Consider the following 121,896-nt stretch of genomic DNA (forward strand, 5'->3'; position numbering starts at 1 on the left):
GAGGGGAAGGAAGGGAGGAGAGGGGAGGTAGGAGAAAATGAGAGGTAGGGCTGTGGGGTGGGAGGGTTGAAGGGGAAATGTCACTGAAGAACCGGCTTCTGTTTTGGCATTAAAAGAGAAAAGTGAATCTCTAGATTTGCACAAAGCAGTAAAAACAACACTGAAGTGATTTTCTTTCTCCTTTGACAGCGTCTCTGTCTCTTTAATGTCGCTTCCCAGCCGAGCCATTCCACACTTCCGTGCTGTCCATGTGACATCAGTGGTCTCCTGCTGCTCTAGATGCCTGGGAATCCTCCCCCAGCACGACAGCGCACACAGCAAGCCCAGGGGGAAGCTGGCCCTGGTGGCGGAACAGATGTCATCGTGGGGACGTGGGGTCACAACGCCCCGCCTGGTGCCGTGAGCTCACAATGCTCAGCGTGTGCCCCAGGCGTTCTGTGCCGCCCAGCAGCACTCGCTGTGGCTGCAGCGGTGGTGGTGGCAGCATGGCACGAGTGTGGGGGGCCACGGCCCCCGCCCGCCTTGCTCTCCTCCTCCTCCTGACGGCCACGTGTTCCCAGGAGACTTGTGCCGCTCCGTGGCGAGCGCCAGCAGCAGGTGGGTGGGCAGAGACAGGGCCACAACCGAGTGGCAGCGAGGGCGAGAGCTCCGGGCTCTTGTCCCCGTGTGCCGCGCTGCCCTGGGGCTGCCTTCCGTGGGGGTGTTGGGATGGGGGGGACGGGCAGCAGCGCAGGAGCCAGGCGAGGGCGTGAGGAAGCAGTGCTCTGCAGGGCTGGCTCCAGCCGTGCCGGGCCGTGGCTCTGCTGCTGGCTGAGCACGCTCTTTGGCCGGGGCTGACCTAGGGGGAGCTCAGAAGATGTGTGCTGGGAAAAGCGGGAGCATTTCTGCTCCGGCTTCCTGGTGCTCCCCATAGATGAATCCTGGTTCCCAGCAGAGACCCCCGGCTGGAGCCCAGTTTGCTCTAGGTGTCTTTTCTTGGTGTGCTCGTCCACACAGTCCCGGAGGGGTGTTGCACGTGGCCTGGAGAGCTTCGGAAAGCTGCCCAGTGCCAGGCTCCAGATCACCCTGTAGCTTTGGCAGTCACGGCCTGAGTCTGCCATCCATTAGCTGAGCCCTCCCCCATCACTGAGGGAGGAGATCACAACATGCCATGGGAACATCCCTCTTCTGTTCTTGCTTCTAGATGATGGTGCTCCGTATCCAGATGATTGGGTGATGACTGCTTTTGTGCCTCAGGGGGAACCCAGAGGTAAGTTGTGCCTGCTTCCTTGAAGGCAGAAAAGTGAGCGCTGTCATAGATTATTTGGGTAGTCAGGAAACTCCAGGGGTCTTTCAAGTCTCTTTGTGCCTCGAAGGCTGTACACAGATCAGTCCTGAGTATTTCTTTATTTGGAGAGTTGTCACATATCTGTGGGAAGGCAGCCCTTGCCACTCTTTGGAGGAGAGAACCTGTCCGTTTGCCTTCTGGGCCGTGTCATTCCCCGACCTGCCGTCAGTCCTTGCAGGTCACTGCGGAAAAAAGAACCAGGCCCCCAGGTGCAGTGGAAGCTGTCCTCACCTGTGTCTGATCACATTTGTGCTTGCAGGCCCTGTTGGTGGATTACCAGAAGGGAGTCCTGTTCCTGAGCCTGGGCTGGATGCCAGAGGTAAGTCACCAGCCTTCATCTCACGCTCTCTGCTCATATGTGGTTGTGGTAGTTCAGGAAGGGTTCAGCTTTTCACTGCCTGGTGATTTCTGCTCCACGAGAAGCCTGGGTAGTCACTGTTTCTTGGGTGCTGCGTGCTCCCAGTGTCCTGCTGGCTTTGTCTCTGTACATCAGAGATCTGTCCGGTAAGAAAACCCAAATGTTCTTCCACACTGTCTCAGGATTGTTTCACATGGCGCGGAGAGAGTATCCAGAAAGCTGCTGAGTGCCAGCCAACTGCCCACCCGGCACCTCTGCAACTTGCGTAACTCTGTAATGCAGCTGTGTAGATTGCAGCGTGATGGAAAGTTCTCCTCATCCTTTGGGTGCAGAAGTGCCTCCAGGGAAGGCCGGGCAAAAACCCTTGGCTGCCTCCTGTGCTGGAGCCCCACAGGTGTCCCAGGGTGGCTCTTGTCTTTATTGACTTCACCAAAAAGACCATTCAGTTCAGTACTTTGTCTGAAATGTATTTTCATGCTTTCTGTTAAGGTCCTGAGGAATGGAAAGAGGCATCAAAAACTGGAAAATATCCGCAGAGGCTCTCCCATGTCCTGAAGAAAATGATGAAGGAGAAGGCAGCACATGGTGGGTGTCTTTCTGTCTGTTCTCTGAAAGACGCGGGAAACTGAGTTTCTAGGTAGATACATGGAGAAAGTGTAGCGTGCACAGCAGGAAAGGATGGATCAGAGTCCTGCGGTGGTGACGCCTCTGTGTCTGAACTGCCTTGTAGCATCATCTTGCAACTTGCCAGAATCGCACAAGGTGCACCGTGAATAAGAAGCCTGCCTGCAACCTGCTGGTCTCCCAGCAGGACAGGTCTTGCTGTCTGTGCTCGCAGACTGGAAAGTGTGCAGCACTTCAGTTTGTCTCACAGAACGGCACGCAGTTTGGACTAGGAATGAGGCGCACCACAAAAAGCCCAGGCTTCGTTCCTAAACTTGACTGCTGTGCCTAGAGAACCGGTGCCTCCCGAAGATACCATCTTCCTGGTGAGAAGCAGTTACTTACAGCCCCGCTCTCTTCCCTCCTTTCTAAAGAGACAGACGGAGAGCCTGTGCACAGGGATGCATTTCAGCAAGGCAGCCGTCGCACACTGCACGTCCCTGCAGGGGAAGCAGAGGCCAAGCACACGACTGGCGCTCCAGGTAAAGCCCCTCGTCGAGCTCCTCGCTCATAGAGCTCCGTGGCCGTGGTTAGAGGTTGCTCCCCTCTCCCCAGCTCTCCCCAGCTCCCAGGGACTTAGGAACTTTGTCCTTTTGGGAACAAGGCCAGGGGAAGCACATTCAGCAGATGAGGAGAGGAAATAGGACCCTCCAACGTACCTCCCTGCCACAGTCGCTGCATTCCAGAGCTTGGTGTGCCTCCCCTGAGGCGCCTGGCACACCAGCAGCCTGGAGCAGGATCCCTCCTGCAAGCTGAGGTCCAGAGGGATGCACTGACTCATAGATGGGGCAGTGGCACAGAGGGAGCCTCCCGTCCTGCCTCCTCTTTGCCTGCACCGTGCTGAGACTTGGCCTTTCTCTCGTTCTTCACAGAGCTGTCAGAGCCCGGGAAAGCCCAACACAACTGGATCTATGGTTTTTTTCTGAAGAATCCAGGTAAGCAACGATCAGGCAGGAGTTCGTAAGGGGGAGAAAAGTAGGAGCGTGCAAGTTGTGCCCATGCCGGGGGAAAGGCAAAAAGGGAGAGGCAGGTTCAGGTGCCTGCGGAGAGGGCCTGACTCTGCCCCCGAGGAGTGGGTTCCGAGTGGGAGGGGGGAGCTCAGGGCAGCACTCCCTGCCCGACACAGCAATTGTTCTTGTCCATGTCACTCATAGCAGCACTTGGTTAAACAGATCCACGCGCTCTCCTTCTGCTCTAATGAGATTTGCTTAGTCAGACAACGTGCCCCAAAGGGTCACAGTGTGCCTGCCTGCAGCAGCACTGCCCAGCCTCACGAGGCGAGGGTGGGCGAGTGCAAAAGGAGTCTTAGAGCACGATGCAGAAGAAGGAGCAATCCCGTGGCCCAGGAAGGGCTGGACCGTGGCAGAGCCAGAGTGTAAACAAAGCTGAGAGGCAAAAGAGCCTCCAGAGTGCATTGCTGTGCAGCGCCTCTGGGAATTCCCTGGAATCAGGGAAAGCATTGCAGCCTGGGGATTTTCCCTTGTTCCAGGAGGCCAACAAAATGAAAAAGAGCATGTTGTGGCAATGTCAGAGCTCCTGTGAGATTGCCGCTATGGCACAAGACACAGCAACGACCACTTTATTCCTCCAGGTGTGGATGGTGAAGGACGTGCAAACGCCGAGCAAGTTAAAGATGCACAGAAGTTGTACCTGGAACTTGCCGCATCTGTCCCGGTTTCCCTATTGCTAGCGATGATTCTGTGCTGTCTTCTTTTCTGGTGGTGCAGGAAGAGAAAGCAGTGAGTTGTTGTTCACCCCCACCCTCATCCGGCCCAACTCTTTACTGTAGGGCTGCCGTGAGCCAGGAGGCATTTCTAGTGAAAGCAGCTTTGGCCCATTCTTCCTTCTGGGCCCGAGACAGGCTGGGAGCCGAGGGCGGCTCTTTGCCATTGAGGAAGGAGAGCAGGGGCTCTCCTGTGCCCTCAGCACGTTCCTCTCTCCGCAGGCGCCTGGCTGCAGCTGATGAAGCGCAGGACGATAGCAGCAGCTCCAGCTCGCAGTCAGACGAACAGGCTGCTGACGTCGAGTGGCCCGACAGGCAGAGCCATCGCCAACCACCTGTGCGGGAACAACCTGCCCGCCTGCCGCAGGGCAGCACCGGAGCGGCCCCTGCCAGGCTGGACAGCCGCCGGGCTCAGCTACCCCCGCCTCGGCCCCCGCGGCCCACCGGCCTGGGCTCCGCATCCCGGGGGATGAGCGACGGGCCCAGCGGCCCCCGGCCCCAGCGGGCATCGACGCCGCCCCCCCGTCCTCCTCCACCATCCTTCAAGGGGCAGAAGGAACCCGCCCGGGGCGGAGGCTTGCGGTCATCGGCCGGCACCCAAACAATTGCTCCCTGGCAGATGAGCGACAGGCCCAGCAGCCCCCGGTCCCAGCGGGCATCGACGCCGCCCCCCCGTCCCCCACCACCATCCTTCAGGGGACGGGAGCGGTCCCCTCAGCGTGTCGGCTCGGGGGCATCGTCCGGCACCCGGACAGCCGCTGCCTCGGGGAAGCCTGAGAGGCCCGGCAGCCCCCAGCCCCCCCCAGCACCACCTCTGCCCTCCCCCTCCTCTCCGCCATCCTTTAGGAGGTGGGAGCAACCCCCCCAAGGTGGCAGCTCGGGGGCATCATCAGACACCTGGAAAACCACAGCCACGGGGAAACAGTCCAGGTCCAGCAGCCCCCAGCCCCCCCCGGCCCCACCTCTGCCGTCCCCTCCACCATCGGTCAGGGAATGGAAGCGATCCCCGCAGAGTGCAGACTCGGGGAAACTGTCCGACAGGACAGCCGCTGCCTGGGGGAAGCGCCACCGGCCCGGCAGCCCCCCGCCTCGCCAGGCACGGTCACCACCTTCCCGTTCCCCTCCACGATCCTTCAGGGGACGGGAGTGGTCCCCTCAGGCACCCCGACTGCCCTCCCCCTCTTCTCCAGCATCCCTTAGGAGGCGGGAGCAGCCCCCCCAGGGTGGCAGCTCGGGGGCATCATCAGACACCTGGAAAACCGCTGCCACGGGGAAACAGACCAGGCGCAGCAGCCCCCAGCCCCTCCCAGCACCACCTTTGCCTTCCCCCTCCCCTCCACCATCTGTCAGAGGGTGGCAGAAATCCCCACAGAGTGCAGACTCGGGGAAACTGTCCGACAGGACAGCCGCTGCCTGGGGGAAGCGCCACCGGCCCGGCAGCCCCCCGCCTCGCCAGGCACGGTCACCACCTTCCCGTTCCCCTCCACGATCTTTCAGGGGACGGGAGTTGCCTCCTCAGGCACCCCCACTGCCCTCCTCCTTCCCTGCACCATCTTTCAAAGGACGGCCGTGGCTGCCCCAGCATGACAGGCCTGGCCGCCCCAGGTCCCCCCAGGCCTCACCGCTGCCCTCCCCCTCCTCCCCACCATCTTTTAGGAGGTGGGAGCAGCACCCCCAGGGTCTTGGCCTGGGGCAGTTATCCAGCAGACCTGCAACTGCCGCCTGGAGAAAGCGTGAGCGGTCCAGCAGCCCACAGCCTCCCCGGGTACCATCCTCCCCGTCCCCTCAGCCATCTTTCAGGCGGTGGGAGTGGCTCCCTAGGAATGTCAACTCAGGGGCTTCCTCAGAAAACTGGAATTCCACTGCCAGGGGGAAACAGACCTGGTCCAGCAGCCCCCAGCAGCCCCAAGCACAGCATCTGCCCTACCGCTCCTCTCCGCTATCCATCAGGAGGTGGGAGCAGCCCCAGCACGTGGGTTTGCAGACACCGTCTGACATCCACACATCCACTGCTGGCATCAAACGGAGTTTTCCGGGCTCTGCTGTACCATTAAATAGAAAGTAGTGGCTTTGGGACACCATCTAACATCTACAGAACCACTGCTGTCATGTACCAGAGCTTACCCGGCTCCACAGTACCAATAAACAGAAAATAACACCACAGCTGCCCACATACTGTTGTCATGTCATTACCTGACCCACTGCCGGACCTTGTGTGTCCCTTGGCGTTGACAGACAGCGATAATACGAGTGGGAAAGGCACTCAAGAAGTGGCAATTGAGGTAGATGTGTAGAGGAAATCCCTCCCCCAGAGGCAGCGAGGCCCTGGCCCGGGCTGCCCAGGGGCTGTGGGTGCCCTACGTCCCGTCTCGGGCAGGGGACAAGGGTGGCAGTTCATTTATGCCAAAGCGCCAGCGCTTCTGCGTGAGCTTTACCGGACAGCAGGCGCCGTCCTGCTCTGACTAGCAGGCAATCATTCGCTCTGCAATAGGAACCAAGCCAGAACTATGAGCACGTTTTCTCCCTCCTCTACTTCATTTCGCTTTGTGGGCCGGGCCGAGAATCTGGAAGTGGAGAGAGACGGGAGGAAGGCAGTGCTGCAAGCCTCGTATGCCTGCTGTCACTGCTCGCTCTGTGACTGCAGTCGCCTTAGCAGAGGCACAGTCCGTTGTGCTACCAGCAGTGCCCAGCTGCCACGATAGCACCCTGCAGCTCCTCTCCAGCACCTGCCCTAGGCCACTGATTTCTCAGCATCCTCCAGGGAGTGCAACGTTCCCCTGTTTCCTCTCAGCTCTCAGCACTGCTGCACTCCTCAGGAGCTGTGGCCACAACCAAAGCAGCCGTCAGTCAGTCAGCTGTAAAAGCATCCCGGTCCTCTGCAAGAGGACACAGTGCTCCTGTTCCGACAGCTTCCCTCAGCAGCCCAGCGCTGAAATGCTTTGTGCAAGTTTTCCTCTGAGCAAGCTGCTGAGGACAGGGGCAGTCACATCAGCTGCCTGTACATTAACTGGGAGATGTTTCTGTGTTCATCCCTGGTCAACGCCACAGAGGGTTCTTTCTTTAACATCCTTATTATACCTTTGAAACTGAATATAACTGTTTTCTGAAAAGGTTCTCAGCACTACAAACGATGACATTCAAAGCATCTATATGGAATATAGATATTCCAAATGAATTAAAATTAAAAAGAGAGGGAGAGGGAGAGGGAGAGGGAGGAAGGAGGGAAGGAGGGAAGGAGGGAGGGAGGGAGGGAGGGAGAGAAGGAAGGAAGAAAGGAAGGAAGGAAGGGAGGGAGGGAGGGAGGGAGGGAGGAAGGAAGGAAGGGAGGGAGGGAGGGAGGGAGGGAGGAAGGAAGGAAGGAAGGAAGGAAGGAAGGAAGGAAGAAGCTGCTTCCTTCAAAAGTCAGAGTATTCTGACAAGGAGAAAACAGCAAAAGTAAGCCTGCCATCACCACGTCATTGCCATCAGGGCTCAAACTTGTTTGTGCCATCCTGGGGCACTAACCCTGCTGGGACAAAATCCTCAGAAGGAAAACAAAGATCTGAAGAGCAATGCCCCGATACCACAGCCCGACACAGATGGATAAGCTGCTTCATTAGCAAGTCCAGCTTTTACAGCGGGGCTGGCAGCATCTGTGCTGCTGTTCACCTGCAGTCAGGAATGTCACACTGCCTTTTTTTCAACCCACATTTACTCTTTCACAAAAGAGCATCAACTTCTGATACTCGTTCTGCAAACTGGGGAAGAGTAACCCGCAGAATGCTGACTGCTGCAGAGGACAGGTTGGAAGACAGCCGCTCCACACGCCCATCGTGCCACAGCAGCTCCTTGCTGGATGTGCCTGGCATAACTGGTTGGCTCCTGACAGCAATCCCTCACAGTGGGGAGGAGAGCAGCACTTGCACAGCTGGTTTTAAGAGCGCTAACCAAGCTCAGCTAAAACGCTCAAGGGAGACTGTCTTCAAGCACGGTCACAGGATGTGTTTGTTATACTGAGGACTAAAGGAGATCACTTCAGATTGACATCAGGGAGGAGACGGGGTAAAACTCCCTGCTGGCCCACACTGCAGGATTTATGGCACATTTTTCTGCACAGTTGCTGTTTCTAAATTTGGAAAGAGGCAGTAAAATATGCATGGAAAGAGTTGAGGAGTCAGAGTCTCCGCAGCTACAGAAAGATGTTGGATGCCTTCTTTCTATGGGAACGGTTGTGGAAAAGTGCCTTTACATAGTTTAAATCTCTGTCTTGTGACACAGGAGCAAAATGGAGCCAGGAACGTATTCTTACTTCCATAATAAGAGCGTCAGAAGGAAACACTCTGAGACTTGTTGTAGGGGTGTCTGTCTGCTGTCTGCCAAAAACCAGTCGGGGGAAAGGCACAAGAGGGGTGTGCCCTGCCAGCTCCAGGTCTTAAGACCTTAGAAACCCGGTCTCTCTCAAACAGCTGAGGGTGTTCCATTCTTAGAGCTCAGCTCTGAAGTCTTGCTGGTTCAATTCCTCTCAACGACGCATCTAAAAGATGCAGTGCAGGCAAGCAAAGCTCCACAGCTGTACAGCACAGCATCTAAGGGACAGCTCTTATTGAGCCGGCAGGTGTAACTGCTTCCCGAGGAGCTGTGCAGCAGTAAAGGCATTCCAAAGCACCTCTTGCTCTTACATGAACGCATCACTGGCCTCATTTCACTGCCGTGCTGAATTTCCAGTACTGACAGGTCTGTCCAGCAGCTCTGCTTAGAGAAGCATGATTTGTTTCAGGCACGCGTCCCGAAATCTGGAAAACCCCGCTTTTTCCAGGTGCAGGCAGTGCAGGCAAGGACAGACATCAGATGGCTTTGCACACTTGTGACGGCCTGCCTGAAAAGGAAGGAACGGCACCACGGCGTGGCTAAACTGAGCCCATCGAGCACGTGTGTTAGCTGAGTCCTCAGAGTCCAAAGAGAGGGAATTCACTGCAACACTTCAAGCACGATTAGAGCAACTTAGTTTCAGCGAGTTTAGTGTTCATGAGAGCTTCCTGCCCCTGCAAGTCTACCGAGCACCTGTGTTCTCTTACACCCCTGCACCACGCCGTGCTGCTCAGTGAGTCCAGCGCAGCTCTGCAGGACCCGGGGGACTACAGAACACGTGCCAGCGGTGAGCTGAGCTTGTTCTTCAGGTCCTGCTCCGGGCTGTGCCCTTCTCACATCCCACGCACCGAGCCCGGCCGGGCCACCGCTCGGCTCTTCCTTGGAGGAGAAAGCCGCCAGAGATGCCGCCGCAGGAGCCGTGAGAAAACCGGGCAGAGATGCGCGCTCGGCTTTCAAGAAGTGCCGGGAGCTCGGGATCAGCCTGGAGAAAGTAACTCTGGGGAAGCCGGAGACACCGCAGGTCTCAACGCAGCTCCCGCAGGAGCGGGGCCATTAAATGGCGTCGCCATGGCGACGGCACGCCCTCCCTCCTTGCAGCGCACGCAGCCGTCCCCGCGGCGATGGCGCATGCGTGACTATGGGGAGATGTTTCCCACAACAGGTTGGGGACCCCATTTTTCAATGATAACTACTAGTACATAATAGGGAGATCCCACAAATCCTGGAATTTGCCCTGGAATCATTTTATCTAGGGGGGTAGCATTTTCCACCTTGACCCATTTATAGAAATTCCAGAGAAAGGACATGATGTAAATTTTAGTATATTTGACTTGCCTGGCTCGCCAAGTGTATAATCAAAGAATATTAAGATAGTGTATAATCAAAGAATATTAAGATGTTATAATAATGAAATAAACAGGAGAGTTAGGCAAAGCAAGACAAAGGGAACAAATGGGATGCTTACCTGTATCCTGGGCTCACTCAGGAAACTCCAGCGGAGTGAGTCACCAGAAGAGATCCTTCCCCATTGGTAGTCAGCTCTTAAATAGATCTAGGAGAGGTGCAGCCAAAGGTGCAGAGACGTGCAGCCCCTCCGATGGCTGACTCATTGCTCGCCTCAGGTGATCAATCAGAGGTTCAGGCCGTGACTCAGCAGCTCCCATACACCTACCCACACTTAACTCCGGGTGTTTCTCACACTTTACTCTGTGTGTTTCTCACAATTTCCATGGCATTTATTCACTGTTTTCTCCGGGTTTTACACACACTTTGCACTAGGCTTGCACACACTTTGCTCCTGGATTTCTCTTACTCTACTCTGGATGGACTCACACCTTACTCTGCTTTTACTCACCATTTACTCCACGTTTACCTTACAATTTATTCCAGGTTTCCCCTCACTTGACTTGGTGTTACCTCACGCTTTAGTCCATGTTTACTCGCACATTACTGTAGGTTTACTTACACTTCTTTTTGGAGTGTCTTTGACTCACTCTTTACTTAAGGTGGACTCCAACTTTGCACCTACTTTACTCACACTTTTCTCCTGGTTTTACTGACACCCTACTCCATGTGTTCACACTCTCTTCCTGCCCTGCCCACACTTTACTCCAGGTGTTTCTCATAGTTTCCTCTGAGTTTATTCACTGTTTTCTCCGGGTTTTACTCACACTTTCCACTACACTTGCACACTCTTTGTTCTGCAATTACTCTTTCCCTACTCCAGGTGGACTCACACCTTACTCTGCTTTTACTCACCATTTATACCACGTTTACCTTACACTTTAAACTGGGTTTCCCCTCACTTGACTTGGTGTTAACTCCAAGGTTACTCGTTCTTTACTCCAATTTTACTCACACTTTTTTGGGGGGGGTGTTTTTGACTCACACTTTACTTGAGCTGAATTCCAACTTTACTCACACTTTACTCCTGCTTTACTCACACTTTTCTCCTGGTTTTACTGACACCCTTCCCCATGCGTTTTCACTCTTCCTTCCTGCCCTACCCACTTTTTACTCCGGGTGTTTCTCACAATTTACTCTGCGTTTATTCACTGTTTTCTCTGGGTTTTACTCACACTTTCCACTACACTTGCACACTCTTTGTTCTGCAATTACTCTTTCCCTACTCCAGGTGGACTCACACCTTACTCTGCTTTTACTCACCATTTACTCCACGTTTACCTTACAATTTACTCCAGATTTCCCCTCACTTGACTTGGTGTTACCTCATGCTTAACTCCAAGGTTACTCGTTCTTTACTCTGGTTTTACTCACACTTCTTTTCTGGTGTGTTTTTGACTTACACTTTACTCAAGGTGGACTCCAACTTTGCTCCTACTTTACTCACACTTTACTCCTGGTTTACTCACACTTTTATCCTGGTTTTACTGACACCCTTCTCCGAGTGTGTTTGCTCTGTCTTCCGGGCCTCGCCTCTCCTTACTCCGGGTTGTTCACGGTTTACGGGCTGGTTCGGCCCAGTTCCGTGACTAGTGGGGCGGAGGGATCCGCAGATCCGCGCCTCCAGAAAAAGGGAACAGGGGACCCCAAAATAATTAAAAACAGCAGCAACGATCTGAGGAGAAACAAACTAATTTACTAAATATATTATCGGAATGCAAGATAACACATTATAATACAATATAATTAAATTTGAAACTAATAAATCAAATATAATGAGAGAGAGAATGTCCGAAAGGTGGGTAGGCCTCACCACAACACGGAGAGCTGAGGTGAGATGCGCAGTCCAGTTGAGCAGCAGGGAGAAAAAAGGAGGAGAGCCGACGAAGAGCAGGCTAAGAAGAGCGCATCAGGTGACCTTGCCAGGAGTTGTATCTCGAGACTCTCTGTGACCGCAAAGTCCCCTGGGGAATGTAGTTCTTCTTCTCTTCCAGGCAGGTACCCAGAGCTTGAGCATTAACAGTTAAACTCCCACTGCCCCACATGATGTTATGATGTGGAATACCGAAAACCAAAAATCACAAGACCATGACACGGGTGTTTCTCACACTTTACTCTGGGTGTTTCTCATAGTTTCCTCTGAGTTTATTCACTGTTTTATCTGGGTTTAACTCACACTTTGCACTACGCTTGCACACTCTTTGTTCTGCAATTACTCTTACTATATTCTGGATGGACTCACACCATACTCTGCTTTTACTCACCATTTACTCCACGTTTACCTTACAATTTATTCCAGGTTTCCCCTTACTTGACTTGGTGTTACCTCACGCTTTAGTCCATGTTTACTCACAATATACTCTGGATTTACTCACACTTCTTTCTGGAGTGTCCTTGACTCACACTTTACTCAAGGTGGACTCCAACTTTGCTTCTTCTTTACTCACACTTTACTCCGGGTTTACTCACACTTCTTTTTGGAGAGTGTTTGAATCCCACTTTACTCAAGTTGGACTCCAACTTTGCTACTACATTACTCACATTTTACTCCTGGTTTATTCTCAGTTTTCTCCTGGTTTTACTGACACCCTACTCCGGGTGTGTTCGTGCTCTCTTCCTGCCCACTCACTCTTTTCTCTGGTTGTTTCTCACACTTTGCTCCAGGTGTTTCTCACAATTTACTCTGCGTTTATTCACTGTTTTCTCCGGGTTTTACTCGCACTTTCCACTACACTTGCACACTCTTTGCTCTGGGATTACTCTTACTCTAATCCAGGTGGACTCACACCTTACTCTGGTTTTATTCACCATTTACTCCACGTTTACCTTGCAATTTACTCCACGTTTCTCCTCTCTTGACTTAGTGTTACCTCATGCTTAACTCCAAGTTTACTCTCACAATACTGTGGGTTTACGTACACTTTTTTTTTGAGTGTGCTTTTCTCACACTGTACTCTATCTGAACTCCAGATTTTCTCCAACTTGACTCACACTTTACTCCTGATTTACTCACACTTTTTCTCCTGGTTTTACTGACACCCTACTCCTGTTGTGTATGCTGTTTCTTCCTGGCCTACCCACACTTTAGTACGGGTGTTTCTCAAAATTTACAGAGTTTATTCACTGTTTTCACCGCGTTTTACTCACACTTTGCTCTATGCTTGCACACTCTTTGCTCCTGGATTACTCTTACTCTACCGGATGGGCTCACACCTTACTCTGCTTTTACTCACCATTTACTCTGCATTTACCTTACAATTTACTCCAGGTTTCCCCTCTCTTGACTTAATGTTACCTCATACTTTACTCCAAGTTTACTCTCACTTTACTCCGGGTTTACTCACTTTTCTTTTCGAGTGTGCTTGACTCACACTTTACTCAAGGTGGACTCCAACTTTGCTCCTTCTTTACTCACACTTTACTCCTGGTTTACTCACACTTTTATCCTGGTTTTACTGACACCTTACTCTGGTTGTGTACACTCTCTGTTCCGGTCCTAACCACACTGTACTCCGGGTGTTCCTCACACTTTACTCTGCATTTACTCACTCTCTGGGTTTTACTCACACTTTGCACTACACTTGCACACTGTTTGTTCTGCAATTACTCTTTCCCTACTCCAGGTGGACTCACACCTTACTCTGCTTTTACTCACCATTTATACCACGTTTACCTTACAATTTAGTCCAGGTTTCCCCTCACTTGACTTGGTGTTACCCCACGCTTAACTCCAAGGTTACTCATTCTTTACTTCAGTCTCACTCACACTTCATTTAGGAGCATTTTTGACTCACACTTTACTCGAGCTGAACCCCAACTTTACTCACACTTTACTCCTGGTTTTACTCACACTTTACTCATGGCTTTACTGACACTCTTCCCCATGCGTTTTCACTCTTCCTTCTGGGCCTACCCTCTCTTTACTCCAGGTGTTTCTCACAATTTGCTCGAACTTTATTCACTGTTTTCTCTGGGTTTTACACACACTTTGTACTATGCTTGCACACTCTTTGCTCCGGGATTACTCTTACTGTATTCCGGATGGACTCACACCTTACTCTGGTTTTACTCACCATTTACTCCACGTTTACCTTACTATTTATTCCAGATTTCCCCTCTCTTGACTTGGTGTTACCTCACGCTTCAGTCCTTGTTTACTCGCACTTTACTCTGGGTTTCTCGCACTTTATTCTGCATTTACTCACAATTTTCTCTGGGTTTTACTCACACTTTGCACTATGCTTGCACATTCTTTACTCTGTTGTTACTCCTAATCTACTCTGGGTGCACTCAGACCTTACTCTGGTTTTACCATTTACTCCACTGTTTCCTATCGTAGGCATGGCGGCCTGGTTCAGGAACGGCATGGCAACCAATCCCAGGTCGCTCGGTCCATCAGCTCGCTGGCACCAATGTGGTGGACAGCAAATGGTGTTTATTGGCGGGAAAAAACAGCCTTATATAACCTGGGCACTGAACGCTATTGGCTATCAGGAGAGGGACCCTGTCTTCCCGTACAACGCGATATCTTCCGGGCGCCAGAGCCTCACTACCTACATTTCCCCCCTCCCTATGCACAATTAAATTAGGTAAAATATAACAATAGATAACAATCTTCAATAGAAAACTCGAACAGAAAACATAGGGTGCTCTGAACAAGAACATTCTAATCGGAAGAGAAAGGGGGATGGGCTGTGGCCTCAGGCGCGCTCCCCACGGATGCGCCGGGTGAGCTGGATGTCCTTGAAGAGCCCCACCAGGTAGGCCTCGCTCGCCTACGGCCGGGCTCTGGAAGCGCAGGTCGGTCTTGAAGTCCTGCGTGATCTCGCACACCAGGCGCTGGAAGGGCAGCTTGCGGATCAGCAGCTCCGTAGACTTCCGGTAGCGGCGGATCTTGTGCAGCACCACTGTGCCGGGCTGGTCACGCCGCCTGTGGCCGGCGCGCTCTTGTGGGCCGCCTTGGTGGCAACCGGGCCTTTCGCTTCCGCAGGCAGGGTCGAGGAGTCGGCTGCTGCCTGGAGGCAATCAACAAATTGTGTAAAGCTCTCACTTTCATTTTGTCTTATGGTGGACGATGGCGATGGCTTAACAATCATCCCTGCTCCGTCAAAAATTAGTCTACAGGTTTGTTTTATGTCAAATGGGAGCATATCGTCTCCCCCAAAAACACCATCTATAAGGGTGGAGACCATAAGTGAGTTAAGCCCTTTATCTGCAATTGCCTTAACAATTGCTTGTATATCCCTAGGGTTTATTGGCAAGTGGACCCTCTGTCCCCCATCCATCACCCGGACCGGGAACGCTAGTGTGGCCGATGGGGCCCAGTTGGCGCATGCAATCTTTATTTTCCTCCAGTCTGTAAGAGGGGTTTCTCCCCCTCACCGTTTCTCTTTAATTTGGATGGGAATATTTCGGCTCTTAACTCTGTTCGTATTCATTCCCTCCTCCTCTGAGTTTAAGTCAATTGCGAACCACTCGTCCCAGCCAGTGTCTGATCCGGAGTCAGAGCCCGACTGATCGGCCACTTCCGGTTTCCCGTACCTCTTTGTTAGGCTCCGGCCCCGCCCGCCTCCCTTGCGGGCAGGCCATTCCCTCCCTCTTGGTTCGTCCCGCCCTCTGCCCGGCGGGATGTTCGCCCCACAGTGGCATTTCTTCAGACGGCCGCTCTGATTGGCTTTCCACCCTTCACTCACGCTCCCCTCACCTTCCCGGTCGCTCCCACCGCCTTTATCTAACACCTCCTCGATGTTCCTGCCAAGGGCATCTTCCCCCCACCCTCCCACTCCTGGCCCGGCGCCATCTTGGGGCGCATAGGGGGGCGGTCGAGACCAAACTCCCTCGGGCTCTGATTTCTCCGCAGCAGCCCTGGCCTCCTCGATTAACCCACCCCAGAAGGACTTCGCTCATTTCTGTCCCTCCGTGGGCGGGTCGGGGTTCAATTGAGAGGACATGTAATCGTCATCGTCAGAGGGGTGCAAAGTCCGCGTGGCCGCCCCGACTCCCAGTCCCGGGGTGGCCAACAAACGGCTCTCTGCCGCCCTCCAGGTCTCTCGCTCCTGCATGGCCCTGCGCAGGGCTCGCACGACTCTCCCCCACGACTCTAGGCTTCTCCCACAACCCGAGGACATCGTCTCCTCAGTTAACGCTTTAGTGCGCTTACCCCACACTTCGGGGTGGAGAATATCCACCGGCTGGTCAATGACCCTCATTTGCAAAAGCCTCGCAATGACGAGAGTAAAATCTCTGGGCTTATAATCGATACCCCACCGCTTATCTAACTGTGATACGACCTTCACAAGGACTTCCATCCTCCTTGTTGGTCCGGGAGCGTCCTCCCCGCCGGGCTGGTCCTGCCGCTCCGGCCGCCGTTCACCCATCCAGGCGACAATCCCGGGTTTCAGCACCACTTGTTGCCTATCGTAGTCGTGGCGACCTGGTTCGGGAACGGCATGGCGACCAATCCCAGGTCGCTCAGTCCATCAGCTCGCTGACACCAATGTGGTGGATGGCAAATGGCTCCTAGTTGGCGAGCCATTCAGCCACTTTTTCATCCTCCTCATTCTTTATCCATGCAGCCCCTACATCAGTCTCTTTCTCGAGTCAGGACAAAAAAAACCCTCTGCTTCTCTTTCATCTTCCAACTTACTACATTCAAAATAGGCCCTGTAAAAAGCTTCCTTTGAACTTTCTTGACCCACGCCTGCAGGTGCTCGAGAGACATTTGGACAAAGCCCTACATAACGTGCTTTCCCCTTTCGTTAGTTCTGAAATGGTCAGGCAGTTGGACTACATGATCTCTGAAGGTCACTTACAAAAGAATTTTATTTTTTTTATTTCTTAAAGTTTGTATAAGTTGTCATGGTTTTGGTTTTTGCTTATTTGACTTTCAGTATTCAACATCAAAACATCATGTACTGGAAGTGTTAATGTTCTAACTCTACGTACCTATCCCTATACATTGCGGAAGTCACGGGATCTGACCCTTCCGGGGGGGGCGGTCTCTTACTGCCTGGCAGTGGGTGCTGGAGGGTGCTTTCCTAGCCGTTCCAAGCTTTTTCAGGTTTGACTCGGTCTCGGGAACTCTCTCTCATATCTTATTTCATTCATTAGTCTCAATTTCAATTAGATTGTATTATATTGTATTATTTTGTATTCCGATATCATAGTTAGTAAAATAAGTTTACCTCCATAGATTGTTGCCGCTGTTTCTTTCCTTTTCCCCCTTCCTTCCCATTTTGTGGGCCCAGGTGGGGGGTGGAAAGGGCAGGGGCCTACTGCCCCCTGTCACGGGCATAAACTGATCCAGTTAATTCCGTGACAGATTTTGGTGGAGAATGCGGGCATAGCTGCCTTTTGTTTTTGGTTTTTTGGTTTTTGCTTTTTGGCTCTTAGAACGAATCTCGCTCTCTGCTCTTAGAGAGCTTCGTTAGGGAGCATTATCAGTAGTTCAGGTTTTGTGCTGGGAAACTTGACCTTGAAAGACCAGGCGTACTGCCAGTATTCTGGAATATTTGTAAACTTTGAGCACTGCTTAGTCTGGGTAGTGCCTTTTTTTTCCTTCCCCCCCCCCTCTTGTTAGTTTCAATTCATTAACCCTTTTTGAGCAGAAACCAGCGATGAACCCACTCTTTTTCGTGGGAGCGCTGAGTAAGGGATTAAAAGCTATGGTGTTTCTCGCGACCTACTGGCGAATCATCAATGTCATCATTACTTGTTGTGGACTTGTGTACATATATAACCACATATGGGCACTGACGGAGACGCCTGTATGGTACCTATTTTGGTACCTATATGCAATGTTTAATACGAATTTTGACACTTGCATCCCGGATGGAATGGCTAATTTCACAAGCAACTACATCCCAGATGGAATAGCTAATTTTACAAACCACACGATGTTCAAACCAGTTTCCAGGTTTTCCTTTTGGTTTATCAGATGCTTTTCCAATGCTGAGTTAACTCTCATGCTTGTGGTCGTAATATTACTCTCCCTGAATGTATTCCAATACAGGAATAGTAAGCAGAAGGAGTCTCCTCCAGAACCAGAGAATGCTGACTGGCAGGGAATATGGAGAGGTTTAGGAAAAATCTTAGAAGCATGGGGACCCGCAATGTCATGGGATTTCACTCTTGAGCACCTGTGGGATCCCCAGAAACTTAGCCAGTATTTGGAACAGGGGCAGTGCGGCTTAGGTAAATCTAAGGAGGTACAACTTATTTGGGGTTTGGCTTGTGCTTACCGTGCCATATATAATACTGTTTTGGAGAGAGAGAGTTTCCGAGCTGAGGTTCAAGCCAAAGGGAAAGTCAAATCTGATCAATTACAGGAGACACCAGTAACAATATCAGTTGCCCCTGTGGAGGGCAAGAAATGGAAACGAGTGTCCTCGCGTCTAGAACGGAAAAAAGAAGAAGAGGAGGAGGAGGAGGTGGAGGAAGATCCAGGTGAGGGGCCCTCCTCGAAACCACCAACATCAAGAAAGGCAAAAGGAAAAACTAAGAGACATGCAGAAGAGAGCGATGAAGAGGAAGTTTCTATTACTACTCGTCGGCCTCTGAAGATGACTGAAATCCAAGGCTCAAGAAAGGAATTTATACGGCGCCCAAATGAAGCTATCGTTTCCTGGTTAGTTCGCTGTTGGGACGATGGGGCCAGTAGCTTGTCTCTAGATGGTAATGAAGCCCGCCAACTAGGAGCCATTGCCAGAGATCCAGCTATTGACAGAGGAATTAGTCGATGTCTGGATGGGGCTGCCTCCCTCTGGGAACGAGTATTAACAGCCGTGAAGGAAAGGTACCCCTTCAAAAGTGGCTTGAAGCCTGTGACGAAAAGATGGGATACAGTTGAACAGGGTATCCAGTATTTGAGGGAAATAGCCGTGGTGGAAATGTTGTATGATCCTAACTGTGTTTTTAACGACCCACAAGGCCATGACCCTGAGAGAGTGAGAACAACGCGTGAAATGTGGCAGCAACTCACATCAACAGCACCAGCCAGATACGCCTCTGCACTATTGGCAGCATCGGACAGATACCAGGACCAACAGAGAAGCCCCTTAGTTTATGAATTGATTCTTATGCTCCAAAGCTATGAACAACAGCTACCCCCAACTCGCGCCGCCATCGCCGCCATCTCACAAATGACGGAGCAACTGAATGAAATGCGAGAGCAAGTGTCTTCACTGATGAATCGTGACAAACCTGTAGAAGTATCAGAAACGCTTGATGAAGATCAGAATAGTCAAAAGAGTCTACTGAAGGAGCTGATGAAACTAATACGGATCGAACTAACTAAAGACGATGAACCCTCCTTCTCAGGTGCAAAATCAAAAATCTCAGCTGTTAGAGGCAAACGCTCTCCAGCTCCAGGAAGGAATCCTACATCGCGACTTGCCTTGTGGCGTTACTTACGTGACCATGGAGAAGACATGAGGAAGTGGCACGACCAAGCTACTCATGTACTACGAGCACGGGTGAGAGAATTACAAGGCAGATCAACCGCCAGTGCAGTTGCTCCGGTTACCACAGGTAATGAATAGAGGGGCCCTGCCCTCAGTCGGGGGGGGAAAGGGATAATAGAGTTTATTGGACTGTGTGGATCCGATGGCCTGGCACATCAGAACCACTGAAATATAAGGCATTGGTGGATACCGGTGCACAGTGCACTCTGATGCCCTTGACTTATGAAGGGACAGAATCAATCCATATTTCTGGAGTGACTGGGGGCTCTCAAGAATTGACTGTGTTGGAGGCCGAGATAAGCCTCACTGGTAGGAACTGGCAAAAGCACCCTATTGTGACTGGTCCAGGGGCTCCATGTATACTTGGTATTGATTACCTCAGAAGGGGGCATTTCAAGGATCCTAAGGGGTATCGATGGGCCTTTGGAATAGCTGCTATAGACACAAACAACATTAAGCAGCTGTCTGTTTTGCCTGGCCTGTCAGAAGATCCGTCTGTTGTGGGGTTGCTACAAGTAAAAGAGCAACAGGTACCAATTGCTACAAAAACGGTGCACAGACGGCAGTACCGCACCAACAGGGATTCCTTGCTCCCCATTCATAAGTTGATTCGTCAACTAGAGAGTCAGGGAGTGATCAGCAAAACTCACTCGCCTTTTAACAGCCCCATATGGCCAGTGCGTAAAGCCAGCGGAGAATGGAGGCTGACGGTGGACTATCGTGGCCTGAATGAGGTCACACCCCCACTGAGTGCTGCTGTGCCGGACATGTTAGAACTCCAGTATGAACTGGAATCAAAAGCAGCCAAATGGTATGCCACCATTGACATTGCTAATGCCTTTTTCTCCATTCCTTTGGCCAAAGAATGTAGGCCACAGTTCGCTTTCACCTGGAGGGGTGTTCAGTATACTTGGAACCGTTTGCCCCAGGGGTGGAAACACAGCCCAACCATTTGCCATGGGTTGATCCAAACTGCATTAGAACAGGGCAGTGCCCCTGAGCACTTGCAGTACGTTGATGATATCGTTGTGTGGGGTGATACAGCAGAAGAAGTCTTCACAAAAGGAGAGCGAATAATCCAGATTCTTCTGCGTGCTGGTTTTGCAGTTAAGCGGAGCAAAGTGAAAGGACCTGCTCAGGAGATTCAGTTCCTAGGTATAAAGTGGCAAGATGGCCGTTGTCACATCCCGACAGATGTGATCAACAAAATCACCGCTATGTCTCCACCCACTAGTAAGAAAGAGACACAATCTTTTTTGGGTGTAGTGGGCTTTTGGAGAATGCATGTTCCAAACTATAGCTTCATTGTAAGCCCCCTTTATCATGTGACGTGAATGAAGAATGAGTTTACATGGGGCCCTGAGCAGCAGCAGGCTTTTGAACAGATTAAACAGGAGACAGCCCGTGCCGTGGCCTTAGGGCCAGTACGGACAGGGCAGGATATAAAGAACATCCTCTACACTGCTGCTGGAGAGAAAGGTCCCACTTGGAGTTTGTGGCAGAGAGCCTCAGGAGAGACCCGAGGCCGACCCCTGGGATTCTGGAGTCGGGCCTACAAGGGGTCGGAAGAGGGCTACACTCCAACTGAAAAGGAGATCTTAGCTGCTTATGAGGGGGTTCGGGCTGCTTCTGAAGTGGTCGGTACTGAAACACAGCTCCTTCTAGCACCTCGACTACCAGTGTTGAACTGGATGTTTAAAGGAAAGGTTCCCCCTACCCATCACGCAACTGATGCCACTTGGAGTAAGTGGATTGCGTTGATTATGCAAAGAGCGCGGATGGGGAACCTCAGCCGTCCAGGAATCCTAGAGGTCATCATGGACTGGCCTGAAGGTAAAAAGTTTGGAACACCAGCAGAAGAAGTATCACGAGCTAAAGAGGCCCCACCATACAACGAATTACCAGAAAATGAAAGAAAGTATGCCCTGTTCACTGATGGATCGTGTCGTATTGTGGGAAAGCATCGCAGATGGAAATCTGCTGTGTGGAGCCCCACACGACAAGTTGCAGAGGCCACTGAAGGGAAAGGAGAATCAAGCCAATTTGCAGAGGTAAAGGCTGTCCAACTGGCCTTGGATGTGGCTGAACGGGAGAGGTGGCCAATGCTTTATCTTTACACTGACTCGTGGATGGTGGCAAATGCTTTGTGGGGGTGGTTACAGCAGTGGGAGCAAAATAACTGGCAAAGAAGGGGTAAACCTATTTGGGCTGCTGAACTGTGGAAAGATATTGCTGCCCGAACAAAGAATATGGTCGTGAAGGTGCGCCATGTAGATGCTCATGTGCCCAAAAGACGGGCTACTGAAGAACAGCAAAATAACCACCAGGTGGACCGAGCTGCCAAAATTGAGGTGGCTCAGATAGACCTGGACTGGCAGAACAAGGGTGAATTATTTCTAGCTCGGTGGGCTCATGAGACCTCGGGCCATCAGGGGAGAGATGCAACATATAAGTGGGCTAGAGACCGAGGGGTGGACTTAACTGTGGATGCTATTGCACAGGTTATTCATGACTGTGAAACATGTGCCATAATCAAACAAGCCAAGAAGATGAAACCACTCTGGGAGGAAGGGCGATGGCAAAAGTATAAATATGGGGAGGCATGGCAGGTTGATTCTATCACCTTGCCACGATCCCGCAGTGGTAAGTGTTATGTGCTTACCATGGTAGAGGCGACCACTGGGTGGCTTGAAACATATGCAGTACCCCATGCTACCGCCCGAAACACCATATTAGGTCTTGAGAAACAAGTCCTTTGGTGACATGGCACCCCAGAAAGAATTGAGTCAGATAATGGGACTCATTTCAAAAATTCTCTTGTAAATACTTGGGCCAAAGATCATGGCATTGAGTGGATTTACCATATTCCCTATCATGCACCAGCTTCTGGTAAAATCGAACGATACAATGGGTTGTTAAAAACAATGCTGAAAGCAATGGGTGGCGGAACATTTAAGCACTGGGAGAAGCATTTGGCAGAAGCCACCTGGTTAGTCAATACCAGAGGATCTATCAATCGTGATGGTCCTACCCAATCCAGCTCTCTACATACCGTAGAGGGAGATAAGGTCCCTGTTGTACACGTAAAGAGCATGTTGGGAAAAGCAGTTTGGGTTCTTCCAGCTTCTGGAAAGGGCAAACCTCTCCGCGGTACTGTTTTTGCCCAGGGACCTGGATCCACTTGGTGGGTAATGCAGGAAAATGGGGATGTTCAATGTGTACCACAAGGAAATTTGATGCTGGGGGAGTGCAGACAGTAATTCCATGTATATGTATATAGACATGTGCGTGTGATGCATTTGTAATCATTTTGTTTGTTTGCATATGTGTGTATATATATATATATATTAAGCGTGATGTAGTGATGTAGAATAAGGGGTGGAATGTCATGGTTTTGGTTTTTGCTTATTTGACTTTCAGTATTCAACATCAAAACATCATGTACTGGAAGTGTTAATGTTCTAACTCTACGTACCTATCCCTATACATTGCGGAAGTCACGGGATCTGACCCTTCCGGGGGGGCGGTCTCTTACTGCCTGGCAGTGGGTGCTGGAGGGTGCTTTCCTAGCCGTTCCAAGCTTTTTCAGGTTTGACTCGGTCTCGGGAACTCTCTCTCATATCTTATTTCATTCATTAGTCTCAATTTCAATTAGATTGTATTATATTGTATTATTTTGTATTCCGATATCATAGTTAGTAAAATAAGTTTACCTCCATAGATTGTTGCCGCTGTTTCTTTCCTTTTCCCCCTTCCTTCCCATTTTGTGGGCCCAGGTGGGGGGTGGGGAGGGCAGGGGCCTACTGCCCCCTGTCACGGGCATAAACTGATCCAGTTAATTCCGTGACAATAAGTCTATGTTGAGATAAAATGTAAAAGTCATTATCTTGCTGCTACATGTCCATGGCTGATGAAAAATAAATCATGACGATTTATAGACAGTCCACAAAACTCTGAAGAGTTATTTATTACATACACATTTATTACACAGAGACTATTTTCTACATGTGTTTTGGCTTTTGCCTGACACTTTGAATCAGGGGTTGATTCAGCTGTGCTTCATTCAGCAGCATGGCCAAGCAATAGCCCAGTACTCCCCTGTGTCTCACAAACTCTTCCCTCTTCCATCGCAGCAATGAGCCAACACTGCAGGAGAATTAGGCTTCCTCCACAGTCATGAATGCTTCTGGAAGTGCACTGAAGGGTGGGAGGGAAAAAAAAGGAGAAGAACAAGGTCAGCTAGCTGATGGGGCATGGCTGAGCACAACCACTGCCCGCAGCAAATATCCCACATCCCACATGCAGAGCCATGCACACCTGATAGAAACTTGTCATTTCCCGGCCATTGACCGGGACATCCTTTGTTCCTCTTCCTCCTTATTCACATCTAGATGCATATTTCTCTCAATTTCTGGGCTCACATATGGTTAGAGTGACTACCCAGGGCCTTCAGACATCACTTCTCACAGATATCCCCAATCCTCTCTCCCAGACTTAAGTAGTACCAACTGCTGCTTCCTGGACCACTCGCACTTCAGAAACCTTCCTGGATCTTCCAGTGCTTATTAGGATCTTCCTGAATTCTCCACAGTTCATGGTGAGACATCTTCTGTATGACAGGGCCTTGATGAGCAGCTCTTATGAAACGTTTGTTTGTAAGGCATGTTGTGTTGTACTCATGCTGAGAATTCCATTTGTCTTGGAACTGACTTGGAAGAGCAGCCGCCTGATTTACCCCATGTGAATACCAGCTGCCAACCAGAGGGTCAGGGATAGGGTTCAGTGTTCGAGTTAGGTTGGATATTAGAGTTAGGGCCGGGGCTAGCACTGATGATTAGATTTAGTGTTAGGTGAAGTGCTAGCACTTGAATTAGTGTTAGGTTGAGGAATGTGATAAGAGTTGGTATTTAGGAGAAAGAGTTTGAGTTTAGTTTGAATTTTAGGACAAGAATGGGTTAAGGTTAGACTTTAAGATTTTGAGTTTGAGTTATGGGTTAGGAGTTAGGGTTAGGGTTAGATTAAAGGTTTAGTATATGGGTTAGTTAGCATGAGGCACCAATTCCCAGCTTCCTTCCATGGAGAAGAACTATGTGAGGACACAGATGGGTATGGCTAATTGACAGCAAAGGAAAGCAAAAGGCACAGTTCTGTAAAAATAAGATTTATTAAGTCCAAGTCATATCCACTGAATCATAGAATCACAGAATGGCTTTGGTTGGCAAGATCAGAAAGATCATCCAGTTCCAAACCAAATTCTCTGGGCAGACTGATGCGGTGTCTCACCACCCTCTCAGTGAAGGATTTAGTCCTCACAGCTAACCTAAAAGCCTTCTGGTGTAAAACCATTCCCCCTTGTCCAATTGTATGTCTAAAAAGTTGGTCTATCTCCAGCCTCTTTGTTCAAAACCTAGAAGACTGCAATGAGGTCCACTGGAGCCTTCCTTCTCTAAGCTAAACCATCCCAGCATCCTCAACCTTTCATCAGAGGAGAGGTACTTCAGACCTCTGAAAATCTTTGTAGCACTCCTCTGTACCCGCTCCAACAGCTCCATGCCTTCCTTGTGCAGGGACTCCAGGCCTGATCTTGATTTTCAGTACAAATACAGACCGCGAAAGCGGGGCCTCACGATCTTTTGGCTTTTTAGTGCTCCAGATGGCACCTTACAAAGGCAGAGGAGAGGGGAAAATCACCTCCCTCTCATTGCTGGACACCCCTGTGTTGGTGCAACGCAGGATACCATTGGCCATCCAAGCCACAAGAGCACAGTGCTGGCTCATGGCCAGCTCTTCATCCATCAGGACCCCTGACCGAATCCACTTTCCACAACTCTGAGCAATAGAAAATATCTTCTCATTGTGTCAAACACAGATTTCACGACCCCCCAAAACACTCACTGCCCATGTACTTTCATTGCTGCTGTTTCATCTCTGACACAGTGAGGCATATGCTGAAATCTCAAGTTCCATAGAATCAAGGAGGGAAAAGAAGAGACAAATGGAAAGTATTGGAGGGGAACAGAAGAAGCACAAGTAGTTAGAAAATGTTACAGATGTATTAAAGGAAAAAACATACTAATGGAAAACAACCAAGCACAACCTTAGAATGGGACACATTAGAGGTCTCCTGGGGAGAGAGATGGGATCGTTACGGTTACTGAAAAACATCCATAATAGCAGTTTCCAAATGGCATCCCTCAGTGCCTGGTTCCTCACGCTGTAGATGAGGGGGTTCACTGCTGGAGGCACCACCGAGTACAGAATTGCCACCACCACATCCACGGCTGGGGAGGAGATGGACTGGGGCTTCAGGGAGGTAAAGAAGCCAGTGCTGATAAAGAGGGAGACCACAGCCAGGTGAGGGACGCACGTGGAAAAGGCTTTGTGCCGTCCCTGCACAGAGGGCATCCACAGCACGCACTGAAGATCTGCACATAAGAAAGCAGAATGAAAACAAAACAACCAAAAAAGAAAGAACCACTAAACGTTATAAGACTGAGATTCCTGAGGTAGGAGTATGAACAAGAGAGCTTGAGAATGTGAGGAATTTCACAGAAGAACTGGTGCACAGTGTTGCCTCGGCAGAGTGGAAGTGGTATTGGCAGTGTGCAGCAGAGCATGGAGAAGCCCAGTGCCCCAGGCAGCTGCTGCCATGCTGGCACAAGCTCTGCCATCCAGGAGGATCCTGCAGTGCAGGGGCTTGCAGATGGCAATGTAGCGGTCATAGGACAGTGAGAAGGTAAAATTTGGCTGACAACAGGAATGAAAACAGACAGACCTGGGCAGCAATGCAGTGTAGGAGATGGCCCTGGTGTCCCAGAGGGCATTGGCCATGGCTTTGGGGAGAGTGGTGGAGATGCAGCCCAGGTCGAGGAGGGCGAGGTTGAGGAGGAAGAAGTCCATGGGGGCGTGCAGGCGGTGGTGGCAGGCTACGGCTGTGCTGATGAGGCCGTTGCCCAGGAGGGCAGCCAGGTAGATGCCCAGCAAGAGCCAGAAGTGCAGGAGCTGCAGCTGCCGCGTGTCTGCCAGCGTCAGGAGGAGGAACTCACTGATGGAGCTGCTGATGGGCATCTGCTGCTCCTGGACATGGGTAATCATCAAAGGAGAAACAAAGGGCAAGTTAGGTGAGACTTCTCTTGGCAACAACCTGTACCATTCCTTGGTGACCTTCCCACTGCTGTATAATCCAATACGTTTTCTTTCTCTGAGGGAAATGATTGTTCAGATCCAGGACTTGAGACTATTTTCATGAATTTGAATACATAAGGAAGAGGAGAGGCTTCTGCCCGTGGGCTCTTGAGAAAGCAATCCTCACCCACCCAGGTGGGTACTTTGCTAAGAGGCAGGAGTGCTTGGTTTTCCTTGTAGAATGTGACATCTCTCTTTGCATCTCCCCACTTCATCTCCCTGGGCTTTCAGGTATGTGGAGAGCATGATTGAGACCTGGCTTGCTGAGAAAGGCCACATAGACAGTATTCAGCTGATGAGGCGAGAGTAAACAAGACCAGGACACGGCGCCCTTGAGCAATGTAACAGAATGAGAAAAGAAGGGAGCAGAATGTAGAAATGAGAAAGACAAATAGCATGGTCTACAAGTAGCTGAAGAGCCTATCAGGAGCTCGGGCTTTGCAATATGTATGAGCTTCATTAGCGCCAACATAAATGCACGCAACCTGATTAAAGTTGAGACTTTCTGATCAATTATGTGGTCGTGTGTTTGTCTTCCGCTGAGCTCCGACACAGGTAAGGCTTTCAGGGAAAGATTGGCATCCTGCAGGGCAGCTCACAGCTTGGAAAGGCATCTGTCTTAGAGAGAGAGCCAAGTGCCCTAATGATGGCATCTCATTAAAAGAATGTCAGCTCTTTCCCCAGCCTCACAGACTTTGCTGTCCACAGCCCCGAGCAGCTGCTCTCAGCCCCCGTGTGCTGCAGAAGGAACTGAGCTCACGCCTGGAGAGATGCAGCTCTGCTTTGCTCTGGCTGCAGACGAGGGGGTTCATGCTTGGACACCACTGCCATGAAGGCAGAGGTATTTCTGGGTGGGAGAGGATGCACGGGGGCTTGCTCAGAAGAAGGAGCCAGCTTGGAAGGGAATCCTATGTGGTTGTCTCTTGAGTTGCCCCTCCTGACAACATTTCTGTTTTTCCTTTCCTCTCATTCCCTGATTACAGCCCAGCTGCCCGGAGATCGTCTTCCCTGCCTGCTGTTTACAAGTCTTGTGTATTTTCCTTCTTTTCCTTTCCGCACTCACATTCACCACCCCAAGGTCAGTGCACCCATCTTTGCCTGTCAGGAAACTGCCTGTTTGCAGGGCAGTACCTGTGTGCATGCCTATCTTTGCAGGTATAAACAGACATATCAGAAAGCCTGAATGGGATCAACAAAGCTGATGCTCATTCTGTCCACTGAGTGAGGAAAGGCTGATGGAACATGAGGATGCTGCTCACAAACCTGTTCACCTCCTGAGCTACAGTACAACAATCTCAGCAATGTGTCAGCTTAGACAGCTTCTCTCCCATTTCTCCAGTCATCCCTGTCCTAAGGGTAGGAAAATGAAGTCCCATGTTTGGTCCTCCTTCTTATAAGTCCCCTCTGCTGGGTCCTGAGCGTGCAGTGCAGCTGTGAGCCCCCAGCCCCACGCAGCACCCTTAGCAGCAGAAGGCCCCTGTGCTGCTGGGGGGCTCCTTCCTTCCCCCACACATCTTCTTGCAGCTACCTGGCTCTGCTGGACAGCCCTTTACGCTTCCATAGGGATGGGATTCAGCTGAATCAGTTGAGGCATCTTATCCTGAGGTCGTAGCCCTGGGACCTGGAGGGCAGTCAGCTCCCTCCCGTGCCTCCCACACACCCAGCCAGACCAGCACTGACCACACATTTGGCCACAAGCAACTGGGCCCCCATCATCCCTCCTCTTTCACAGGCCTCTTTCTCCTCCATCTGCATTAATTCCCATCTTGTCTGGTGCAGTCTCTATCCTCTTATCAGCTCTCACTGACTGCATTTCCCTCTTGGATCCCCACAATGCTGGCCCCATGCTGGCTGTACCTCCCTCTCCCTGACGGAGCTGCCATCTGTGTCACAGGGGTTGTGCCGCACTCAGTGACATCTCTGTGTCTGCTGTAATGAAAAATAGCCTTAAATATGACAACCCCTTTTCTGGACAGTGCTCCTTGAAGACTTTGTCTGCAACACTGTGACCTCCCTAATGAACAGTTCAAGCCTTCAGGACTTGAGGGAAATGGCTTGTTAGGTCTTTCTGCACTGTAGTGAGCCCCACAGCGTGTGTGGTGTCCGTGAACTTCAGGCACTGAGAGAAGACTGCTGTAACCAAATGATGAAGGTGCATTTAAAATGCTGTCCAGAAATGTTGGAGAGTGTTGGAGTATTAATTGGTCCCTGTGGGGCCATTACCTACAAAGCCTCCCCATAGCTGTGGTAGAGCAGACAATTGGAGGCCATGATCACAGGCAAAGGCCCTGTGCAGGTGCTTTGAGGTTGAGAAAGCCCTTGGTTTGTCTAATGCAACAGAAGGGTAGGGCCATCGCTGCAGCCTCTGGGAAGGGCGGTCCTGTCCCTCACTGATGGCCCAAGGCTCTCTTACGGTCAGTGGGATGTGGGTGTGGAGTGTTCTGTGAGGGAGAATGATAGGACAACTACTGGGCTCCCCATAGGGCTGCAAGGCAGCAAGGAGGACCCCGTGGCACGAGGACAACACGTGCCCTCTTGAGCCTCAGCAGCAGATACAACTGCCACAGCCTAGAGGACAAAGACCTTGGTTTTCTGTCGGGGCCCTCCAGCATTGCCAGTGCTGTTACACAGAATCACAAAATGGCCTGGGTTGGAAGGGACCTCAAGGACCATCAATCTCCAACCCCCCTGCCACATGAATGGCCACAAACCTCCACATTTCATACTAGATCAGGCTGCCCAGGGCCCCATCCAACCTGGCCTTGAACACCTCCAGGGACGGGGCATCCACAACCTCTCTAGGCAGACAGTTCCGTTTCTGGCCCGAGAAACTCAAATCTAACAAGCAGGGACACTGCAGGGGTTTGTGGCACTGTGGGTGTTGGGATCAGATGCCTCACTCTGCTTCGAGGAGAAATGTGCAAATGAAGAGTAGGTACCCATTCGTGTGGGTAAATTCTGTCAGTACACTCGGAGGCGAGGTGATCGGCATTCCTGGTCCACAAAAGAAATCCTGTAGCACAGAAAAGGCACCTTAGCCTTGTGTATGAACCACTCAGCACTCAGCTCTGAGCAGAAATGAAACAAATATCTCATGTCAATCTGAGCAGATCAGATCCTGGCACAGCCCTCAATTTCTGGGAAGTTGGTAACCCATTCACAAGTAAGGCTGTTCTTGAGACACTCCGTAAAAGAATTAAGAATAATTAATTGGTATCGTAGTCCAGGCTGAGTGGCTTAAAGTAGACTCCCGCAGTGATGCCCACTTTAGTTCCCTGTCCCTCAATCCATACCCAGAGGCTTTCAACCATGTCATTCATTACTAACTGTAAGCTCCATTCCATCCAGCCCACCAGTACACACAGCAACCCCATCCCATCTCACCTGCCCTGCATCTCTGCCCTGGAGAGCCCAGAGCCATCCATCACACACAGCACACTCCTCACAGCACCATTCCCACCACGTCTCACTCATGCTGATGATGCTGCAGCACACAGATCCTCCAACTCTGGATGCCAACATGAAAAACAAGTAACAAATAACAGCCTTGCACATGGGCACCCGGGGGCTGGTTGTTCCCTCTTAATGCAACTAAACATGACGTGTGACAAACCATGAGGGGAAATCCACCATTAAGATGATTTGTTCAGGATAAAATAATGGAAAAACAGCTTCATTGTCTCACCAAAATCAACTCCAATTCCTGCAAGCTGCATTCCAAGCACAGAAGCTTTATCTGAGCCCAGCAAATGAGAAGGCCCTGCTGCAGGAGATGTCAGACACACCTTCCCAAGGACAAAGCAAAAACCTTCAAGCTCAAAAGGGATCACTTGCAAGGCAGGCATGTACTGGAGAGCACTCTGATATCTCTGTGCTCTGGGGATGAGCAGCTTCTGCACCGCGTGGGTTTGCATTGCCTTCTGCTCCCACCACCTCCAGAAACTTGGGGTGGTGCACTGAGGAAGAACAAGCTCAGCTTTTTGGAGTTTTATTGCAGACAAACAAGGCTTGGTGTCATACAGCTGCTCTGACCAGCTGATTAAAGCATTCGAGAAGAGCAGCAGAACCAATGTGCAGCACGGTTAGGAAGGATGATGGGGCTGTGTGAAAGAAATGCCTTCCCAAAAGCAAGCACTGGGCTGGAGGAGGCACCAAAACCAAATCCTGCTTGCACCTTTCCCTCTCTTCATTCCACGTGCTGACATTTGTTTTCAGAACAAAAACAAGACTACAGTGAAGAAAGCTTCAGAACAACTCAGCTACTTTATTCACCCCCTTCCCTTTCCACTACAAATGGTTCTCAGAAAACCTCCAAGAGTCACATTACTGCTCTCCTGACCCTTCTCCCAGATTCATCAGAGCACTCACAAATCACTGAGAGCAACACATGCACAGACACACAGAACATCCCTACACTGCCGCTTCTCCTTAGGAAACGGCATCAAAAAGCTGCTGGCAGGAAGAGCAGAAGAGGAAAGCGGGCATGGTGAGAGAACTGCTTAGGGCAGCAAGGAAAGGCCATCTGAAGCTCCTGGCTTAAGTCCCTTCTGCAGAGGGTGCCAGTGATGCACCAGAAACACCACCTGCAGGGCCAGCGAGGAGCTCTGCCCTCTGCACAAAGCCCTTCTCACACTCAAGGCAGTTCTAAGGCTTCCAGCCACGTGAACTCACTGGTGCAGGCACGGATTGGACTTCACCCAAGTGCAGACACTCCACCGGAACCTCAGCAGGTTCCAGCTGTGGCCAAAGCTCTTCTTGCAGGCTGCACATTTGTAGGGTTCCTCACGTGGATACACTGGTGTGTGTTGAGCTCCCAGCTCTGGACAGACCTCTTCCTGCAGTCAAGGCACTCATAGGGACTCCCCTGGTTGCTTCTCTGGGGACTACTGATGGTAGAGCTCCAGACGAAGCTCTTCCCAAACACCCTGCAGACAGGATTTCTTCCTTCCTGGTGACATATCGGCCAGCTGAGGTCTCCTTTGGGTCCTCACCTGCTGCCCCACAGCAGAGGAGTTTCTACAGGGAAGGTAAGAGGTGACTCTCCTTGCACACAGCCCTGGCAGAAATGTGCCACCTGACAGAGGATTTCCTGTGGCTGTGACACATCCCACCCTGGACTCTGCTTTGTATGACCACTCAACAAAGCAACTGCAGCTGGAGGAGAGCAATATGCATAATTCTCATGCAAAGAAGGAAAAGAGGATTCAGTTTGGCCACAGAGCTCTTCCTCGACTCAAGGGATTTGTAAGGTCCATCACCACACAAAGCCATAGCTGGTCACCAAGCTGGGGCTCTGGCTGAAGCTCTTCCCACGTTCATGTGTCTGCAGGCTCTGTACCTTGTGTGGCTGTGCTGGTAGGTAACGAGACTGCAACTGCTTGTGAAGGTTCCCAGCGTCTTGAGATGCTTCTACAGCCTGCGTGCGCTGTAGATGTGCTGGTGGATGTTGAGACTAGATCTGCGTTTATAGCTCTTCTCACACTCAGGACACTGAAAAGGTCTCTCCCCTGTGTGGATGCGCTGGTGTTGCTTCAATTCAGAACTGCTTCTGAAGCTCTTCCCACACTCAGAGCACTTGTAGGGTCTCTCTCCTGTGTGGAAGCGCTGGTGGTAGATGAGGTGGGAACTGCTATTGAAGCTCTTCCCACACTCAGAGCACTTGTAGGGTCTCTCCTCTGTGTGTATATGCTGGTGCACCTTCAACACAGAACTGCTTTTGAAGCTCTTCACAGAATCACAGAATCACAGAATCACAGAATCGTAGGGGTTGGAAGGGACCTCCAGAGATCATCGAGTCCAACCCCCCTGCCAAAGCAGGATCCCTACACCAGGTCGCACAGGTAGGCGTCCAGGCGGGTCTTGAATATCTCCAGAGAAGGAGACTCCACAACCTCCCTGGGCAGCCTGTTCCAGTGCTCCGTCACCCTCACCGTAAAGAAGTTCTTGCGCACACTGGTGCGGAACTTCCTATGCTCCAGCTTCTGGCCGTTTCCCCTTGTCCTGTCTCCGCACACTGCTGAAAAGAGTCTGGCCTCGCCACTTTGCCCCCCACACCTTAGATATTTATAGACCTGGATCAGGTCCCCTCTCAGTCTTCTTTTCTCAAGGCTAAACAGACCCAGCTCACTCAGCCTTTCCTCATAGGGGAGATGCTCCAGGCCCTTCACCATCTTTGTGGCTCTCCGCTGGACTCTTTCCAAGAGATCCCTGTCTTTTTTGTACTGGGGAGCCCAGAACTGGACACAGTACTCCAGATGAGGCCTTACCAGGGCAGAGTAGAGGGGGAGGATAACCTCCCTCGACCTGCTGGCCACGCTCCTTTTAATGCACCCCAGAATGCCATTGGCCTTTTTGGCCACAAGGGCACACTGCTGGCTCATGGCCAACCTGTTGTCCACCAGGACACCCAGGTCCCTCTGCAGAGCTCCTCTCCAGCAGGTCATCCCCCAACCTGTACCGGTGCATGGAATTATTCCTCCCTAGGTGCAAGACTCTACACTTGCTTTTGTTAAACCTCATCTGGTTCCTTACTGCCCAGCTCTCCAGCCTGTCCAGGTCTCGCTGAATGGCAGCACAGCCTTCGGGCGTGTCAGCCAATCCTCCCAACTTCGTATCATCAGCAAACTTGCTGAGGGTGGCCACTACCCCCTCATCAAGGTCATTGATGAAGATGTTGAACAGGACCGGTCCCAGCACCGACCCCTGAGGAACACCGCTGGTTACAGGTCTCCAACCAGACTCTGCACCGCCAATGACAACCCTCTGTGCTCTGCCAGTCAGCCAGTTCTCAACCCACCTCAGTGTCCACTCATCTATCCCACACTTCCTCAGCTTCGTTATAAGGATGTCGTGGGAGACAGTGTCAAATGCCTTGCTGAAATCAAGGTAGACTACATCCACTGCTCTCCCCCCATCCACCCAGCCAGTGACAACATCATAGAAGGCTACACTCTTCCCGCACTCAGAGCACTTGTAGGGTCTCTCATCTGTATGGATGCGCTGGTGAAGCTTCAATTCAGAGCTGCTTTTGAAGCTCTTCCCACACTCAGAGCACTTGTAGGGTCTCTCCCCTGTGTGGATGCGCTGGTGTTGCTTCAATTCAGAACTGCTTTTGAAGCACTTCCCACACTCAGGACACTGAAATGGTCTCTCCCCTGTGTGGATGCGCTGGTGGCACTTCAAATCAGAACTTCTTTTGAAGCTCTTCCCACACTCAGGACACCGAAATGGTTTCTCTCCTGTGTGGATGCGTTGGTGGTAGGTGAGTTGGGATCTCCTTTTGAAGCTCTTCCCACACTCAGAGCACTTGTATGGACTCTTTCTTGAGCGTATGCACTGGTGGTTAATGATGCTGGAATCTTTTTCAAAGCTATTTCCACACTCGGTGCATGGATTCTGCTTTTTCTTCGGGCACACAACCTTGCTCCTGGGTTCTTCGGGCTCCTCTTGACCTATGCTGAAGTCCAGTGAGCTCCTTGATGTCTTCTGCAGACACTTTCCCTGTGGCTTCTCGATGTCCTCACCCTGACCTTGCTCCAGGCCTCCTTGGACATCCCTTCTGATTTCTTCCACACAAGCACTACCCCACAACCTTTCAGCCACACCACTTTCCTGCTGATCCTCCAATATATCTGCAATCCCAATTCCTGCTGGATGAAAGAGGAAATCCAGAAATAGCACACAGTGCCCAAAATAAAACACAAACAGAGATGGCTCTTCCTACCCCCAAACTCTTCCCTCCACCACCTCACCTGGGCTGAGGTCTCCTGGCACGGCGTCAGGGCTACGCACATCTGGGATCCAGGGCTCTTCTCCTCCTTCAAGCAGGGAGATCACCACGGGTCTGGGGGCTGCAAGTGGAGCTTCAGCGAGAGAAACAGGGGAGATGAGAACATTTCCATCCTTCTGGCACAGTGCCTGTTCAACAGCTCCACTCTGTGTCCCTCCCCAGGGAGAAACCACACTTTGGGCCTGAATGATACTGGCCCACAGCTTCCTTTCGAGCAAAGAATGCTTTCACAACTCTGAAAATTATGAAGGAATGTTTTCTTTAAAATTAAATTGTGAACGGCCTGTTTCTTTTCTGAAAATATATCAGTGACCAAGGCATCAAAATGCCTATGGCAACTGAATGCAAAAGCCTACATGGTAAAGGTCTAACCAGGGAGTCGTGTGTGAGCTGGAGCTGGTAGCACCGTGCAGCGCACCGACAGAAGGGCTGGTTTTCTCCCTCCTGGATGATGCCCGCGTGCCAGCACCGACCCTGAGGCGTTTATGAGTCTGCTGTGCATACTAACCCCTCCTGAAACTCATGCTTCTCAGTATTTCCTTTGTTGCTGTCGTAGTTATCAATATGTAACTGCACGGCGATTATTCTAGGCCCTGCCTGCAGAGGCTCATTCTGCAAGGCCAAAGGTGCCCTAACGAGGAGGAAAGGCAGCAAAGCCCTCACCCAGCGAGGCCACGCACTGGTACGTCTCCAGCATCACGTCCCGGTAGAGCGCTCGCTGCGCAGGGTCCAGCAGCGCCCACTCCTCCCTGCTGAAATACACGGCCACCTGCGCAAAGCTCACGGGCTCCTGCAAGCAAAGAGGCTCCTTGCTGGGAACAGCCAAGGCCCAGGGAAGCAGCTCGCACAGGACACAAACTCCCGTCCCAGCCGCTTCTCTGGCCCCAGCACACACCTGCTGCATGAGGGCACCTCCCTCTCCCCCGGCATTCGCATCCCTCGCCCCTCCGCCTCTCCTGCCTGCTGCCCCCAGCCCCTACCTGACATGGATGTGCTGTGGCCATCTGCTGCTCTCCTGCAGGTGAGATGATCACGGCCGGAAGGCAGAAGTCGAACTGGAGCCTGCAGGGACAAGAGAAATGGCAGGGGAGCTGTGAGGGAATGCAGCAGTCCCTGCCCCAGCCCAGCCCTCCACAGCCCAGCTGCAGGGCACTGCCTGGGGGATGGCACAGCAGGCCTTGCACAGGAACACAAGCAGCAACAGCACGGGCAGCACTCTAGCTACAGCTGATTACAAATCACACAGCTGACTCAAACTGGGGGGCAGAAAGAACTGACACCCGGTTCAACAGCTGAGGGTACATGGACTGTATGCCTAAAGGCAATGCATAGCAATGAGTCAGTCATCTTACCCCTAAATAGGGAGCAGCCCTAGTGCCCCTTGAGCCCTCCTGCACAGCACTGGGTGCACAACAGGAGCTCCCCACAATCAGGGATGTCTCTTGAGGTCACACCTGTACAGAGATCCCTCTCAGCTTGATGTCAAGACACCTTGCTGACACAGACCTTCTTTAAGAGACCCAACATTAGTTTGGAGCTTCGTGAGCTTCTCTAAGGGGTTGTGTTACAATGAATTTCTGAAGGTAATCATAGAATTATACAAGGGCCTGGGTTGAAAAGGACCACAGTGAGCACCTAGATTCAACCCCCTGCTGTGTGCAGGGTTGCCATCCATCAAACCGGGCTGCCCTGAGCCACATCCAGCGTGGCCACGAATGCATCGAGGGATGGGGCATCCACAACCTCCCTGGGCAACCTCTTCCCGTGTGTCACCACCCTCTGGGTGAAAAACTTCCTGCTAATATCCAACCTGAATCTCCCCTGTCTCAACTTAAAACCATTCCCTCTTGTCCCGTCACTATCCACCCGTGTAAGCAGTCGATCTTCCTCCAGTCTATGCGTTTCCCTCGAGTCCCGGAAGGCCACAATGAGGTCTTCCCGGAGCCTTCTCTTCTCCAAGCTGAACGAGCCCCGCTCCCTCCTTGCACCAAGAATGCCTCGGCGGCTGCATTTCCCACCCCCCCCCCCCCCACGGGGGCGCTGCTTCCCATCCAGCTCAGCACGCACCCGGCGCTCGCTTCCAGGGCCCGTTCTCAGCACCGGGTGCCCTTTGCACGAGGCAGCCCGGGCTGCGCTTTGCTGACCTGCTGCTCGGGCGGTTCTCCACGCGTGCTCCAGTCAGCCCGCAGGCTGTCAGCTTTTCAGCGTCTATCACACGGCCCAGTGCCGGCGCTGGCGCCGATGCTGGACGTGCTCAGGGCCCGCAGCTGAGCGCTAAAGGCATCTGCGGCTGCCGGGACAGCCCGAAGAAAAGCCTCGGGAGGGGTTTGCACGAGTGCTGCAGCCCTCCCCAGTCCCTGCCTCGAAACGGCGTTCACCTGGAAGAGAAAAATGCCTGCAGCTCCTCTGCACGAGCCACGAGGGGCACCTACCTCGGGTGCAGAGCAGGCTGCTCCCACCTCTGGCGCAGGCAACCGGGCTCCTGGGAGTCGCTCCTGGGAGAGCAGAGGATGCCGAGTGCCCGCAGCCCGGAGCTGGCCGCAGGACGGCCTTGCTGCAGCTCCTGCCGCCGCGGTGCTGCCCGGATGGCTTCCAGCCAGGCTCTGGCCGCTTCGGCACAGCCTCAGGTGCCGGGCAGCAATTCCCACAGCGAGCACGCCCCGAGCCGGCTGCCAGGCCTTGGCAGTTTCGCAGCTCGTTCTCGTGGCACGTCTGCACCCGGGGGAGGGAGGGGGGATGGGGGCTGTGTGTTGTTACGCTAATGAAGCGTCGCTTTCTGCTGGGTCCCTTGCTGCCTTTGCTGGGGACATTCGCACATCCTTGCGGTCGCACATCCCCACGTTGCTGTCCTGGCGCTCCTTTAACTCCTCTCACCCGTGAGCAGGTCCCAGAAGAGGCAATCTCCGGCTGCCCTGCTCTCGAGGGCAGCATCTCCCTGCAGCTGGCTCACTTCCTCGCTGAGCGCTGCCCATGGCACTCATGGCACGTTTCTCCTCACTGAGCAAGTGACTTCTATTTCGAACAACTGCCTATCCTGCTTTCTCAATTCGGTCTTCTCTGCACGGCATGAGCATGGTTAAGCTCTCTGCTGTACCAGGGCCGGCTACACTAAAAACCCTGGAGACCCACACATGCACTGTGGGGCAGAGAAAGAGCCCTGGTACGGACCAGGTATGTTACAGGTACAGGGACCCGTCTGTCTTAAGGAGACATCCTATGTGGAGGTGAAGGAGCGAGGGTGCTCTCCTTGAGGGTGGATCCACAGCTATAGGTTGGGTGCTGGTGATCGGTGTGGGAGCACAACCCTCGGGAGCAGGGTCCCACTTGGGGTAGTGTGGGAATCAAATGTTGTTTCTGCATTAGAATTGGATTTTTTTTTTTTTATTTTTATTTTTTATTTCATGATCTCCGCTGTCATCTTTCTTTTTGGGTGTCGTTCTACCTTATTTGGGGAAGGTTTCTGATAGTTTCCATCATTATCCTCTAGAAGAACCTTCCCCAGAAATGCACGCTCTGTATATAGGTGTGTATATTTATATTTTGTCACACACATTACAAGAAGATCCTGCACGAGATTGATTAAACCAGAGAACAAGTGATGGCCAGAGGGCCTGTCTATAAGGGGGTCATTCCCCGCTTCACTCTTTTCCAAGAAGTTCTCTGTATCCCTGGAGGAGGAGCCGTTCCACTGAAGCACTAAGTCTCCTCCTGCATAATGTCCTTTCTAGTTCTCAGGAAGGGTCTTACATTGAGGCCTGTCTATAGCTGTACATTGAATTTAGGTCCTTTTTCCTATTGTTGCCATTTTATTTGCACACCTACGCCTACTTCCTGCCGCACCCCATAGTGTCCAGTTGGTGGAGAGAATCCCACACTGAGGGATTTCCATTCCTTTATCTCCTGGTAAGGCTGTACGTATCCAACAATCAGGGAGCTTTAGGCTAACTGCTATTCCTTTAGTGATGTTTAAATAGGCATTTTCACGCCAGGCTGAAGCAAGTCTTATATAACACGTGCAACGTATAAAACACATTCTAAACATATTGTCTCTTAATCCTTAGCTTCAATGCTCTGGTCTTCTTAATAGTCCACTGTGGTTGAGATGTCTTCTTAACTCACGATGTTTACTCCTTCACCTTCATCGCTATATATGATGTTCTGGAACCCCAAATCTTGGAATTATATCTTGTAACAATATTTTAGTTACTCCCTGCACCTTGTTGGTCCTGCAAGGGAAAAGCCTCTGGCCAGCCCGAAAAGGTGTCTGTTAATACCAGCGTACACCTATATATATTTTCTTGGGAATTCAGAGAAATCAATTCACCACTGTTGCCCAGGATAACGTCCCTTCCCTATTTGTCCCATGGCACCCTGGGGCCTGTTCTAGGATTATCCTGTAACCAAATCTCACATTGCTGTGTTACCTGCTTAGAGGCGGTGGATAAATTCCAAGCCACGATCTGTTGGCTCAACTATTTATACAGGGCCTCGGTTCCCCAGTGAGTTTTCCTGAGCTCAGCCATGATTATGGCCCATAACAGGGAGGCGGGAGCTATTATCTTGTTTTGAAGCCTGCACCTCTGTGTCCTCTGTTTCTGAATGCTCTCCAAGCCCCTCGATTAGTTTATCCAGGTCCTGTATTTTGTTTCCTTTAATCTCCTCTGAACCAGAAGAAAATAAAGACATTCTTGCTCTGATTCGCAAAAGACCCTTGGAGATATAGACAAGTTCAGCAGACATAGGGGGAAAAAACAAAAGATTGTAACTGTTTGTGCCAGACAGAACCTCTGGATGTGATCACGCGACATCTGGCTTGTACACCTGGCATGGGAGCGAGCAGATGCTATCAAGGTCAAGTTGACCAGTGGCAAACCTGAGGGGGCTGACGGAGGTGAGAGGCAAAGAACCACGGGTTCACGTGTGACAAAGGAGCAGATGGTGGACTGCCAAATGGTGGAAGAGTCCATCACTTCTACGTGGAAGTGCTTTACGTTGCCCCAGCCAGGAACAGATGGGGAAGACGACCTGCGCAGAAGGTCGAGCTGCATCTCACTCAGGAACGGTTCCACGGCAGGCTGGCAGCAGGGCGTGGAGAGCAGCACACTGCTGAGTGGCTGCTGACGGAGTACTGCACCGAGATGGGGGCCCTGATGCTCCTTCCTCGTCAGGGAGAGTGAGACTTACGTTGGGGACTACGTTCTGTCCTTCTGGCACAGTGAGAAGGTGCGGCACTGCCGCATCCACTGGCGGCAGGACGCCAGCATCCACAGGTTCTTTCTAACTGACAGCCTGGTGTTTGACAGCCTCTATGACCTCATCACCCACTATCGGGAGACGCCACTGAGGTACAGCAGACTTGGGATGAAGCTGACAGAGCCGGTGCCGCGGTCCAACACCCACAGCAACAAAGCCTGCGTGCCACAGGACAGCACAAGAGGGACGAGCCCAGCTCTAGTGCCACCTCCTTCAGGGCAGGATGGAAGATCCAGCACTGCCGCATGCAGCAGGAGGGTCACAATTCATAAGACACTTGACCAAGGGCATATTGCTCCAGTTCATTGTACACAATAAAAGTTTTTGTTCTGCACTAACAACAGAGTCTGTGTCTAATTGCCACAGCCTTCATCTGCTTTGCCTTCCTCAACTTGTATGACGACCTCTGGATAGGATTTAAAAAGGGCATAGAGAGTTTTTACCAGTATTCCATAGTTGTATATCCATATGCAACACCACCTTGTCATCCCTAGGAAAGTCCGGAGCGCCTTTGCTGCTTGAGGTTCCACAGTCTGGCAAATTGCTTCCTTCCTCGTTGTTCTCCAGGGCTTGGGATCCAGCAGCAATTTCGTAACCCAAACAGGTTACTTGTGGCCGTGCCATCTGGGCTTTCTGTGGAGAAACTCAGTAGTCGTTAAGTCTGAGAAAGTTTAGCAGACTAATTGTCCTTGCTGTGCATACCTCCTTTGTATTGGTAGCTATCAGAAGGTCATCCATGTACTGTAACAGGGCTCCTTGTCCTGGGTCCGTACCTATTGCTCCACTCTTTGGCAAGTGGTTCCTGAAAAGAGTGGGACTTTTTTTTTTTTTTTTAACACATGGAAAAGCACTGTTCATGTAAGTTATATTGGGTTGTGTTGTTCTTCCTAAATCAGGATTCTCCCACTCAAAGGTAAACATGAGCTGATTCTCTGGACTCAACAGTAGACAAAAGATGGCATCTTCTAGGTGGAGAACGGTAAACCATGCCAATTCCCCTGATAATTTTGTAAGCAGCATGTATAGGTATGCTACCAATGGGTATAAATCCTACACTATTCTATTGATGGCCCTTAAATCTTGTACTCACACTCCAATAACAACCCTATCTCTGAAAACTGTCAATTGGTGGGATTCTTTTCCTGTCTCCGAATTCGAGGGGGTACAGTTTAATCCGAACCGACTGAGCTTCCTTCTTTATTCTGATTGCTATTGGTGCTGCATTCTTAGCTCTTCCTGGGGAAGAGTCTGTCCACACCCCAGGACAGACTTGATCACTTCCTTTGTCTGGGATCCTTGTCCCAGCAGGGGTAGTGATCAGTGCTAAATAAGCACTGCTATTAACAGTTCCTCTTTGACCTTAAATTCCGATTCTCCTTTCAACTTGATTTCAGCTTCCAGTTGTTCTAGTAAATCTTGCCCTAGTAAAGGCTTTGGTGAATTTGGCACCTTCAAAAATTTGTGTATCCCTACCTGTTTACATATACGAAGTTGTAAAGGCTTAAGAAAGTAAACCTCCTCACTTTTGCCAGTGGCTTCCCTTACGGTTACAAATTCATCACCTAATGGAGTTAGAGAAGGATTTAACACCCAATTAGATGCTCCAGCCTCTTCTACGAATACAATACCACCCTTTGCAGCAATTTCTTCCTTAGCTTAATCTTCTCCACCCTTAACTGTTATTGCATCTATTACCAAATCCAGCGCCTCTTTTCACACTAAGTGCTTTCCCATTCCACCGGGGCAGAACCTCCTGGGCCCTTCAGCTCTCCCCCTTCAGCTCTTCCTGAGGAGATCTCTGGGTCCTAGAGCCCTGCTCTCAGCTCCTCCCCTCCTAAGGCTTCCCGTGCTGACACTGGGATATCAAGTTTCCCAGGTCTCTGCAGATGAAGGCTATTCGCTCCCAGCATCTCATCTCCTGCCTTCGCAAAAACAATATTCACTGCTAAGTGCTCATCACCTTCCAACCACCACTGATTACATTTTTTAATTAAAGTTTTCTTGCTCACGAGGCCCCCAGGATCCCCAGCAATATCTCAAGTGGAATTTGCCTGGGAACTTCCTTTCCCCGCGCTCCTCCATACTAAATTTCACGGATTCTTTATTGTTCCTCAAGCCCACACCTTATAGCTGTACGTTAGTGTGACCAAATACATACTCCTCTTTAAGCCCCAGCCCACAACGCCAACCGAAATGCCAATTTCCTCTATTCCACTGTAATTCCTGCACAGTACTACAGTTCAAGCCTCTGACAACAAATACAGGGTTAAACAAATATCCAATTAAACTCAATTCCCACATTCACACCACTCACACCTCCGATCCAATATTTAGCATTCAAAGCAGCCACTTATGAAGTCTCCGCTGCTGAGTAATGGGGTCTGCCTACTTCCCCAGGGCATGGGAACACCAAATTCCCTGGGCAAGACTATAACCAATGTTCCCCAGCAACAAGAGCACTTGTGTTGTAAATGGAATTCCACAAGCAATAATTCTATAACAGAAACACTTAACAATCACAAAGATAACGACAATGAAAAACCAATTTGAACATTTACACGTTACATGGTCCAACCAGGCCCCTTCCTGGCAGCTAACTGCAAATGCCCCTGAATACATCTATTGTTGTGATATTTTTCCAAAGTATTACAAAGCTTACATTCCCGAGCGCATTATAGCGTCACTCTCAGGGTGCCTGGCAAGATTTCACTGTGAGGTGCTCGGAATTCTGAGATACCTCCCCAAGTTGGACCCTGATCCTGAGGGCTGTGCTGCCACACTGATCACCATCACCCAACCTACAGCTGTGGATCCACCCTCAGGGGGAGCACACTCGCTCTGACTCGCGGAATCAAACTCTATAACCCAGAGTTAGGTTATAAAGCAGGTATGTTTTATTCAGCATTTGGCACCAAGCTGGGTGCAAGGGGGATAGCTCCTCCAAACTTGCACCCCGTAAGGAAGAAGCTTGGTACAGATACAGGCCGAACGAATACACAATCAGTGGAATTCACATGCATATTCATTACATTCCTGACTTATCAGCATACAGTCCTGCCATGAGCAGTGGGGGTCTCCTTTGCATGGGAGAAGACCCATTGTCTCTGACAGAAGTAATCCGATCCTGACCCATTCCTTGTGTCAACAGTTTCCAGATGCCCTTTTCTTATCTGACCACACATCCTGCTTACCTACATTCCTAAACAAGAGTTAATCCTTATCTTGTCCTTTCCTTACTCAGCTCCTTCACCCCCACATAGGACGTCTCCTTAAGACAGACGGGTCCCTGTACCTGTAACGCACCTGGTCCGCACCAGGGCTCTTTCTCTGCCCCACAATGGATGTGTGGGTCTCCAGAGCTTTTAGCATAGCCGGCCCTCGTACAGCAGAGAGCTTGACCATGCTCATGCCGTGCAGAGAGGACCGAACTGAGCAAGCAGGATAGGAAGTCGTTAGAAACAGAGCCCTGTTACAGTACATGGATGACCTTCTGATAGCTACCAATACAAAGGAGGTATGCACAGCAAGGACAATTAGTCTGCTAAACTTTCTCAGACTTAACGACTACTGAGTTTCTCCACAGAAAGCCCAGATGGCACGGCCACAAGTAACCTGTTTGGGTTACGAAATTGCTGCTGGATCCCAAGCCCTGGAGAACAACGAGGAAGGAAGCAATTTGCCAGACTGTGGAACCTCAAGCAGCAAAGGCGCTCCGGACTTTCCTAGGGATGACAAGGTGGTGTTGCATATGGATATACAACTATGGAATACTGGTAAAAACTCTCTATGCCCTTTTTAAATCCTATCCAAAGGTCGTCATACAAGTTGAGGAAGGCAAAGCAGATGAAGGCTGTGGCAATTAGACACAGACTCTGTTGTTAGTGCAGAACAAAAACTTTTATTGTGTACAATGAACTGGAGCAATATGCCCTTGGTCAAGTGTCTTATGAATTGTGACCCTCCTGCTGCATGCGGCAGTGCTGGATCTTCCATCCTGCCCTGAAGGAGGTGGCACTAGAGCTGGGCTCGTCCCTCTTGTGCTGTCCTGTGGCACGCAGGCTTTGTTGCTGTGGGTGTTGGACCGCGGCACCGGCTCTGTCAGCTTCATCCCAAGTCTGCTGTACCTCAGTGGCGTCTCCCGATAGTGGGTGATGAGGTCATAGAGGCTGTCAAACACCAGGCTGTCAGTTAGAAAGAACCTGTGGATGCTGGCGTCCTGCCGCCAGTGGATGCGGCAGTGCCGCACCTTCTCACTGTGCCAGAAGGACAGAACGTAGTCCCCAACGTAAGTCTCACTCTCCCTGACGAGGAAGGAGCATCAGGGCCCCCATCTCGGTGCAGTACTCCGTCAGCAGCCACTCAGCAGTGTGCTGCTCTCCACGCCCTGCTGCCAGCCTGCCGTGGAACCGTTCCTGAGTGAGATGCAGCTCGACCTTCTGCGCAGGTCGTCTTCCCCATCTGTTCCTGGCTGGGGCAACGTAAAGCACTTCCACGTAGAAGTGATGGACTCTTCCACCATTTGGCAGTCCACCATCTGCTCCTTTGTCACACGTGAACCCGTGGTTCTTTGCCTCTCACCTCCGTCAGCCCCCTCAGGTTTGCCACTGGTCAACTTGACCTTGATAGCATCTGCTCGCTCCCATGCCAGGTGTACAAGCCAGATGTCGCGTGATCACATCCAGAGGTTCTGTCTGGCACAAACAGTTACAATCTTTTGTTTTTTCCCCCTATGTCTGCTGAACTTGTCTATATCTCCAAGGGTCTTTTGCGAATCAGAGCAAGAATGTCTTTATTTTCTTCTGGTTCAGAGGAGATTAAAGGAAACAAAATACAGGACCTGGATAAACTAATCGAGGGGCTTGGAGAGCATTCAGAAACAGAGGACACAGAGGTGCAGGCTTCAAAACAAGATAATAGCTCCCGCCTCCCTGTTATGGGCCATAATCATGGCTGAGCTCAGGAAAACTCACTGGGGAACCGAGGCCCTGTATAAATAGTTGAGCCAACAGATCGTGGCTTGGAATTTATCCACCGCCTCTAAGCAGGTAACACAGCAATGTGAGATTTGGTTACAGGATAATCCTAGAACAGGCCCCAGGGTGCCATGGGACAAATAGGGAAGGGACGTTATCCTGGGCAACAGTGGTGAATTGATTTCTCTGAATTCCCAAGAAAATATATATAGGTGTACGCTGGTATTAACAGACACCTTTTCGGGCTGGCCAGAGGCTTTTCCCTTGCAGGACCAACAAGGTGCAGGGAGTAACTAAAATATTGTTACAAGATATAATTCCAAGATTTGGGGTTCCAGAACATCATATATAGCGATGAAGGTGAAGGAGTAAACATCGTGAGTTAAGAAGACATCTCAACCACAGTGGACTATTAAGAAGACCAGAGCATTGAAGCTAAGGATTAAGAGACAATATGTTTAGAATGTGTTTTATACGTTGCACGTGTTATATAAGACTTGCTTCAGCCTGGCGTGAAAATGCCTATTTAAACATCACTAAAGGAATAGCAGTTAGCCTAAAGCTCCCTGATTGTTGGATACGTACAGCCTTACCAGGAGATAAAGGAATGGAAATCCCTCAGTGTGGGATTCTCTCCACCAACTGGACACTATGGGGTGCGGCAGGAAGTAGGCGTAGGTGTGCAAATAAAATGGCAACAATAGGAAAAAGGACCTAAATTCAATGTACAGCTATAGACAGGCCTCAATGTAAGACCCTTCCTGAGAACTAGAAAGGACATTATGCAGGAGGAGACTTAGTGCTTCAGTGGAACGGCTCCTCCTCCAGGGATACAGAGAACTTCTTGGAAAAGAGTGAAGCGGGGAATGACCCCCTTATAGACAGGCCCTCTGGCCATCACTTGTTCTCTGGTTTAATCAATCTCGTGCAGGATCTTCTTGTAATGTGTGTGACAAAATATAAATATACACACCTATATACAGAGCGTGCATTTCTGGGGAAGGTTCTTCTAGAGGATAATGATGGAAACTATCAGAAACCTTCCCCAAATAAGGTAGAACGACACCCAAAAAGAAAGATGACAGCGGAGATCATGAAATAAAAAATAAAAATAAAAAAAAAAAAATCCAATTCTAATGCAGAAACAACATTTGATTCCCACACTACCCCAAGTGGGACCCTGCTCCCGAGGGTTGTGCTCCCACACCGATCACCAGCACCCAACCTATAGCTGTGGATCCACCCTCAAGGAGAGCACCCTCGCTCCTTCACCTCCACATAGGATGTCTCCTTAAGACAGACGGGTCCCTGTACCTGTAACATACCTGGTCCGTACCAGGGCTCTTTCTCTGCCCCACAGTGCATGTGTGGGTCTCCAGGGTTTTTAGTGTAGCCGGCCCTGGTACAGCAGAGAGCTTAACCATGCTCATGCCGTGCAGAGAAGACCGAATTGAGAAAGCAGGATAGGCAGTTGTTCGAAATAGAAGTCACTTGCTCAGTGAGGAGAAACGTGCCATGAGTGCCATGGGCAGCGCTCAGCGAGGAAGTGAGCCAGCTGCAGGGAGATGCTGCCCTCGAGAGCAGGGCAGCCGGAGATTGCCTCTTCTGGGACCTGCTCACGGGTGAGAGGAGTTAAAGGAGCGCCAGGACAGCAACGTGGGGATGTGCGACCGCAAGGATGTGCGAATGTCCCCAGCAAAGGCAGCAAGGGACCCAGCAGAAAGCGACGCTTCATTAGCGTAACAACACACAGCCCCCATCCCCCCTCCCTCCCCCGGGTGCAGACGTGCCACGAGAACGAGCTGCGAAACTGCCAAGGCCTGGCAGCCGGCTCGGGGCGTGCTCGCTGTGGGAATTGCTGCCCGGCACCTGAGGCTGTGCCGAAGCGGCCAGAGCCTGGCTGGAAGCCATCCGGGCAGCACCGCGGCGGCAGGAGCTGCAGCAAGGCCGTCCTGCGGCCAGCTCCGGGCTGCGGGCACTCGGCATCCTCTGCTCTCCCAGGAGCGACTCCCAGGAGCCCGGTTGCCTGCGCCAGAGGTGGGAGCAGCCTGCTCTGCACCCGAGGTAGGTGCCCCTCGTGGCTCGTGCAGAGGAGCTGCAGGCATTTTTCTCTTCCAGGTGAACGCCGTTTCGAGGCAGGGACTGGGGAGGGCTGCAGCACTCGTGCAAACCCCTCCCGAGGCTTTTCTTCGGGCTGTCCCGGCAGCCGCAGATGCCTTTAGCGCTCAGCTGCGGGCCCTGAGCACGTCCAGCATCGGCGCCAGCGCCGGCACTGGGCCGTGTGATAGACGCTGAAAAGCTGACAGCCTGCGGGCTGACTGGAGCACGCGTGGAGAACCGCCCGAGCAGCAGGTCAGCAAAGCGCAGCCCGGGCTGCCTCGTGCAAAGGGCACCCGGTGCTGAGAACGGGCCCTGGAAGCGAGCGCCGGGTGCGTGCTGAGCTGGATGGGAAGCAGCGCCCCCGTGGGGGGGGGGGGGGGTGGGAAATGCAGCCGCCGAGGCATTCTTGGTGCAAGGAGGGAGCGGGGCTCGTTCAGCTTGGAGAAGAGAAGGCTCCGGGAAGACCTCATTGTGGCCTTCCGGGACTCGAGGGAAACGCATAGACTGGAGGAAGATCGACTGCTTACACGGGTGGATAGTGACGGGACAAGAGGGAATGGTTTTAAGTTGAGACAGGGGAGATTCAGGTTGGATATTAGCAGGAAGTTTTTCACCCAGAGGGTGGTGACACACGGGAAGAGGTTGCCCAGGGAGGTTGTGGATGCCCCATCCCTCGATGCATTCGTGGCCACGCTGGATGTGGCTCAGGGCAGCCCGGTTTGATGGATGGCAACCCTGCACACAGCAGGGGGTTGAATCTAGGTGCTCACTGTGGTCCTTTTCAACCCAGGCCCTTGTATAATTCTATGATTACCTTCAGAAATTCATTGTAACACAACCCCTTAGAGAAGCTCACGAAGCTCCAAACTAATGTTGGGTCTCTTAAAGAAGGTCTGTGTCAGCAAGGTGTCTTGACATCAAGCTGAGAGGGATCTCTGTACAGGTGTGACCTCAAGAGACATCCCTGATTGTGGGGAGCTCCTGTTGTGCACCCAGTGCTGTGCAGGAGGGCTCAAGGGGCACTAGGGCTGCTCCCTATTTAGGGGTAAGATGACTGACTCATTGCTATGCATTGCCTTTAGGCATACAGTCCATGTACCCTCAGCTGTTGAACCGGGTGTCAGTTCTTTCTGCCCCCCAGTTTGAGTCAGCTGTGTGATTTGTAATCAGCTGTAGCTAGAGTGCTGCCCGTGCTGTTGCTGCTTGTGTTCCTGTGCAAGGCCTGCTGTGCCATCCCCCAGGCAGTGCCCTGCAGCTGGGCTGTGGAGGGCTGGGCTGGGGCAGGGACTGCTGCATTCCCTCACAGCTCCCCTGCCATTTCTCTTGTCCCTGCAGGCTCCAGTTCGACTTCTGCCTTCCGGCCGTGATCATCTCACCTGCAGGAGAGCAGCAGATGGCCACAGCACATCCATGTCAGGTAGGGGCTGGGGGCAGCAGGCAGGAGAGGCGGAGGGGCGAGGGATGCGAATGCCGGGGGAGAGGGAGGTGCCCTCATGCAGCAGGTGTGTGCTGGGGCCAGAGAAGCGGCTGGGACGGGAGTTTGTGTCCTGTGCGAGCTGCTTCCCTGGGCCTTGGCTGTTCCCAGCAAGGAGCCTCTTTGCTTGCAGGAGCCCGTGAGCTTTGCGCAGGTGGCCGTGTATTTCAGCAGGGAGGAGTGGGCGCTGCTGGACCCTGCGCAGCGAGCGCTCTACCGGGACGTGATGCTGGAGACGTACCAGTGCGTGGCCTCGCTGGGTGAGGGCTTTGCTGCCTTTCCTCCTCGTTAGGGCACCTTTGGCCTTGCAGAATGAGCCTCTGCAGGCAGGGCCTAGAATAATCGCCGTGCAGTTACATATTGATAACTACGACAGCAACAAAGGAAATACTGAGAAGCATGAGTTTCAGGAGGGGTTAGTATGCACAGCAGACTCATAAACGCCTCAGGGTCGGTGCTGGCACGCGGGCATCATCCAGGAGGGAGAAAACCAGCCCTTCTGTCGGTGCGCTGCACGGTGCTACCAGCTCCAGCTCACACACGACTCCCTGGTTAGACCTTTACCATGTAGGCTTTTGCATTCAGTTGCCATAGGCATTTTGATGCCTTGGTCACTGATATATTTTCAGAAAAGAAACAGGCCGTTCACAATTTAATTTTAAAGAAAACATTCCTTCATAATTTTCAGAGTTGTGAAAGCATTCTTTGCTCGAAAGGAAGCTGTGGGCCAGTATCATTCAGGCCCAAAGTGTGGTTTCTCCCTGGGGAGGGACACAGAGTGGAGCTGTTGAACAGGCACTGTGCCAGAAGGATGGAAATGTTCTCATCTCCCCTGTTTCTCTCGCTGAAGCTCCACTTGCAGCCCCCAGACCCGTGGTGATCTCCCTGCTTGAAGGAGGAGAAGAGCCCTGGATCCCAGATGTGCGTAGCCCTGACGCCGTGCCAGGAGACCTCAGCCCAGGTGAGGTGGTGGAGGGAAGAGTTTGGGGGTAGGAAGAGCCATCTCTGTTTGTGTTTTATTTTGGGCACTGTGTGCTATTTCTGGATTTCCTCTTTCATCCAGCAGGAATTGGGATTGCAGATATATTGGAGGATCAGCAGGAAAGTGGTGTGGCTGAAAGGTTGTGGGGTAGTGCTTGTGTGGAAGAAATCAGAAGGGATGTCCAAGGAGGCCTGGAGCAAGGTCAGGGTGAGGACATCGAGAAGCCACAGGGAAAGTGTCTGCAGAAGACATCAAGGAGCTCACTGGACTTCAGCATAGGTCAAGAGGAGCCCGAAGAACCCAGGAGCAAGGTTGTGTGCCCGAAGAAAAAGCAGAATCCATGCACCGAGTGTGGAAATAGCTTTGAAAAAGATTCCAGCATCATTAACCACCAGTGCATACGCTCAAGAAAGAGTCCATACAAGTGCTCTGAGTGTGGGAAGAGCTTCAAAAGGAGATCCCAACTCACCTACCACCAACGCATCCACACAGGAGAGAAACCATTTTGGTGTCCTGAGTGTGGGAAGAGCTTCAAAAGAAGTTCTGATTTGAAGTGCCACCAGCGCATCCACACAGGGGAGAGACCATTTCAGTGTCCTGAGTGTGGGAAGTGCTTCAAAAGCAGTTCTGAATTGAAGCAACACCAGCGCATCCACACAGGGGAGAGACCCTACAAGTGCTCTGAGTGTGGGAAGAGCTTCAAAAGCAGCTCTGAATTGAAGCTTCACCAGCGCATCCATACAGATGAGAGACCCTACAAGTGCTCTGAGTGCGGGAAGAGCTTCAAAAGCAGTTCTGTGTTGAAGGTGCACCAGCATATACACACAGAGGAGAGACCCTACAAGTGCTCTGAGTGTGGGAAGAGCTTCAAAAGCAGCTCTGAATTGAAGCTTCACCAGCGCATCCACACAGGAGAGAGACCCTACAAGTGCTCTGAGTGCGGGAAGAGCTTCAAAAGAAGTTCTGTGTTGAAGGTGCACCAGCATATACACACAGAGGAGAGACCCTACAAGTGCTCTGAATGTGGGAAGAGTTTCAAAAGCAGTTCCCACCTCATCTACCACCAGCGTAACCACACAGGAGAGAGACCGTTTAAGTGTCCTGAGTGTGGGAAGAGCTTCAAAAGAAGTTCTGAATTGAAGCAACACCAGCGCATCCACACAGGGGAGAGACCCTACAAGTGCTCTGAGTGCGGGAAGAGCTTCAAAAGCAGTTCTGTGTTGAAGGTGCACCAGCGCATCCACACAGAGGAGAGACCCTACAAGTGCTCTGAATGTGGGAAGAGTTTCAAAAGCAGTTCCCACCTCATCTACCACCAGCGCTTCCACACAGGAGAGAGACCGTTTAAGTGTCCTGAGTGTGGGAAGAGCTTCAGAAGCAGTTCTGAATTGAAGCAACACCAGTGCATCCACACAGGGGAGAGACCTTTTCAGTGTCCTGAGTGTGAGAAGAGCTATAAACGCAGATCTAGTCTCAACATCCACCAGCGCATCCACAGCGCACGCAGGCTGTAGAAGCATCTCAAGACGCTGGGAACCTTCAAAAGCAGTTGCAGTCTCGTTACCTACCAGCACAGCCACACAAGGTACAGAGCCTGCAGACACATGAACGTGGGAAGAGCTTCAGCCAGAGCCCCAGCTTGGTGACCAGCTATGGCTTTGTGTGGTGATGGACCTTACAAATCCCTTGAGTCGAGGAAGAGCTCTGTGGCCAAACTGAATCCTCTTTTCCTTCTTTGCATGAGAATTATGCATATTGCTCTCCTCCAGCTGCAGTTGCTTTGTTGAGTGGTCATACAAAGCAGAGTCCAGGGTGGGATGTGTCACAGCCACAGGAAATCCTCTGTCAGGTGGCACATTTCTGCCAGGGCTGTGTGCAAGGAGAGTCACCTCTTACCTTCCCTGTAGAAACTCCTCTGCTGTGGGGCAGCAGGTGAGGACCCAAAGGAGACCTCAGCTGGCCGATATGTCACCAGGAAGGAAGAAATCCTGTCTGCAGGGTGTTTGGGAAGAGCTTCGTCTGGAGCTCTACCATCAGTAGTCCCCAGAGAAGCAACCAGGGGAGTCCCTATGAGTGCCTTGACTGCAGGAAGAGGTCTGTCCAGAGCTGGGAGCTCAACACACACCAGTGTATCCACGTGAGGAACCCTACAAATGTGCAGCCTGCAAGAAGAGCTTTGGCCACAGCTGGAACCTGCTGAGGTTCCGGTGGAGTGTCTGCACTTGGGTGAAGTCCAATCCGTGCCTGCACCAGTGAGTTCACGTGGCTGGAAGCCTTAGAACTGCCTTGAGTGTGAGAAGGGCTTTGTGCAGAGGGCAGAGCTCCTCGCTGGCCCTGCAGGTGGTGTTTCTGGTGCATCACTGGCACCCTCTGCAGAAGGGACTTAAGCCAGGAGCTTCAGATGGCCTTTCCTTGCTGCCCTAAGCAGTTCTCTCACCATGCCCGCTTTCCTCTTCTGCTCTTCCTGCCAGCAGCTTTTTGATGCCGTTTCCTAAGGAGAAGCGGCAGTGTAGGGATGTTCTGTGTGTCTGTGCATGTGTTGCTCTCAGTGATTTGTGAGTGCTCTGATGAATCTGGGAGAAGGGTCAGGAGAGCAGTAATGTGACTCTTGGAGGTTTTCTGAGAACCATTTGTAGTGGAAAGGGAAGGGGGTGAATAAAGTAGCTGAGTTGTTCTGAAGCTTTCTTCACTGTAGTCTTGTTTTTGTTCTGAAAACAAATGTCAGCACGTGGAATGAAGAGAGGGAAAGGTGCAAGCAGGATTTGGTTTTGGTGCCTCCTCCAGCCCAGTGCTTGCTTTTGGGAAGGCATTTCTTTCACACAGCCCCATCATCCTTCCTAACCGTGCTGCACATTGGTTCTGCTGCTCTTCTCGAATGCTTTAATCAGCTGGTCAGAGCAGCTGTATGACACCAAGCCTTGTTTGTCTGCAATAAAACTCCAAAAAGCTGAGCTTGTTCTTCCTCAGTGCACCACCCCAAGTTTCTGGAGGTGGTGGGAGCAGAAGGCAATGCAAACCCACGCGGTGCAGAAGCTGCTCATCCCCAGAGCACAGAGATATCAGAGTGCTCTCCAGTACATGCCTGCCTTGCAAGTGATCCCTTTTGAGCTTGAAGGTTTTTGCTTTGTCCTTGGGAAGGTGTGTCTGACATCTCCTGCAGCAGGGCCTTCTCATTTGCTGGGCTCAGATAAAGCTTCTGTGCTTGGAATGCAGCTTGCAGGAATTGGAGTTGATTTTGGTGAGACAATGAAGCTGTTTTTCCATTATTTTATCCTGAACAAATCATCTTAATGGTGGATTTCCCCTCATGGTTTGTCACACGTCATGTTTAGTTGCATTAAGAGGGAACAACCAGCCCCCGGGTGCCCATGTGCAAGGCTGTTATTTGTTACTTGTTTTTCATGTTGGCATCCAGAGTTGGAGGATCTGTGTGCTGCAGCATCATCAGCATGAGTGAGACGTGGTGGGAATGGTGCTGTGAGGAGTGTGCTGTGTGTGATGGATGGCTCTGGGCTCTCCAGGGCAGAGATGCAGGGCAGGTGAGATGGGATGGGGTTGCTGTGTGTACTGGTGGGCTGGATGGAATGGAGCTTACAGTTAGTAATGAATGACATGGTTGAAAGCCTCTGGGTATGGATTGAGGGACAGGGAACTAAAGTGGGCATCACTGCGGGAGTCTACTTTAAGCCACTCAGCCTGGACTACGATACCAATTAATTATTCTTAATTCTTTTACGGAGTGTCTCAAGAACAGCCTTACTTGTGAATGGGTTACCAACTTCCCAGAAATTGAGGGCTGTGCCAGGATCTGATCTGCTCAGATTGACATGAGATATTTGTTTCATTTCTGCTCAGAGCTGAGTGCTGAGTGGTTCATACACAAGGCTAAGGTGCCTTTTCTGTGCTACAGGATTTCTTTTGTGGACCAGGAATGCCGATCACCTCGCCTCCGAGTGTACTGACAGAATTTACCCACACGAATGGGTACCTACTCTTCATTTGCACATTTCTCCTCGAAGCAGAGTGAGGCATCTGATCCCAACACCCACAGTGCCACAAACCCCTGCAGTGTCCCTGCTTGTTAGATTTGAGTTTCTCGGGCCAGAAACGGAACTGTCTGCCTAGAGAGGTTGTGGATGCCCCGTCCCTGGAGGTGTTCAAGGCCAGGTTGGATGGGGCCCTGGGCAGCCTGATCTAGTATGAAATGTGGAGGTTTGTGGCCATTCATGTGGCAGGGGGGTTGGAGATTGATGGTCCTTGAGGTCCCTTCCAACCCAGGCCATTTTGTGATTCTGTGTAACAGCACTGGCAATGCTGGAGGGCCCCGACAGAAAACCAAGGTCTTTGTCCTCTAGGCTGTGGCAGTTGTATCTGCTGCTGAGGCTCAAGAGGGCACGTGTTGTCCTCGTGCCACGGGGTCCTCCTTGCTGCCTTGCAGCCCTATGGGGAGCCCAGTAGTTGTCCTATCATTCTCCCTCACAGAACACTCCACACCCACATCCCACTGACCGTAAGAGAGCCTTGGGCCATCAGTGAGGGACAGGACCGCCCTTCCCAGAGGCTGCAGCGATGGCCCTACCCTTCTGTTGCATTAGACAAACCAAGGGCTTTCTCAACCTCAAAGCACCTGCACAGGGCCTTTGCCTGTGATCATGGCCTCCAATTGTCTGCTCTACCACAGCTATGGGGAGGCTTTGTAGGTAATGGCCCCACAGGGACCAATTAATACTCCAACACTCTCCAACATTTCTGGACAGCATTTTAAATGCACCTTCATCATTTGGTTACAGCAGTCTTCTCTCAGTGCCTGAAGTTCACGGACACCACACACGCTGTGGGGCTCACTACAGTGCAGAAAGACCTAACAAGCCATTTCCCTCAAGTCCTGAAGGCTTGAACTGTTCATTAGGGAGGTCACAGTGTTGCAGACAAAGTCTTCAAGGAGCACTGTCCAGAAAAGGGGTTGTCATATTTAAGGCTATTTTTCATTACAGCAGACACAGAGATGTCACTGAGTGCGGCACAACCCCTGTGACACAGATGGCAGCTCCGTCAGGGAGAGGGAGGTACAGCCAGCATGGGGCCAGCATTGTGGGGATCCAAGAGGGAAATGCAGTCAGTGAGAGCTGATAAGAGGATAGAGACTGCACCAGACAAGATGGGAATTAATGCAGATGGAGGAGAAAGAGGCCTGTGAAAGAGGAGGGATGATGGGGGCCCAGTTGCTTGTGGCCAAATGTGTGGTCAGTGCTGGTCTGGCTGGGTGTGTGGGAGGCACGGGAGGGAGCTGACTGCCCTCCAGGTCCCAGGGCTACGACCTCAGGATAAGATGCCTCAACTGATTCAGCTGAATCCCATCCCTATGGAAGCGTAAAGGGCTGTCCAGCAGAGCCAGGTAGCTGCAAGAAGATGTGTGGGGGAAGGAAGGAGCCCCCCAGCAGCACAGGGGCCTTCTGCTGCTAAGGGTGCTGCGTGGGGCTGGGGGCTCACAGCTGCACTGCACGCTCAGGACCCAGCAGAGGGGACTTATAAGAAGGAGGACCAAACATGGGACTTCATTTTCCTACCCTTAGGACAGGGATGACTGGAGAAATGGGAGAGAAGCTGTCTAAGCTGACACATTGCTGAGATTGTTGTACTGTAGCTCAGGAGGTGAACAGGTTTGTGAGCAGCATCCTCATGTTCCATCAGCCTTTCCTCACTCAGTGGACAGAATGAGCATCAGCTTTGTTGATCCCATTCAGGCTTTCTGATATGTCTGTTTATACCTGCAAAGATAGGCATGCACACAGGTACTGCCCTGCAAACAGGCAGTTTCCTGACAGGCAAAGATGGGTGCACTGACCTTGGGGTGGTGAATGTGAGTGCGGAAAGGAAAAGAAGGAAAATACACAAGACTTGTAAACAGCAGGCAGGGAAGACGATCTCCGGGCAGCTGGGCTGTAATCAGGGAATGAGAGGAAAGGAAAAACAGAAATGTTGTCAGGAGGGGCAACTCAAGAGACAACCACATAGGATTCCCTTCCAAGCTGGCTCCTTCTTCTGAGCAAGCCCCCGTGCATCCTCTCCCACCCAGAAATACCTCTGCCTTCATGGCAGTGGTGTCCAAGCATGAACCCCCTCGTCTGCAGCCAGAGCAAAGCAGAGCTGCATCTCTCCAGGCGTGAGCTCAGTTCCTTCTGCAGCACACGGGGGCTGAGAGCAGCTGCTCGGGGCTGTGGACAGCAAAGTCTGTGAGGCTGGGGAAAGAGCTGACATTCTTTTAATGAGATGCCATCATTAGGGCACTTGGCTCTCTCTCTAAGACAGATGCCTTTCCAAGCTGTGAGCTGCCCTGCAGGATGCCAATCTTTCCCTGAAAGCCTTACCTGTGTCGGAGCTCAGCGGAAGACAAACACACGACCACATAATTGATCAGAAAGTCTCAACTTTAATCAGGTTGCGTGCATTTATGTTGGCGCTAATGAAGCTCATACATATTGCAAAGCCCGAGCTCCTGATAGGCTCTTCAGCTACTTGTAGACCATGCTATTTGTCTTTCTCATTTCTACATTCTGCTCCCTTCTTTTCTCATTCTGTTACATTGCTCAAGGGCGCCGTGTCCTGGTCTTGTTTACTCTCGCCTCATCAGCTGAATACTGTCTATGTGGCCTTTCTCAGCAAGCCAGGTCTCAATCATGCTCTCCACATACCTGAAAGCCCAGGGAGATGAAGTGGGGAGATGCAAAGAGAGATGTCACATTCTACAAGGAAAACCAAGCACTCCTGCCTCTTAGCAAAGTACCCACCTGGGTGGGTGAGGATTGCTTTCTCAAGAGCCCACGGGCAGAAGCCTCTCCTCTTCCTTATGTATTCAAATTCATGAAAATAGTCTCAAGTCCTGGATCTGAACAATCATTTCCCTCAGAGAAAGAAAACGTATTGGATTATACAGCAGTGGGAAGGTCACCAAGGAATGGTACAGGTTGTTGCCAAGAGAAGTCTCACCTAACTTGCCCTTTGTTTCTCCTTTGATGATTACCCATGTCCAGGAGCAGCAGATGCCCATCAGCAGCTCCATCAGTGAGTTCCTCCTCCTGACGCTGGCAGACACGCGGCAGCTGCAGCTCCTGCACTTCTGGCTCTTGCTGGGCATCTACCTGGCTGCCCTCCTGGGCAACGGCCTCATCAGCACAGCCGTAGCCTGCCACCACCGCCTGCACGCCCCCATGGACTTCTTCCTCCTCAACCTCGCCCTCCTCGACCTGGGCTGCATCTCCACCACTCTCCCCAAAGCCATGGCCAATGCCCTCTGGGACACCAGGGCCATCTCCTACACTGCATTGCTGCCCAGGTCTGTCTGTTTTCATTCCTGTTGTCAGCCAAATTTTACCTTCTCACTGTCCTATGACCGCTACGTTGCCATCTGCAAGCCCCTGCACTGCAGGATCCTCCTGGATGGCAGAGCTTGTGCCAGCATGGCAGCAGCTGCCTGGGGCACTGGGCTTCTCCATGCTCTGCTGCACACTGCCAATACCACTTCCACTCTGCCGAGGCAACACTGTGCACCAGTTCTTCTGTGAAATTCCTCACATTCTCAAGCTCTCTTGTTCATACTCCTACCTCAGGAATCTCAGTCTTATAACGTTTAGTGGTTCTTTCTTTTTTGGTTGTTTTGTTTTCATTCTGCTTTCTTATGTGCAGATCTTCAGTGCGTGCTGTGGATGCCCTCTGTGCAGGGACGGCACAAAGCCTTTTCCACGTGCGTCCCTCACCTGGCTGTGGTCTCCCTCTTTATCAGCACTGGCTTCTTTACCTCCCTGAAGCCCCAGTCCATCTCCTCCCCAGCCGTGGATGTGGCGGTGGCAATTCTGTACTCGGTGGTGCCTCCAGCAGTGAACCCCCTCATCTACAGCGTGAGGAACCAGGCACTGAGGGATGCCATTTGGAAACTGCTATTATGGATGTTTTTCAGTAACCGTAACGATCCCATCTCTCTCCCCAGGAGACCTCTAATGTGTCCCATTCTAAGGTTGTGCTTGGTTGTTTTCCATTAGTATGTTTTTTCCTTTAATACATCTGTAACATTTTCTAACTACTTGTGCTTCTTCTGTTCCCCTCCAATACTTTCCATTTGTCTCTTCTTTTCCCTCCTTGATTCTATGGAACTTGAGATTTCAGCATATGCCTCACTGTGTCAGAGATGAAACAGCAGCAATGAAAGTACATGGGCAGTGAGTGTTTTGGGGGGTCGTGAAATCTGTGTTTGACACAATGAGAAGATATTTTCTATTGCTCAGAGTTGTGGAAAGTGGATTCGGTCAGGGGTCCTGATGGATGAAGAGCTGGCCATGAGCCAGCACTGTGCTCTTGTGGCTTGGATGGCCAATGGTATCCTGCGTTGCACCAACACAGGGGTGTCCAGCAATGAGAGGGAGGTGATTTTCCCCTCTCCTCTGCCTTTGTAAGGTGCCATCTGGAGCACTAAAAAGCCAAAAGATCGTGAGGCCCCGCTTTCGCGGTCTGTATTTGTACTGAAAATCAAGATCAGGCCTGGAGTCCCTGCACAAGGAAGGCATGGAGCTGTTGGAGCGGGTACAGAGGAGTGCTACAAAGATTTTCAGAGGTCTGAAGTACCTCTCCTCTGATGAAAGGTTGAGGATGCTGGGATGGTTTAGCTTAGAGAAGGAAGGCTCCAGTGGACCTCATTGCAGTCTTCTAGGTTTTGAACAAAGAGGCTGGAGATAGACCAACTTTTTAGACATACAATTGGACAAGGGGGAATGGTTTTACACCAGAAGGCTTTTAGGTTAGCTGTGAGGACTAAATCCTTCACTGAGAGGGTGGTGAGACACCGCATCAGTCTGCCCAGAGAATTTGGTTTGGAACTGGATGATCTTTCTGATCTTGCCAACCAAAGCCATTCTGTGATTCTATGATTCAGTGGATATGACTTGGACTTAATAAATCTTATTTTTACAGAACTGTGCCTTTTGCTTTCCTTTGCTGTCAATTAGCCATACCCATCTGTGTCCTCACATAGTTCTTCTCCATGGAAGGAAGCTGGGAATTGGTGCCTCATGCTAACTAACCCATATACTAAACCTTTAATCTAACCCTAACCCTAACTCCTAACCCATAACTCAAACTCAAAATCTTAAAGTCTAACCTTAACCCATTCTTGTCCTAAAATTCAAACTAAACTCAAACTCTTTCTCCTAAATACCAACTCTTATCACATTCCTCAACCTAACACTAATTCAAGTGCTAGCACTTCACCTAACACTAAATCTAATCATCAGTGCTAGCCCCGGCCCTAACTCTAATATCCAACCTAACTCGAACACTGAACCCTATCCCTGACCCTCTGGTTGGCAGCTGGTATTCACATGGGGTAAATCAGGCGGCTGCTCTTCCAAGTCAGTTCCAAGACAAATGGAATTCTCAGCATGAGTACAACACAACATGCCTTACAAACAAACGTTTCATAAGAGCTGCTCATCAAGGCCCTGTCATACAGAAGATGTCTCACCATGAACTGTGGAGAATTCAGGAAGATCCTAATAAGCACTGGAAGATCCAGGAAGGTTTCTGAAGTGCGAGTGGTCCAGGAAGCAGCAGTTGGTACTACTTAAGTCTGGGAGAGAGGATTGGGGATATCTGTGAGAAGTGATGTCTGAAGGCCCTGGGAAGTCACTCTAACCATATGTGAGCCCAGAAATTGAGAGAAATATGCATCTAGATGTGAATAAGGAGGAAGAGGAACAAAGGATGTCCCGGTCAATGGCCGGGAAATGACAAGTTTCTATCAGGTGTGCATGGCTCTGCATGTGGGATGTGGGATATTTGCTGCGGGCAGTGGTTGTGCTCAGCCATGCCCCATCAGCTAGCTGACCTTGTTCTTCTCCTTTTTTTTCCCTCCCACCCTTCAGTGCACTTCCAGAAGCATTCATGACTGTGGAGGAAGCCTAATTCTCCTGCAGTGTTGGCTCATTGCTGCGATGGAAGAGGGAAGAGTTTGTGAGACACAGGGGAGTACTGGGCTATTGCTTGGCCATGCTGCTGAATGAAGCACAGCTGAATCAACCCCTGATTCAAAGTGTCAGGCAAAAGCCAAAACACATGTAGAAAATAGTCTCTGTGTAATAAATGTGTATGTAATAAATAACTCTTCAGAGTTTTGTGGACTGTCTATAAATCGTCATGATTTATTTTTCATCAGCCATGGACATGTAGCAGCAAGATAATGACTTTTACATTTTATCTCAACATAGACTTATACAAACTTTAAGAAATAAAAAAAATAAAATTCATTTGTAAGTGACCTTCAGAGATCATGTAGTCCAACTGCCTGACCATTTCAGGACTAACGAAAGGGGAAAGCACGTTATGTAGGGCTTTGTCCAAATGTCTCTCGAGCACCTGCAGGCGTGGGTCAAGAAAGTTCAAAGGAAGCTTTTTACAGGGCCTATTTTGAATGTAGTAAGTTGGAAGATGAAAGAGAAGCAGAGGGTTTTTTTGTCCTGACTCGAGAAAGAGACTGATGTAGGGGCTGCATGGATAGAGAATGAGGAGGATGAAAAAGTGGCTGAATGGCTCGCCAACTAGGAGCCATTTGCCGTCCACCACATTGGTGTCAGCGAGCTGATGGACTGAGCGACCTGGGATTGGTCGCCGTGCCGTTCCCGAACCAGGTCGCCACGACTACGATAGGCAACAAGTGGTGCTGAAACCCGGGATTGTCGCCTGGACGGGTGAACGGCGGCCGGAGCGGCAGGACCGAACTGGAGGGATGTGGATTTGATGGGTGGACCACTCGATGGATAAGGAATTGGTTGTAAGGCCGCAGACAAAGAGTGGTTATTAATGGCTCTATGTCCCGGTGAGGCCGGTAACGAGCGGCGTCCCCCAGGGCTCTGTCTTGGGACCGGTGCTCTTTAGCGTCTTTATCAATGACATGGATGGTGGAATCGAGTGCACCCTCAGCAAGTTTGCTGACGACACCAAGCTGAGCGGTGCGGTTGACACGGCTGAAGGAAGGGATGCCATTCGGAGGGACCTCGACAGGTTGGAAAGGCGGACCCAGGTGAACCTGATCAGGTCCTACACAGCACAGTGCAAGGTTTTGCACTTGGGCCGGAGGAATCCCAGGCATCCATACAGACTGGAAGGAGCGGTCCTTGAGAGCAGCCCCGTGGAGAAGGACCTGGGGATCCTGATAGATGAAAAGCTTAGCATGAGCCAGCAGTGTGCCCTTGCAGGTGGGAAAGCAAATGGGATCCTGGGCTCCATCAGAAGAGGGGTGGCCAGCAGGGACAGGGAGGTGATTGTCCCCCTCTACTCCGCTCTTGTGAGGCCCCATCTGCAGTACTGTGTCCAGGTCTGGAGCCCCCAGTACAAGAAAGACAGGGAGCTGTTGGAGAGGGTCCAGAGGAGGGCCACAAAGATGATCAGGGGACTGGAGCACCTCCCCTATGAGGACAGGCTGAGGGAGCTGGGCTTGTTCAGCCTGGAGAAAAGAAGGCTGCGGGGTGACCTCATTGCAGCATTTCAGTACCTAAAGGGAGCCTACAAACAGGAGGGGAATCAACTCTTGGAAAGGGTAGAAAACTGCAGGACGAGGGAAAATGGTTTTAAGTTGAGGGAGGGGAGATTTACGTTGGACACTGGGGGAAATTCTTTAAAGAGAGAGTGGTCAGGTGCTGGAACAGCTGCCCAGAGAGACTGTGGATGCCCCATCCATCCCTGGAGGTGTTCAAGGCCAGATTGGATGGGAACCTGGGCAGCCTGGTCTAGTGTGAAATGTGGAGGTTGGTGGCCCTGCATGTAGCAGGGGGGTTGAAGATTCATGATCCTTGAGGTCCCTTCCAACCCTGGCCATTCTGTGATTCTGCTATTCTGTGTCTTCTCCCTGATGCCAATTGGAAGTGATATCCTTTAGTCTTCAGTATAACAAAGACATTCTGTGACTGTGCTTGAAGACAGTCTCCCTTGAGCATTTTAGTTGTGCTTGTTTAGTGCTCGTAAAACCAAATGTGCAAGTGCTGCTCTCCTCCCCATTGTGAGGGGATTGCTGGCAGGAGCTAAGCAGTTCCCACAGGCACATCCAGCAAGGAGCTGCCGTGGCAGATGGGCGGGTGGAGCAGCTGTCTTCCAACCTGTCCACTGCAACAATTAGCATTCTGTAAGCTACTCTTCCCCAATTTGCAGAACAAGTATCAAAAGTTGATACTCTTTTGTGAAAGAGTAAATGCGGGTTGAAAAAAGAGGCAATATGACATTCCTGACTGCAGATAAACAACAGCACAGATGCTGGTCACCGCCGCAGAAAAAGCTGGACTTGTTAATGAAGCAGCTTATCCATCTGTGTTGGGATTTTGTACAGCTGACCTCACCTGCCTCTCATTCCTTGCCATCGCCCCCTTTTTCTTCTAAGGTGAAAAAGACAGCCTTATTCTTTGTGAGTCCGTAATTGTGATCGTTTATTGATTGAGTACAACCAGATAAGACATGGAGTACCAAGTTGGGTGGCACTCGCAGCGCTGCCCTGTAACACCACACACTGCAGCTGCTGCCTTCTGATGTTCTTCCTCTCAGTCCTTCAGATGCAGATTCTGCATCACCACCACAGGGCTGTTCATTGTAGAGGACTGGAAAAAAACAAAGCAAGTGTAGAAATAGGACAGAAACAATCTAGGGAGACCTCACTAAGGAAGTCTGATCAGTAAACTTCCACAACAGCCCCATGCAGAACAGCAGGTTACTGCCATTCAGATCACTGACATTACTTCCCATAACAAACATCTTAGCTGCTGTCCCCTCCCTTCCCTACCAGAGCTGCATGCCCTTCCTTTTCCCTACCTGAGCTGCTGTCCCCTCCCTTCCCTAGCTGAGCTGCATGCCCTTCCTTTTCCCTACCTGAGCTGCTTGCCCCTCGCCTCCTTTTTCTTGGTGCTCTTGCCTTTTCCTGCTACTCACTCCCAATCTCAACACTTGCCTGCTCTGCCTGCTGCTCTGACAAGTGCCTCTTAACTCTGCTCGCAGCTTCTCTCCTTCTGCATGCCCTTCTCTATTCCCTTCTCGTGCCCTTCAGGCTTCTGCTCCCCTTGCTGAGCAAGCCCATGCCCGGTAGCTCCCCTTCAACCTCCTCCGCCCTTTGCCTTTCTCCACACAGATGCTTGCTTCTGGCCAGCACTCCTGCCCGCTGCCTAGCCCACAGCCTGCATCTCTTGGGGAGACAGCAAGGTGGCCTGGAGCTACCCACACCTCCTCCCGGGCACGGCTTCTCAGCTTTGCTTCAAGCCCACAAAAAACCCCAAGGAGCTCCTCTTACCTTTGGGCTCAGCTTCTTCTCCTGCCGTGCAGCTCCTGTGCCAGGAGCTCTGCTCTTCCCACACTCCTACATTCCTGAAAGGTTGCTTTCCTTTGCTCTGCTGCAGTTAGCTTTCCTACTTGCTTTCTCTTGATATACATGCATTGCTTTTTACTTTTTTTCCTCTTCTGTGCCTCTTTTTTTCTCTGTTTTCAGCACTTCAATTTTTTTTTTTCTTTTTCCATCTTTTTTTCTTACTTTTCATTCTCATTTTTCCTTTTGTTTTCTTTTTTTTCCCCGCCCCCTGGAGATTCTCCCCCTTTGTCCCCCTCAGCCTGCCTCTATCTGTGCCTCCATCTGGGTCTTCTGTCCCCACATTCCCATCCAGTGCCCAGTGTAGCCCCACATTACCCTCTATTTCCCTGTGCCCACGCAAGCCCCCTATTGTCTCTCTGCAGCCTTTTATAACCTTACACCTCTCTACTTCCCCCCCAATCCCACCCACAGACCCCTGTCATACCTGTTTCTCTATACTACGCCTACAGCCCTCCCACTGCTCCCTGTAGCCCCACATCCCCTTCTATCCCACCTCCATTCCCCCTACAGCCACTCATAGAGCCACAGTTTCTTAGGTCCTCCCCCAGCCCCCTATATCCCTCCCCGTAGCTCTCCCCAGCCCCTCCCGCCCCCCAATGCTCCCTATAGCACCGTGTCCCCCCGTTTCCCCCTCACAGCCCTCTGCTGCCCTAAATCCCGCTGTACCCACCCCTATCGCCCCATGTACCCCGATACCACAGCCGCTGCAGCCCCGCCTGCCTCCCTATCCCCCCCCCACCTTCCCAGCCCCTCAGCTTCCTCCCCTGTCCCGGCGCCGCTCTCCGTCCCTCCCGGCTCCGGCTCTGCTGTGCTCAGCACCGCTCCCGTCGTGCCGCGGTTCCGTCTCGGTGCTGCCCGGACAGCTCCGGCGCGCAGCGGCGGTGCGGGGCGGCCCGGGCTGCGGGAGCGCCGCCGCCTGAGGGGAGAAGAGCTCTGAGCCAGCTGCCAACGGCCGTTCCCGCGCGCCGCGCCTCAGCCAATCGGAGCCGGCGGCGCTGCCGCTGACCAACGAGAGCCCGGGGGCGGAACGGACCGGCACGTGCCCAACGCGTGTTCGGGGGCGGGACGGACCGGCACCCGACCAATGAGAGCCCGGGGGCGGGACGGACCGGCACCTGACCAATGAGAACCCGGGGCTGGGACGGTCCGGCACCTGACCAATGAGAGCCCGGGGGCGGTGCGGCGTTGCGCTGCGCTGTTGGTGGGAGGAGCGCGGCAGGGGGCGGGCCGTGGGTGGGGCCTCGGGGTGCGCCCTACTGCTATAGGGGGTGCGAGATGGGACTGGGATTGACAGGTGGGAGGTGGGGCTTGGATGTGGGGTTGGGATATGAGGTTTGGAACTGGGCTTGGGAGCTGGGTTTGGGATGTTGGATGTGCATTGGGATGTGAAATGTAAGGTTGGGGTGTGGGGATATGGATATGGGGTGGATATGGAATGGGAAATAGGAAAATGGAATATATATGGGATGGGCTTGGGATGGACATGGGACCAACACTGAAGAATGTGGGATGGATTGGGGATGAAATATGGACACTGGATGGGATTGGGATGATAGTGGCATGGGATAAGTAGATGGAATGGACATGGGATGCATGTGGGGATAAGGATTCGGAATGGCTATGGATATAGGGTTAGGGATGGGGATAGGATGTGGGGGTATGGATGTGGGATGGGTTTGAGATGGCTGTGGGGTGGATATGATGGATATGGGATGGGATAACGTTGTGGGATACGGACGAGGGATGGCTACGAGATGGGGCTGTAGTGGTTATGGGGCCATAGGGGCGATGGGGCCAGGATGCTGCAGTCACCTCTGTCCCCAGAGTTCATCCCCAGTGTGACACATGGAGCCCCACAGCCGCTCCTCTGCCCTTTATCACTTACATGGGGAGGACATCCCCCAACCCCCATTATCAAAAATAAACCTTAATTAGAAAAGTGAGGGGTGTCAACCCCGCCCCATGGGAACAATGTTTTCTGTGGGGGAGGGCACAGATGGCGTCTCCAGAGGGCTGTCCCAAACTCTGGGGGGTGTTCACAACTCTAGGATATGACACCACCAGGGTGCCATGAAGGTGTCCCAAGCTTTGGGGTGTGACACAGGGATGTCCCCAATTTTGGTGGTGTGACATTGTCATGTGGTGTTCCCACTTCCCCGGGAAGTCCTCCAGGTGGTCACGGTGTCCCCAGGTTCAGCTCAATGTCCCCAGGGTTTTTTTTGTTCCCTCTGCATGACGGTGACACCTGACACCGGCTGCAAAATGCGACACCCAATGACGATGACACCGCGTCACGGCTGTGCCACGCTGGTGTCACACAGTCCCCTCTGGTGGTGGCACAGAGTTCACCACCGTGCATGTCCCCGTCCTCATGGCAGACGATGGTGACAGCACCAGAGGTTTCCGGTGTCACCGGGTCCTGCGGTAGGCAGGTCTGGAGGGGTGACAAACAACAGTGAGAAGCTCAGTGACAGCACGGTGACAACGTGGTGCCGCCTGTGCCTGCCCCCATGTGATGGTCAGAGTACAGGGAATGGTGTCACCCGATAGATGGTGGCACACAAGTGATGGTGACACCAGATGACGGTAACAACAGTGACAGCCAGGGATGGGGACGCTGCGTCACGGCTGTTCCACATCGAGGTCACCCTGTGTCACGGCGCCACCTGAAGACAGTGACATTCAGTGACACCCAATGGCATCCAGTGAAGGTGACACCCAACGATGGTGACACCACCGACCCCATGTCACACCTGCACCAGACCCCACGTGTCCCCCAACTGTCCCCAGCCCCCCTCCCTGTACCCCTCCTCATCACCTCTTCAATGAGGATGTCACCGTGCTGCAGTTGTGCCACCATGGCAGGGGGGGCAGCATGGGACAGTCATGGACAGCCAGGGTGACAGCGTCCAGGAGCTGTAGGACGCGGATGGGGCTCTCGATGGGGCTCACTATGTTTAATGATTTAATTCGGGCTGGGGTCCAATTTGCTAAGATTGACCGCCAGCCCAACCATGTTCTTCTCCAGCTTTGGAGACAGCTAAAGGACAACCAAAAATTTCAGATCTACCCTAAGAAACCAAGGATAAGGGTTATAGAGAGAATGCCAACAACAACATGGAACTTAGAAGATTTCATTGTTGCTAATAGAAAAAAAAGCCGCCTCAGGTGTCTCGGGCTACAATGCCTGAGGCACTGGAAGCAAAAGAATTGCAGAGACTCACAACAAAGGACCATTCTTGGAACATTCTGTTTGCGTTCAAATTGTGGCAAAGAAGCGCATTAAGAAGCTCCGAGAAGCTCTAAGAAGCTGAGGGAGAGCAAGGCAGCCCCCCCGCCCCAGCAGCGTGACAGCTCTGATGGTGTGGGCAGAGCAAGAGTGCCGGTGGCACCGCCTGCCTGTGCCAATAAAGGCAGAGTGCAGCAAGCGCAGCAAACGGGACGGGCAAATGGGGCACGGCACGGCAGTTGGCACGGCACGGCAGCTTGCAGTGGAGTGATCCCCCATTGTTCCCATCCGGAGGTAGATCTGTCCCCAGGGCAGCCCCTGTGGCCCCCCAGCCCAGCCTACGTCCCCCTGGCCATGCAGAAGAGATCGAGTCACCCCAGGCCCCACCGGGCACTGCGACCTTCCCCACTCCCACCCTACAGCAGATGGCAGCCATCCCCCCAGGGTAGGGTGCAGGGAACACATCCCACACCTGGACAACCACTGCTGTGACCAGCTGCGGCTTTCCAGGTCGCTCCAGGTGCACTAATGAAGAAAAGCCCTTCAGTTCTCCCTGCTGCCCCTTCAAAACCTCAGGAGAGCCAGCAGCACCTCATGCCTTAGGATGCCCGGTGCATTTCACAAGGATGCTCTCATCTCCAGCATTGAGATCTTTGGCAAAAATATCCAACGGCGCTGAGCCAAGCTGGGGGCTCAGTGGTGACATACAGGGAAACCTGCTGTGCTGCAGCGTGAGCCTCCGGCCCTGCTGCTGGGCACCGCCGGGCGCAGCCCGGCTCCGTCCTCTCCGCACCTCTCTGCAGGGACCGATGGCCGTGCCCGGGATCCCCCGAGCCTCCTCTTCTGCTGGCTGAGCCGCCCCAGCTCTCCCAGAATCCCAGCCCAGCCATTTCCCACGCCTACACTGCCAGGTAGCGCTGACTGAGGCGGGGAGGGGATTTTGGAGGGGAGGGATGAGGCCGGTGGGGGCAGCCCTGGGACACGGCCCTTTGTGCTGCCCCGTCCTGCCCCGCAGGTGGGCGTTGGGGTCTGGGGGGGGTTTAGAGCTGCATGAACGACTGCAAGTGGAGGCATAGGAAAGTGAATATAAAACATTTATTAATTTAATGTAATGTAACATAATTTAACATAATGTAGTATAATGTAACATAATGTAACAGCCCAAGATGACATCGGTGGAAGCCCAGGTTTGGAGGGGTAGAGCTGGGGCCGGTGCTGGTGCCCCTGGAGCACTGCCGCTGCTCTCTGTGTGCCGCAGGGGCCAGCGAGGAGCCCAGGGCTACAGGTAGCCTTGTTTGTTGGCTATGGCCGTGCCTCCTGCTGCACCACGTGGGCCGGTTTCTGCGGAGGCTCCCGCTCAGGCTGAGCCCACCCAGCTTCGCCTAGCGCCGGCGTTTCTGTCCTGCAGCGTCCTGGCCCAGGAGCAGCTTCCTCTTCCTGGCTGGGACGCTGCCAGCGCACTGCTTGTGCCCTCTGTTCCTGCCTTTCCTGGTGGTGCAGGCAGGCGCCGGGCACTCGGCCGGCTCGGTGCCATCCTCGTGGTGGTTGCCTGGCATGCGGCAGGAGATGCAGCCGGATGGCAGCGCCAGGCGGGTGAGAACCACCCGGGGCTGCCTCTGCTTCGCCTCTTCTATCAGCCGTGCGCTGTGGGCTGAAGGAGGCACGCGAGCATCCATGCGGGTCGGCAGTGCCAGGCGGGGGAGAACCACCCGGGGCTGCCTCTGCCGCGCCTCTTCCATCAGATGCCTGCGCAGCAGCGGCTCAGAGAGCTGCCCAGAGGATACCGGCTGCGCTGAGAACGGCTCACTGAGGGGCCCGGCGTCAGCCTGCACCTCTCTGCTGAGCTCCCTGCTGCCTGTGGGAAAGTCAGGGGCTCCTCTGGAGAAAGGAGAGGTGCCGAGGCTGCTGGGGACATCTGGCAGTGGCTGCCGGGGGACCTCCGGACAACTCAACGCTTCTGGAAAAGCAAGAACAACCCCCAGAACGATGATGGCAGGCTTCCCACAGCCACTCGGTGTGGACATCCACCGCCACCGCTGCGGCCCTGAACTCACCAGCAATCCAGGTGAGCAAGCTGTTGATTTCCATCTTGTCATCTGGAATGGCCGAGCTGGGTGTCCCTTCTGGAAAAAGGAAGGAAATCCCCACAGGGGCAATGCCAGCTTTCCCACAGCCACTCGGTGCAGACACCCCCGCCTGCTCTGCAGCCCCTGAACTCACCGTTGCTGATCCACGTCAGGATGTCATCGATCTCCGTGGTGTCGACCGGGATGTCTGCGTTGGACATCACTTCTGGAAAAAGCAAGACGATCCCCACAGGGGCAATGCCAGCTTTCCCACAGCCACTCGGTGCGGACACCCACCCGCCACCTCTGCAGACCACAGACTCACCGCTGATCCACGTGAGCAGATCATCAATGTCCTCTGTGATGTCTGCGCTCATTGTCTCAGCTGGAAAAGCAAGAACATCCCCAGTGAGGCAATGCCAGCTTTCCCACAGCCCCCAGGTGCGGACAGCCTGCCGCCCGCTCTGCAGCCCCCAAACTCACCACCTGATTCCAGCGCTGTGCTGCTGCAGCCGAGCAGAGCCATGGTGGGATGGGGGCACACGCTGCTGGGTGCCGGGTGCCCCTGGGCCTCCGTGGCGTCTCCAAAGGGCCCCACCGTCCGCTCCCAGCTGGCGGGCAGGGTGCAGGGCGCGGGGAGCACCTGCTGCTGCACTGGAGGTGCTGGCAGAAGGACGTGGTGATGGGGGTCCTGCAGCGGGCAGCTGCCTGCGGGCTGTGTGGGCTCCCCATGGAACACAGCCCCAGGCCACAGCCCCGTCGGCTGCTGGGACTGCAGCGTCCCTGCCTGCAGGTGATGGATGCAGCCGTGGGCAGGGGCTGTGGGGGGAGCCGTACCAGGGTGCAGCCCCCAAGCTGGGAGCTGACCCACTGATGGAGGCGGCCCCCCAGGTGGGAGCTGCGCTCCCTGTCCCCGGACACCTGGCACCCCAGGCCAGACAGAGGCCTGAGGCACCGTGTTGGTGACAGTGGGGACGTGGAGGGGTTGCGGTGACACCTGCACTGCTGTGCCGATGCTGGGCTGCATTGCAGCAGTGGCCGGCGGTGGCACAAGGGATCCAAGTACAGCGGCGTCAGGTGTCGGAAGCACCGTCAGCGTCCGTGGAGAGGTTCTCCCTGTGGAGAAATGCCCAAATGGGTGCTGGGCTGAGATCTGGGGCACTGGGATCAGCTGGAGGGCCGCAGTGCCAGGAGCAGGAGGAGCCTGCTGCCTTACTTGCCAAGGGAGCTCGAGAGTGGCAGCGGGGGGTTCCGTGACCGCTGAGGTCAGCCCCTCTCCCCTGAGCTCACAAGGATTCTGTGACACTGTCACAGGCATTGCTCTGTGCCTGCCCCGTCACCAGCACTTGCTGTGGTCGCTCACTGTGGCTTCCTCTGTTTCAATAGAGATAATAAACATGACGAAAATGAACTTTTTACGTGTCGAGATGGTGATGGGGCAAAGGGGAATGGTTTTAACGTAAAGGGGGGAGATTTGGATTAGATGTCAGTTCATCACATCATCCTGGCCCTGGCACTGCTACCCAGAGAGGCCGTGGGTGCCCAGATCCCATTGCAATGAATGGAGACACAGGGAGGGACGTGGCTGATGACACTCAAACTCCCGGTGGCATTGCAGGGCTGCGGTGCTTTGACTCTGGGAAGCCACCAAACTCCCTTCACACATCCGCCTGTCACAAAGCACAGGGGCTGGAAGGGACCTCTGGAGATGAGCGCAGTACAACCTCCCCCAGAGCAGCTTCCCTGCAGCGCTTGCACAGGAGAGTCTGCCTCGAGCTGGGGAGCCCAGAACTGACCCAGTGCTCCACATGAGCCCAGTGCTTTCTGCGGCCCTCAAGAGCTTCCCAGGGCCACCAGTCCTGCCCAGAGCCCCCATGTCAGCTGTATAGGAACTGCTGAGTCACAGCCTGAACCTCTGATTAATCACCTGAGGCAAGCAATGAGTCAGCCCTGGGAGCACAGGTGAATTGCAGGAAGGGGTGGAGCCTGGCTGCACCTCTCCTAGACCCATTTAAGAGCTGACTACCAGTGGAGAAGGATCCCTCTCTCTTTGGAAGATCTACTCCACTGGAGTTTCCTGAGTGAGCCTATGACACGGGTAAGCATCCTGTTTATTCTCCTTTGTCTCGCTGTACCTAACTCTCTTGCTTATTTCATTTTTATGACATCTTGATATTATTTGATTATATAATATTCCTTCATATAATTTTCATTGATTATACACTTGGCGAGCCAGGCACGCAAACTGAATATACTAAAACTTACGCTATGTCCTTTCTTTGGAATTTCTGTAAGTGGTTCAAGGGGGAGAACACTACCCCCCTAGATAAAATAATTTCAGGGCAGATCCCAGGATTTGCGGGATCCCCTTATTATGAATTGGCAACTATCATTGAAAAATGGGGTCCCCTACGTGTTGTGGGAAACGTTTCCCCATATCGCCTAGCGGATTACTTTCAGGGACTAGGCAAAAATACATTAGTCACAAGAGAAAGACAACTTGCTGCTTCTACAGTGGCATGGCCATTGTTAAATGCTTTAAACAATGCTGAAATAAGGAATAATACTTCAGTGAATGAAAATGAACTTTTAAAAGATCATATTGAAAAGTTAGAACAGGACTTGGCATATTAACAGGAATAAAACCAATTTTACATCTTCCAATAGGTCAAGTTTCAATAAACAATGACCAGGCTTCTGAATCAACGGACTGTGTTGATCAGGAAAAGAAACAATCTAAATCGGATCCTGAATCTCCAATTTTGACGGATGCACTAGAAGTCCGTCCTGTTATATCTCAAAAAACAAAGAAAGTACAGGACAGACCGGCAGGGGTGCCGCCTGATCAGTGGCCCCCCGTTCAAACCCACTTGCACGTAACAGCCCAACCGTACACGGCAACAGAACTGATGGACTTAGTCCAACGATTCAGGCAGAAACCTAGAGAAAGTGTGCCGGCTTGGTTATTAAGACTATGGGATTCTGGGGCAGAAAGTGTTCTGGTGAATGGCCTGGAAATAGCCAAATTGGCCACAATGACCGTCCATCCTGCTCTTAGACAGAGATTATATGCAGGTAATCAATATAATGATGAAAACCATTCTATAATAGAATGGCTAATGGCGGCCTGCCGTATGGTATGGCCCAATAAATCTGATATTCCTTTACATACAGGGATGTGGTCCTCCATGGAGGACCTTCAAAATTACACCTCTGAATTAGGTGTAAGGGAAGCGATTTATGAAGATACCTTTGGCCCGGATCTGGTCAAATTCTCAGCGGGGATGTGAGACCTAATTTTACAAGAAGCTCCCTCCCATCTGTATGGTACTCTGGTCTCTATATTAAATCCCTTAGTGGCCTCAGAAGCAGTTGTCCAGCAGGCTGCGCAGTTAGTGGCTGATCTAGGAGAAACAGAACGCCTGCGGAATAGGTGCAACATTCGGTCACTAGAAGAAGCCAAGGTCTTGCTGGTGACTAAAACCAAAATGCCGGCTACTCGAGCTCCTCAATCCTTAATGATTTAATTTGGGCTGGGGTCCAATTAGCTAAGATTGACCACCAGCCCAGCCATGTCCTGCTCCAACAGCGGAAACAACTAAAGGACAACCAAAAATTTCAGACCTACCCTAAGAAACCAAGGGTAAGGGTTATAGAGAGAATGCCAACAACATGGAACTTAGAGGATTTCATTGTTCCTAATAGAAAAAAAAAGCCGCCTCAGGTATCTCGGGTTACAATGCCTGAGCCACCGGAAGCAAAAGAATTGGACATAGCTCAATTCATGGCATGACAAGGGATGTTAGTCCCCCTAGGGCCTCCAGACAGGACGGGAGACCCTATGTGGAATTAACGATTTATTGGTCCCGAAAAAACATTCAAAGAGTTATGGCACTAGTGGACACCGGAGCAGAAACATCAATTATTTACGGAGATCCAACCAAATTTGATGGAGACAGAGTGATGATTGGTAGCTTTGGGGGACAGACTATTCCTGTCACCCAAACATGGTTGAATCTGAGGGTGGGACGTCTCCCACCCCGGGAGTATAAGGTATCTATTGCCTCAGTCCAGGAGTACATCTTGGGCATAGATATTCTATGGGGTCTGGCTCTCCAGACAACTGTGGGAGAGTTCAGACTTGGACAGAGATGTATCCGTACCCGGGCAGTGCAGGCAATATTAAGAGGCCATGCGAAACATGGGCCTATTTGCCTGCCGAAACCGCGCCGGATTACTGATGTAAGGCAGTACAGACTCCGGGTGGGCAAGATGAAATATGGGGAACGGTGCAGGAATTAGAAAAAGTGGGCATTGTAAGACCTGCACACAGCCCGTATAATTCCCCCACACGGCCAGTGCGGAAGTCGGATGGCACGTGGACAATGACAGTGGATTACAGAGAGTTAAATAAGGTCACGCCGCCTGTTCATGTGGCCATAACCAACATTGCCTCCCTAATGGACACATTGAGTAGGGAGATAAAAACCTATCACTGTGTCCTGGATTTAGCAAACGCGTTCTTCAGTATCCCGATTGCTGAGGAATCGCAAGATCAGTTTGCGTTTACGTGGGGAGGCAGGCAGTGGACCTTTCAGGTCCTGCCACAGGGGTACGTGCATTCACCAACGTATTGTCACAATCTAGTGGCGTGTGACCTGGCTGATTGGAAAAAACCTGATGATGTTAACCTGTATCATTATACTGATGATCTCCTGCTGACATCCGACTCACTGGAGGCATTAAGGCAGGCGGCAGATTCATTAACCGCCTATTTACAGCAGAGAGGATGGGCTATAAATCCCAGAAGGTGCAAGGTCCGGGCCTGTCCGTAAAATTCCTGGGGGTGGTTTGGTCAGGAAAGACCCAAGTACTGCCCAGTGCTGTCTTAGATAAGGTTCAGGCGTTCCCAGTCCCTACAACATCGAAGCAGCTGCAAAGTTTCTAGGTATACTGGGTTACTGGCGTTCCTTTATACCTCACCTCGCGCAGCTGCTAAGGCCGCTGTACAGACTCACAAAAAAGGGGCAGCTATGGGACTGGGGGAAAACAGAACAGGACACTTTCCAACAGGCAAAACTGGCAGTTAAACCAGCCCAGGCATTGGGTATATTCGATCCTACCCTCCCAGCTGAGTTGGATGTTCACGTTACTCAAGATGGCTTTGGTTGGGGCCTGTGGCAACGCCAGAGTTCTGTTCGGACCCCCACTGGTTTTTGGTCTCAGGTCTGTGTCAACGGTTTACGGGCTGGTTCGGCCCAGTTCTGTGACTAGTGGGGCGGAGGGATCCGCAAATCCGCGCCTCCGGAAAAAGGGAACAGGGGACCCCAAAATAATTAAAAACAGCAGCAATGATCTGAGGAGAAACAAACTAATTTACTAAATATATTATCGGAATGCAAGATAACACACTATAATACAATATAATTAAATTTGAAGCTAATAAATCAAATATAATGAGAGAGAGAGAATGTCCGAAAGGTGGGTAGGCCTCACCACAATGCGGAGAGCTGAGGTGAGATGCGCAGTCCAGTTGAGCAGCAGGGAGAAAAAAGGAGGAGAGCCGACGAAGAGCAGGCTAAGAAGAGCGCATCAGGTGACCTTGCCAGGAGTTGTATCTCGAGACTCTCTGTGACCTCAAAGTCCCCTGGGGAATGTAGTTCTTCTTCTCTTCCAGGCAGGTACCCAGAGCTTGAGCATTAACAGTTAAACTCCCACTGCCCCACATGATGTTATGATGTGGAATACCGAAAACCAAAAATCACAAAACCATGACAGTCTGGCATGGAGCAGAAGAAAGATACAGTATGATTGAAAAACAGTTATTGGCTGCCTATTCAGCATTACAGGCAGTAGAGCCAATAACCCAAATGGCTGAAGTTATAGTGAAGACCACTCTGCCAATTCAGGGGTGGGTGAAAGGTCTGACCCACCTTCCTAAGACAGGGGTGGCCCAAGTACAAACAGTGGCATGATGGGTCGCCTACCTCTGCCAAAGAAGCAGTCTGTCTTCACCCTTGAAGGAAGAGCTTCAGAAGATCCTAGGCCCACTGACCTATCACAGTGATGCACCAAAAGAAACACTGGTCGCTCCACCAGAGAAGAGCCCCGTTCAGGAGGGGAAATATCCTATCCCTGAAGATGCCTGCTACATGGATGGGTCCAGCAAGGGCAACCCGAGCAAGTGGAGAGCGATAGCATACCATCCTTCGACTGAGACAATCTGGTTTGATGAGGGGGATGGTCAGAGCAGCCAATGGGCAGAACTGCAAGCCGTGTGGATGGTTATACCCAAGGAACCCAGTGATGGTATCCTGAATATCTGTACAGACAGTTGGGCTGTGTACCGGGGGCTCACTCTTTGGATTGCACAGTGGGCCACCCAGGAATGGACTATCCATGCCCGACCAAGCTGGGGTGAAGACATGTGGTTAGACATATGGAATACAGTCAAACACAGGACTATATGTGTCTACATGTTTCTGGTCATCAGCCCCTACAGTCACTGGGAAATGATGAAGCTGACACGCTGGCCTGAGTTCGATGGATTGAGAATTCACCATCTGAGAACATCGCCCGTTGGTTACATCAGGAGCTACGGCATGCGGGACAAAAGACAATGTGGGCAGCTGCTAAAGCATGGGGGCTGCCCATACAGCTACCTGACATCGTCCAGGCATGCCGGCATTGCGACGCTTGCTCTAAGATGAGACCAAGATCACTGCCTGAAACGACAGCCCATCTTGCTAGAGGACACAATCCTCTCCAGCGATGGCAGGTCGATTACATTGGGCCCCTTCCTCAGTCTGAGGGGGCGAGAGATGCTCTGACCTACGTCGACACTGCCAATGGGCTACTGCAGGCCTATCCAGTACCGAAAACAAACCAGGCACCCATAGAATAAAATGGCCTTGGAAGGTGCAGGTAGGACCCAAGTGGTGTGGCCTACTTGCACCTTGGGGGAAGACTGTTGGAGGTGGGAGGCTCAGTAGTTCCTCCAGTAATAGGTACATGGCCTACTGATATTGTGGTCAACACTCTGATCTTCACTGCTAAAGGGACCCCCATCGTGTCCCTATGGCAGATCAGGAGACCTCCTTTGGTGCCTGACAAAGTTATGCAGCCACAGATATCTGGCCAGAAGGTGTGGTACAGGCGGCCAGGACGTGCCCCAGTACAAGTGGAAGTGTTGACCCAGGATAGAAATACGGCCTGTATCTTGCCCTGGAGAGCAGACCTTCCCCTCCTGGTACCCTTGAAACATCTGTATTACTCCCCGTGAGTCTTCGAGCCTTCAGGATCACCGCAAGGAACGAAATGCCATCAAAGCGTTCCAGTGTTACAGTCAGATCACGTGCGACACCCGGTGATGGCCTACATGGGACTGATGGAGCAGAGGACGGACCTGCACCTGACGACCGCATGCCTCCAGTAACTTCATCGAGCACTGGCCCATACAAGAATATCAACGTTCACCAATCGTCACTTGTCTTGAATTGTACCAACATGCGTCGCGATGGAAACTGTATAAGTGTCGTGATATAAGTGGGTCTCTGTATTAGGAAAAGCTTACCCATTAGTCAACCTGATCATTGGTTCACGCCGTGAAGGGGTGGAGTGTATGGGAACTGCTGAGTCACGGCCTGAACCTCTGATTAGTCACCTGAGGCGAGCAATGAGTCAGCCCTGGGAGCACAGGTGAAAGCAATTCACCTGTGCTGCAGGAAGGGGTGGAGCCTGGCTGCACCTCTCCTAGACCCATTTAAGAACCGACTACCAGTGGAGAAGGATCTCTCCCTCTTCAGAAGATCCACTCCACTGGAGTTTCCTGAGCGAGCCCACGACATGGGTAAGCATCCTCTTTATTCTCTTTGTCTCGCTGTGCCTAACTCTCTTGCTTATTTCATTATTATGACATCTTGATATTATTTGATTATATAATATTCCTTTATATAATTTTCATTGATTATACACTAGCACAGAGAAACTCCTCTCTTGTCCACAAACTGGTTACTCAGGGAAACTGATGCCTGCTAGATGTTCTGTGACTCAGAAAAACATATTCCCTTCTGGATTGTTTCTGTTTGGTTTTTAAATGCAGTAAATATGGAACAATACCTTTCAAGTGCCTCTCTGCGCTGATGGACATCTCCCGAAGCAAATTTCATTTTAATAAAGCTAGAATGAGCCAGTAGATGACTGCTCTTGATAGCTCCCCAATTCTTTGTATTAGGTTCCAAGTCCTGGGCTGATTTGAGGCATTCCTAAAGAATAAAGTTCATCAGAGGATGAGGAACCACCATCTTTCTGTGAAGGCAAGGACATTACTTCTCCAGGACACACTGCTACCTAACCCAGGATCGCAGCTGAGGCATTAACTGATTCTGCTGATATCCTTCAGCAGAAAATTTGAACAGTTCTCCCCCTGATGGAGCTGCTATATCCAGCTTAGACTTGAAGTAAGAAAATAAGCAAGGTTTAACTTTAGGAAGAAAATCCCCATTAAACAATTGGCTTCAGTAGACTTTCATTTGGAAAAGTTAAATCACTTGAGCAATAGCTGTCAGTGGAACAAAAATAACAGACTATGACCAGTTTTGAGGATATGGAAGATTATGACAGGATCAAAAGATGGTTAAATACCTCAAGTGTCTTTACGACACAGGAGTACCATTCCAAGCTTGTCTCCAGAGGTATTTTCTTCTCTGCCTCCTGAACATGGAGCACAAAATCTCGTAACTTATTGCGTGAGTGGTACAGTGCAACAAGTCTGATGTTAAGGTAGACGTCATCGGGTCTCACACGGAGTTCAGCTTGAGTCACATAAAAGAGCTCATTCCAGCCATCTTCGACTTTATATTCTTGTAACTTCTATTAAACATAAAGCCAGCGTATTAATATATTTTTTCCACATCAGCCTTTTCAACAACCACATTACCTGACAGTTTGCTCACCTCCGCTACACAGACTACAGACTTGCTGGAATTACTCCAACATCTTAGAAACGAGATAACAGGGGAAAAAACTTCACTGTGCCTCTCGTAGATGCCAAGTTAAGACTGTCAGACTGTCTGAGACAGAGACAGCACACCTTGTTACAGAATAGCTGGTCCAAATAAGACAACAGAAAACGAACAGAAGCCTCTGAGAACCTCAATGTCCCTGCTGCTGTGCTACATAAAACTAAGTGCCAAAGTGACACTGCATAACTGATGAAAGCATTTACACTGTAGTTGAGAATGACAGCACTTCCTGCATTCTGCATTTTTAAACTCTAAAAACTAAAAAGCAGCTTAGTCGCAACAGACACATCAAGTACTGCCTATCTAAACTCAACTTCTTGGATATTATTGCTAACACACTTTCCCCACATTTTTGAACACCTCAACCTTAAAACGCATGTGAAAGCCCAGAGCTGCAATTTTCAAGCAAGCTAGACAAAAACATCAGACAGCAAAGAAATTGATATGTAATAGATTCAAGATTCCTGATGCTAAACTAATTTAGCCAAGGAAATATTGTGAGATGACTAGATGGCATGCTAGAAGCACCCAGTCAGATACAGAAAGTTTCTTCAAGGCACAGAGCAGAGATGAGAAGCTGGAATTTACCTTCAATCTGAGAGCAGCAGGATTCCTGGGGAGCAGCCTGGCAGCTTTCTCAACCCAGTATTTTGCTCTTCCATCACTGGTGTCTTTATTGCAGAATAGCTCCGCAATCTTCAGCACCAGATCCTTCTGTATTGGGTTCTGGAGATTACCGTCATCCCTGCTTGGCAATTCCACAGCAGGCACAGACCCTTAGTCCAAAGGGCAATGGGAAGACTATCATAGCAGTTACCACAAAGATCAAGTCAGGACACAAAAGAAAGAATCAACTGGAAAAAAAATTAAATAAAAACTGAAGCCAATTCTACCAAAAAAAGAATCCTTTCTTAAGTACATCATAGACAGATTTGGCAATGCAAAATGTACATCATACAATTTGTCCACAACACATTTTCCTCTCTGAGCTTAAGGAATGCACAGCACAGATGCATTTTAAAAGTCCATTTACAAAGGAAGAAAGCTGGTCATTACAGGGGCTCAGTGGATCACTTACCTTGTAACACCCAACAGCTTCTTCTGTGTTGTCCTGAGCTTCATAAATTTGTCCAAGAAACCTGTGTGCCCTGGGATCTCTCTCTTGGACACTGAGATAAGTAGATATGTATCTACAGAGCGAGAAAACCCAGAAAGATCAATACTCCTCAATAATACAAGTCCCCCCACACCGTGCAGCTAAAGCTAAAGGGAATTTAATCTGTCAAATGGAAAGCAGGGCTATATTTAGTTCTAGATGCTTGACCTAGACCTTCCTGTGAGGAACAACGTTATTTTTATACGTACCAATGCTACTTACTTGTCAGCAAGTACTGAGTTCTGAGCAGCAGCTCACAGAACCAGATGCATCATATGATGAAATAAAAGCCACTTCAACTCCATGATTTCTTTGGTACCATATAACTAATGCAGTTGCTCTTTTAGAAAGATTTCACTGGACCCAATCCTTCCATTTACTGCTACCTTAAAAAGGCATGATCGTGATCTTGATTTCTCTACTTCAGCTGGCTTTTCTATTACACTTTCAAGAACAGATCAACCACATACATCAACACGTATTACCTTTTAGCAAGTTCATACTCTTTTATTTCAAAATACAGCTTAGCACAGATGAATCCTTTCAACCATTTCTGAATGGAAAAAGAAAACAAACACGACAGGCACATGTCAGATGTACAGTACGTCTGAAGCAACTGAACAGGAAGAGCCCTCTTTTCAGCAACGCATAACAGTGCTAACAGTTAATTACCAGCCCACTTCTTGTATTCAAGCCTTTGTTTCTGAAAGAGACAGGATTAAGAAAGGAATTGTTTCCAATAACGGGCAGAAGCTACCAAAGGAAAACTGAGGCCATTAGCGAAACAAGCGACTGATCTTTATACTTGGGACATTTCACAAACACTTCTGACTAAAGAAATCAGAAGAATGGGGTCTGCTACAGCTGAGCTTTTTGTTATTGCTGCTGTTGCAATATAACAGTGTTGCAGGAGAAAACAAATCCTACAGACTAAGAGTGAAGATGTTACCCCAGCTCCTCCTGCTGGTGCTTCTGCCATCTTCCCCTCCTGCCGGCTCTGCCTTCTGCTTTGCTTTTTGTATTTTCACTTTTGTTTCCTCCTCCTACCCCTCCATAGATACCTTTGGAGACTTACATTTCACCTTTCACTCACACAGTGCGTGCTGTGAAGTTATCTTGGGCTGATAACATCAGAAATAGACTACTGCATCCAAAAAGCATTTTCTACCTGCATGAAGGAGCTAGAGAACTAGGAAGTGACAAGCAAAAACTTCACGGCAGACGTAAACTAAATAACGTGAAACAAGTCTCTGCAGTCTAAGTACGCCTGAAGTTCATCTCCAACCCTCTTCCCACCCCAAAATACGGGGGGAAGTTATTCACGCAAGTCTCCTGAGTTTCAGTCTGTGTTCTGAAGTAAAACAAGGACACGCTGACATTCATCAGAGCAGAGTCATGCTTGACATCTCCTTGTAAACAGGGTTGAAAAGAAACTTCATCAGACACGCTGGCAGCCTTGAAAGACCCTCCCTTCCAAAATCAGCACAACAAGAAAACCAGTCACTATTTCCACCATTGACTGTGCTAGACAGTGAGTTGTAAGCATCACTGCAAAGATGAAACCAAACCACAGAACTTGGCCTCGAGTGCAACAAGAAGCGAAGCAATGGTTTTTGTTGAGCCCAACAGGAATCTCAGAACGGTTGAAGAGCATCTCTGAATTTGGCAGCGGTACGCTCCACACTGCGTAGTCTAAACAGCACCCAAGTCAGCTCAACAAAGCCACAGGAGAACTTTGTTGCTGTTGGAAAAGCTCAACATGAAGATGCACGCTGCCTCACCCCAAGACCCTGCAGCAGAACAGCAGCCCGCGTGCATTCACGCTCTGCAACACACTGCCAAATCTGCTGCCTCTGCAATAAAACCCACTCACAGCAGCAGAGCAGCACCTTTGGGGATTAAATAGCTCCCACTAACTGCACTGGTTGGCTCTCTACGATCTGTGCACCATTTCCAGATCGCAGGGAATCATCTGGCTGCCAGGGACAGCAGCAAAACTACACTGGCCCAGCTCTCCCTCTCTTTTTCCTGACCTTCCACAGCGCTGCCATACAGACAGGAATATCGACCACGCAGCACGTGAAAGAAAACCAGAAGCTTAGGAACACCTGTCCCCTGTTTGGGCTTTTCAGTTCCACAAAATGCAGGGATCTGTACGGACTGACAGCACTGGGCTCCTCGTAACTCTACCGAGGGCTCACCAGTTTGAAGAGCGCACAGCCCTGTCAAACCATCTTCCCAACAAGTCAGCTCCGTGCCCTCCCACACAGCCGCTTCCCTCAGCTTCCACTCCCCCTGCCATCCGACCTCACAGTCAGGGTGGGGAGCCTTGCTCACAAGGGAACTTTGCTGCAATGTCTGTTACCTGACTAAGCATGTTGCTGGGGCTCTGGGTGCTCAGTCTTGCCAAAGAGGCCCGTGCTACACCAAAACAGATGGCACAGCTCTTTCTGCTCCTCCTTGAACCCTGGACAGGGTATTCAGGGAGAAAACCGAGAGGAGAAAAGGAAAACGGATGTTCCACCTGACTGCTGCCTACCCTAGTACTCTGCAGACCTCACCTCCGGGGTGGACACATCGCCGTATGAGTTCCCAACTGCTGGGACGGCTTCTCCAGATCCTTCCTGCAACCGGGACTCCCCAGCCACTGTGAATCTGGATGACGATAAAGGAGTAGGGCAACTGGTGATGCATCTTTCTTAATCACTATCACTATGCTACATCATTATATTATGACGTGGTAATGATTAGACTCGCTGCACTGCTTATTTTCTTTCCTGCTAAGCTTATCTTTTCACTATAGGGCACTGCTTTGTTTTTGTATTGTTTTGAAATTGACAGTAAAATCAGCTTATGCCTTTCCTTCATGTCTACGTCCTTCCTGTTGACCCAGTCAATAGGCAAAAAAAAGATAAAAAATAAAACGTAAGTGAAGGTAAGGTTGGACAAGGGAAGTTAAGGAAACGGGGAAGGGGAGGGAAGAGGGAAGGGGAGTGAAGGGAAAAAATAATAAAAATCTCTCTGGAGGAAGACCAACATCTTAAAAGCATGCCCAGAAGGATACAAGGGAATTTGCAAACCAGACCAAAGTTCTCGAGTCCTTACCCTGGTGTTCTCTGAGGCTCCTACCCACCATTAAAACTCATCAACATGAAATATCTCCAGAAACAAGCAAACAACAACCAACCAACCAAACCAAAAACCCATACCATGTATTTTGGGGTGGTGCCATTCAGAACGGCAGTTTGGGATATTCCATACTGACTATTTATGAAAAAGAGAAGGTGAACTACATTGGGGTATCTCCCTTACATTTCAGATACTCAATGAGAAAGTCTGCACAACATGAGAAAGAAAAGGAAAGGAAAAGGAAAAAGGGAAAGGGAAAGGGAAAGGAAAAGGGAAAGGGAAAGGGAAAGGAAAAGGAAAAGGAAAAGGAAAAGGAAAAGGAAAAGGAAAAGGAAAAGGAAAAGGAAAAGGAAAAGGAAAAGGAAAAGGAAAAGGAAAAGGAAAAGGAAAAGGAAAAGGAAAAGGAAAAGGAAAAGGAAAAGGAAAAGGAAAAGGAAAGGAAAAGGAAAAAAAGGAAAGAAAGGAAAAGGGAAAGAAAAAGGGAAAGGGAAAGGAAAAGTGAAAGGGAAAAAAGACCTTGCTCTTAGTGCCTAGAGAGGATGTTCCACCGTACATCTGCAGGCTTTCTGGACAGCAGGTTTTATCTTGAAATGACTACTTTCCCTCTGCTGAACAGAAACATCCATTTGTTTCAGAAGTTCTTCAGTTCTACAAAGTTCCCAGAAATCACTGATTGCAGCCCTCCTTTTACTTTGGGTCTTTTACCTCAATCTTTACAGACGTCACAGAGACACAAAGCACGGCTGAACAGATTTCATGTTGGGTTGCGGTTGGATCTGATGACCTTGGAGCTCTTTTCCAACCTGAGCAATTCTATGGTTCTATGATCCCGTATCCATTCCAAGTCCACCCCATACCCGGAGCCCATCCCATACGCATCCCATTGCCCAATATCCCATCCCATATCCATCCCATATCCACATCCCCACATCCCAATCCCAAATCTCACATTCCAATCCCACGTTCAACATCCCAACCCCACGTCCCAACCCCACATCCTACATCCCACATCCCAATTCCAAATCTCATTCCCAGTCCCTCCTCCCGAGCCCATCACCCACCTGTCCATCTCATTCCCTCATCCCAGTCGCAATCCCACAGCCCCGATCCCATCCCCTATGGCAACAGAGAGCACCCCGAGGCCCCCCAACAGCCGCTCTGCCCCGCCCCCGGCCTCTCATTGGTCAGGGGCAGTTCCGGCCCGTTCGTGCCTCTCATTGGCCAGCGGCAGCTCCGGCCTCTCACTGGTCAGGGGCAGTTCCGGTCCGTTCGTGCCTCTCATCGGTCAGCGGCAGCGCCGCCGGCTCCGATTGGCTGAGGCGCAGTGCGCGGGAAAGGCCGTTGGCAGCCGGCTCTCCCCTCAGGTGGTGCCGGTCCCACAGCCGCTGCGCGCCGGAGCTGTCCGGGCAGCACCGAGACGGAACTGCGGCACGACGGGAGCGGTGCTGAGGACAGCGGCGCCGGAGCCGGGAGGGACGGAGAGCGCCGCCGGGCCGGGGAGGGAACCCTGCGCGGCCGTAAGCCACCTCCGTGTGGGGTGAGGGGCTGGGAGTGGGACTGGGATGTGGGGATGTGGATGGAGACAGGATGGGATGTGGGGAAGTGGGATATGTACGGGACGGGCTGTGGCTGTGGGATGGATGTGGGATTAATATGGAGCTCTGGGGAGCTCCGGGAGAGATACAGGGGCTGAAGGGAAGTAGAGGGGGCTAGGAAGCTGTGGGGAGCTGAGGGGGCCGTGGGGGGCAGGGGGCTACAGAAGGCTGCTGGGGTATAGGGAGGCACACGGGGCTGGAGTGGGCTGTGGTACGGGATTGGGGTATATGGGGCTCTAGGGGTGGGTCTAGGGGGATTTGGGGCAATGGAGGGCTGTGAGGGGCTTAGGGGGGACACGGTGCTATAGGGAGCATTGGGGGGGTTGGGAAGGGGCTCAGAGGGGCTGGGGAGAGCTGTGGGGAGGGATATAGGGGGCTGGGGGAGGATATAAGAGAATGTGGTTGTACAGATGTCTGCAGGGGGCAAATAGGTGGGCTAGAAGGGGATATCACAGAATTGCCAGGGTTGGAAGGGACCTCGAGGATCATGAATCTCCAACTGCCCTGCCACATGCAGGGCCACCAACCTCCACATTTCACACTAGACCAGGCTGCCCAGGGCCCCATCCAATCTGGCCTTGAACACCTCCAGGGACGGGGCATCCACAACCTCTTTGGGCAGCTGTTCCAGCCTGTTCCACCACTCTCTCTGTAAAGAATTTCCCCCTGACGTCCACCCTAAATCTCCCCTCCCTCAACTTCAAACCATTTCCCCTCGTCCTGCAGTTATCAACTCTTTCCAAGAGTTGATTCCCCTCCTGTTGTAGGCTCCCTTTAGGTGCTGAAATGCTGCAATGAGGTCACCCCGCAGCCTTCTTTTCTCCAGGCTGAACAAGCCCAGCTCCCTCAGCCTGTCCTCATAGGGGAGGTGCTCCAGTCCCCTGATCATCTTTGTGGCCCTCCTCTGGACCCTCTCCAACAGCTCCCTGTCTTTCTTGTACTGGGGGCTCCAGACGTGGTCGCGGTACTGCAGATGGGGCCTCACAAGAGCAGTGTAGAGGGGTACAATCACCTCCCTGTCCCTGCTGGCCACCCCTCTTTTGATGGAGCCCAGGATATCATTTGCCTTCCGAGCCACAAGGGCACACTGCTGGCTCATATTAAGTTTTTCATCTATCAAGACCCCCAGGATATGGGGCTAGAGGGAGCAGTGGGAGGGCTGTGGGTGTGATATGGAGAAACAGGCGCGATAGGGGTCTGCAGAGGGGTATAGGTGGGACATATGAGGTTATAAAAGGCTGTAGGGGAGCTCTAGGGGGCTTGTGTAGACTATAGTAAAGTATAGGGGAATATGGGGCTATCGGGGGGCTATAGGGTAATGTGGGGAGAAGAGGCACTGGTAAAGGCCCATATACAGAAACGATAAGGGGGATAAAGGGGGCCAACAGATGGATATAAAGTAACATCAGGAGGCTGAAAAAAAAAAAAAAAAAAAACAAGTAAGAAAAGATAAAAAGATTAAAACAGAAAAACCAACCAAGAAACAAACAAGCAACAAAAAAGAAACAGGGAGGACTGTGAGGAAAATAGAAAAGAGGAAAAAAGAGAATAAGAAGTAAAAAGTAATGCGTGTAAATGTAGAGAAAGCAGGTAGGAAAGCTAACCGTAGCAGAGCAAAGGAAAGCAAGACAAAGAATGAAAAAATGCAACCCGGCAGGAATGGAGGAATGTGGGAAGAGCTGAGCCCCGGCCTGGCACAGGAGCTGCACGGCAGGAGAAGAAGCTGAGCCCAAAGGTAAGAGGAGCTCCTTGGGGATTTTTGTGGGCTTGAAGCAAAGCTGAGAAGCCGTGCCCGGGAGGAGGTGTGGGTAGCTCCAGGCCACCTTGCTGTCTCCCCAAGAGATGCGGGCTGTGGGCTAGGCAGCGGGCAGGAGTGCTGGCCAGAAGCAAGCATCTGTGTGGAGAAAGGCAAAGGGCGGAGGAGGTTGAAGGGGAGCTACCGGGCATGGGCTTGCTCAGCAAGGGGAGCAGAAGCCTGAAGGGCACGAGAAGGGAATAGAGAAGGGCATGCAGAAGGAGAGAAGCTGCGAGCAGAGTTAAGAGGCACTTGTCAGAGCAGCAGGCAGAGCAGGCAAGTGTTGAGATTTGGCTTGAGTAGCAGCAAAAGCCAAGAGCATGAAGAAGAAGGAAGTGAGGAGAAGGTAAGTGAAGGGCAGGCGAGGTAATGGTAGGCTAAGGCAGGGAGAAGGGGAGGGGTAAGGGAGGTGAGGGTAAGGGAGAAAAGGAGAGTAGGGGGATGGGGAGGGTAGGGGATGGGAGCAGAGGAGGGGAGGGGGGGTTTGAGGGGAGGGTTAAAGGAAAACGTATGATTAAAATCAGAAAAAAGAGAAAAAAATGAGGAAAAATGAGAAAAACAAGAGGGAAAAAAAAGAAAAAAAGATTAAAGGACATGAGAAAAAGGAAAAAAAGAGAAAAAGAAAAAAGAGAAAAGAAAAAAAAAGATGAAAAATAGAAAAAAGAAAAAGGAAAAAGAAAGAGATAAAATAGAGAAAAGACAAAAGAATATATAATAAAAATAAGAAAAAAACATAAAAAGAAGAGAAAACAGAAAAAAGTGAAAAAAGAGCAAAAAAAGAAATTAAGAAAGATAAAAGAAGAAAAAGAGAACAAAAAAAGTATTTAATGGAAAAAAAGAGAAAAAAGAAAAATGAAAAAGAAAAAAATAAAAAGAGAAAAAAGAGAATAAGAAAGAAGAGAGAGAAAATAATATATGAAAAGAGAAAAAAGGACTAAAAGAAGAAAAGAGAAGAAAGGCAAAGAGAATAGAAGAAAAAAGCCAAGTAAAAAGTGAAGAATATGAGCTAAGAAAAGAATGGCTGGCAATAAATATGGAGAGAGCAATGCATAGCATTGCAAAGGAAAGCAAGGCAAGAGAATCAGAAGAGCAGGAGAGGTAAGTTTGGCATAAGGCAAGGGGGAAGGGGAGGGGAAAGGGAGAAAAGAGGGGGAAGGGGAGGGGAGGGGGAAGCGAAGGGGGGGAGGAGAGGGGAGAGGAGAGGAAGGAGAAAATGAGAGAGGTAGGGGTGATGGGAGGGGAGAGTGGATGGGGTGGGAGGGTTGAAGGGGAAATGTCACTGAAGAACCGGCTTCTGTTTTGGCATTAAAAGAGAAAAGTGAATCTCTAGATTTGCACAAAGCAGTAAAAACAACACTGAAGTGATTTTCTTTCTCCTTTGACAGCGTCTCTGTCTCTTTAATGTCGCTTCCCAGCCGAGCCGTTCCACACTTCCGTGCTGTCCATGTGACATCAGTGGTCTCCTGCTGCTCTAGATGCCTGGGAATCCTCCCCCAGCACGACAGCGCACACAGCAAGCCCAGGGGGAAGCTGGCCCTGGTGGCGGAACAGATGTCATCGTGGGGACGTGGGGTCACAACGCCCCGCCTGGTGCCGTGAGCTCACAATGCTCAGCGTGTGCCCCAGGCGTTCTGTGCCGCCCAGCAGCACTCGCTGTGGCTGCAGCGGTGGTGGTGGCAGCATGGCACGAGTGTGGGGGGCCACGGCCCCCGCCCGCCTTGCTCTCCTCCTCCTCCTGACGGCCACGTGTTCCCAGGAGACTTGTGCCGCTCCGTGGCGAGCGCCAGCAGCAGGTGGGTGGGCAGAGACAGGGCCACAACCGAGTGGCAGCGAGGGCGAGAGCTCCGGGCTCTTGTCCCCGTGTGCCGCGCTGCCCTGGGGCTGCCTTCCGTGGGGGTGTTGGGATGGGGGGGACGGGCAGCAGCGCAGGAGCCAGGCGAGGGCGTGAGGAAGCAGTGCTCTGCAGGGCTGGCTCCAGCCGTGCCGGGCCGTGGCTCTGCTGCTGGCTGAGCACGCTCTTTGGCCGGGGCTGACCTAGGGGGAGCTCAGAAGATGTGTGCTGGGAAAAGCGGGAGCATTTCTGCTCCGGCTTCCTGGTGCTCCCCATAGATGAATCCTGGTTCCCAGCAGAGACCCCCGGCTGGAGCCCAGTTTGCTCTAGGTGTCTTTTCTTGGTGTGCTCGTCCACACAGTCCCGGAGGGGTGTTGCACGTGGCCTGGAGAGCTTCGGAAAGCTGCCCAGTGCCAGGCTCCAGATCACCCTGTAGCTTTGGCAGTCACGGCCTGAGTCTGCCATCCATTAGCTGAGCCCTCCCCCATCACTGAGGGAGGAGATCACAACATGCCATGGGAACATCCCTCTTCTGTTCTTGCTTCTAGATGATGGTGCTCCGTATCCAGATGATTGGGTGATGACTGCTTTTGTGCCTCAGGGGGAACCCAGAGGTAAGTTGTGCCTGCTTCCTTGAAGGCAGAAAAGTGAGCGCTGTCATAGATTATTTGGGTAGTCAGGAAACTCCAGGGGTCTTTCAAGTCTCTTTGTGCCTCGAAGGCTGTACACAGATCAGTCCTGAGTATTTCTTTATTTGGAGAGTTGTCACATATCTGTGGGAAGGCAGCCCTTGCCACTCTTTGGAGGAGAGAACCTGTCCGTTTGCCTTCTGGGCCGTGTCATTCCCCGACCTGCCGTCAGTCCTTGCAGGTCACTGCGGAAAAAAGAACCAGGCCCCCAGGTGCAGTGGAAGCTGTCCTCACCTGTGTCTGATCACATTTGTGCTTGCAGGCCCTGTTGGTGGATTACCAGAAGGGAGTCCTGTTCCTGAGCCTGGGCTGGATGCCAGAGGTAAGTCACCAGCCTTCATCTCACGCTCTCTGCTCATATGTGGTTGTGGTAGTTCAGGAAGGGTTCAGCTTTTCACTGCCTGGTGATTTCTGCTCCACGAGAAGCCTGGGTAGTCACTGTTTCTTGGGTGCTGCGTGCTCCCAGTGTCCTGCTGGCTTTGTCTCTGTACATCAGAGATCTGTCCGGTAAGAAAACCCAAATGTTCTTCCACACTGTCTCAGGATTGTTTCACATGGCGCGGAGAGAGTATCCAGAAAGCTGCTGAGTGCCAGCCAACTGCCCACCCGGCACCTCTGCAACTTGCGTAACTCTGTAATGCAGCTGTGTAGATTGCAGCGTGATGGAAAGTTCTCCTCATCCTTTGGGTGCAGAAGTGCCTCCAGGGAAGGCCGGGCAAAAACCCTTGGCTGCCTCCTGTGCTGGAGCCCCACAGGTGTCCCAGGGTGGCTCTTGTCTTTATTGACTTCACCAAAAAGACCATTCAGTTCAGTACTTTGTCTGAAATGTATTTTCATGCTTTCTGTTAAGGTCCTGAGGAATGGAAAGAGGCATCAAAAACTGGAAAATATCCGCAGAGGCTCTCCCATGTCCTGAAGAAAATGATGAAGGAGAAGGCAGCACATGGTGGGTGTCTTTCTGTCTGTTCTCTGAAAGACGCGGGAAACTGAGTTTCTAGGTAGATACATGGAGAAAGTGTAGCGTGCACAGCAGGAAAGGATGGATCAGAGTCCTGCGGTGGTGACGCCTCTGTGTCTGAACTGCCTTGTAGCATCATCTTGCAACTTGCCAGAATCGCACAAGGTGCACCGTGAATAAGAAGCCTGCCTGCAACCTGCTGGTCTCCCAGCAGGACAGGTCTTGCTGTCTGTGCTCGCAGACTGGAAAGTGTGCAGCACTTCAGTTTGTCTCACAGAACGGCACGCAGTTTGGACTAGGAATGAGGCGCACCACAAAAAGCCCAGGCTTCGTTCCTAAACTTGACTGCTGTGCCTAGAGAACCGGTGCCTCCCGAAGATACCATCTTCCTGGTGAGAAGCAGTTACTTACAGCCCCGCTCTCTTCCCTCCTTTCTAAAGAGACAGACGGAGAGCCTGTGCACAGGGATGCATTTCAGCAAGGCAGCCGTCGCACACTGCACGTCCCTGCAGGGGAAGCAGAGGCCAAGCACACGACTGGCGCTCCAGGTAAAGCCCCTCGTCGAGCTCCTCGCTCATAGAGCTCCGTGGCCGTGGTTAGAGGTTGCTCCCCTCTCCCCAGCTCTCCCCAGCTCCCAGGGACTTAGGAACTTTGTCCTTTTGGGAACAAGGCCAGGGGAAGCACATTCAGCAGATGAGGAGAGGAAATAGGACCCTCCAACGTACCTCCCTGCCACAGTCGCTGCATTCCAGAGCTTGGTGTGCCTCCCCTGAGGCGCCTGGCACACCAGCAGCCTGGAGCAGGATCCCTCCTGCAAGCTGAGGTCCAGAGGGATGCACTGACTCATAGATGGGGCAGTGGCACAGAGGGAGCCTCCCGTCCTGCCTCCTCTTTGCCTGCACCGTGCTGAGACTTGGCCTTTCTCTCGTTCTTCACAGAGCTGTCAGAGCCCGGGAAAGCCCAACACAACTGGATCTATGGTTTTTTTCTGAAGAATCCAGGTAAGCAACGATCAGGCAGGAGTTCGTAAGGGGGAGAAAAGTAGGAGCGTGCAAGTTGTGCCCATGCCGGGGGAAAGGCAAAAAGGGAGAGGCAGGTTCAGGTGCCTGCGGAGAGGGCCTGACTCTGCCCCCGAGGAGTGGGTTCCGAGTGGGAGGGGGGAGCTCAGGGCAGCACTCCCTGCCCGACACAGCAATTGTTCTTGTCCATGTCACTCATAGCAGCACTTGGTTAAACAGATCCACGCGCTCTCCTTCTGCTCTAATGAGATTTGCTTAGTCAGACAACGTGCCCCAAAGGGTCACAGTGTGCCTGCCTGCAGCAGCACTGCCCAGCCTCACGAGGCGAGGGTGGGCGAGTGCAAAAGGAGTCTTAGAGCACGATGCAGAAGAAGGAGCAATCCCGTGGCCCAGGAAGGGCTGGACCGTGGCAGAGCCAGAGTGTAAACAAAGCTGAGAGGCAAAAGAGCCTCCAGAGTGCATTGCTGTGCAGCGCCTCTGGGAATTCCCTGGAATCAGGGAAAGCATTGCAGCCTGGGGATTTTCCCTTGTTCCAGGAGGCCAACAAAATGAAAAAGAGCATGTTGTGGCAATGTCAGAGCTCCTGTGAGATTGCCGCTATGGCACAAGACACAGCAACGACCACTTTATTCCTCCAGGTGTGGATGGTGAAGGACGTGCAAACGCCGAGCAAGTTAAAGATGCACAGAAGTTGTACCTGGAACTTGCCGCATCTGTCCCGGTTTCCCTATTGCTAGCGATGATTCTGTGCTGTCTTCTTTTCTGGTGGTGCAGGAAGAGAAAGCAGTGAGTTGTTGTTCACCCCCACCCTCATCCGGCCCAACTCTTTACTGTAGGGCTGCCGTGAGCCAGGAGGCATTTCTAGTGAAAGCAGCTTTGGCCCATTCTTCCTTCTGGGCCCGAGACAGGCTGGGAGCCGAGGGCGGCTCTTTGCCATTGAGGAAGGAGAGCAGGGGCTCTCCTGTGCCCTCAGCACGTTCCTCTCTCCGCAGGCGCCTGGCTGCAGCTGATGAAGCGCAGGACGATAGCAGCAGCTCCAGCTCGCAGTCAGACGAACAGGCTGCTGACGTCGAGTGGCCCGACAGGCAGAGCCATCGCCAACCACCTGTGCGGGAACAACCTGCCCGCCTGCCGCAGGGCAGCACCGGAGCGGCCCCTGCCAGGCTGGACAGCCGCCGGGCTCAGCTACCCCCGCCTCGGCCCCCGCGGCCCACCGGCCTGGGCTCCGCATCCCGGGGGATGAGCGACGGGCCCAGCGGCCCCCGGCCCCAGCGGGCATCGACGCCGCCCCCCCGTCCTCCTCCACCATCCTTCAAGGGGCAGAAGGAACCCGCCCGGGGCGGAGGCTTGCGGTCATCGGCCGGCACCCAAACAATTGCTCCCTGGCAGATGAGCGACAGGCCCAGCAGCCCCCGGTCCCAGCGGGCATCGACGCCGCCCCCCCGTCCCCCACCACCATCCTTCAGGGGACGGGAGCGGTCCCCTCAGCGTGTTGGCTCGGGGGCATCGTCCGGCACCCGGACAGCCGCTGCCTCGGGGAAGCCTGAGAGGCCCGGCAGCCCCCAGCCCCCCCCAGCACCACCTCTGCCCTCCCCCTCCTCTCCGCCATCCTTTAGGAGGTGGGAGCAACCCCCCCAAGGTGGCAGCTCGGGGGCATCATCAGACACCTGGAAAACCACAGCCACTGGGAAACAGTCCAGGTCCAGCAGCCCCCAGCCCCCCCCGGCCCCACCTCTGCCCTCCCCTCCACCATCGGTCAGGGAATGGAAGCGATCCCCGCAGAGTGCAGACTCGGGGAAACTGTCCGACAGGACAGCCGCTGCCTGGGGGAAGCGCCACCGGCCCGGCAGCCCCCCGCCTCGCCAGGCACGGTCACCACCTTCCCGTTCCCCTCCACGATCCTTCAGGGGACGGGAGTGGTCCCCTCAGGCACCCCGACTGCCCTCCCCCTCTTCTCCAGCATCCCTTAGGAGGCGGGAGCAGCCCCCCCAGGGTGGCAGCTCGGGGGCATCATCAGACACCTGGAAAACCGCTGCCACGGGGAAACAGACCAGGCCCAGCAGCCCCCAGCCTCGCCAGGCACGGTCACCACCTTCCCGTTCCCCTCCACGATCTTTCAGGGGACGGGAGTTGCCTCCTCAGGCACCCCCACTGCCCTCCTCCTCCCCTGCACCATCTTTCAAAGGACGGCCGTGGCTGCCCCAGCATGACAGGCCTGGCCGCCCCAGGTCCCCCCAGGCCTCACCGCTGCCCTCCCCCTCCTCCCCACCATCTTTTAGGAGGTGGGAGCAGCACCCCCAGGGTCTTGGCCTGGGGCAGTTATCCAGCAGACCTGCAACTGCCGCCTGGAGAAAGCGTGAGCGGTCCAGCAGCCCACAGCCTCCCCGGGTACCATCCTCCCCGTCCCCTCAGCCATCTTTCAGGCGGTGGGAGTGGCTCCCTAGGAATGTCAACTCAGGGGCTTCCTCAGAAAACTGGAATTCCACTGCCAGGGGGAAACAGACCTGGTCCAGCAGCCCCCAGCAGCCCCAAGCACAGCATCTGCCCTACCGCTCCTCTCCGCTATCCATCAGGAGGTGGGAGCAGCCCCAGCACGTGGGTTTGCAGACACCGTCTGACATCCACACATCCACTGCTGGCATCAAACGGAGTTTTCCGGGCTCCGCTGTACCATTAAATAGAAAGTAGTGGCTTTGGGACACCATCTAACATCTACAGAACCACTGCTGTCATGTACCAGAGCTTACCCGGCTCCACAGTACCAATAAACAGAAAATAACACCACAGCTGCCCACATACTGTTGTCATGTCATTACCTGACCCACTGCCGGACCTTGTGTGTCCCTTGGCGTTGACAGACAGCGATAATACGAGTGGGAAAGGCACTCAAGAAGTGGCAATTGAGGTAGATGTGTAGAGGAAATCCCTCCCCCAGAGGCAGCGAGGCCCTGGCCCGGGCTGCCCAGGGGCTGTGGGTGCCCTACGTCCCGTCTCGGGCAGGGGACAAGGGTGGCAGTTCATTTATGCCAAAGCGCCAGCGCTTCTGCGTGAGCTTTACCGGACAGCAGGCGCCGTCCTGCTCTGACTAGCAGGCAATCATTCGCTCTGCAATAGGAACCAAGCCAGAACTATGAGCACGTTTTCTCCCTCCTCTACTTCATTTCGCTTTGTGGGCCGGGCCGAGAATCTGGAAGTGGAGAGAGACGGGAGGAAGGCAGTGCTGCAAGCCTCGTATGCCTGCTGTCACTGCTCGCTCTGTGACTGCAGTCGCCTTAGCAGAGGCACAGTCCGTTGTGCTACCAGCAGTGCCCAGCTGCCACGATAGCACCCTGCAGCTCCTCTCCAGCACCTGCCCTAGGCCACTGATTTCTCAGCATCCTCCAGGGAGTGCAACGTTCCCCTGTTTCCTCTCAGCTCTCAGCACTGCTGCACTCCTCAGGAGCTGTGGCCACAACCAAAGCAGCCGTCAGTCAGTCAGCTGTAAAAGCATCCCGGTCCTCTGCAAGAGGACACAGTGCTCCTGTTCCGACAGCTTCCCTCAGCAGCCCAGCGCTGAAATGCTTTGTGCAAGTTTTCCTCTGAGCAAGCTGCTGAGGACAGGGGCAGTCACATCAGCTGCCTGTACATTAACTGGGAGATGTTTCTGTGTTCATCCCTGGTCAACGCCACAGAGGGTTCTTTCTTTAACATCCTTATTATACCTTTGAAACTGAATATAACTGTTTTCTGAAAAGGTTCTCAGCACTACAAACGATGACATTCAAAGCATCTATATGGAATATAGATATTCCAAATGAATTAAAATTAAAAAGAGAGGGAGAGGGAGAGGGAGAGGGAGGAAGGAGGGAAGGAGGGAAGGAGGGAAGGAGGGAGGGAGGGAGGGAGGGAGGGAGGGAGGGAGAGAAGGAAGGAAGAAAGGAAGGAAGGAAGGAAGGAAGGAAGGGAGGGAGGGAGGGAGGGAGGGAGAGAAGGAAGGAAGAAAGGAAGGAAGGAAGGAAGGAAGGAAGGAAGGAAGGAAGGAAGGAAGGAAGGAAGGAAGGAAGGAAGGAAGGAAGGAAGGAAGGAAGGAAGGAAGGAAGGAAGGAAGGAAGGAAGGAAGGAAGGAAGGAAGGAAGGAAGGAAGGAAGGAAGGAAGAAGCTGCTTCCTTCAAAAGTCAGAGTATTCTGACAAGGAGAAAACAGCAAAAGTAAGCCTGCCATCACCACGTCATTGCCATCAGGGCTCAAACTTGTTTGTGCCATCCTGGGGCACTAACCCTGCTGGGACAAAATCCTCAGAAGGAAAACAAAGATCTGAAGAGCAATGCCCCGATACCACAGCCCGACACAGATGGATAAGCTGCTTCATTAGCAAGTCCAGCTTTTACAGCGGGGCTGGCAGCATCTGTGCTGCTGTTCACCTGCAGTCAGGAATGTCACACTGCCTTTTTTTCAACCCACATTTACTCTTTCACAAAAGAGCATCAACTTCTGATACTCATTCTGCAAACTGGGGAAGAGTAACCTGCAGAATGCTGACTGCTGCAGAGGACAGGTTGGAAGACAGCCGCTCCACCCGCCCATCGTGCCACAGCAGCTCCTTGCTGGATGTGCCTGGCATAACTGGTTGGCTCCTGACAGCAATCCCTCACAGTGGGGAGGAGAGCAGCACTTGCACAGCCATTTAACCATTATTTAACCATTTTCCCTCGTGCTGCAGTTTTCTACCCTTTCCAAGAGTTGATTCCCCTCCTGTTTGTAGGCTCCCTTTAGGTACTGAAATGCTGCAATGAGGTCACCCCGCAGCCTTCTTTTCTCCAGGCTGAACAAGCCCAGCTCCCTCAGCCTGTCCTCATAAGGGAGGTGCTCCAGTCCCCTGATCATCTTTGTGGCCCTCCTCTGGACCCTCTCCAACAGCTCCCTGTCTTTCTTGTACTGGGGGCTCCAGACCTGGACACAGTACTGCAGATGGGGCCTCACAAGAGCGGAGTAGAGGGGGACAATCACCTCCCTGTCCCTGCTGGCCACCCCTCTTCTGATGGAGCCCAGGATCCCATTTGCTTTCCCACCTGCAAGGGCACGCTGCTGGCTCATGCTAAGCTTTTCATCTATCAGGATCCCCAGGTCCTTCTCCACGGGGCTGCTCTCAAGGACCGCTCCTTCCAGTCTGTATGGATGCCTGGGATTCCTCCGGCCCAAGTGCAAAACCTTGCACTGTGCTGTGTAGGACCTGATCAGGTTCACCTGGGTCCGCCTTTCCAACCTGTCGAGGTCCCTCCGAATGGCATCCCTTCCTTCAGCCGTGTCAACCGCACCGCTCAGCTTGGTGTCGTCAGCAAACTTGCTGAGGGTGCACTCGATTCCACCATCCATGTCATTGATAAAGATGCTAAAGAGCACCGGTCCCAAGACAGAGCCCTGGGGGACGCCGCTCGTGACTGGCCTCACCTGGACATAGAGCCATTAATAACCACTCTTTGTCTGCGGCCTTACAACCAATTCCTTATCCATCCAGTGGTCCACCCATCAAATCCACATCCCTCCGGTTTGGAGATAAGGATGCGGTGGGGGACCGTGTCAAAGGCCGTGCTCAAGTCCAGGGAAATGACATCGGTCACCCTCCCCTTGTCCACCGATGCCGTCACTCCATCACAGAAGGCCACCAGATTGGTTAAGCATGACTTCCCCTGCTGAAGCCGTGCTGGCTGTCTCGGATCACACGCTCACTCCTCATGTGATCAAGCATGTCATCCAGGAGGATCTGTTCCATCATCTTCCCAGGCACAGAGGTGAGACTCACCGGCCTGTAGTTCCCGTGTCCTCCTTGCTCCCTTTCTTGCCAACGGCAGTGACGTGACCCTTCCTCCAGGCATCCGGGACCTCACCTGACAGCCACGACTTCTCAAATATGATGGAGAGCGGCTCGGCAGCCAGCTTCTTCAGAGCCCTGAGATGCACGCCATCCTGCCCATAGACTTGTACACGTTCAGTCTCACATCTCACCATCTATCTGCTCCATAGACTTGCACACGTTCAATCTCATCAGGCAGTCTCTCTGCTCTGCCCTCACAGCAGGGGGTATTTACCACCCCGGTCCCCACCTGGAGGTTTATGGATGCAGGGCTCAGGGACGTGACAAACACTGGAATCCTGGCTGCCAGTGAAGACCGAGGCACAGAACTCATTCTGTACCTCAGCCTTCTCTCCATCCGTTGCAGGCAGTTCTCTTTTTACATTTACAATGGAGGCACACTTGCTTTGACCTGTCTCTTCTGGCCAATGCACGTGTAGAAAGTCTTCCTGTTGTTTTTCACGTCCCTCTCCAAGTTCAGTTCTGCGCCTTGTGTTTCCTGATCCCACGTCTGCAGGTCCAGACATCCCTGTATTCTTCCCAGGTGACACGGCCTGTTAGCCCTGTATTGATTGTTCCAGGTGACACGGCCTGTTTGTTAGCCCTGTATTGCTCCAGGTGACACGGCCTGTTTGTTAGCCCTGTATTGCTCCAGGTGACACGGCCTGTTTGTTAGCCCTGTATTGCTGCAGGTGACACGGCCTGTTTGTTAGCCCTGTATTGCTCCAGGTGACACGGCCTGTTTGTTAGCCCTGTATTGCTCCAGGTGACACGGCCTGTTAGCAGAGCTCGTTGCTCCTTGCTTTGCCCCCAGCTGCCCAGCAGGTCTGCGCCGAGCCGATGGGCTTCCTGCGTCCTCTGCTTTCTATTCAGAGGGACGGAGAGCTCTTGTGCTCTCAGAAGGGAAGGCAGCCTTGAAGAGCAGCCAGCTTTGCTCACCATCTTTGTTTTTACAGACAGATCCCGAGAGATCTGGGCCATCAGCCCGTGAAAGCTTAAAGCTCGCCGTCCCAAAGCTCAGGTCCTGCCCCACTCCTTGCCTTGCCCACATCCCTCGGATCACCAACCCCACAAGCCGTGCTCACTGCAGCCAGGCTGCCCCAACCTGAACGCCTTTCACTCATCATCTCCTCCGCACTGCTGAGCAGCAGATCCAGCCACGCTTCACCTCTGGTCGGTCTGCCCAACGCCCGGAGCACAAAGTGACCATGGCTGCATTCCAGGAGCCTCCTGGAGCTCCTGGAGCTGGCCGTCTGTCCTTCCAGCAGATCTCCGATGGCTGCAGTCCTATTTTTGTAAAGATAATTGGTATTTCTGGGAGGAAATGTCCTATTTTTGGGAGAAAATGTCATACTGAGGATTGTAATGTCATATTGTTTGGAGAAAACATGAGGTATTTCTAAGAAAACTGTGACTCCCTGGAGAAAGTATCACATTATGGGGAAGGGGGGGTATTGTAATGTTGTATTTTTTGGAGGAAACGTGAAGTATTTCTAAGGAAACTGATATTTCTGGGAGGAAATATCATAATTTTGGAAGAAAATTTCATATATCTCTGATAAAGCTGGCATTCTGGGAGAAAATATCATGGATTTTGGAGAATGCTTGTATTTCCGGGAGAAAATATCGCATTTTTGGAACAAATTGTCATATTTAGGATTGAAAAGTGATCTTTCCGGAAGAAAACATCGTGTATTTGGGAGAACACTGATATTTGTGGGTTATAACGTCGTTTTTCGGCACTAGTGACATGAGAGAAGAGGCTGAAGCCCAGCTCTCTACAAGCTCCCTTCAGGTAGTTCTAGAGAGCAGTAAGGTCTTCCTGAGCCTCCTCTTCTCCAACTGAACAACCCCAGCTCCTTCAGCCGCTCCTCGTGAGCTCTGTGCTCCAGACCCCTCGCCAGCCTTGGCGCCCTTCTTTGAACCCGCTCCAGGGCCTCGATGTCTTTCTGGCAGTGAGGGGCCCAAAAGTGGACACAGCAATCGAGGTGCGGCCTCACCAGAGCTGAGGACAGGGGGACAATCACTGCCCTGTTCCTGCTGGCCACACCGTTCCCGATGCAGGCCAGGATGCCATTGGCCTTCTTGGCCACCCGGGCACACTGCTGGCTCATTTCAGCCCAGCATCCATCAACACCCCCAGGTCCACTTCCTCTACGCATCTTCCAGCCGCTCCGCCCCCAGCCTGTAGCGTCGCCTGGGGTTGTTGCAGCCAAAGCGCAGGAGCCGGCCTTTGGCCTTGTTGGAACTCATCCCATTGGCTTCAGCCCAGCTCTCCAGCCTGTCCAGATCCCTCTGTGGGGCCTCGCTACCCCCAGGCAGATCCACACTTCCAGCCAGCCTGGTGTCATCCGCAAACTTCCCGAGGGTGCACTCAGTGCCCTCAGCTCATCAAGAAAGATCTTGAGGAGGACAGGCCCCAGCACCGACCCCTGGGGAACAGCACTGTGACCCACAGATACCACTTTTCTCACAGATACGTGACATTTTCATCCGGGAACACTATTTTAGTCCCCTACACATGATCTCTTCCACCAAAAAACGAGGACCTTTTGTCCCAGATAGACCACTTTTCTCCTAACTATGTGACCGATTATCTGGGAAATACCCATTTTTTCCTAAAAATATGGCGTTTACTCCCAGAAATACCAGCTTTCTCACATACATGTGATCTTTTCCCCCCAAAACAAGACATTTTCTCCCAGAAATACCACTACGCTTAGAAATACCTCACGTTTCATCCCAAGAATACTACTTGACGCTCCTCAGGATCACACTTACTCCCAGAAAAATGGCAGTTTCTTCCAGATAGACCAGTTTTCTCCCAAATACACGACATTTTCTCCAAGATAGACCACTTTTCTCCCAAAGACGGGACATATTCCCCCAGAAATACCAGCTTCGTCTTAAAAATACGGCCTTTTTTCCCAAAATACCAGCTTTCTCACAAACACCTGTCATTTTCCAACCAAGGATGCTACTATCTCCCAGAAACAGCAGTTTTCTGAGAAATACCTGACATTTTCTCTCAAAAGTACTACTTGACACTCCTCAAGAGGACATTTTCTCCCATATTTACCGTATTTTCTCCCCAAAGGACCAGTCGTCACACCAAAAATACCACAGTTGCTCTCGAATAGAAGACATTCTCTCCCACCATTTCCGAGTTCTCTCCCTCAAGTATGTCATTTTCTCCCAGAAATACCACATTTCAGTGGTAAATTTCACCTTCTCTTCCAAAAAGAGGATATTTTCTCCCAGAAATACCCCTTCTCTTAGAACTACCACACGTTTTCTCCCAAAAATACTGGATGACAAAACCAAATGGGACACTTGCAGCCAAGAAGAGGACTGGCACAACTGCAGAGCGGTGCCATCCTCATTGAAGAGGTGACGAGGAGTGTACAGGGAGGGGGGCTGGGGACAGTCGGGGGACACGTGGGGTCTGCTGTGGGTGTGACATGGGGTCGGTGGTGTCACCATTGTTGGTGCTTCCCTTCACTGGATGCCACTGGGAGTCGTTGAGTGTCACTGTCTTCAGGTGACACCGTGACACAGGGTGACCTCGATGTGGAACAGCCGTGACGCAGTGTCCCCATCCCTGGCTGTCACTGTTGTTACCGTCATCTGGTGTCACCATCACTTGTGTGCCACCATCTATCGGGTGACACCATTCCCTGTACTCTGACCACCGCATGGGGCCAGGCACAGGCAGCTCTGCGTTGTCACCATGCTGTCACTGAGCCTCTCACTGTTCTTTGTCACCCCTCCAGGCCCGCCTAGAGCTGGACCTGGTGACACTGGAGTCCTCTGGCACTGTCACCATCGTCTGACATGAGGATGGGGAAACTGACAGTGGTGAACTCTGTGCCACCACCAGAGCGGACTGTGTGACACCAGCGTGGCACAGCCGTGACGCGGTGTCATCGTCATCGGGTGTCGCTTTCGGCAGCCAGCATCGGGTGTCACCGTCATGCAGAGGGGACAAAAGGACCCCCTGGGGACGTTGAGCCGAAGCTGGGGACACTGTAACCAGCTGGAGGACTTCCTGGAGAAGTGGGGACACAGCATCGTGCTGTCACACCTGTTGTAGTGAGGGTCTGGCGCCCGGAAGATATCGCGTTGTACGGGAAGACAGGGTCCCCCTCCCGATAGCCAATAGCGTTCAGTGCCCAGGTTATATAAGGCTGTTTCTCCCGCCAATAAACGCCATTTGCCGTCCACCACATTGGTGTCCGCGAGCCGATGGACCGAGCGACCTGGGATTGGTCGCCGTGCCGTTCCCGAACCAGGTCGCCACGACTACGATAGGCAACAAGTGGTGCCGAAACCCGGGATTGTCGCCTGGACGGGTGAACGGCGGCCGGAGCAGCAGGACCAGCCCGGCGGGGAGGACGCTCCCGGACCAACAAGGAGGATGGAAGTCCTTGTGAAGGTCGTATCGCAGTTAGATAAGCAGTGGGGCATCGATTGTAAGCCCAAAGATTTTACTCTCGCTATTGCGAGGCTTTTGCGAATTGGGGTCATTGACCAGCCGGTGGATATTCTCCACCCCGAAGTGTGGGGTAAGCGCACTAAAGCGTTAACTGAGGAGACGATGTCCTCGGGCTGTGGGAGAAGCCTAGAGTCGTGGGGGAGAGTCGTGCGGGCCCTGCGCAGGGCCATGCGGGAGCGGGAGAGCTGGAGGGCGGCAGAGAGCCGTTTGTCGGCCGCCCCGGGACTGGGAGTCGGGGCGGCCACGCGGAGTTTGCACCCCTCTGACGATGACGTGTCCTCTCAATCGAACCCCGACCCGCCCACGGAGGGACAGAAACGTGCTAAATCCTTCTGGGGTGGGTTAATCGAGGAGGCCAGGGCTGCCGCGGAGAAATCGGAGCCCGAGGAAATTTGGGCTCGACCGCCCCCCTATGCGCCCCAAGATGGCGCCGAGCCAGGAGAGGGAGGGCGGGGGGAAGGCGCCCTTGGCGGGAACGTCGAGGAGGTGTTAGATAAAGGCGGTGGGAGCAACCGGGAAGGTGAGGGGAGCGTGAGTGAAGGGTGGAAAGCCAATCAGAGCGGCCGTCCGAAGAAAAGCCGCTGTGGGGCGAACATCCCGCCGGGCGGAGGGCGGGACGAACCAAGAGGGAGGGAACGGCCTGCCCGCAAGGGAGGCGGGCGGGGCCGGAGCCTAACAAAAAGGTACGAGAAACCGGAAGTGGCCGATCAGTCGGGCTCTGACTCCGGGTCAGACACTAGCTGCGACGAGTGGTTCGCAATTGACTTAAACTCAGAGGAGGAGGGAACGAATACGAACAGAGTTAAGAGCCGAAATATTCCCATCCAAATTAAAGAGAAACCGCGAGGGGGAGAAATCCCTCTTACAGACTGGAGGAAAATAAAGATTGCATGTGCTGACTGGGCCCCATCGGCCAAACTAGCATTCCCAGTCCGGGTGATGGATGTGGGACAGAGGGTCCACTCGCCGATAAACCCTAGGGATATACAAGCAATTGTTAAGGCAATTGCAGATAAAGGGCTTAACTCAGCTATGGTCTCCACCCTTATAGATGGTGTTTTTGGGGGAGACGATATGCTCCCATTTGACATAAAACAAACCTGTAGACTAATTTTTGACGGAGCAGGGATGATTGTTTTTAAACAAGAATGGGAAGATAACTGTGCAAGACAACTAGCTCAAGTAACTGGGGCGGATCACCCGCTACATGGTTCCAGCCTGCAGCGGCTGATGGGTACAGACCCAACAATGATTACCCCCCAAGCACAGGCCCTGGGCCTCCAGCCCCATGAAGTTATGACAATTACTTGTGCAGCCAGGGATGCTATTTGCACAGCCTCTAAAGTTATTGTTAAGCCATTGCCATGGTCCACCATAAGACAAAATGGAAGCGAGAGCTTTACACAATTTGTAAATTGCCTCCAGGCAGCAGTCGACTCCTCGACCCTGCCTGCGGAAGTGAAAGGCCCGGTTGCCACCAAGGTGGCCCACAAGAGCGTGCTGGCCACAGGCGGCGTGACCAGCCCGGCACAGTGGTGCTGCACAAGATCCGCCGCTACCAGAAGTCCACGGAGCTGCTGATCTGCAAGCTGCCCTTCCAGTGCCTGGTGTGCGAGATCACGCAGGACTTCAAGACCGACCTGCGCTTCCAGAGCCCAGCTGTAGGCGAGCGAGGCCTACCTGGTGAGGCTCTTCGAGGACATCCAGCTTACCTGGCGCATCCATGGGGAGTGCACCTGAGGCCACAGCCCATTCGCTTTTTTCTTCCGATTAACATCATGTTGGTAGAGCACCAACAACTGTTATAAGAATGTTCTTGTTCAGAGCACCTTATGTTTTCTATTCGAGTTTTCTATTGAAGATTGTTCTATTTGAGTTTTCTATTGAAGATTGTTATATATTGTTATATTTTACCTAATTTAATTGTGCATAGGGAGGGGGGATATGTTGTAGTGAGGGTCTGGCGCCCGGAAGATATCGCGTTGTACGGGAAGACAGGGTCCCCCTCCCGATAGCCAATAGCGTTCAGTGCCCAGGTTATATAAGGCTGTTTCTCCCGCCAATAAACGCCATTTGCCGTCCACCACATTGGTGTCCGCGAGCCGATGGACCGAGCGACCTGGGATTGGTCGCCATGCCGTTCCCGAACCAGGTCGCCACGACTACGATAGGCAACAACACCACCAAAGTTGGGGACACCTTCATGGCACCCTGGTGGTGTCACGTACTGGAGATGGGGACACCCCCACAGTGTCACCCCCACGGACCACTTTGTTCCCATGGGTCGGGGGTTGACACCCCTCACTTTTGCAATTAAGGTTTATTTTTCGATAATGGGGGTTAGGGGATGTCCCCCCCCATGTCCCCATGTAAACTAAGCATGCACGCTGCAGTTTTCAGCCTAGGCTTTTAAGAGCAAAGCCAGAAAATTCCACACCGCTCAGTACAAAGCTGTGCGATGATGAGAGTGACTCAAGCTCTGCCCAAAGGATGAAAAGTAGCATCAAAACGGCTGAAGAGAGGGGGGACAATGAGGCAAGGTAGCCCTGCAGAGAAGTCAGGAGAACACCTCTGCCTTCTGGGATCAGGAGCCTCTCTTCCCCCAACAGAGACGCCTGCAGGGTGAGGGGCACACGCTCACTTCTGCTCAGTGCTGCCCTGAGAAACTCAGACAGCTTGAGACAGCTGTTCTCTAACTCAGCGCGCCTGTGCTCAGGCCGTGCTACTTGCAGTTCTGTGCACGTGCTTTGCAGGCAGTGCGTTTATGGGCAGGGCCAAGGACTGGTGCATCCATTGCTTCTATAACCTGCAGCATCCCCTGATGGAGATGTGGGAGTTCTGACCCAGCGCCGCGAGTGGAATAACGAGGAGGTGGTGCAGCAGCTCACTGAGTGCCACTGGACAAATCAGGCCGTGCGCTCTTTGTGAATACAAAGCTCCAATTGTTTATTGATGGACTGCAACCAGAGTGCCAAGCTGGGCTGCTGCCACGAAGCCGCTGCCTTCTGATGCTCCTCCACTCAGTCCTTCAGCTGCAGCTTCTCCATCATCTCCACAAGGCTGTTCATTGTGGAGAACTGGAAAAAAAGAAAGCGAGCGTCAAAGTAGGACACCGCTTCCCCCAGCATTCTACAATCCCCTTCACGTCTGACAGACAGAGAACAACAAGAGCCGTGTCTGTGCTCACCGAGGACTCACCTCTGCACGTGCAGCGGCAGCTCTCAGAGCAGCCTTCTTCATTTCTGCTCTCCTCTCTTTTTGTCGTTGTCGTCTTGCTATAGAGAAAGAGGAGAGAAATTCAGTTTGTCAACAGCAAAACCGCGGAAACATGGGTACATGAAAACAGGTTAGGAAGCCTCTCAGGGAAGGGTATTTCCAGTGGGACAAGCAGAAGGCCGTCATGGATTTCATGGGAAAAGAGAGGGTTACACTTTCTGGCACTTCCTTGCCATTGGACTCGGCAGCCTTCTACTCTTTTCCCCTCTCCGCAGAGAGAAGGAGAAAGCAAAGCAAATCCTAAGCAAACTCCATGCACCTGATAAGGGAAGCACCTCACCAGGGCAGCTGCAGCACCTTCCTACCTCTTCGCTTTGAGGTCCGGAACCGCTCAGTCGGCGCTGGGGCAGGCCCAGGGTGTGTTGCTGGAGCTGGCACACCGCCTCTGCTCTGATGTGGGCTCTGAGCCTTCTCCCCATCGCGCTCCACCTTCACTTGTTTCTTGGCAGGCCACAGCTCTGCTTTTTGCTCCTCTTCCTCCACTCCCTTGCGCTTTCTTGCAGCCATGGTCTTGGAGAGGGAGTGGTTGTCAACTGCAGGGGAAGGTCTTTCCCCTCTGCTGGGACCTGCTGTTCCAGGAAGCCCTCCTGGAGCCTGGAGAGGAGCTTTCGCGTACATCTTGCCGTTTGGCTCAGCACCTCTCCCTGTTCAAATCAAGCAAGGGGAAGCAGCAAGATTAAAAGAGAGTCACACACTGCCTTCGGTCTGCAAAATGGGCCACAATGCTAGGAACTCTCGAGTGTTCACAGCAATGGACCTTGGGATCTTGGCTGAACTGTGGGCCATTTCCAATTGGGACAGGAAAGGCAACTGTAATCCCCAGGGATTAAGATCTCAAGCAACACGCAACGACAGCAGTCCCAGGAAAGGACAGACAGAAAGCCTAACTAGAAAGACAGTGCACCAAACCCAGATGCTGCTGTGTGTCTGTACCTCTCTTGGGGGCTGTGCCACACTCCATGCTCCTCCCCTGGCTTCCTGCAAGGCTGCGCTTCACTGCAAGCCTGCTTGCATCAGCTTCTGTCAGAAAGGAAACAAGAAAGACATGAAGAGCATCTCTTTGGAGGAGCATTTTAGCACAGCCAACCACAAACTTCTGCTCCTCAAGCGTAGTTTCTTCAATTGGCCTTTCTGCTGCTACAACGCTGTGCCATTTCTGCAGTCAGCACAGATCTGCAGTGCCCCTTCTTTTCTCCTCCATCCCACACAGCCCTTCATGCAGCCCTATTTAGAGGCAGGTACCCACACCACAGCTCACAAGAGCTTCTTACCTGGGGAGGCTTTCCGTTTCCCCCCAAGCCCAGCACCATTCCATGGACGCGCAGGCTCCGTCCCTACAACAACAGATTGTGTGTTGATTTCACAGACACCAGGAGCAGCACTGTCCTGTTAGCCCACGTCCACCACAAAAACCAAAAGACACTCTTCTACAGCCAGAACAGAAACTGATCGTTAAACTGCAGTGCGCTTGCACAAAGCACTACTGCTCTCATTCCCGCTCAGGTGGCAGCAGAGGAACCCCAGTCTGCCTGACAGCTCTGCATGCTGCAGAGCAAAGCTGCGTCAGCACACAAAACGCTATCAGCTGCAAAAGTCGAGGCACGGATTTTTTGTCCCTACAGGGAATGCACTCAGCTCTGAGCACCACCACTTACACACACACTTCTGTCTCACTGCTGCCATCTGTTGCTGTTGGCCTCTCTAATGCTTCCACCATGGTTACCGGACATCCCTGCAGTGCTGCACCGCTCAGAAGTAATACTTAAAATGCATTCTTCCATACTTCATGACAGAGGACTGCAGAGACTCACTTTTGCGTGGTGCTAAGGATGGTCCGTCCCCATCGCGTCCCTCTGTGCGCTGCAAGGCGCTGTTGGTTCTCTGGCAGCCTGCTGGGTGCTGCTCCCTAGCACAGGGAACTGCGCCGCGCTGCTTCTGAGGAGAGAAATAAAGGGCCATGGAAACGGGCACCCAACGTTTGCAAAGAGATGCAGCGTTCCAGATGGTGCCAGAGATGGGTATCAGAGTGCTGAGACGTTAGTTATCACTAACGGAAACATTTGGGAGCGCATTCACAACATCTGCACGCGCTGCAATTTCTGGGCATATCCAGCTTTCTCATCGTTCAGGTGGAGAAGACGGGCGCTCTCAGACATCACTTCGGGGGGTTAAACCAACACACCTGCAAACACCAGCATTATTCCGAGGGAAACAGTGACTTCAGGTGCCACAGTTCAACCCATGCAAAATTACCGTACACAGCCTTAGCTCTTCACCACTATTTCTTCCCCACCCTTTACTACTGCAGGCAGCTAGAACAAACTTCTCAGCAGAAACCCAGGGCAGCTGGCAAACCATAACCAGGCGCAGCTGGCAGGAGGGCAGTGCCCGCTCTCTGCTCCCACCCTGCCCCAGCAGGTTAAGGAGCCTGGCAATGCTGTCCTGTTGCTGCAAGTGCACAACCCAGCCGCTTACTGAGCTAACAAAGGACCAGCAGGGCTCCCCCTGCTCCACCCCTTCCCCTCCAAAACCAGAGAAAGGAGAAACCCAAGCGAAAGAAACCCAGCCATACCTTTCCACGTGCAAAGCAGCGATGGCAACTGCGTCCGTCTCCCTGCTGAGACATGCTGGGGAACGTCTCAGGGGAAGCTCAAGTTCCCGGGGTCCTCTCCACAGGGGCTGCCCGCACTGTTGGAAAGAGCTGGCTTCACTCTCTCTTCAAGTGCCTCGATCCCCAAAATCTCCTTTTGGAAAGGAAAAAGGAACCCTAAGGAAAGAACCTGCAAGTGAAAAACAGTGAGGAAGAAGCATTTTCCCAGCATTCTTCTGCTGTGCAGTTTAGACTCTCGGGCAGGGCAATGTCTCGAAACCAGCTGGTTACAAGGACTGTCCCCAAAATACACCCAGCTCCTGTACAGCTGCCATGATTTCTGACAGCAAGTGTTCTCCATCTCCTCAATAGTTACGCGCCTTGAAGCACATGGCTGGTGTTGCTGTCCTGAAGAAAACTCCCTCTGTCTCACCGCCAGCCGGGACGAGGGCTGATGCAGCGTGCCCACCCCAGCCCAGCTTTCCTGCTGAGACACCTCCCAGCAACCACCCAGCACCAAACCCAGCTCACCTGCTCGGCCTGCTCAGCCTGAGCTGTGCCCAGCTCACACACACGCCGCAGCGGTGCTTCCGACGGGCTCTCGCAGGGTGATCTCTCAAGGAAAGCTCACAGCTCAGTCTCTGCGTGCAGCACGCTCACCAGAGCACCAGCTCTGCTCACCGGCTGTGCCACAAACGCTCCCACCTCGGCGATGACTGTGACCTCAGCGAGTGCCCGCATCACTTCTGTGCTTCCATCATAAGCAAAGGGCGTGCTCACCTCCCAGATCCAAATTTTAGGAAACCAACACCATGGTCTCCCAACGGGTTTATTTAAGTAAAAGAACAGAGAAATTAAGATGACCCTCGTGCAGCCAGTTCTTGCTCAGGTGCTGCACGATCGGACCAAGGAGATGTTACCCCCAGGCTGCCTCCAGCTTGGAGGATTTGAGCTCCCAAGCAACTAGCAAGCATTTGGACGTGCCCTCCCCCTGCTTTTTACAAGGACAGACGAGTCCTTCTTGGGATGCCAGCTATTCTGCAAAGGCGGAATAGCTCTGTTCTTGGGCCGCAGCTCCATGGCCACGCGCTTCTCAAATACTGGGGCTGCATTACCTCCTGGGCATCCACACGTGCTCTGACTCTCCCGCAGGGTTTCTGGCTTCCTGCTGGGGAGCTTCTCATCTTCTGCAATATCATTCCTGCCTCCTCTGGTACCATCCTGGGAGATGCTGCGGAGCTCATGAGCCTGAACTACCTTCCTCCCATCAGCAGCTGCTCTTGCTTTAAAGAAGTGCCAGCACCTACGAATCAGCTTGGAGAAAGTAATTCTGGGGACCCAGAGACACTGCAAGTTTCAATGCAGCTCCCACAAGAACGCTGCTGTTAAATCCATAGAATCATAGAATGGATCAGGTTGGAAAAGACCTGAAAGATCATCGAGTCCAACCGCAACCTGACCATACTCCCCTAACTCTAACAACCCACCACTCAATCATGTCCCTGAGCACCACATCCAGAGCTCTTTAAACACGTTCAGGGACAGCCAGGACACATCCCCAATTAGCCAGGACTGCTGAAGGATGATGGAGAGCGGCTTGGCAGCCACGTCTGCCAACCCCCTCAGCACCCCAAGGTTCAATCCATCCGGCCCCATGGCTTTCAAAGCAGGTTTTGTTTCTTTAATTATTGTCTCCCATTCTATCTTTTCTTTTAGAAAGGAATCTAAAAGATGAAAAGTAAGAAAGTACTAAACAAAATGAATCAAAAGAAATGAAAAAAGGAAAGAAAGGGGAATAGATGAAAAGAGACGGAAAGAAAAGGGGAGAGGGAAAGAAAAGGGGAGAGGGAAAGAAAAGGGGAGAGGGAAAGAAGAGGGGAGGGGGAAAGAAGAGATGGAAAAGAGAAAACGAAATGAAAAAAGGAAAAAAAGGAAAGGAAGGGAAGAAAAGAAGAAAAAGGAAAGGAGAAAAAACCATCCTTCCATCACCATTGCTACCACAAGCACTAAACCATATCCTGTAACTCCTAATCCAGACGCCTCTTGAACACTGCCAGGGACGGCGACTCCACCACCTCCCTGGGCAGCCATTCCAGAGCCTGAGAGAACAAGTTCTTCCTTAAGTCTAACCTAAACCTCCTCTGGTACAACTTATGGCCATTTCCTCGGGTCCTGTTTGTTGCCTGGGAGAAGAGGCCAAACCCCTCCTCATCACAGCCTCCATTCAGGAAGTTGTAGATTGCAATGAGGTCTCCTCTGAGCCTCCTCTTCTCCAGACTGAACAACCCCAACTCCTTCAGCCGCTCCTCGTAAGGCCTGTGCTCCGGACCCCACACCAGCTTTGTTGCCCTTCTCTGGACACGTTCCAGGGCCTCAGTGTCTTTTTTTGTAGTGAGCGGCCCAAAACTGAACACAGTGCTCAATGCGTGGCCTCACCAGGGCTGAGTACAGGGGGATGATTCCCTCCCTGCTCCTGCTGGCCACGCTATTTCTAATGCAAGATGCTGTTGGCCCTCTTGGCCACCTGGGCACACCTCTGTCCCTGGAAAGGTGATGGAACAGCTTGTGCTGGATGCCATCTCCAGACAACCGGAAGAAAAGGAGGTTATCAGGAGTAATCAGCAAGGGGGAGGGCATGCTTGACCAACCTGGTAGCCTTCTACAATGTTGTCACTGGCTGGGTGGATGTAGTGCATGTAGTCTACCTTGCTTTCAGCAAGGCGTTTGATACCGTCTCCCACAACATCCTTATGACAAAGCTGAGGAAGTGTGGACAGATGAGTGGACAGTGAGGTGGGTTGAGAACTGGCTGACTGGCAGAGTGCAGAGGGTCGTCGTTGGCGGTGCAGAGTCCGGTTGGAGACCTGTAACCAGCGGTGTTCCTCAGGGGTCGGTGCTGGGTCCGGTCCTGTTCAACATCTTCATCAATGTCCTCGATGAGGGAATAGTGCTCACCCTCAGCAAGGGTGATCTGTGAGGCCCCGTGTACTGAAAGGCAGCCACACGGTCTCCCATGAGCCTTCTGTTCTCCGGGCTCAACAAGCCCAAACCTCTCAGTCTCTCTCCAAAGGAGACATTCCCGATGCTCTGAAGCCTTTGAAGTCATGTTCCTGATGTCCAAGTTACGTGCCCATCATGTGTTAATGCTGTTGTGCCAATCGGTGGGCTCAACAGCTGCAACAAAGACACCAACGTCTTTGGGATAGACTTATTTTACTGCCTATGACAAAATAAAACCAACAGTAATATTGGCAGCGTCTATAGCCAAAAGAGAAGCTTAGCAGTAAAGGGAATAAGCAAGGCAGTGGGCCTACTCATTGCCACGTGAGCACAGTGGTGAAGAAAGATCCACGACCAATTGCCCCAGCACTTTACCATCAGCCAGATCCGCAGTCACTGGGGAGCCCTGTTTCACAGAATCACAGAACTGTAGGGATTGGAAGGGATCTCCAGAAATCATTGAGTCCAACCCTCCTGCCAAATCAGGTTCCCTACACCAAGTCGCACAAGTAGGCATCCAGGCGGGTCTTGAATATCTCCAGAGAAGGGTCTTGAATATCTCCACCACCTCCCTGGGCAGCCTGTTCCAGTGCTCCGTCACCTCACCATAAAGAAGTTCTTGCGCACATTGGTGCAGAACTTCCTATGCTCCAGCTTCTGGCCGTTTCCCCTTGTCCTGTCTCCGCACACTGCTGAAAAGAGTCCGGCCTCTCCACTCTGCCCCCCACCCCTTAGATATTTATAGACCTGGATCAGGTCCCCTCTCAGTCTTCTCTTCTCAAGGCTAAACAGGCCCAGCTCACTCAGCCTTTCCTCATAGGGGAGATGCTCCAGGCCCTTCACCATCCTTGTGGCTCTCCGCTGGACTCTTTCCAAGAGATCCCTGTCTTTTTTGTACTGGGGAGCCCAGAACTGGACACAGTACTCCAGATGAGGCCTTACCAGGGCAGAGTAGAGGGGGAGGATCACCTCCCTCGACCTGCTGGCCACGCTCTTTTTAGTGCACCCCAGATGCCGTTGGCCTTTTTGGCCACAAGGGCACACTGCTGGCTCATGGCCAACCTGTCATCCACCAGGACACCCAGGTCCCTCTGCAGAGCTCCTCTCCAGCAGGTCATCCCCCAACCTGTACCGGTGCATACAATTATTCCTCCCTAGGTGCAAGACTCTACACTTGCTTTTGTTAAACCTCATCTGGTTCCTTACTGCCCAGCTCTCCAGCCTGTCCAGGTCTCGCTGAATGGCAGCACAGCCTTCAGGCGTGTCAGCCAATCCTCCCAACTTCGTATCATCAGCAAACTTGCTGAGGGTGAGCACTATTCCCTCATCGAGGACATTGATGAAGATGTTGAACAGGACCGGACCCAGCACCGACCCCTGGGGAACACCGCTGGTTACAGGTCTCCAACCAGACTCTGCACCGCCAACGACGACCCTCTGCGCTCTGCCAGTCAGCCAGTTCTCAACCCACCTCACTGTCCACTCATCTGTCCACACTTCCTCAGCTAATTTCTATTAATCGCTGCCCCAACCCATCACGCAGGGGATAAAATGGAGGAGGGGAATCAACTCTTTGAAAGGGTGAGTGACAGCAGGACGAGGGGAAATGGTTTGAAGTTGAGGGAAGGGAGATTTAGGGTGGATGTCAGTGGGAAGTTCTTTACAGAGAGAGCGGTGAGGTGCTGGAACAGCTGCCCAGAGAGGCTGTGGATGCCCCGTCCATCCCTGGAGGTGTTCAAGGCCAGGTTGGATGGGGCCCTGGGCAGACTGGTCTAGTGTGAAATGTGGAGGTTGGTGGCCCTGCATGTAGCAGGGGGTTGGAGATTCATCATCCTTGAGGTCCCTTCCAACCCTGGCCATTCTGTGATTCTGTAATACAGCAACTGATGGCCGTCAGGACTCCTGCTGCCACAGTCAAAGAAGTGAATATGGACACAATCATCCCTTTCCCTTTGCCAAACCAGGACTCCCAATGAGGGAGCTGTTTATTCCAGAGTTTTTGGCTAATTCACTAGGCAGAGCAGTAAGCCCCGCAGTTCTCTAGTTATCGTGCCATCTGGTGCTGTGTTATTGGGAATAAAAGCACAGCACTGAGTGCCCAACATTACACACACCCCCTTTTTCAGCTCGTATCATGTCCAGGGCGATCCTATTCTATATGGCTGCAGGCCGTCCTGCTTGTAGCATCCAACTGTTCTGCAACTGCCTTCACTGCCTCCTTTGTGTAGTTCCTAAATCTCTGCTGATTGTAATAGATGCAGTTTATCCCATCTTCATTTTTGTTAATTGTCACCCACCAGAATAGAGATTCAAATCCTGCAGCAAATTGATTTCTAGCCTTAAATTCATCAGGGACACCTCTGGCCACCCCGGTCCATATATATTGTATGTATTTGAGTCCACTTATTGTATCAGCATCAAATGGGGCTCCTAGGCTCCTTCTGTTCCTTTTGTGAAGGCGTGAGAGATCCTTCTCAAATGCCAGAGTGAATGGCATGGCCAGATGAACAAGTGCACAGGTACCTCCCCAGTGAGATGGGAGAGTGGACTGTAAGATCTTCCCACCGCCAGAGATCTGCCCTGGGGACTCCCAGCCTCAAATAGTTCCCTGCTAAATCCTACGTAACATCCAAGGTCCCACTGTATGGTGAGAAATTCCCTACAGCCTGGTAGCCCTCAGCCTGCCTTGAGAGACAGCTCAGTTCTGTGCCTTGGCTTTCTGAGCCCAGGTCTGCAGCTCCAGACATCCCTGTATTGCTGCAGGTGACACGGCCTGTTTGTTAGCCCTGTATTGCTGCAGGTGACACGGCCTGTTTGTTAGCCCTGTATTGCTCCAGGTGACACGGCCTGTTTGTTAGCCCTGTATTGCTGCAGGTGACACGGCCTGTTTGTTAGCCCTGTATTGCTCCAGGTGACACGGCCTGTTTGTTAGCCCTGTATTGCTGCAGGTGACACGGCCTGTTTGTTAGCCCTGTATTGCTCCAGGTGACACGGCCTGTTTGTTAGCCCTGTATTGCTCCAGGTGACACGGCCTGTTAGCAGAGCTCGTTGCTCCTTGCTTTGCCCCCAGCTGCCCAGCAGGTCTGCGCCGAGCCGATGGGCTTCCTGCGTCCTCTGCTTTCTATTCAGAGGGACGGAGAGCTCTTGTGCTCTCAGAAGGGAAGGCAGCCTTGAAGAGCAGCCAGCTTTGCTCACCATCTTTGTTTTTACAGACAGATCCCGAGAGATCTGGGCCATCAGCCCGTGAAAGCTTAAAGCTCGCCGTCCCAAAGCTCAGGTCCTGCCCCGCTCCTTGCCATGCCCACATCCCTCGAGATCACCGGCCCCACTGCAGCCCAACCTTAACAGCTTTCATCATCTCCTCCGCATCGCTGATCTCCGAGGGCTGCAGCCCCCATCAGCACCAACCTCCTGCATCTGAAGCCAGAAAGCCTCGCCAGCAGCCTGCCCTCGTTCAGGTGTGCTCCTAAACACGTGGCATTTTCTCCCAGCAATACATCGTCTCGATCCTAAATGTGACATTTCCTCCCAAAACTATGACATTTTCTCCCAGAAATACCGGTTTTCTCCCAAAAATACGACGTTTGCTCCCCCATAATACCTGTTTTCTCAAAAATGTATGGCATTTTCTCCAAGAAATACCAGTTTTCTCCCCAAAATAGGACATTTGCTCCCAGAAATACCAGCTGCTTCCTCAAATATGACATTTTCTCCCAGAAATACCAGTTTTCTCTCCCAAATAGGAAGTTTTCTCCCAGAAATACCAATTTTCTCCTCAAAATATGACGCTTTTTAACAGATATACTCGTTTTCTCATAAAAAATATGTCATTTTCTCCCAGAAATACCAGCTTTTCCCCCCAAATAGGACATTTTCTCCCAGAAATACCAGTATTCTCCCCCAAAATGGGAAGTTTTCTCCAAGAAATACCAGTTTTCTCCCAAAAATACAACATTTTCTCCCAGAAATAGGAAGTTTTCTCCCCCAAAATAGGAAGTTTCCTCCAAGAAATTCCATTTTCTCCCCCCAAATAGGACATTTTTTCCCCAGAAATACCAGTTTTCTTCTTGAAATGTGAAATTTTCTCCCAGAAATACCAGTTTTCTCCTCAAAACATGACTCTTTTTAACAGATATACCCCTTTTCTCATTAAAAATGTCATTTTCTCCCAGAAATACCAGGTTTCTCCCCAAAATACGACATTTTCTCCCACAAATACCATTTTTTTTCCAGAAATATGACATTTTCTCCCAGAAATACCAGTTTTCTCCCCAAAAATAGAACATTTTCTCCCAGAAATACCAGTTTTCTCCCCAAAAATAGAACATTTTCTCTCAGAAATACCAGTTTTCCTTCGAACACAGGACATTTTCTCCCAGAAATCCCAGGTTTCTCCCCAAAAGAGGACATTTTCTCCCAGAAATACCTGTTTTCTACCCTAAAATATGTCATTATATCCATGCAATATCCTTTTTCTCCCCCAAAATACGACATTTTCTCCAAGAAATACCAGTTTTGTCCCAAAAATACCAGTTCTCCCAGAAACCACTTATATATGACAGAAAATGTCATATATCTGGGGAGAAAACTGGAATTTCTGGGAGAAAATGTCCTCTTTTGGGGAGAAAATGGGTATTTCTGGGTGAAAACTTCCTATTTTTAGAGAGAAACCTGGTATTTCTGGGAGAAAATGTCATATTTTGGGGGAGAAAACTGGTATTTTTTGGAAAAAATGTCATATTTTGGGGAAGAAAAGTGGTACTTCTGGGAGAAAATGTCGTATTTCAGGGGAGAAAAATGGTATTTCTGTCAGAAAACGTCGTTTTGGGGGGTGAAAACTGGTATTTCTGGGAGAAAATACCTTTTTTTTGAGAGAGAGAGAAAACTGGTATTTGTAGAGAAAATGTCGTATTTTTAATGAGAAATGTTGTATTTTTTAAATTGTCATATTTTGGGACAAAAACAGGTATTTCTGGGAGAAAACGTCCTATTTGTGGGGAGAAAACTGGTATTTCTGGGAGAAAATGCCATCGATTCTGGGAGAACAGTGGTATTTCTGGGCGAAAATGTTACGTATTTGGGAGCAGAGAGATTTTTCTGGGATAAGATGTCGTGTATTTGGGAGAAAATGTCACAGCTAGGATTGAAAAGCTGTATTTTGGGGAGAAAATGCCAGCAGTTTGGGGGGAAACCTGATATTTCTGGGAGAAAATGCCATCTCTATGGGAGAAAGCTGGATTTCTGTGAGAAAACCCATCAATTTTGGGAGCAAAATGGTATTTCTGTGAGAAAATGACTTAAATTTTGGGAGAAAAATGGTATTTCTGGGAGAAAACCCATAAATTTTGGGAGCAAAGTGGTATTTCTGTGAGAAGATGCCATACATTTGGGAGAAAAGAGATATTTCTGTGTGAAAATGCCATAAATTTTGGGAGAAAAGTGGTATTTCTGTGAGAAAACCCATCAATTTTGGGAGAAAAATGGTATTTCTGTGAGAAAATGACTTAAATTTGGGAGCAAAGTGATATTTCTGTGAGAAAACACCGTAAATGTGGGGAGAAAGCTGGTATTACTGTGAGAAAACCCATCAATTTGGGGAGCAAACTGATATTTCTGTGAGAAAATGCCATAAATTTTGGGAGAAAAGTGGTATTTCTGTGAGAAAATGACTTAAATTTTGGGAGAAAAATGGTATTTCTGTGAGAAAACCCATAAATTTTGGGACATAAATGGTATTTCTGTGTGAAAATGCCATCAATTTTGGGAGAAAAATGGTATTTTTGTGAGAAAATGACTTAAATTTGGGAGCAAAGTGGTATTTCTGTGAGAAAACACCGTAAATGTGGGGAGAAAGCTGGTATTTCTGTGAGAAAACCCATCAATTTGGGGAGCAAACTGATATTTCTGTGAGAAAATGCCATAAATTTGGGAGAAAAACGGTATTTCTGGGAGAAAAGCCATCAATTTTGGGACATCAGTGGTGTTTCTGTGAGAAAACCCATAAATTTGGGAGAGAAGTGGTGTTTCTGTGAGAAAATGCTGGGATGTGGGGTAATTATGGGGTATTTTGGGGGGTGGGTTACTATGGGGCGTTATGGGCTTTATGGGTTATTATGGGATGTGGGGCACAATGGGGGATTACGGGCTGTTATTCCAGGCTGTTGTTATGATGGGATGCGGGCACTCGGGGCTGTTGTTATTATGGGATGTCGCCGTATCTGATGGAAAAGCGCTGCCGGCTGTTCGGGTTCCGCCCCGCTTCGATCCGCGCTGACCTTGGGGAAGGGGGAGGCGGGGGGGGGCGGGAAGAGGCAGAACCGGAGCGGAACCGGAGCGGATCGGGAGCTGAAACGGACCGGACTGGGAGCAGAACCGGATCGGGAGCTGAACCGGACTGGACTGAGAGGAGAAGGAGACCCGGAGCAGAACCGGATCGGGAGCAGAACCGGACCGGAGCGTGGCATAAACAGAGCAGAACCCAACAGGGAACGGAGCAGAACTGGATCAGGACCGGGAATGCTCCAAATTGAACCGGATCTGGAGTAGAACCGGATCAGAACCGAACTGGGTCAAAACTGAAGTGGATCAGGAGTGGAATTCGTCCAGAACAGAACCGGATCAGAACTGGAGTGGGTCAGAACCGAACCGAACCGGATCAGAACTGAACCAAATCAGGAGAGGAAGTGGATCGGAACCCAAAGCGGATTAGGAGTGAAACCGGATCAGAACTGAGCTGGGTCAGAACTGAACCACACTGGAACAGAACTGGATTACAGCGGAACTGGATCAGCACCAGAACTGAATCAGAACCGGATCAAATTCAACTGGATCAGAACAGCGACTGACTGGGAGTAAAACCGGATCAGAACTGAACCGGATCAGGAGTGGAACCGGATGAGAAACAGATGAGAGCAGAACTGGATCAGAACTAAATCGGATCAGAACAGAACTGGATTAGAACAGAACCAGATCAGAACAGAACCGGATCAGAACCGGATCAGAACAGAACCAGATCAGAACAGAACCAGATCAGAACCGGATCAGAACAGAACAGCCCCAGATAAGAACCGGATCCTTCCCCCACCCAGGGGTCCCATCGGTGCGGGTGGGGGAGGGGCGATGAGTGGGGGGGTCCCTCGGGGGTCCCCGCTGAGGCGCCGCCGGGGGTCGCGGCCCGGAGGGGGGGCGGGGGGGGCTTCGGTGCCCCCCGGGAAACTGCAGCTCCTGGAGCGATTCTTCACCTCCCCGCTTCCTTCGGCCTCATCTTCATCATCATCATCATCGTCATCCGCTTCGTCCCCAGGGGGGGCAGCTGGGTCACGTGGTGACATCTTGGGGTCACCTGAGGTCACCTCGGGGGGCTTTGGGGACCCCCTGGGGTCACGTGGGGACATCTCGGGGTCACCTGGGGGCACCCTGAGGTCACGTGGGGCCATCTCGGGGTCACCGGGGGGCAACTCGGCGGGTTTTGGGGACCCCCTGGTGTCACGTGGGGTCACCCCGAGGTCACGTGGGGGCTGCCGGGACCCCCTTGGAGACATCTTGGGGTCACTTGAGGACATCCGTCCCCCCCCCGGCGTCGCCCTGGGGTCACGTGGGGGCATCTCGGGGGGCTTTGGGGACACTTTGGGGTCACCTGAGGACACCCCGAGGTCACGTGGGGGCACCCATCTCCCCCCCCCCGGAAACCCCATGGGTTCCTATGGGGCCGCAGCCCCCCTTTATGTCCCCCCCGGTGGCACGGGGACATTTGGGGACACCGGAGGCAAAGGGGGGGGGGAAGCCGAATTGGACCCCCCCCCAAATGAACGACGCCGGGGGGGGAACGGGGAAAGGGGGGGTGGAGGGGCGACATTTGGGGCCAATTCGGGGATGCTGAGGAGGGGGCAGAGCCGAAGTCAGGAGGGGTTGGGGAGGGGAGACGGGGGGGGGTCTGACGGGGGGGGCGGCCCTCGACGTTGGCGTTCATTGGAAACGATGGGGGGGGGGAAAGGGGGAACCCCAAAACGTGGGGTGGGGGGGACCCCAAAATGGGAGAAAAAAAGCCCCAAATGGGAAGGGGGGGGATCGAAATGGGAAGGGGGGGGGATGAAATATTGGGGGACCCCCCTGGAAAGGAGCGGATTTTCGAGGTTCTTGGATGAGCTGACAGTGAGGCTGCTGAGCCCGGCGAAGCTACGGGAATTTGGCTGGAATCTCCCCCCCCGACCCCCACCCAGTATGGGCGAGAGAATCCAAGCAAGGGGGGAAACCCCCCCGAATAGAGGGGGTGAAAGCAGGGAGCTGCGGGAGGAGGAGGAGGAGGAGGAAGAGGAAGAGGTGGGGGGGGGGGGGGAGGATATGGGGTCGGGGGGGGGCGTGGGGTCAGGGAAGGAATATGGGGTCATGGGGGGGATATGGGGTCAGGGGGGGATATGGGGTCAGGGGGGATGGATATGGAGATATGGGGGGGATATTGGAGACATGGGAGGGGATATGGGGTCGGGGGGGATATGGGATCATGGGAGGGATATGGGGTCAGGGGAGAGATATGGGGTCATGGGGGATGGATATGGAGATATGGGGGGGATATGGGGGGGGGATATGGGGCCATGGGGGGGGGCGTGGGGTCGGGGAAGGGATATGGGGTCATGGGGGGGGATATGGGGTCAGGGCGGATGGATATGGAGATATGGGGGGATATGGAGTCATGGGGGCGGGATGTGGGGTCGGGGGGTGGGATATGGGGCTGGGGGGGGCACATTTGTGGGGATATGGAGGGAATATGGGGTTCTGGGGGGTTTATGGCGGAAAAGAGGGTCAGGGGGATATGGGGTAATGGGAGGGGGATGGGGGGATCATGGGGGGTGATGTGGGGTCATGGGGGGATATGGGGTCAGGGAGGGGATATGGGGTCATGGGGGATGGATATGGAGATATGGCGGGATATGGGGTCATGGGGGGGGGATGTGGGGTCATGGCGGGGGAGGTTATGGGGTCGGGGGAATGGGATATGAGGTCGAGGGGGCACATTTGGGGGATATGGGGGGATATATGGGATCATGGGGGAGGATATGGGGTCGGGGGGTGGGATATGGGGCTGGGGGGGGGCACATTTGGGGGGATATGGAGGGAATATGGGGTTCTGGGGGGTTTATGGGAGAATAGGGGGTCGGGGGATATGGGGTCATGGGAGGGGGATGGGGGGATCATGAGGGGTGATTTGGGATCATGGGGGGATATGGGGAGGTCATGGGGGGATATGGGGTCATAGGGTGGGGATATGGGGTCGGGGGGGAGGGATGTGGGGTCATGGGAGGGGATATGGTGTCATGGGGGGGATATGGGGTCATAGGGTGCGGATATGGGGTCATGGGGGATGGATATGGAGATATGGGGGGGATATGGGGAGGATATGGGACCATGGGGGGGGGGATATGGGGTCATGGTGGGGGAGGTTATGGGGTCGGGGGAGTGGGATATGAGGTCGGGGGGGCACATTTGGGGGATATGGGGGGATACATGGGATCATGGGGATATGGGATATGGGGTTGGGGAGTGGAATATGGGGCTGGGGGAATATGGGGTCCTGGGGGGTTTATGGGGGAATAGGGGGTCAGGGGGGATATGGGGTCATGGGAGGGGGATGGGGGGATCATGGGGGGTGATTTGGGATCATGGGGGGATATGGGGAGGTCATGGGGGGATATGGGGTCATAGGGTGTGGATATGGGGTCGGGGGGGAGGGATGTGGGGTCATGGGAGGGGATATGGTGTCATGGGGGGGATATGGGGTCATAGGGTGCAGATATGGGGTCATGGGGGATGGATATGGAGATATGGGGGGGATATGGGGGGGGATATGGGGCCATGGGGGAGGGGGGGTCGGGTGGGTACATTTGGGGGGATATGGGGGGATATGGGACCATGGGGGGGGGATGTGGGGTCATGGGGGGGGGGGGGTTGGGGTCGGGGGGTGGATATGGGGTCAGGGTTAGTGGATATGGAGATATGGGGGGATATCGGGGAGATATAGGATCATGGGGGGGATATGGGGTCAGGGAGGGGATATGGGGTCAGGGGGGATGGATATGGAGATATGGCGGGATATGGGGTCATGGGGGGAGGGTTATGGGGTCGGGGGTGTGGAATACGAGGTTGGGGGGGCACATTTGGGGGATATGGGGGGATATATGGGATCATGGGTGAAGATGGGGTTGGGAGGTGGGATATGGGGCTGGGGAGGGCACATTTGGGGGGATATGGGGGGAATATGGGGTCCTGGGGGGGGTTATATGGGGGAATAAGGGGTCAGGGGGGATATGGGTTCATGGGAGGGGGATGGGGGGATCATGGGGGGTGATATGGGATCATGGGGGGATATGGGGAGGTCATGGGGGGATATGGGGTCATAGGGTGGGGATATGGGGTCGGGGGGGAGGGATGTGGGGTCATGGGAGGGGATATGGGGTCATGGGGGGGATATGGGGTCAGGGGAGAGATATGGGGTCATGACGGATGGATATGGAGGTATGAGGGGGATATGGGGGAGGGATATGGGACCATGGGGGGGGGATGTGGGGTCATGGGGGGAGGGTATGGGGTCGGGGGAGGGAATACGGGTTCAGGGGGAGTGGATATGGAGATATGGGGGGATATGGAGTCGTGGGGGGGGGATGTGGGGTCAGGAGGTGGGATATGGGGCTGGTGGGGGGGCATATTTGGGGGGATATAGGGGGAATATGGGGTCCTGGGGGGGTTATATGGGGGAATAGGGGGTCAGGGGGCATATGGGGTCATGGGAAGGGGATGGGGGGATCATGAGGGGTGATATGGGATCATGGGGGGGGAATATGGGGTCGAGGGGGGGTGATGGGGGCGGGTATGGGGTCGGGAGCATATGGAGACATGGGGGGGGCATGGGGTCATGGGGGGCACATTCGGGGGGATATGGGGGAGATATGGGGTCATAGGAGGGACATATAGGGTTTTGGGATTTGCATAGGAGTGGGGGGGGTCTATAGGGCTGGAGAGGGCTCCTATGGGGCCATGGGGAGCAGGGGGAGGGGGGATATAGGGCCGTGGGGGGTACCTGGGTCCCCTTTTTTGGGGGGGGGGTGGACCCCTAATGTTGCCCCCCCCATTTCCTGCAGGACCCGGGAGCGGCTGCAGCTGTGTGGGGGTGAGTGAGATTTGGGGTGAAATGGGGCATTTTGGGGAGTGGGGAGTTGGGGGGTCTTTGGGGCAACGTGGGGGGGGAAAGGGGGGGCACAGCATTGAGTTTTGGGATCTCCCCCTCCTACAGCCCCCCCACGGCACAGCGGGAGCTCCAGGAACTGCGGGAGCGCATGGAGAGGTGATGGGAATCCATGGGACCCCATTGACCCCATAGAGACACCATTGACCCCATAAGGACCCCATTTACCCCATAGGGACCCCATTGACCCCATAGAGACCTCAGTGCCCCATAGAGACCTCAGTGCCCCATAGAGACCCCGTTGACTCCTTAGACACCCCAATGCCCCATAGAGACCCCAATGCACCCCATAGAGACCCCATTGACCCCATAGAGTCCCCAGTGTCCCCAATGCCCCCAATGACCCCAGTGATGTCCCCAATGTCCCCCAGATGCCCCCATTTTCCCCAATACCCCCATTGTCCCCGTTGATCCCAATGTCCCTAAAAACCCCAATGACCCCAATGTCCCCAATGACCCCAGCAACCCCCAATGTCCCCAATGTCCCCGATGACCCCAATGTCCCCATTGACCCCAATGTCCCCGATGACCCCAATGTCCCCAATGTCCCCGATGACCCTAACGTCCCCGATGACCCCAATGTCCCCAATGTCCCCGATGACCCCAATGTCCCCAATGACCCCAATATCCCCAATGTTCCCAATGTCCCCGATGACCCCAATACCCCCAATGTCCCCAATGTCCCTGATGACCCCAATGATGTCCCCAACACCCCCCCAGGCTCCAGGAGGATTTTGCCGCCTCGCAGCGCCTGAACCGGGTCCTGGAGGAGCGCCTGCAGGGTCTGGTGAGGGGGATGGGGGGAGGGGGAGGTCTCTATAGGGTGGGGGGGGGACATATATGGGGACACATATGGGGACACGGGCTGTGGTGGCCCCACAGACGCAGGCGGTGGCCCTACAGCGGGTAGCGCTGTCCCAAAGGCTGGCTGAGGCCCTACAGCAGTTCCTGGTGGCCCCCCCAGGGCAGGAAGTGGCCGTGGGGGTACAGGTGAGCGGGGGGGGGACATGTGGGGACATTGGGGGCATTGGGGGTATTGGGGACATCGGGGTCAGTGGGGACATTGGGGTCAATGGGGGCATTGGGGACATGGGGGGACATGGGGGGTATTGGGAGCGTTGGGGACACAGGGCATTGGGGACATTGGAGTCAATGGGGACATGGGGGACATTGGGGGACATTGGGGACATTGGGGTCAATGGGGTCATGGGGGGACAATGGGGAGATTGGGGTCAATGGGGACATTGGGGTCATTGGGGGACAATGGGGACATTGGGGTCAGTGGGGACATTGGGGACAATGGGGACATTGGGGGTATAGGGGGCATTGGGGGAAACGGGGACATTGGGGGCTTTGGGGTATTGGAGATTCTACGAGGACACTGGGGGTACTGAGAACATTGGGGTCACTATGGGGACATTAGGCTCCCTATGGGGACACTGGGGACACTGAAGAGCATTGGGAGACGTGGGGGAGATTGGGGTCTCTATGGGACTTTGGGGATATTAGGGTCACACTGGGGCTCTGGGGTCTCTATGGGGACATTGGGGTCAATGGGGACAATGGGGTCATTGGGGACATTGGGGTCACGTTGGGGTCTGTATGGGGACAAAGGGGTCAATGGGGACAATGGGGTCACATGGGGGTCACTGTGGGGACATTGGGGTCACGTTGGGGTCTCTATGGGGGCAAACGGGTCAATGGGGACAATGGGGTCACATTGGGGACCTCTATGGGGGCAAAGGGGTCAATGGGGACATTGGGGTCACGTTGGAGTCTCTATGGGGACAAACGGGTCAATGGGGACAATGGGGTCATATTGGGGTCACATTGGGGACAATGGGGTGAATGGAGACTTTGGGGTCACATTGAGGTCTTTACGGGGACAAAGGGGTCAATGGGGACAATGGGGTCACACTGGGGTCTCTATGGGAACAATGGGTTCTCTATGGGGTCAGTAGGGTCTCTGTGGGGACAATGGGATCTCTATGGGAACAATGGGTCCCTATGGGGTCAATGGGGGTCCTACAGTGCTGGTGTCCCTACAGACGTCCCCATGGGGTCGGACCCCCCGTGACGGCGATGGAGACAACGAGGAGGGGCCGCTGCCACCCCCCCCGGCCTTCCGGGACCCCCCCACCCCACAATAAAGTTCTGCCAGCCCCACACAGCCTTGGGGGTCCGCAGAGCCCAGCCTGGGGTCCCTATGGTGGCATTTTGAGGTCCCATGTCCCATTTTGGGGTCCCCACGTCCCACCATGGGGTCCCCATGTTCACTTTGGGGACTCTATCTTCACTTTGGGGTCTCTATGTTCACTTTAGGGTCCCCATGTCCCACCTTGGAGTCCCCATAACCCACTTTGGGGTCCCCATGTTCACTTTGGGGTCTTTATGTCCCATTCTCGGGTCCCCATATCCTACTTTGGGGTCCCCAGTACCACTTTGGGGTCCCCATGTCCACTTTGGGGTCCCCATGTCCCGTTTTGGGGTCTCCATGACCCAGTTTGTGTCCACCTGAACCCACTTTGGGGTCCCCATGTCCATTTTGGGGCC

At 52.3% G+C, this 121,896-nt stretch overlaps 7 protein-coding genes and 2 pseudogenes across 23 annotated transcripts; 5 read left to right on the plus strand and 4 right to left on the minus strand.

Annotated features, from left to right (window-relative positions):
- Positions 1-19: 19 nt before the first annotated feature.
- Positions 20-6,559, plus strand: LOC149913438 (uncharacterized). Of its 2 annotated transcripts, XM_090129800.1 has the most exons (8): positions 20-597; positions 1,184-1,249; positions 1,587-1,646; positions 2,175-2,270; positions 2,723-2,830; positions 3,221-3,283; positions 3,940-4,087; positions 4,294-6,559. In XM_090129800.1, exons 1-8 carry the CDS (start codon positions 411-413, stop codon positions 6,134-6,136), a joined length of 2,571 nt encoding a protein of 856 aa, XP_089985926.1. In that variant the 5' UTR covers positions 20-410; the 3' UTR covers positions 6,137-6,559. The 2 variants fall into 2 exon arrangements, with proteins under 2 accessions (XP_089985926.1, XP_089985927.1); XM_090129801.1 differs by lacking the exons at positions 20-597; positions 1,184-1,249 and adding an exon at positions 1,868-2,079.
- A 23,797-nt stretch (positions 6,560-30,356) lies between these two features.
- LOC149913439 (uncharacterized) lies at positions 30,357-35,560 on the minus strand. The gene is made up of 4 exons (XM_090129810.1): positions 34,921-35,560; positions 34,220-34,330; positions 33,417-34,114; positions 30,357-32,192 (listed from the first exon to the last, which is right to left on the minus strand). Exons 1-4 carry the CDS (start codon positions 35,159-35,161, stop codon positions 31,878-31,880), a joined length of 1,365 nt encoding a protein of 454 aa, XP_089985936.1. The 5' UTR covers positions 35,162-35,560; the 3' UTR covers positions 30,357-31,877.
- Positions 35,561-39,054: 3,494 nt separating this feature from the next.
- LOC149913440 (1-phosphatidylinositol 4,5-bisphosphate phosphodiesterase gamma-2-like) lies at positions 39,055-39,830 on the plus strand (annotated as a pseudogene).
- Positions 39,831-41,057: 1,227 nt separating this feature from the next.
- LOC149913441 (uncharacterized) lies at positions 41,058-44,182 on the minus strand (annotated as a pseudogene).
- A 3,495-nt stretch (positions 44,183-47,677) lies between these two features.
- LOC116241200 (uncharacterized) lies at positions 47,678-52,074 on the plus strand. Its single transcript, XM_090129802.1, has 3 exons — positions 47,678-48,317; positions 48,908-49,018; positions 49,124-52,074. The coding sequence occupies exons 1-3, from the start codon at positions 48,077-48,079 to the stop codon at positions 50,551-50,553; spliced, it is 1,782 nt and encodes a 593-aa protein (XP_089985928.1). The 5' UTR covers positions 47,678-48,076; the 3' UTR covers positions 50,554-52,074.
- A 14,738-nt stretch (positions 52,075-66,812) lies between these two features.
- On the minus strand, positions 66,813-82,175 carry LOC149913442 (uncharacterized). 12 transcript variants are annotated; one of them, XM_090129626.1, is made up of 13 exons: positions 82,091-82,175; positions 81,735-81,832; positions 80,462-80,555; positions 78,386-78,453; positions 77,823-77,934; positions 77,333-77,598; positions 76,365-76,592; positions 75,840-75,985; positions 68,205-68,837; positions 68,047-68,106; positions 67,876-67,947; positions 67,710-67,778; positions 66,813-67,612 (listed from the first exon to the last, which is right to left on the minus strand). In XM_090129626.1, the coding sequence occupies exons 8-13, from the start codon at positions 75,868-75,870 to the stop codon at positions 67,038-67,040; spliced, it is 1,440 nt and encodes a 479-aa protein (XP_089985752.1). In that variant the 5' UTR covers positions 75,871-75,985; positions 76,365-76,592; positions 77,333-77,598; positions 77,823-77,934; positions 78,386-78,453; positions 80,462-80,555; positions 81,735-81,832; positions 82,091-82,175; the 3' UTR covers positions 66,813-67,037. The 12 variants fall into 12 exon arrangements, with proteins under 12 accessions (XP_089985752.1, XP_089985756.1, XP_089985746.1 ...); XM_090129630.1 differs by lacking the exon at positions 82,091-82,175 and adding an exon at positions 68,938-69,095 and having other exon boundaries at positions 81,735-81,825; XM_090129620.1 differs by lacking the exon at positions 82,091-82,175 and adding an exon at positions 81,546-81,637 and having other exon boundaries at positions 81,735-81,814.
- A 130-nt stretch (positions 82,176-82,305) lies between these two features.
- LOC149913443 (uncharacterized) lies at positions 82,306-92,027 on the plus strand. 3 transcript variants are annotated; one of them, XM_090129615.1, is made up of 10 exons: positions 82,306-82,546; positions 83,142-84,359; positions 85,805-86,212; positions 86,799-86,864; positions 87,202-87,261; positions 87,790-87,885; positions 88,338-88,445; positions 88,836-88,898; positions 89,555-89,702; positions 89,909-92,027. In XM_090129615.1, exons 3-10 carry the CDS (start codon positions 86,026-86,028, stop codon positions 91,602-91,604), a joined length of 2,424 nt encoding a protein of 807 aa, XP_089985741.1. In that variant the 5' UTR covers positions 82,306-82,546; positions 83,142-84,359; positions 85,805-86,025; the 3' UTR covers positions 91,605-92,027. The 3 variants fall into 3 exon arrangements, with proteins under 3 accessions (XP_089985741.1, XP_089985742.1, XP_089985744.1); XM_090129616.1 differs by having other exon boundaries at positions 84,282-84,359; XM_090129618.1 differs by lacking the exons at positions 82,306-82,546; positions 83,142-84,359; positions 85,805-86,212; positions 86,799-86,864 and adding an exon at positions 87,483-87,694.
- Positions 92,028-101,932: 9,905 nt separating this feature from the next.
- On the minus strand, positions 101,933-108,589 carry LOC149913444 (zinc finger CCCH domain-containing protein 11A-like). 3 transcript variants are annotated; one of them, XM_090129715.1, is made up of 9 exons: positions 107,756-108,589; positions 105,639-106,410; positions 105,090-105,297; positions 104,329-104,452; positions 103,789-103,851; positions 103,451-103,537; positions 102,823-103,161; positions 102,440-102,516; positions 101,933-102,318 (listed from the first exon to the last, which is right to left on the minus strand). In XM_090129715.1, the coding sequence occupies exons 3-9, from the start codon at positions 105,141-105,143 to the stop codon at positions 102,262-102,264; spliced, it is 801 nt and encodes a 266-aa protein (XP_089985841.1). In that variant the 5' UTR covers positions 105,144-105,297; positions 105,639-106,410; positions 107,756-108,589; the 3' UTR covers positions 101,933-102,261. The 3 variants fall into 3 exon arrangements, with proteins under 3 accessions (XP_089985841.1, XP_089985840.1, XP_089985839.1); XM_090129714.1 differs by having other exon boundaries at positions 105,639-107,649; positions 107,756-108,586; XM_090129713.1 differs by having other exon boundaries at positions 105,639-108,584.
- A 7,509-nt stretch (positions 108,590-116,098) lies between these two features.
- On the plus strand, positions 116,099-121,543 carry LOC149913445 (uncharacterized). The gene is made up of 6 exons (XM_090129722.1): positions 116,099-116,426; positions 119,240-119,268; positions 119,392-119,442; positions 120,064-120,130; positions 120,226-120,333; positions 121,392-121,543. Exons 1-6 carry the CDS (start codon positions 116,196-116,198, stop codon positions 121,491-121,493), a joined length of 588 nt encoding a protein of 195 aa, XP_089985848.1. The 5' UTR covers positions 116,099-116,195; the 3' UTR covers positions 121,494-121,543.
- Positions 121,544-121,896: the final 353 nt, after the last annotated feature.

This window comes from Phasianus colchicus, chromosome 37 (assembly GCF_987193195.1).
Source record: "Phasianus colchicus chromosome 37, bPhaCol1.hap1.1, whole genome shotgun sequence".
NCBI lineage: Eukaryota > Metazoa > Chordata > Aves > Galliformes > Phasianidae > Phasianus > Phasianus colchicus.

Excerpts from the sequence above, each read along its gene's own strand:
- LOC149913438 (XM_090129800.1), top strand. The coding sequence starts at position 411 with ATGCTCAGCGTGTGCCCCAGGCGTTCTGTGCCGCCCAGCAGCACTCGC. Across the intron at positions 598-1,183 it reads GTGGCGAGCGCCAGCAGCAG|ATGATGGTGCTCCGTATCCA; the intron begins GTGGGTGGGCAG and ends TCTTGCTTCTAG. Across the intron at positions 2,271-2,722 it reads GAAGGAGAAGGCAGCACATG|AGACAGACGGAGAGCCTGTG; the intron begins GTGGGTGTCTTT and ends TCCTTTCTAAAG.
- LOC149913439 (XM_090129810.1), bottom strand. The coding sequence starts at position 35,161 with ATGCAGCAGGTGTGTGCTGGGGCCAGAGAAGCGGCTGGGACGGGAGTT. Across the intron at positions 34,115-34,219 it reads GCCAGGAGACCTCAGCCCAG|GAATTGGGATTGCAGATATA; the intron begins GTGAGGTGGTGG and ends TTCATCCAGCAG. Across the intron at positions 32,193-33,416 it reads GCTCTGAGTGCGGGAAGAGT|AGCTTCAAAAGCAGTTCTGT; the intron begins GTAGCCTTCTAT and ends GATTCTGTGAAG.
- LOC116241200 (XM_090129802.1), top strand. The coding sequence starts at position 48,077 with ATGCAGCAGGTGTGTGCTGGGGCCAGAGAAGCGGCTGGGACGGGAGTT. Across the intron at positions 48,318-48,907 it reads CCAGTGCGTGGCCTCGCTGG|CTCCACTTGCAGCCCCCAGA; the intron begins GTGAGGGCTTTG and ends CTCTCGCTGAAG. Across the intron at positions 49,019-49,123 it reads GCCAGGAGACCTCAGCCCAG|GAATTGGGATTGCAGATATA; the intron begins GTGAGGTGGTGG and ends TTCATCCAGCAG.
- LOC149913442 (XM_090129629.1), bottom strand. The coding sequence starts at position 75,870 with ATGTCCATCAGCGCAGAGAGGCACTTGAAAG. Across the intron at positions 68,107-68,204 it reads CACAGCGCTGGAATCAGGTG|CTGAGACAATGAGCGCAGAC; the intron begins GTGAGTTTGGGG and ends TTGCTTTTCCAG. Across the intron at positions 67,948-68,046 it reads TCTGCTCACGTGGATCAGCG|AAGTGATGTCCAACGCAGAC; the intron begins GTGAGTCTGTGG and ends TGCTTTTTCCAG.
- LOC149913443 (XM_090129615.1), top strand. The coding sequence starts at position 86,026 with ATGCTCAGCGTGTGCCCCAGGCGTTCTGTGCCGCCCAGCAGCACTCGC. Across the intron at positions 88,899-89,554 it reads TTTTTTTCTGAAGAATCCAG|GTGTGGATGGTGAAGGACGT; the intron begins GTAAGCAACGAT and ends TTATTCCTCCAG. Across the intron at positions 89,703-89,908 it reads TGGTGCAGGAAGAGAAAGCA|GCGCCTGGCTGCAGCTGATG; the intron begins GTGAGTTGTTGT and ends CTCTCTCCGCAG.
- LOC149913444 (XM_090129715.1), bottom strand. The coding sequence starts at position 105,143 with ATGTCTCAGCAGGGAGACGGACGCAGTTGCCATCGCTGCTTTGCACGT. Across the intron at positions 103,162-103,450 it reads TGGCACAGCCCCCAAGAGAG|GGAGAGGTGCTGAGCCAAAC; the intron begins GTACAGACACAC and ends TGATTTGAACAG. Across the intron at positions 102,517-102,822 it reads CCGGACCTCAAAGCGAAGAG|CAAGACGACAACGACAAAAA; the intron begins GTAGGAAGGTGC and ends CTTTCTCTATAG.
- LOC149913445 (XM_090129722.1), top strand. The coding sequence starts at position 116,196 with ATGAAATATTGGGGGACCCCCCTGGAAAGGAGCGGATTTTCGAGGTTC. Across the intron at positions 120,131-120,225 it reads AGGAGCGCCTGCAGGGTCTG|ACGCAGGCGGTGGCCCTACA; the intron begins GTGAGGGGGATG and ends GTGGCCCCACAG. Across the intron at positions 120,334-121,391 it reads AAGTGGCCGTGGGGGTACAG|ACGTCCCCATGGGGTCGGAC; the intron begins GTGAGCGGGGGG and ends GTGTCCCTACAG.